Genomic DNA, 144,179 nt, shown 5'->3' with positions numbered 1-144,179 from the left:
GAAGGAAGATTGTTGCTAGTTCACAAAGAAGACTGTTGCTAGTTCACAAGGAAGACTGTTGCTAGTTCACAAGGTAGACTGTTGCTAGTTCAGGAGGAAGACTGTTGCTAGTTCACAAGGAAGACTGTTGCTAGTTCACAAGGAAGACTGTTGCTAGTTCAGAAGGAAGACTGTTGCTATTTCAGAAAAAAGACTGTTCCTAGTTCAGGAGGAAGACTGTTGCTAGTTCAGAAAAAAGACTGTTGCTAGTTCAGAAGGAAGACTGTTGCTAGTTCAGAAGGAAGACTGTTGCTAGTTCAGGAGGAAGACTGGTGCTAGTTCAGAAGGAAGACTGTTGCTAGTTCAGAAGGAAGACTGTTGCTAGTTCAGGAGGAAGATTGTTGCTAGTTCAGAAGGAAGACTGGTGCTAGTTCAGAAGGAAGACTGTTGCTAGTTCAGAAGGAAGACTGTTGCTAGTTCAGAAAAAAGACTGTTGCTAGTTCAGGAGGAAGACTGTTGCTAGTTCAGAAGGAAGACTGTTGCTAGTTCACAAGGAAGACTGTTGCTAGTTCAGAAGGAAGACTGTTGCTAGTTCAGAAGGAAGACTGTTGCTAGTTCAGAAAGAAGACTGTTGCTAGTTCACAAGGAAGACTGTTGCTAGTTCAGAAGGAAGACTGTTGCTAGTTCAGAAAAAGACTGTTGCTAGTTCAGGAGGAAGACTGTTGCTAGTTCAGAAAAAGACTGTTGCTAGTTCAGGAGGAAGACTGTTGCTAGTTCACAAGAAAGACTGTTGCTAGTTCACAAGGAAGACTGTTGCTAGTTCACAAGGAAGACTGTTGCTAGTTCACAAGGAAGACTGTTGCTAGTTCACAAGGAAGACTGTTGCTAGTTCAGAAAAAAGACTGTTGCTAGTTCAGGAGGAAGACTGTTGCTAGTTCAGAAAAAAGACTGTTGCTAGTTCAGAAAAAAGACTGTTGCTAGTTCAGAAAAAAGACTGTTGCTAGTTCAGGAGGAAGACTGTTGCCAGTTCATAAGGAAGACTGTTGCTAGTTCAGAAGGAAGATTGTTGCTAGTTCACAAGGAAGACTGTTGCTAGTTCAAAAGGAAGACTGTTGCTAGTTCACAAGGAAGACTGTTGCTAGTTCACAAGGAAGACTGTTGCTAGTTCAGAAGGAAGACTGTTGCTAGTTCAGAAGGAAGACTGTTGCTAGTTCAGAAGGAAGACTGTTGTTAGTTCAGAAGGAAGACTGTTGCTAGTTCAGAAGGAAGACTGTTGCTAGTTCACAAGGAAGACTGTTGCTAGTTCACAAGGAAGACTGTTGCTAGTTCAAAAGGAAGACTGTTGCTAGTTCAAAATAAAGACTTGCTAGTTCAGAAAAAAGACAGTTGCTAGTTCAGGAGGAAGACTGTTGCTAGTTCAGAAGGAAGACTGTTGCTAGTTCACAAGGAAGACTGTTGCTAGTTCAGAAGGAAGACTGTTGCTAGTTCAGAAGGAAGACTGTTGCTAGTTCAGAAGGAAGACTGTTGCTAGTTCACAAGGAAGACTGTTGCTAGTTCAGAAGGAAGACTGTTGCTAGTTCAGAAAAAAGACTGTTGCTAGTTCAGGAGGAAGACTGTTGCTAGTTCAGAAGGAAGATTGTTGCTAGTTCACAAGGAAGACTGTTGCTAGTTCAAAAGGAAGACTGTTGCTAGTTCAGGAAAAATACTGTTGCTAGTTCAGGAGGAAGACTGTTGCTAGTTCAGAAAAAAGACTGTTGCTAGTTCAGGAGGAAGACTGTTGCTAGTTCTGGAAAAATACTGTTGCTAGTTCAGGAGGAAGACTGTTGCTAGTTCAGAAAAAAGACTGTTGCTAGTTCAGGAGGAAGACTGTTGCTAGTTCAGAAGGAAGACTGTTGTTAGTTCAGAAGGAAGACTGTTGCTAGTTCAGAAGGAAGACTGTTGTTAGTTCAGAAGGAAGACTGTTGCTAGTTCAAAAGGAAGACTGTTGCTAGTTCACAAGGAAGACTGTTGCTAGTTCACAAGGAAGACTGTTGCTAGTTCAGAAAAAAGACTGTTGCTAGTTCAGAAGGAAGACTGTTGTTAGTTCAGAAGGAAGACTGTTGCTAGTTCAGAAGGAAGACTGTTGCTAGTTCAGAAGGAAGACTGTTGCTAGTTCACAAGGAAGACTGTTGCTAGTTCACAAGGAAGACTGTTGCTAGTTCACAAGGAAGACTGTTGCTAGTTCAGGAGGAAGACTGTTGCTAGTTCAGGAGGAAGACTGTTGCTAGTTCAGGAGGAAGACTGTTGCTAGTTCAGAAGGAAGACTGTTGCTAGTTCACAAGGAAGACTGTTGCTAGTTCAGAAGGAAGACTGTTGCTAGTTCAGAAAAAAGACTGTTGCTAGTTCAGGAGGAAGACTGTTGCTAGTTCAGAAAGAAGACTGTTGCTAGTTCAGAAGGAAGACTGTTGCTAGTTCAGAAGGAAGACTGTTGCTAGTTCAGAAGGAAGACTGGTGCTAGTTCAGAAGGAAGACTGGTGCTAGTTCAGAAGGAAGACTGTTGCTTAGTTCAGAAGGAAGACTGTTGCTAGTTCAGAAGGAAGACTGTTGCTAGTTCATAAGGAAGACTGTTGCTAGTTCAAAGGAAGACTGTTGCTAGTTCAAAAGAAAGACTTGCTAGTTCAGAAAAAAGACAGTTGCTAGTTCAGAAGGAAGACTTGTTGCTAGTTCAGAAGGAAGACTGTTGCTAGTTCACAAGGAAGACTGTTGCTAGTTCAGAAGGAAGACTGTTGTTAGTTCAGAAGGAAGACTGTTGTTAGTTCAGAAGGAAGACTGTTGCTAGTTCAGAAGGAAGACTGTTGCTAGTTCACAAGGAAGACTGTTGCTAGTTCAAAAGGAAGACTGTTGCTAGTTCAAAATAAAGACTTGCTAGTTCAGAAAAAAGACAGTTGCTAGTTCAGGAGGAAGACTGTTGCTAGTTCAGAAGGAAGACTGTTGCTAGTTCAGAAGGAAGACTGTTGCTAGTTCACAAGGAAGACTGTTGCTAGTTCAGAAGGAAGACTGTTGCTAGTTCAGAAGGAAGACTGTTGCTAGTTCAGAAAAAAGACTGTTGCTAGTTCAGGAGGAAGACTGTTGCTAGTTCAGAAAAAAGACTGTTGCTAGTTCAGGAGGAAGACTGTTGCCAGTTCATAAGGAAGACTGTTGCTAGTTCAGAAGGAAGATTGTTGCTAGTTCACAAGGAAGACTGTTGCTAGTTCAAAAGGAAGACTGTTGCTAGTTCACAAGGTAGACTGTTGCTAGTTCAGGAGGAAGACTGTTGCTAGTTCAGAAGGAAGACTGTTGCTAGTTCACAAGGAAGACTGTTGCTAGTTCAGAAGGAAGACTGTTGCTATTTCAGAAAAAAGACTGTTGCTAGTTCAGGAGGAAGACTGTTGCTAGTTCAGAAAAAAGACTGTTGCTAGTTCAGAAGGAAGACTGTTGCTAGTTCAGAAGGAAGACTGTTGCTAGTTCAGGAGGAAGACTGGTGCTAGTTCAGAAGGAAGACTGTTGCTAGTTCAGAAGGAAGACTGTTGCTAGTTCAGGAGGAAGATTGTTGCTAGTTCAGAAGGAAGACTGGTGCTAGTTCAGAAGGAAGACTGTTGCTAGTTCAGAAGGAAGACTGTTGCTAGTTCAGAAAGAAGACTGGTGCTTGTTCAGAAGGAAGACTGTTGTTAGTTCAGAAGGAAGACTGTTGCTAGTTCAGAAGGAAGACTGTTGTTAGTTCACAAGGAAGACTGTTGCTAGTTCAAATGGAAGACTGTTGCTAGTTCAAAAGAAAGACTTGCTAGTTCAGAAAAAAGACATTTGCTAGTTCAGGAGGAAGACTGTTGCTAGTTCAGAAGGAAGACTGTTGCTAGTTCAGAAGGAAGACTGTTGCTAGTTCAGATGGAAGACTGTTGCTAGTTCAGAAGGAAGACTGTTGCTAGTTCAGAAGGAAGACTGTTGCTAGTTCAGATGGAAGACTGTTGCTAGTTCAGAAGGAAGACTGTTGCTAGTTCAGAAGGAAGACTGTTGCTAGTTCAGAAGGAAGACTGTTGCTAGTTCAGGAGGAAGATTGTTGCTAGTTCAGAAGGAAGACTGGTGCTAGTTCAGAAGGAAGACTGTTGCTAGTTCAGAAGGAAGACTGTTGCTAGTTCAGAAAAAAGACTGTTGCTAGTTCAGGAGGAAGACTGTTGCTAGTTCAGAAGGAAGACTGGTGCTAGTTCAGAAGGAAGACTGTTGCTAGTTCAGGAGAAAGACTGTTGCTAGTTCAGAAAAAAGACTGTTGCTAGTTCAAAAGAAATACTTGCTAGTTCAGAAAAAAGACTGTTGCTAGTTCAAAAGAAATACTTGCTAGTTCAGAAAAAAGACTGTTGCTAGTCCAGGAGGAAGACTGTTGCTAGTTCAGAAGGAAGACTGTTGCTAGTCCAGGAGGAAGATTGTTGCTAGTTCAGAAGGAAGACTGGTGCTAGTTCAGAAGGAAGACTGTTGCTAGTTCAGAAGGAAGACTGTTGCTAGTTCACAAGGAAGACTGTTGCAAGTTCACAAGGTAGACTGTTGCTAGTTCAGGAGGAAGACTGTTGCTAGTTCACAAGGAAGACTGTTGCTAGTTCAGAAGGAAGACTGTTGTTAGTTCAGAAGGAAGACTGTTGCTAGTTCACAAGGAAGACTGTTGCTAGTTCACAAGGAAGACTGTTGCTAGTTCAAAAGGAAGACTGTTGCTAGTTCAAAATAAAGACTTGCTAGTTCAGAAAAAAGACAGTTGCTAGTTCAGGAGGAAGACTGTTGCTAGTTCAGAAGGAAGACTGTTGCTAGTTCAGAAGGAAGACTGTTGCTAGTTCAGAAGGAAGACTGTTGCTAGTTCACAAGGAAGACTGTTGCTAGTTCAGAAGGAAGACTGTTGCTAGTTCACAAGGAAGACTGTTGCTAGTTCAGAAGGAAGGCTGTTGCTAGTTCAGAAAAAAGACTGTTGCTAGTTCAGGAGGAAGACTGTTGCTAGTTCAGAAAAAAGACTGTTGCTAGTTCAGGAGGAAGACTGTTGCAAGTTCACAAGGAAGACTGTTGCTAGTTCACAAGGAAGACTGTTGCTAGTTCACAAGGAAGACTGTTGCTAGTTCACAAGGAAGACTGTTGCTAGTTCACAAGGAAGACTGTTGCTAGTTCACAAGGAAGACTGTTGCTAGTTCAGAAAAAAGACTGTTGCTAGTTCAGGAGGAAGACTGTTGCTAGTTCAGAAAAAAGACTGTTGCTAGTTCAGGAGGAAGACTGTTGCCAGTTCATAAGGAAGACTGTTGCTAGTTCAGAAGGAAGATTGTTGCTAGTTCACAAGGAAGACTGTTGCTAGTTCAAAAGGAAGACTGTTGCTAGTTCACAAGGTAGACTGTTGCTAGTTCAGGAGGAAGACTGTTGCTAGTTCAGAAGGAAGACTGTTGCTAGTTCACAAGGAAGACTGTTGCTAGTTCAGAAGGAAGACTGTTGCTATTTCAGAAAAAAGACTGTTCCTAGTTCAGGAGGAAGACTGTTGCTAGTTCAGAAAAAAGAATGTTGCTAGTTCAGAAGGAAGACTGTTGCTAGTTCAGAAGGAAGACTGTTGCTAGTTCAGAAGGAAGACTGTTGCTAGTTCAGAAGGAAGACTGGTGCTAGTTCAGAAGGAAGACTGGTGCTAGTTCAGAAGGAAGACTGTTGTTAGTTCAGAAGGAAGACTGTTGCTAGTTCAGAAGGAAGACTGTTGCTAGTTCATAAGGAAGACTGTTGCTAGTTCAAAAGGAAGACTGTTGCTAGTTCAAAAGAAAGACTTGCTAGTTCAGAAAAAAGACAGTTGCTAGTTCAGAAGGAAGATTGTTGCTAGTTCAGAAGGAAGACTGTTGCTAGTTCACAAGGAAGACTGTTGCTAGTTCAGAAGGAAGACTGTTGTTAGTTCAGAAGGAAGACTGTTGTTAGTTCAGAAGGAAGACTGTTGCTAGTTCAGAAGGAAGACTGTTGCTAGTTCACAAGGAAGACTGTTGCTAGTTCAAAAGGAAGACTGTTGCTAGTTCAAAATAAAGACTTGCTAGTTCAGAAAAAAGACAGTTGCTAGTTCAGGAGGAAGACTGTTGCTAGTTCAGAAGGAAGACTGTTGCTAGTTCAGAAGGAAGACTGTTGCTAGTTCACAAGGAAGACTGTTGCTAGTTCAGAAGGAAGACTGTTGCTAGTTCAGAAGGAAGACTGTTGCTAGTTCAGAAAAAAGACTGTTGCTAGTTCAGGAGGAAGACTGTTGCTAGTTCAGAAAAAAGACTGTTGCTAGTTCAGGAGGAAGACTGTTGCCAGTTCATAAGGAAGACTGTTGCTAGTTCACAAGGAAGACTGTTGCTAGTTCAAAAGGAAGACTGTTGCTAGTTCACAAGGTAGACTGTTGCTAGTTCAGGAGGAAGACTGTTGCTAGTTCAGAAGGAAGACTGTTGCTAGTTCACAAGGAAGACTGTTGCTAGTTCAGAAGGAAGACTGTTGCTATTTCAGAAAAAAGACTGTTGCTAGTTCAGGAGGAAGACTGTTGCTAGTTCAGAAAAAAAGACTGTTGCTAGTTCAGAAGGAAGACTGTTGCTAGTTCAGAAGGAAGACTGTTGCTAGTTCAGGAGGAAGACTGGTGCTAGTTCAGAAGGAAGACTGTTGCTAGTTCAGAAGGAAGACTGTTGCTAGTTCAGGAGGAAGATTGTTGCTAGTTCAGAAGGAAGACTGGTGCTAGTTCAGAAGGAAGACTGTTGCTAGTTCAGAAGGAAGACTGTTGCTAGTTCAGAAAGAAGACTGGTGCTTGTTCAGAAGGAAGACTGTTGTTAGTTCAGAAGGAAGACTGTTGCTAGTTCAGAAGGAAGACTGTTGTTAGTTCACAAGGAAGACTGTTGCTAGTTCAAATGGAAGACTGTTGCTAGTTCAAAAGAAAGACTTGCTAGTTCAGAAAAAAGACATTTGCTAGTTCAGGAGGAAGACTGTTGCTAGTTCAGAAGGAAGACTGTTGCTAGTTCAGAAGGAAGACTGTTGCTAGTTCAGATGGAAGACTGTTGCTAGTTCAGAAGGAAGACTGTTGCTAGTTCAGAAGGAAGACTGTTGCTAGTTCAGATGGAAGACTGTTGCTAGTTCAGAAGGAAGACTGTTGCTAGTTCAGAAGGAAGACTGTTGCTAGTTCAGAAGGAAGACTGTTGCTAGTTCAGGAGGAAGATTGTTGCTAGTTCAGAAGGAAGACTGGTGCTAGTTCAGAAGGAAGACTGTTGCTAGTTCAGAAGGAAGACTGTTGCTAGTTCAGAAAAAAGACTGTTGCTAGTTCAGGAGGAAGACTGTTGCTAGTTCAGAAGGAAGACTGGTGCTAGTTCAGAAGGAAGACTGTTGCTAGTTCAGGAGAAAGACTGTTGCTAGTTCAGAAAAAAGACTGTTGCTAGTTCAAAAGAAATACTTGCTAGTTCAGAAAAAAGACTGTTGCTAGTCCAGGAGGAAGACTGTTGCTAGTTCAGAAGGAAGACTGTTGCTAGTCCAGGAGGAAGATTGTTGCTAGTTCAGAAGGAAGACTGGTGCTAGTTCAGAAGGAAGACTGTTGCTAGTTCAGAAGGAAGACTGTTGCTAGTTCACAAGGAAGACTGTTGCAAGTTCACAAGGTAGACTGTTGCTAGTTCAGGAGGAAGACTGTTGCTAGTTCACAAGGAAGACTGTTGCTAGTTCAGAAGGAAGACTGTTGTTAGTTCAGAAGGAAGACTGTTGCTAGTTCACAAGGAAGACTGTTGCTAGTTCACAAGGAAGACTGTTGCTAGTTCAAAAGGAAGACTGTTGCTAGTTCAAAATAAAGACTTGCTAGTTCAGAAAAAAGACAGTTGCTAGTTCAGGAGGAAGACTGTTGCTAGTTCAGAAGGAAGACTGTTGCTAGTTCAGAAGGAAGACTGTTGCTAGTTCAGAAGGAAGACTGTTGCTAGTTCACAAGGAAGACTGTTGCTAGTTCAGAAGGAAGACTGTTGCTAGTTCACAAGGAAGACTGTTGCTAGTTCAGAAGGAAGGCTGTTGCTAGTTCAGAAAAAAGACTGTTGCTAGTTCAGGAGGAAGACTGTTGCTAGTTCAGAAAAAAGACTGTTGCTAGTTCAGGAGGAAGACTGTTGCAAGTTCACAAGGAAGACTGTTGCTAGTTCACAAGGAAGACTGTTGCTAGTTCACAAGGAAGACTGTTGCTAGTTCACAAGGAAGACTGTTGCTAGTTCACAAGGAAGACTGTTGCTAGTTCAGAAAAAAGACTGTTGCTAGTTCAGGAGGAAGACTGTTGCTAGTTCAGAAAAAAGACTGTTGCTAGTTCAGGAGGAAGACTGTTGCCAGTTCATAAGGAAGACTGTTGCTAGTTCAGAAGGAAGATTGTTGCTAGTTCACAAGGAAGACTGTTGCTAGTTCAAAAGGAAGACTGTTGCTAGTTCACAAGGTAGACTGTTGCTAGTTCAGGAGGAAGACTGTTGCTAGTTCAGAAGGAAGACTGTTGCTAGTTCACAAGGAAGACTGTTGCTAGTTCAGAAGGAAGACTGTTGCTATTTCAGAAAAAAGACTGTTGCTAGTTCAGGAGGAAGACTGTTGCTAGTTCAGAAAAAAGACTGTTGCTAGTTCAGAAGGAAGACTGTTGCTAGTTCAGAAGGAAGACTGTTGCTAGTTCAGGAGGAAGACTGGTGCTAGTTCAGAAGGAAGACTGTTGCTAGTTCAGAAGGAAGACTGTTGCTAGTTCAGGAGGAAGATTGTTGCTAGTTCAGAAGGAAGACTGGTGCTAGTTCAGAAGGAAGACTGTTGCTAGTTCAGAAGGAAGACTGGTGCTAGTTCAGAAGGAAGACTGTTGCTAGTTCAGAAAGAAGACTGGTGCTTGTTCAGAAGGAAGACTGTTGTTAGTTCAGAAGGAAGACTGTTGCTAGTTCAGAAGGAAGACTGTTGTTAGTTCACAAGGAAGACTGTTGCTAGTTCAAAAGGAAGACTGTTGCTAGTTCAAAAGAAAGACTTGCTAGTTCAGAAAAAAGACAGTTGCTAGTTCAGGAGGAAGACTGTTGCTAGTTCAGAAGGAAGACTGTTGCTAGTTCACAAGGAAGACTGTTGCTAGTTCAGAAGGAAGACTGTTGTTAGTTCAGAAGGAAGACTGTTGTTAGTTCAGAAGGAAGACTCTTGCTAGTTCAGAAGGAAGACTGTTGCTAGTTCACAAGGAAGACTGTTGCTAGTTCAAAAGGAAGACTGTTGCTAGTTCAAAAGAAAGACTTGCTAGTTCAGAAAAAGACAGTTGCTAGTTCAGGAGGAAGACTGTTGCTAGTTCAGAAGGAAGACTGTTGCTAGTTCAGAAGGAAGACTGTTGCTAGTTCAGAAGGAAGACTGTTGCTAGTTCAGAAGGAAGACTGTTGCTAGTTTAGAAGGAAGACTGTTGCTAGTTCAGAAGGAAGACTGTTGCTAGTTCAGAAGGAAGACTGTTGCTAGTTCAGAAGGAAGACTGTTGCTAGTTCAGAAGGAAGACTGTTGCTAGTTCACAAGGAAGACTGTTGCTAGTTCAGAAGGAAGACTGTTGCTAGTTCAGAAAAAAGACTGTTGCTTGTTCAGGAGGAAGACTGTTGCTAGTTCAGAAAAAAGACTGTTGCTAGTTCAGGAGGAAGACTGTTGCTAGTTCAGGAGGAAGACTGTTGCTAGTTCACAAGGAAGACTGTTGCTAGTTCACAAGGAAGACTGTTGCTAGTTCACAAGGAAGACTGTTGCTAGTTCAGAAGGAAGACTGTTGCTAGTTCAGAAAAAAGACTGTTGCTAGTTCAGGAGGAAGACTGTTGCTAGTTCAGAAAAAAGACTGTTGCTAGTTCAGAAGGAAGACTGTTGCTAGTTCACAAGGAAGACTGTTGCTAGTTCAGAAGGAAGACTGTTGCTATTTCAGAAAAAAGACTGTTGCTAGTTCAGGAGGAAGACTGTTGCTAGTTCAGAAAAAAGACTGTTGCTAGTTCAAAAGAAAGACTTGCTAGTTCAGAAAAAAGACTGTTGCTAGTCCAGGAGGAAGACTGTTGCTAGTTCAGAAGGAAGACTGTTGCTAGTCCAGGAGGAAGATTGTTGCTAGTTCAGAAGGAAGACTGGTGCTAGTTCAGAAGGAAGACTGTTGCTAGTTCAGAAGGAAGACTGTTGCTAGTTCAGAAGGAAGACTGGTGCTAGTTCAGAAGGAAGACTGTTGCTAGTTCAGAAAAAAGACTGTTGCTAGTTCAGGAGGAAGACTGTTGCTAGTTCAGAAAAAAGACTGTTGCTAGTTCAGGAGGAAGACTGTTGCTAGTTCACAAGGATGACTGTTGCTAGTTCACAAGGAAGACTGTTGCTAGTTCACAAGGAAGACTGTTGCTAGTTCACAAGGAAGACTGTTGCTAGTTCAGAAAAAAGACTGTTGCTAGTTCAGGAGGAAGACTGTTGCTAGTTCAGAAAAAAGACTGTTGCTAGTTCAGGAGGAAGACTGTTGCCAGTTCATAAGGAAGACTGTTGCTAGTTCAGAAGGAAGATTGTTGCTAGTTCACAAGGAAGACTGTTGCTAGTTCAAAAGGAAGACTGTTGCTAGTTCACAAGGTAGACTGTTGCTAGTTCAGGAGGAAGACTGTTGCTAGTTCAGAAGGAAGACTGTTGCTAGTTCACAAGGAAGACTGTTGCTAGTTCAGAAGGAAGACTGTTGCTATTTCAGAAAAAAGACTGTTGCTAGTTCAGGAGGAAGACTGTTGCTAGTTCAGAAAAAAGACTGTTGCTAGTTCAGAAGGAAGACTGTTGCTAATTCAGAAGGAAGACTGTTGCTAGTTCAGGAGGAAGATTGTTGCTAGTTCAGAAGGAAGACTGGTGCTAGTTCAGAAGGAAGACTGTTGCTAGTTCAGAAGGAAGACTGGTGCTAGTTCAGAAAGAAGACTGTTGCTAGTTCAGAACGAAGACTGGTGCTTGTTCAGAAGGAAGACTGTTGTTAGTTCAGAAGGAAGACTGTTGCTAGTTCAGAAGGAAGACTGTTGTTAGTTCACAAGGTAGACTGTTGCTAGTTCAGGAGGAAGACTGTTGCTAGTTCAGGAGGAAGACTGTTGCTAGTTCACAAGGAAGACTGTTGCTAGTTCACAAGGAAGACTGTTGCTAGTTCACAAGGAAGACTGTTGCTAGTTCAGAAGGAAGACTGTTGCTATTTCAGTAAAAGACTGTTGCTAGTTCAGGAGGAAGACTGTTGCTAGTTCAGAAAAAAGACTGTTGCTAGTTCAGAAGGAAGACTGTTGCTAGTTCAGAAGGAAGACTGTTGCTAGTTCAGGAGGAAGACTGGTGCTAGTTCAGAAGGAAGACTGTTGCTAGTTCAGAAGGAAGACTGTTGCTAGTTCAGGAGGAAGATTGTTGCTAGTTCAGAAGGAAGACTGGTGCTAGTTCAGAAGGAAGACTGGTGCTAGTTCATAAGGAAGACTGTTGCTAGTTCAAAAGGAAGACTGTTGCTAGTTCAAAAGAAAGACTTGGTAGTTCAGAAAAAATACAGTTACTAGTTCAGGAGGAAGACTGTTGCTAGTTCAGAAGGAAGACTGTTGCTAGTTCACAAGGAAGACTGTTGCTAGTTCAGAAGGAAGACTGTTGCTAGTTCAGAAGGAAGACTGTTGCTAGTTCAGAAGGAAGACTGTTGCTAGTTCACAAGGAAGACTGTTGCTAGTTCAGAAGGAAGACTGTTGCTAGTTCAGAAAAAAGACTGTTGCTAGTTCAGGAGGAAGACTGTTGCTAGTTCAGAAAAAAAGACTGTTGCTAGTTCAGGAGGAAGACTGTTGCTAGTTCACAAGGAAGACTGTTGCTGGTTCACAAGGAAGACTGTTGCTAGTTCACAAGGAAGACTGTTGCTAGTTCACAAGGAAGACTGTTGCTAGTTCAGAAAAAAGACTGTTGCTAGTTCAGGAGGAAGACTGTTGCTAGTTCAGAAAAAAGACTGTTGCTAGTTCAGGAGGAAGACTGTTGCCAGTTCACAAGGAAGACTGTTGCTAGTTCAGAAGGAAGATTGTTGCTAGTTCACAAGGAAGACTGTTGCTAGTTCACAAGGTAGACTGTTGCTAGTTCAGGAGGAAGACTGTTGCTAGTTGAGAAAAAAGACTGTTGCTAGTTCAGAAGGAAGACTGTTGCTAGTTCAGAAGGAAGACTGTTGCTAGTTCAGGAGGAAGACTGTTGCTAGTTCAGAAGGAAGACTGTTGCTAGTTCAGGAGGAAGACTGTTGCTGGTTCACAAGGAAGACTGTTGCTAGTTCACAAGGAAGATTGTTGCTAGTTCAAAAGGAAGACTGTTGCTAGTTCACAAGGTAGACTGTTGCTAGTTCAGGAGGAAGACTGTTGCTAGTTCAGAAAAAAGACTGTTGCTAGTTCAGAAGGAAGACTGTTGCTAGTTCAGAAGGAAGACTGTTGCTAGTTCAGAAGGAAGACTGTTGCTAGTTCAGGAGGAAGACTGTTGCTAGTTCAGAAGGAAGACTGTTGCTAGTTCAGGAGGAAGATTGTTGCTAGTTCAGGAGGAAGATTGTTGCTAGTTCAGAAGGAAGACTGGTGCTAGTTCAGAAGGAAGACTGTTGCTAGTTCAGAAGGAAGACTGGTGCTAGTTCAGAAGGAAGACTGTTGCTAGTTCAAAAAGAAGACTGGTGCTTGTTCAGAAGGAAGACTGTTGCTAGTTCAGAAGGAAGACTGTTGCTAGTTCAGAAGGAAGACTGTTGCTAGTTCAGAAGGAAGACTGGTGCTAGTTCAGAAGGAAGACTGTTGCTAGTTCAGAAGGAAGACTGTTGCTAGTTCAGAAGGAAGACTGTTGCTAGTTCAGGAGGAAGACTGGTGCTAGTTCAGAAGGAAGACTGTTGCTAGTTCAGAAGGAAGACTGTTGCTAGTTCAGAAGGAAGACTGTTGCTAGTTCAGAAGGAAGACTGTTGCTAGTTCAGAAGGAAGACAGGTTATTCAAGTTACTTGAAAGACTGGAAGTTTCAGTTTAGTACATAAATATATTGAATAAAGGTAAGAGTATTCTGGGATATATTTCTAGATGTTGTAGCACCAATATATCTAATAGAACTGTTCACCTTGCTCCTGCCCTTGTTGAGCCCCAGTTGGATTATACTGTTCATTGTTGGTCTCTGTATTACAGAATGAACATAAGTTCACTTGATCTTGTTCAGAGAATAATAACAATCAATAACAGGAATTAGAAACCTCCTTTATGAAGAGAGATTAAGAAAAACTAAATTCACATTGTCTTATTCGTCCTTTATGTACCTCTAGGCGGCCCCTTAATGTGCCTCTAGGCGGCTCTTTATGTACCTCTAGGCGGCCCTTTATGTACCTCTAGGCGGCCCTTTATGTGTCTCAAGGCGGCCCTTTATGTGCTTCTAGGCGGCCCTTTATGTACCTCTAGGTGGCCCTTTATGTGCCTCTAGGCGCCCCTTTATGTGCCTATAGGACGCCCGTTATGTGCTTCTAGGCGGCCCTTTATGTACCTCTAGGCGGCCCTTTATGTGCCTCTAGGCGCCCCTTTATGTGCCTCTAGGCGGCCCTTTATGTAACTCTAGGCGGCCCTTTATGTGCCTCTAGGCTGCCCCTTATGTGCCTCTAGGCGGCCCTTTATGTGCCTCTAGGCTGCCCTTTATGTGCCTCTAGGCGGCCCTTTATGTACCTCTAGGCGGCCCTTTATGTGCTTCTAGGCGGCCCTTAATGTACCTCTAGGCAGCCCTTTATGTGCCTCTAGGCGCCCCTTTATGTGCCTCTAGGCGCCCCTTTATGTGCTTCTAGGCGGCCCTTTATGTACCTCTAGGCGGCCCTTTATGTGCCTCTAGGCGCCCCTTTATGTGCCTCTAGGCGCCCCTTTATGTGCCTCTAGGCGGCCCTTTATGTGCCTCTAGGCGGCCCTTTATGCGCCTCTAGGCGGCCCTTTATGTGCCTCTAGGCGGCCTCTTTATGTACCTCTAGGCGGCCCCTTTATGTGCCTCTTGATGGCCCTTTATGTGCCTCTAGGCAGCCTCTTTATGTACGTCTAGGCGGCCCCTTTATGTGCCTCTAGGCGGCCCTTTATGTACCTCTAGGCGGCCTTTTATGTGCCTCTTGGCGGCCCATTTATATACCTCTAGGCGGCCCTTTATGTACCTCTAGGTGGCCCTTTATGTACCTCTAGGTAGCCCCTTTATGTACCACTAGGCGGTCCCTTTATTTGCTTCTAAGCGACACTTTTATGTACCTCTAGGCGGCCCTTTATGTACCTCCAGGCGGCCCTTTATGTACTTCCAAGCGGCCCTTTATGTACTTCCAAGCGGCCCTTTATGTGCCTCCAGGCGGCCCTCTATGTACCCCCAGACGGCCCTTTATATACCTCTAGTCGGCCCTCTATGTGCCTCCAAGAGGCCCTTTATGTGCCTCTAGGCGGCCCCTTTATGTGCCTCTAGGCGGCCCCTTTATGTACCTCTAGGCGGCCCCTTTATGTGCCTCTAGGCGGCCCCTTTATGTACCTGTAGGCGACCCTTTATGTACCTCTAGGCGGCCCCTTTATGTGCCTCTAGGCGACCCCTTTATGTACCTGTAGGCGACCCTTTTATGTACCTCAAGGTGGCCCCTTTATGTACCTCTACGCGGCCCTTTATGTACCTCTAGGCGGCCCCTTTATGTACCTCTAGGCGGCCCCTTTATGTGCCTCTAGGCGGCCCCTTTATGTACCTGTAGGCGACCCTTTATGTACCTCTAGGCGGCCCCTTTATGTGCCTCTAGGCGACCCCTTTATGTACCTCTAGGCGACCCATTTATGTGCCTCTAGGTGGCCCCTTTATGTACCTCTAGGCGGCCCTTTATGTACCTCTAGGCGGGCCCTTTATGTACCTCTAGGCGGCCCCTTTATGTACCTCTAGGCGGCCCCTTTATGTGCCTCTAGGCGGCCCCTTTATGTACCTCTAGGCGGCCCCTTTATGTGCCTCTAGGCGGCCCCTTTATGTGCCTCTAGTCGGCCCTTTATGTGCCTCTAGGCGGCCCCTTTATGTACCTCTAGGCGGCCCCTTTATGTGCCTCTAGGCGGCCCTTTATGTACCTCTAGGCGGCCCCTATATGTACCTCTAGGTGGCCCCTTTATGTACCTCTAGGCGGCCCCTTTATGTACCTCAAGGTGGCCCCATTATGTGCCTCTAGGCGGCCCCTTTATGTGCTTCTAGGCGGCCCCTTTATGTGCCTCTAGACGGCCCCTTTATGTGCCTCTAGGCGGCCCCTTTATGTGCTTCTAGGCGGCCCTTTTATGTGCCTCTAGACGGCCCCTTTATGTGCCTTTAGGCGACCCCCATTTTGTGCCTCTAGGCGGCCCCTTTATGTGCTTCTAGGCGGCCCCTTTATGTGCTTCTAGGCGGCCCCTTTATGTGCCTCTAGGCGGCCCTCTTTATGTGCCTCTAGGCGGCCCTCTTTATGTGCCTCTAGGCGGCCCCTTTATGTGCCTCTAGGCGGCCCTTTATGTGCCTCTAGGTGGCCCCTTTATGTGCTTCTAGGCGGCCCCTTTATGTGCATCTAGGCGGCCTTCTTTATGTGCCTCTAGGCGGCCCCTTTATGTGCCTCTAGGCGGCCCTTTATGTGCCTCTAGGTGGCCCCTTTATGTGCTTCTAGGCGGCGACATTATGTACCTCTAGGCGGTAACTTTATGTGCGTCCAGGCGCCCTCTTTATGTGCCTCTAGACGGCAATTTATGTGCCTCTAGGCGGCCCTTTATGTGCCTCTAGGCGGTCCCTTTATATACCTCTAGGCGGTCTTTAATGTACCTCTAGGCAGCCCCTTTATGCACCTCTAGGGAGCCTTTTATGTACATCTAGGCGGTCCCTTTTCGTACCTCATAGCGGCCTCTTTGTATTCCTCTTTGTGGCCCTTTATTTACCTCTAAACGGCCCCTTTATGTGCCTCTAGGCGGCCCCATTATGTGCCTCTAGGCGGCCCCTTTATGTGCCTCTAGGCGGCCCCTTTATGTGCCTCTAGGCGGCCCCTTTATGTGCCTCTTGATGACCCTTTATGTGCCTCTAGGCAGCCTTTTTATGTACCTCTAGGTGGCCCCTATATGTGCCTCCAGGCGCTTCTTTATGTGCCTCTAGGCGGCCCCTTTATGTACCTCTAGGCGGCCCCTTTATGTGCCTCTTGATGGCCCTTTATGTGCCTCTAGGCAGCCTCTTTATGTGCCTCTAGGCGGCCCTTTATGTGCCTCTAGGCGGCCCCTTTATGTGCCTCTAGGCGGCCCTTTATGTACCTCTAGGCGGCCTTTTATGTGCCTCTTGGCGGCCCATTTATATACCTCTAGGCGGCCATTTATGTACCTCTAGGTGGCCCTTTATGTACCTCTAGGCGGCCCTTTATGTGCCTCTAGGCGGCCCTTTATGTACTTCCAAGCGGCCCTTTATGTACCTCCAGGCGGCCCTCTATGTACCCCCAGACGGCCCTTTATATACCTCTAGTCGGCCCTCTATGTGCCTCCAAGAGGCCCTTTATGTGCCTCTAGGCGGCCCCTTTATGTGCCTCTAGGCGGCCCCTTTATGTACCTGTAGGCGACCCTTTTATGTACCTCTAGGTGGCCCCTTTATGTACCTCTACGCGGCCCTTTATGTACCTCTAGGCGGCCCCTTTATGTACCTCTAGGCGGCCCCTTTATGTGCCTCTAGGCGGCCCCTTTATGTACCTGTAGGCGACCCTTTATGTACCTGTAGGCGACCCTTTATGTACCTCTAGGCGGCCCCTTTATGTGCCTCTAGGCGGCCCCTTTATGTACCTGTAGGCGACCCTTTATGTACCTGTAGGCGACCCTTTATGTACCTCTAGGCGGCCCCTTTATGTGCCTCTAGGCGACCCCTTTATGTACCTCTAGGCGACCCCTTTATGTGCCTCTAGGTGGCCCCTTTATGTACCTCTAGGCGGCCCTTTATGTACCTCTAGGCGGCCCCTTTATGTACCTCTAGGCGGCCCCTTTATGTGCCTCTAGGCGGCCCCTTTATGTGCCTCTAGGCGGCCCCTTTATGTACCTCTTGGCGGCCCCTTTATGTGCCTGCAGGTGGCCCTTCATGAGCCTCTAGGCGGCCCCTTTATGTGCCTGTAGGTGGCCTTTTTATGTGCCTCTTGGCGGCCCACTTTGTGCCTCTAGGCAGCCCCTTTATGTGCCTCTAGGCGGCCCCTTTATGTGCCTCTAGGCGGCCCCTTTATGTGCCTCTAGGCGGCCCCTTTATGTGCCTCTAGGCGGCCCCTTTATGTGCCTCTTGGCGGCCCCTTTATGTGCCTGTAGGTGGCCCTTTATGAGCCTCTAGGCGGCCCCTTTATGCGCCTCTAGGCGGCCCCTTTATGCGCCTCTAGGCGGCCCCTTTATGTACCTCTAGGCGGCCCCTTTATGTGCCTCTAGGCGGCCCTTTATGTACCTCTAGGCGGCCCCTTTATGTACCTCTAGGTGGCCCCTTTATGTACCTCTAGGCGGCCCCTTTATGTACCTCTAGGTGGCCCCTTTATGTGCCTCTAGGCGGCCCCTTTATGTACCTCTAGGCGGCCCCTTTATGTGCCTCTAGGCGGCCCTTTATATACCTCTAGGCGGCCCCTTTATGTACCTCTAGGTGGCCCCTTTATGTACCTCTAGGCGGCCCCTTTATGTACCTCTAGGTGGCCCCTTTATGTGCCTCTAGGCGGCCCCTTTATGTACCTCTAGGCGGCCCCTTTATGTGCCTCTAGGCGGCCCTTTATGTACCTCTAGGTGGCCCCTTTATGTGCCTCTAGGCTGCCCCTTTATGTACCTCTAGGCGGCCCATTTATGTACCTCTAGGTGGCCCCTTTATGTGCCTCTAGGCGGCCCGTTTATGTACCTCTAGGCGGCCCCTTTATGTGCCTCTAGGCGGCCCTTTATGTACCTCTAGGCGGCTCCTTTATGTACCTCAAGGCGGACCTTTATGTGCCTCTAGGCGGCCCCTTTATGTACCTCTAGGCGACCCCTTTATGTGCCTCTAGGTGGCCCCTTTATGTACCTCTAAGCGGCCCTTTATGTACCTCTAGGCGACCCCTTTATGTGCTTCTAGGCGGCCCTTTATGTACCTCTAGGCGACCCTTTTATCTGCCTCTAGGTGGCCCCTTTATGTACCTCTAGGCGGCCCTTTATGTACCTCTAGGCGACCCCTTTATGTAGCTCTAGGCGACCCATTTATGTGCCTCTAGGTGGCCCCTTTATGTACCTCTAGGCGGCCCTTTATGTACCTCTAGGCGACCCCTTTATGTGCCACTAGGTGGCCCTTTATGAGCTTCTAGGCGGCCCCTTTATGCGCCTCTAGGCGGCCCTTTATATGCCTCTAGGCGGCCCTTTATGTGCCTCTAGGCGGCCCCTTTATGCGCCTCTAGGCGACCCTTTATGTGCCTCTAGGCGGCCCTTTATGTGCCTCTAGGCGGCCCACTTTGTGCCTCTAGGCGGCCTCTTTATGCACCTCTAGGCGGCCCCTTTATGGGCTTCTAGGCGGCCCCTTTATGCACCTCTAGGCGGCCCCTTTATGGGCTTCTAGGCGGCCCCTTTATGTACCTCTCGACGGCCCCTTTATGTGCCTCTAGGCGGCCCCTTTATGTGCCTCTTGGCGGCCCCTTTATGTGCCTGTAGGTGGCCCTTGATGAGCCTCTAGGCGGCCCCTTTATGCGCCTCTAGGCGGCCATTTATGTGCCTCTAGGCGGCCCTTTACATGCCTCTAGGCGGCCCACTTTGTGCCTCTAGGAGGCCCCTTTATGTGCCTCTAGGTGGTCCTTTATGTGCCTCTAGGTGGTCCTTTACGTGCCTCTAGGCGGCCCCTTTATGCGCCTCTAGGCGGCCCCTTTATGCTCCTCTAGGCGGCCCACTTTGTGCCTCTAGGCGGCCCCTTTATGTGCCTGTAGGTGGCCTTTTTATGTGCCTCTTGGCGGCCCACGTTGTGCCTCTAGGCGGCCCCTTTATGTGCCTCTAGGCGGCCCCTTTATGTGCCTCTAGGCGACCCCTTTATGTGCCTCTTGGCGGCCCCTTTATGTGCCTGTAGGTGGCCCTTTATGAGCCTCTAGGCGGCCCCTTTATGCGCCTCTAGGCGGCCCCTTTATGTGCCTGTTGGTGGCCCCTTTATGTGCCTCTAGGCGGCCCCTTTATGTGCCTCTTGGCGGCCCCTTTATGTGCCTGTAGGTGGCCCTTTATGTGCCTCTAGGCGGCCCACTTTGTGCCTCTAGGAGGCCCCTTTATGTGCCTCTAGGTGGTCCTTTATGTGCCTCTAGGTGGTCCTTTATGTGCCTCTAGGCGGCCCCTTTATGCGCCTCTAGGCGGCCCCTTTATGCGCCTCTAGGCGGACCTTTATATACCTCTAGGCGGCCCCATTATGTGCCTCTAGGTGGCACCTTTATGTACCTCTAGGCGGCCCCTTTATGTGCCTCTATCCGGCCCTTTTTGTGCCTCTAGGCGGCCCCTTTATGCGCCTCTAGGCGGCCCCTTTATGCGCCTCTAGGCGGACCTTTATATACCTCTAGGCGGCCCCATTATGTGCCTCTAGGTGGCACCTTTATGTACCTCTAGGCGGCCCATTTATGTGCCTATATCCGGCCCTTTTTGTGCCTCTAGGCGGCCCCTTTATGCGCCTCTAGGCGGCCCCTTTATGCGCCTCTAGGCGGACCTTTATATACCTCTAGGCGGCCCCATTATGTGCCTCTAGGTGGCACCTTTATGTACCTCTAGGAGGCCCCTTTATGTGCCTCTAGGTGGTCCTTTATGCGCCTCTAGGTGGCCCTTTATGAGCCTCTAGGCGGCCACTTTATGCGCCTCTAGGCGATTCCTTTATATGCCTCTAGGCGGCTCCTTTAAGTGCCTCTAGGCTGCCCATTTATGTGCCTCTAGGCGGCCCCTTTATGCGCCTCTAGGCGGCCTCTTTATGCGCCTCTAGGCGGCCCCTTTATGCGCCTCTAGGCGGTTCCTTTATATGCCTCTAGGCGGCTCCTTTAAGTGCTCCTAGGCGGCCCCTTTATGTGCCTCTAGGTGACCCTTTATATGCCTCTAAGTGGCCCTTTTATGTGCCTCTAGGTGGCCCTTTATGTGCCTCTAGGCGGCCCCTTTATGTACCTCTAGGTGGCCCCTTTATGTGCCTCTAAGCGGCCCGTTTATGTACCTCTAGGCGGCCCGTTTATGTACCTCTAGGCGGCCCCTTTATGTGCCTCTAGGCGGCCCTTTATGTACCTCTAGGCGGCTCTTTTATGTACCTCAAGGCGGCCCTTTATGTGCCTCTAGGCGGCCCCTTTATGTACCTCTAGGCGTACCCCTTTATGTGCCTCTAGGTGGCCCCTTTATGTACCTCTAAGCGGCCTTTATGTACCTCTAGGCGACCCCTTTATGTGCTTCTAGGCAGCCCTTTATGTACCTCTAGGCGGCCCTTTATGTACCTCTAGGCGACCCCTTTATGTAGCTCTAGGCGACCAATTTATGTGCCTCTAGGTGGCCCCTTTATGTACCTCTAGGCGGCCCTTTATGTACCTCTAGGCGACCCCTTTATGTGCCACTAGGTGGCCCTTTATGAGCTTCTAGGTGGCCCCTTTATGCGCGTCTAGGCGGCCCTTTATATGCCTCTAGGCGGCCCTTTATGTGCCTCTAGGCGGCCCCTTTATGCGCCTCTAGGCGGCCCTTTATGTTCCTCTAGGCGGCCCACTTTGTGCCTCTAGGCGGCCTCTTTATGCACCTCTAGGCGGCCCCTTTATGGGCTTCTAGGCGGCCCCTTTATGGGCTTCTAGGCGGCCCCTTTATGCACCTCTAGGCGGCCCCTTTATGGGCTTCTAGGCGGCCCCTTTATGTACCTCTAGACGGCCCCTTAATGTGCCTCTAGGCGGCCCCTTTATGTGCCTCTTGGCGGCCCCTTTATGTGACTGTAGGTGGCCCTTTATGAGCCTCTAGGCGGCCCCTTTATGCGCCTCTAGGCGGCCCACTTTGTGCCTCTAGGCGGCCCCTTTATGTGCCTGTAGGTGGCCTTTTTATGTGCCTCTTGGCGGCCCACTTTGTGCCTCTAGGCGGCCCCTATATGTGCCTCTAGGCGACCCCTTTATGTGCCTCTAGGCGGCCCCTTTATGTGCCTCTAGGCGGCCCCTTTATATGCCTCTTGGCGGCCCCTTTAGGTGCCTGTAGGTGGCCCTTTATGAGCCTCTAGGCGGCCCCTTTATGCGCCTCTAGGCGGCCCCTTTATGTACCTCTTGGCGGCCCCTTTATGTGCCTGTAGGTGGCCCCTTTATGTGCCTCTAGGCGGCCCCTTTATGTGCCTCTAGGCGACCCCTTTATGTGCCTCTAGGCGGCCCCTTTATGTGCCTCTTGGCGGCCCCTTTATGTGCCTGTAGGTGGCCCTTTATGTGCCTCTAGGCGGCCCACTTTGTGCCTCTAGGAGGCCCCTTTATGTGCCTCTAGGTGGTCCTTTATGTGCCTCTAGGTGGTCCTTTATGTGCCTCCTGGCGGCCCCTTTATGCGCCTCTAGGCGGCCCCTTTATGCGCCTCTAGGCGGACCTTTATATACCTCTAGGCGGACCTTTATATACCTCTAGGCGGCCCCTTTATGTGCCTCTAGGTGGCACCTTTATGTACCTCTAGGCGGCCCCTTTATGTGCCTCTATCCGGCCCTTTATGTGCCTCTAGGCGGCCCACTTTGTGCCTCTAGGTGGTCCTTTATGCGCCTCTAGGTGGCCCTTTATGAGCCTCTAGGCGGCCACTTTATGCGCCTCTAGGCGGTTCCTTTATGCGCCTCTAGGCGGCCTCTTTATGCGCCTCTAGGCGGCCCCTTTATGCGCCTCTAGGCGATTCCTTTATATGCCTCTAGGCGGCTCCTTTAAGTGCCTCTAGGCGGCCCATTTATGTGCCTCTAGGCGGCCCCTTTATGCGCCTCTAGGCGGCCTCTTTATGCGCCTCTAGGCGGCCCCTTTATGCGCCTCTAGGCGGTTCCTTTATATGCCTCTAGGCGGCTCCTTTAAGTGCCTCTAGGCGGCCCCTTTATGTGCCTCTAGGTGACGCTTTATATGCCTCTAAGTGGCCCTTTTATGTGCCTCTAGGTGGCCCTTTATGTGCCTCTAGGCGGCCTCTTTATGCGCCTCTAGGCGGCCCCTTTATACGCCTCTAGGCGGCTCCTTTAGGTGCCTCTAGGCTGCCCTTTTATGTGCCTCTAGGCGGCCCCTTTATGCGCCTCTAGGTGGCTCTTTTATGTGTCTCTAGGTGGCCCTATTATGTGCCTCTAGGCGGCCTCTTTATGCGCCTCTAGGCGGCCCCTTTATGCGCCTCAAGGCGGTTCCTTTATATGCCTCTAGGCGGCTCCTTTAAGTGCCTCTAGGCGGCCCCTTTATGTGCCTCTAGGTGGCCCCTTTATGCGCCTCTAGGTGGCCCTTTTATGTGCCTCTAGGTGGCCCTTTATGTGCCTCTAGGCGGCCTCTTTATGCGCCTCTAGGCGGCCCCTTTATGCGCCTCTAGGCGGCTCCTTTAAGTGCCTCTAGGCTGCCCTTTTATGTGCCTCTAGGCGGCCCCTTTATGCGCCTCTAGGTGGCCCTTTTATGTGCCTCTAGGCGGCCTCTTTATGCGCCTCTAGGCGGCCCCTTTATGCGCCTCTAGGCGGTTGCTTTATATGCCTCTAGGCGGCTCCTTTAAGTGCCTCTAGGCGGCCCCTTTATGTGCATTTAGGAGGTCCCTTTATGCACCTCTAGGCGGCCCCTTTATGCACCTCTAGGCGGCCCATTATGTACCTCCATGTGGCCCTTTAAGTGCCTCTAGGCGGCCCTTTATGCACCTCTAGGCGGTCCCTTTATGTACCTCCAAGCGGCCCTTTATGTGCCTATAGGCGGCCCTTTATGTGCCTCCAAGCGGCCCTTTATGTGCCTCTAGGCGGCCCCTTTATGTGCCTCTAGGCGGCCCTTTATGTACCTCTAGGCGGTCCTTTATGTACCTTTAAGCGGCCCCTTTATATGCCTCTAGGCGGCCCTTTATGTGCCTCTAGGCGACCCTTTATATGCCTCTAGGAGGCCTTTTATGTGCCTCTAGGAGGCCTTTTATGTGCCTCTAGGGGGCCCTTTATGTGCCTCTAAGCGGTCCATTTATGTACCTCTAGGTGGCCCTTTATGTGCCTCTAGGCGGCCATTTATGTGCCTCTAGGCAGCCCTTTATATACCTCTAGGCGGTCCCTTTATGAACCTCTAGGCGGCCCCTTTATGTACCTCTTGGCGGCCCTTTATGTGCCTCTAGGAGGCCTTTTATGTGCCTCTAGGCGGCCCATTGATGCACCTCTCGGCGGTGCTATATGTACCTCTAGGCGGTCCTTTATGTGCCTCTAGGAGGCCCTTTATGTACCTCTAGGCGGCCCTTTAAGTACCTCTAGGCGGTCCTTTATGTACCTTTAGGCGGCTCCTTTATGTTCCTCTAGGCGGCCCTTTATGCACCTCAAGGTGGCCTTTTATATACTTCTAGGCTGCCATTTATGTTCCTGTAGGCGGCCTTTTATGTGCCTCTAGGCGGCCCTTTATATACCCATAGGCGACCTTTTATGCACCTCTAGGTGGCCCCTTTATGTACCTCTAGGCGGGCCCTTTATGTGCCTTTAGGCGCCCCTAATTTGCCTCAAGGAGGCCCTTTATGTACCTCTAGGCGGCCCTTTATGTTCCTCTAGGCGGCCCTTTATGTGCCTCTAGGCGGCCCCTTTATGTGCCTCTAGGCGGCCGTTTATGTTCCTATAGGCGGCCCTTTATGTACCTCTAGGCGGCCGTTTATGTTCCTCTAGGCGGCCCTTTATGTACCTCTAGGCGGCCCTTTAAGTACCTCTAGGCGGTCCTTTATGTACCTATAGGCGGCCCCTTTATGTTCCTCTAGGCGGCCCTTTATGTGCCTCTAGGCAGCTCCTTTATGTACCTCTCGGCGGCTCTTTATGTACCTCTAGGCGGCCCCTTTATGTACCTCTAGGCGTCCACTTTATGTTCCTCTAGGCGGCCCCTTTATGTGCCTCTAGGCGGCCCTTTATGTACCTCTATGTGGCCCCTTTATGTTCCTCTAGGCGGCCCCTTCATGTACCTCTAGGCGGTCCCTTTATGTGCCTCTAGGCGGCCCCTTTATGTTCCACTAGGCGGCCCCTTCATGTTCCTCTAGGCGGCCCTTTATGTGCCTCTAGGCAGCTCCTTTATGTACCTCTCGGCGGCTCTTTATGTACCTCTAGGCGGCCCCTTTATGTACCTCTAGGCGGCCCCTTTATGTACCTCTAGACGGCTCCTTTATGTGCCTCTGGGCGGCCCCTTTATGTACCTCTAGGCGGCCCTTTATGTACCTCTAGGCGGCCCCTTTATGTGCCTCTAGGCTGCCCCTTTATGCACCTCTAGGCGGCCTTTTTATGTACTTCTAGGCGGCCCTTTATGTACTTCTAGGCGGCCCTTTATGTACTTATAGGCGGCACTTTATATATAGGCGGCCCTTTATGTACTTCTAGGCGACCTATTTATGTGCCTCTAGGTGGTCCCTTTATGTAACTCTAGGCGGCTCTTTATGTGCCTCTAGGCGGCCCTTTATGTGCCTCTAAGGCGGGCTCTTTATGTGCCTCTAGGCGGCTCTTTATATACCTTTAGGCGGCCCCTTTATTTACCTCTTGCCGGCCCCATTATATGCCTCTAGGCGGCCCCTTTATGTGCCTCTATGCGGCCCCTTTATGTGCCTCTAGGCGGCCCCTTTATGTGCCTCTAGGCGGCCCCTTTATGTGCCTCTAGGCGGCCCCTTTATGTGCCTCTTGGCGGCCACTTTATGTACCTCTAGGCGGCCACTTTATGTACCTCTAGGCGGCCCTTTGTGTGCCTCTAGGCGGCCCCTTTATGTACCTCTAGGCGGCCCTTTATGTACCTCTAGGCGGCTCTTTATGTGCCTCTAGTCGGCCCCTTTATGTGCCTCTAGTCGGCCCTTAATGTGCCTCTAGACGGCCTCTTTATGTGCCTCTCGGCGGCCTCTTTATGTGCCTCTAGGCGGCCCTTAATGTGCCTCTAGGCGGCCCCTTTATGTGCCTCTAGGCGGCCCTTTATGCACCTCTAGGCTACCCCTTTATGCACCTCCAGGCGGCCCCTTTATGTGCCTCTAGGCGACCCTTTATGCACCTCTAGGCGGCCCCTTTATGTGCCTCTAGGCGACCCTTTATGCACCTCTAGGCGGCCTCTTTATGTGCCTCTAGGCGGCCCCTTTATGTGCCTCTAGGCGGCCCCTTTATGTACTTCTAGGCGGCTCTTTATATACCTTTAGGCGGCCCCTTTATTTACCTCTTGCCGGCCCCATTATATGCCTCTAGGCGGCCCCTTTATGCTCCTCTTGGCGGCCCCTTTATGTGCCTCTAATCGGCTCTTTATGTGCCTCTAGGCGGCCCCTTTATGTGCATCTAGGCGGCCCTTTATGTGCCTCTAGGCGGCTCTTTATATACCTTTAGGCGGCCCCTTTATGCTCCTCTTGGCGGCCCCATTATATGCCTCTAGGCGGCCCCTTTATGCTCCTCTTGGCGGCCCCTTTATGTGCCTCTAGGCGGCCCCTTTATGCTCCTCTTGGCGGCCCCTTTATGTGCCTCTAGGCGGCCCCTTTATACACCTCTAGGCGGCCCCTTTATGTGCCTCTAGGCGACCCTTTATGTGCCTCTAGGCGGCCCCTTTATGTGCCTCTAGGCGACCCTTTATGCACCTCTTTATGTGCCTCTAGGCGGCCCCTTTATGTGCCTCTAATCGGCTCTTTATGTGCCTCCAGGCGGCCCCTTTATGTGCCTCTAGGCGGCCCTTTATGTGCCTCTAGGCGGCCCTTTATGTGCCTCTAGGCGGCCCTTTATGTGCCTCTAGGCGGCCCTTTATGTGCCTCTAATCGGCTCTTTATGTGCCTCTAGGCGGCCCCTTTATGTGCCTCTAGGCGGCCCTTTATGTGCCTCTAGGCGGCCCTTTATGTGCCTCTAGGCGGCCCTTTATGTGCCTCTAATCGGCTCTTTATGTGCCTCTAGGCGGCCCCTTTATGTGCCTCTAGGCGGCCCTTTATGTGCCTCTAGGCGGCCCTTTATGTGCCTCTAGGCGGCCCTTTATGTGCCTCTAGGAGGCCCTTTATGTGCCTCTAGGCGGCCCTTTTTTGTGTCTCTATGCGGCTTTTTTTGGGCCTCTTGCCGGCCATTTTTTGTGCCTCGAGGCGGCATTTTTTGTGCCTCGAGGCGGCCATTTTATGGGCCTCCAGGTGGCCATTTTATGTGCCTCAAGGCGGACTTTTTTTGGCCTCATGGCGGCCATTTTATGTGCCTCTAGGAGGTCCTTTTTGTGCCTGTAGGCGACCCGTTTATGGGCTTTTATGGGGCCAATTTTAAGAGCCTCCAGGCGGCCATTTTTTTTTGCCTCATGCCGGCCGTTTTATTTGCCTCTAGGCGGCCATTTTATTTGCCTCTCGGCGGCCATTTTATTTGCCTCTCGGCGATCCATTATGTTCCTCTAGGCGGCCCATTATGTGCCTCTAGGCGGCCCTTTATGGGCCTCCTGGCGGCCACTTTATGTGCCTCTAGGCGGCCATTTTATGTGCCTCTAGGCGGCCATTTTATGTGCCTCTAGGCGGCCATTTTATGTGCCTCTAGCGGCCATTTTATATGATGAGCCTCTACACGGCCCGCCATCATTGCTCCTATAAGAGACTCTCAGGGGACGGAAGTTTACTTGTAGTAAACTCCATGTAAGTTGTTAACATTATACTGTGAATATTGTCCACAAGAGAGCGGAGGGGGAGAGGGCGATCTACACAGAAGCTCAGCTGGGAACCCTTGCAAGAAAATAAATAAATAATTCAAAGTCTAATTAATATGATATAGCAAAGTTCGTGGTAGGGGGGTAGCTTTGGTACTCTTTAAAGTTGTACCCCCTACATATATTCCATTCCCTGTTGGGCACATACCCAGCAGGAATTACTGTTAGAAATTAGGTGAGGCTAGCTCCCTGAGTAGGGTCTTCTAGCTCGCATAGACAGAGAAGCAGACATTATTTCTTATTGATACAGATTTATCATTCTTGTTCTATTTTGTGTTGATATAGTTAACAACTTATTATTTCTACCTTCGATATAACTTTTCATCCTTTTGACAACATCAATAATATCAACTATACTTTCCGAAGAATGTGTAAACATAGCTTCCTTAATCTCTCTTAATAAGGGAGATTTCTAATTCCTGAGATCAACTTTGTCATTCTTCTCTTTATGGGTTCAAGTTAAATTATGTCCAGTATATTGTATGTTGACCAAACTGAACTGCATAATCTAAATAGGTCCTTACAAGAGCAAGATAAAGGCAGAGAATAACATTACTAAATGCTACACCGTATATTTCTGTGTGAGAAAATGAGCACCATTACTCTACCTAAACCAGAAGCCAACACCACAATGATCACAGGAGTTAGGTCAAAATATTGACAAGTTTTAAGTTATAAAATATATAAAAAAATGCAGGAGGCAGACTTTGGAATTTTATTTGTTTTAGTGATCTCAAAAATGTATTTCTGATCCAATGTTTAACCCTAACATCTTGTTTTAATAACGTTAAATTGTTCTTCCAGATGACAGAATTCTGAAGAGTATAAAGACAGAAGAAGTTAACTAGTAAAAGAACAAATTGAAAATAACAAATAAAGCTGGAACCGAATATTGCATTAACATGTGAACACATTTTGTAAAATTTGGTTTATTTGGAAATCACTTATATTTTTGGTCAATTAAGTGACTGTATTATGGTTAATGCAGTCGGATCATCGCCGATTAGATCCGAGTTTGATTCCCTGGCAGTGTGAGATGCTCAGCCTCCTGACACCTCTGTTCACCTAGCAGTAAACATTAACCTGGAAATTAGTCAACTGTTGAGGGATGCATCCTGAGGAAGGTCTGTCGTTGGCTTAGGAAGGCCTTCATAAGCCTAACAAGCTGCCCGTCTCCGACAGTGAGAAACAATGTTATGTTTTTAAACATAATATAATAACAAAACCAGCGTGGGACATTTACTGCTTGTGTGAAACTTGACAACAGTTGTGTGAGGTGAGAATCATACGGCCCAATATGGCGGCCTCGAGTCCTGTTATCCAACCGGAAGATGTGAACAGACTGCGGTATGGACTGGCTGTGACTAAGGCAGGACGAGACGCGCTAGCAAGTGTGTTTATGTGGTCGTACCGGGGCACCTTCCCAGTAGTGACTTACCTCACTCAGGACTTGGGGTACATCAATGCTCAGTGCAGGCGTGACTTCGATGCTCACCAGAGGGATAAACTCGAAGTTTCCTCTGACGCGGCTACTTTTGACATCACCCTGTTGTATAAACTCCTGCAACGTGTGTGTGGTCTGGCTGAGATGAATGACCCCACGTGGACCACTCCAGGGCCTCAGGGACCATCACTTGAACACCTCATTTACAGCCTGAAGCAACACCGAAACACGTTAGCCCATGATAATGTGAGAATGTCAGAGCAAGATCTTACGTCAACACTGACGGAGCTCAGTGACTTATTGGCTAAGATGCTGGCTGAGGCCGGCGTCCGGTGTAGGACAAACAGCCAGGATGTGGACCACGTGACCAGAGATGCCACCAAGTATATTGGTGGTCTGCTAGCGAAGGTCAGAGAGCCGCTGGATCCCTCAGATGTGGCGCACTTGCCTCAGCTCCGCCAGGAGATTAAGATGTTCAAAAGCCACATCACAGAAGAGGTTAAGCAGATGAGCAAGCAGGAGCTAACTGACGGGTATAAACTGCTGTACCAGATTGTTCCCGCACCCTGTCTCCTCCTCAACATTAACTACAACCCAAGTCTTGCTTTTACACGACTACGACTCCTTGAAGATCCCATCATAGGGGCAAGACCCTCCCACGCTGCCAAGGGTCAGCATATAGATTATAAACACGTCTTGAGTATGAGACGAGAGAACGGAAGAGTCCCTGAGTGTGTCCTCCTGACGGGGGAAGGTGGTATGGGCAAGACAACTTTACTCAAGCTCATCCTCGAGAAGTGGGTAGAGGACCCTGCTGCCATACGTCACCTGGGCACTGTGGACCTCGTTTTCTATGTACAGTGCAGGGACACACATCTTAATACCTTCGAAGATCTACTCCGCCAGTTACTGCCTCAAACACTTCGTGATTCTGACCCTGACTTCCAGCTGTTTAAGGAGATAATCTTGAGCTTAAATATATTAGTCCTGATTGACGGCTACGACGAGGTCAACGACCATTCAGGAAGGCTGGTGAAGGAGCTGTTGCACCTGCCTGGCAAGGATGTGAGGTTGGTGATAACCACACGGCCGGGGTGGGACCAACACCTGTCACAGCTCGTCCCACACACCAGACCTCGCTGCAACATCCTCGTCTTGGGCATCACTCCAGAACGTCGCGTGGAGTTCGCCGAGAGAACCATCAAGGTGCTGGTGGAGGAAGAGTGCCAACGGAGTGTCATCACAGGGAGGTTTACCCAGCGGCTGGAGCAGATGAGTCAGTTCCTGGGTGAGTACCTCAACACTCCACTCACCTTGACCTTGTTGGCGCTGCTGTGTGTCGAGGCTCCAGAAGAATTTAACAACCTCACCACAAACACTCAAGTCTACGAGAAGATTCATGACTTCATAACCAACAAATTAGTGTCCAGACTCACAGACAAACACGTGACCGAACCCAAAGGAAAATGTGACGAAAATGTGAAAAAGTTTTTGAGGTTCTTAGAAGAGATTAGTTTAAGAGGGATCCAGAGGCAGGAGTACGACCTTTGGCCGGAGACAGAAGCGGAGATTAGGGAGAAGTGTGACACTCTGGGACTGCCGCAGGAGGAGGTCTTGTCCAACTATTTCACAAGAACCAGCTACCGTCGGGGCCTAAATGTGGTGTGGGTGTTTGGCTATTTTCACGCCAGGTACCAGGAGTATTGTGCCAGCAGGAGGCTGGTCGATCTCTTGTTGAGGGCTGAGCAAGACCGAGGTGATCCAGCATCACACCGTGTGTCAGGGGAAAGCTCTATAATCATTGACCTCTTGGTGGATGTTGTGGTGTGGGTGATTGGCTATTTTCACGCCAGATACCAGGAGTATTGTGCCAGCAGGGGGCTGGTCGATCTCTTGTTGAAGGCTGAGCAAGACCAAGGTGATCCAGCATCACACTGTGAGTCAGGGGAAAGGTCTATAATCATTGATCTCTTGGTGGAAGTTGTACGTAAGGAAAAACGCTCCTTGAGAGATCACCTGAGAGGATCAAAGTTTGATATTAGCGATGTGCAACAAGAGTTTAAGGAGCGCCCCAGATGGCAGAACATTTTACTCAGCACTACTGGGGTGCTGTGTGCCCGGGGAGTAGAGCACAAGTTCATTACTCACATAATTGACCTGTGCAAGATGGTTACACCTGAGACTGACGAGCTGTTGAAGCATGTAGCAGAGTCCCGCAGGAGTGAGCACGTCATCCAAGCAGTGTGTGAGAAGCTGCGTACAGAACAAGAGTGGAGAATAGAGAGTGTTGACTCGTGTGTTGTCCTGCCGCTTGTTCTTAAGAAGGTGACACCTAAGAACATTTACCTAAAAATAAACGATACACCCCAACTAATGCAGTGTCTGTCTACACTGTCAGTGCTGGCAAAAATGAAGATAACCATATCCTTAGGTCTTGACTATAGTTTAGACAGCAACGAGAAAAGTGTTATACCAAAACAATGTATGGAGAGGCTGACAGCCCCCGGCAGTAAGTGTACCTTAGAGCGGTTTGATGGTGGCTTGTTTGAGGCAGCCATGCCCCTCCTGCCTCCCACCCTCAAGACCCTCCGCCTGCGCCTCACACTACACCAACTGCCCGTCCTCATCCGTCACCTGCCTCCCCTTCCTCACCTGCAGACTCTTGGTAAATATTCATATTTTCCACCATAATTTTTAGGGTTATATATTTAATATTATTAAAATTCAATTTTAATAATAAAAGGATAGACTGGGAGATAATAAACAGGGAACTTACAAACATTCCATGGGGAACTGTTCTAAATAATAGGAGTCCTACAGAAGGAATAGAAAAACTTACTTCAGAAGCGTATCAAGTCTGTCTGAAACATGTTCCTTTGAGGAAAGCCAGAAAGAGATCTAACGTAGAAAGAGAACGCAGACGACACTATAAACGCAGGAAAAAAATAACGGAACTGCTTATGCAGACACGAATTTCCCGTCAAAGAAGGAATAATTTAAATAGGGAGATTGAAGAAATCGAGCGGAAATTGAAACACTCATATGAAACTGAAGAAAGGCAGTTAGAACAAAAAGCAATTCAGGAAATAAAGAAAAATCCAAAATATTTCTTCTCATATGCGAAATCAAAAGCAAAAACCACTGCCAGTATTGGACCTATTCGTACAAGTGAAGGTTCATACACGGAGGATGACAAAGAAATTAGTGAAATCCTAAAAAAGCAGTATGAGGACATGTTTAGCACTCCAATAAACAACATGAAGGTGGAAGATCCAGACAATTTCTTTATGCGGGATATTCAAACCCCGGTAAATATAACTGATATAAACACGAGCGCACTAAATTTTGAAAAAGAAATTGAAAACATGCCCATGCACTCGGCCCCAGGTCCAGACTCATGGAATTCAATATTTATAAAGAAATGCAAAGTGCCGGTAGCACAGGCACTCAGTATAGTGTGGAGGAAGAGCTTGGACACGGGGGAGATACCAGATGCACTTAAAGTAGCAAACATAGCCCCTCTACACAAGGGAGGGAGCAAAGCATTGGCAAAAAATTATAGACCAGTTGCACTAACATCGCACATCATAAAAGTATTTGAGAGAGTGATTAGGAGTCAGGTCACCAATTTCATGGAGACCAATGACCTTCATAACCCAGGCCAACATGGATTTCGAGCGGGAAGATCGTGCCTCTCACAGCTACTTGAGCACTACGACAAAGTCACTGAGGCATTAGAAGAGAAACAGAATGCTGATGTGATATACACGGACTTCGCAAAGGCCTTCGATAAATGTGACCATGGCGTGATAGCACACAAAATGAAGTCAATGGGAATAACCGGTAAAGTAGGACGCTGGATACTCAGTTTTCTGTCAAACAGGACTCAGCGAGTAACTGTCAACCATATAAAATCTAGTCCAAGTGCAGTGAAAAGCTCTGTACCTCAGGGTACAGTCCTTGCACCACTGCTTTTCCTTATTCTCATATCAGATATAGACAAAAATACAAGTCACAGCTACGTATCATCCTTTGCAGATGACACAAAAATCAGTATGAAAATTACCTCGGCTGAGGACATTGAAAAACTTCAAGCTGATATTAATAAAGTTTTCGACTGGGCATCAGAAAATAACATGATGTTTAACAGTGATAAATTCCAGGTACTCAGGTACGGTAAAAATGAGGACCTTAAACATAATACAGAGTACAAAACACAATCAAATGTACCCATAGTAGGAAAACAGCATGTAAAGGATTTGAGAATAATAATGTCTGACGACCTAACGTTTAAGGAGCATAACCAAGCAAATATTGCGACAGCCAGAAAAATGATAGGATGGATTACGAGAACTTTCAAATCCAGGGATCCCATCACAATGGTTGTACTCTTCAAGGCACTTGTGTTGTCCCGTCTTGAGTACTGCTCAGTACTCACTTCCCCCTTCAAAGCAGGAGAGATTGCTGAAATAGAGGGAATACAGAGAACATATACGGCACGCATAGACGCAATAAAGCACCTAAATTATTGGGATCGTCTCAAAGCCCTCCAAATGTACTCACTAGAAAGAAGACGAGAGAGATATCAAATAATATACACCTGGAAGATACTGGAGGGCCAAGTACCAAATCTACACAGTAAAATAACAACGTACTGGAGTGAACGACATGGAAGAAAATGTAGAATAGAACCAATGAAGAGCAGAGGTGCCATAGGCACAATCAGAGAACACTGTATAAACATCAGAGGTCCGCGGTTGTTCAACGTCCTCCCAGCAAGCATAAGAAATATTGCCGGAACAACCGTGGACATTTTCAAGAGGAAACTAGATTTATTCCTCCAAGGAGTGCCGGACCAACCGGGCTGTGGGGAGTAGAAGAACTCCCAGAACCCCATCAACCAGGTATCAACCAGGTAATACCAAAATTATGCAAAGAGCTTCATTCGTCATGTTTAATATAGCAATTCAGATTTACATTGTTTACATATATGTTTACAACCTTATGGACGAAAGATTCCTTACATTGTTTACAAATATAGTCACCTTAAGGGTGACAAACCTTCTACTTTGATTACAAATATAGACTTATTAAGGGCGACTACTCCATGAATAATAAATTTTCGAAACATTCCGCTGCTGTATATATTCTTGTGCATAAATAATTTCATGAAGTATTTAGCGACGCCATACTTTTGGTTCAGATGACTTACCACTTTGACTTTGACTCGTGGTACAGATCTCCTTTCACTGTGACCTAATTCCTGTTCAGGATGACCTTTCACTGTGACCTAATTCCTGTTCAAGATGACCTTTCACTGTGACCTAATTCCTGTTCAGGATGACCTTTCACTGTGACCTAATTCCTGTTCAGGATGACCTTTTACTGTGACCTAATTCCTGTTCAAGATGACCTTTCACTGTGACCTAATTCCTGTTCAAGATGACCTTTCACTGTGACCTAATTCCTGTTCAGGATGACCTTTCACCGTGACCTAATTCCTGTTCAAGATGACCTTTTACTGTGACCTAATTCCTGTTCAAGATGACCTTTCACTGTGACCTAATTCCTATCCAAGATGACCTTTCATTGTGACCTAATTCCTGTTTAAGATGACCTTTTACTGTGACCTAATTCCTGTTTAAGATGACCTTTCATTGTGACCTTGATCCTTTGTTAATTACACCTTCCGTAACTTAGATCCTTAATTCAGGTGACCCATCTATCCCTGTGACCTTGATACTTGGTCCAGATGACCTTTCACTGTGACCTTGACTTAGTTTCTATGACCTTCTAATGAGACCTTGACCATTGATAAAGATGACCATGACTGTGACCTTGACCATGATACAGATGACCTTGACCATTGATACAGATGACCTTGACCATTGACACAGATGACCTTGACCATTGATACAGATGACCTTGACAATTGACACAGATAACCTTGACAATTGACACAGATGACCTTGACCATTGATACAGATGACCTTGACCATGATACAGATGACCTTGACCATTGATACAGATGACCTTGACCATTGATACAGATGACCTTGACCATTGATACAAATGACCTTGACAATTGACACAGATAACCTTGACAATTGACACAGATGACCTTGACTGTGACCTTGACCATTGATACAGATGACCTTGACTGTGACCTTGACCACTGATACAAATAACCTTGACTGTGACCTTGACAATTGATACAGATAACCTTGACTGTGACCTTGACTATTGATACAGATGACCTTGACCATTGATACAGATGACCTTGACCATTGATACAGATGACCTTGACTGTGACCTTGACCATTGATACAGATGACCTTGACTGTGACCTTGACCATTGATACGGATGACCTTGACCATTGATACAGATGACCTTGACCATTGACACAGATGACCTTGACTGTGACCTTGACCATGATCCAGATGACCTTGTCCATTGATACAGATGACCTTTACCATTGATACAGATGACCTTGACCATTGATACAGATGACCTTGACCATTGATACAGATGACCTTGACCATTGATACAGATAACCTTGACAATTGATACAGGTAACCTTGACTGTGACCTTGACAATTGATACAGATGACCTTGACTGTGACCTTGACCATTTATACAGATGACCTTGGCCGTGGCTTTTAAAAGCTATTAATACATAGTTTAGATGCTATTAATACTGTCCAAAATACGGACTTGTCATCAGGTAATAAACCCAGCAGTAAGGTGAGTGGATGGTTCAGTATGTCTTCCTGTTATATCTTAGAACATACCAGTAACGACCGTGACTGTATCTCAGTGTATGTCTTCAGGCATTTCCCTGGACACCACGGGCTACGTGGTCCCGGACACACTGGACGCCACGGGCTACGTGGACCCGGACACACTGGGCAGTCTGCTGTGCCAGGGAATGGCGCTAGACCTGACCATCACGCGGCGCCTCACTGATGACGACCCCGCCATAGACTGGTGCTGCCACCTGGCGGCTCAGCTGTGTCCTCCCTCAAGAGAAGGGTATAGTTTCCTGTTATTCCATAACACGCGTCTCACCAGTACGTATTGACGACATTTTAACACGTGAATATCTGTAACTCAGTTGTTTAATTCACAGTGCTTCCAGTAGTTTCAAAAACATTTTTACATTAAAAGTCATGAATTAGAGAACTTATAATGCTTCTTGAGTAACTTTGAGCACCGTTTAGCGACCAAGAATATTCATTAAGCAAGCTTCACTGCTTATAAGATAACACTGATCAATATTTAGCCCAACATTGTATTGCTTAATACAAGCTAGATTTACTTGATATTAAGTTTTCTTTGGCATGAGTGTGTGACGTAGACAGGTGTGGGTGGAGAGAGTAGCCAGGTGTGGGCTTTAGTGTTCCCTCTCATCTACAGGTGTAGGTCGGGAGAGTAGCCAGGTGTAGGCTTCCGTGTTCCTTCCCATCTGCAGGTGTGGGTGAGGAGAGTAGCCAGGTGTGGTCTTCCGTGTTCCTTCCCATCTGCAGGTGTGGGTGGGGATAGTAGCCAGGTGTGGTGGAAGGAGTGGAAGGTGTTTGAAAGCGGTGACAACGTTTGTTTTCATGTATTAGCTACGTTATTGTGTGGTTGTAAATAAGTTGCCACAACTTACTGCACAACTTTGGCTAAACAATTTTGAGACCGTGTCGCAACCTTAAATGTTGCATAAAAATCGTTTTCCTGATTGATGGAATATATATAAAAAATGTAGAAATATTTTAAAAATATATTTCTACATATAATACAAATAAAATTGAAGCATAATAAAAGGTAGGTTAAAAATACTTTATTCATTACTTTCACTTAATGGAGAATCCATGGAAGTAGTGGTGGAATTGTTGCTGGGTTGTGGTTAGTGGCAGTTGCGGGTGATGTTTATTGTTGGTGGTAGTGGTTGGTTCTAGTGGTGGTTAATAGTTGTGGTTAGTGGTGGTGGTTGATTGCTAAGGTTGGTAATTGTAGTGCCTGATGGTTGTGATTAGTGGTAGGGGTGGTTAATGTTAATGGTGGTCGAGGTTGTGGTGGTTTATGGTATCTGGCTCTGCTCCACTACCCTCCTCCACCTCTGCACAACTACCCTCCTCCTCCTCTGCACCACTACCCTCCTCCTCCTCTGCTCCACTACCCTCCTCCACCTCTGCACCACTACCCTCCTTCTACTCTGCACCACTACCCTCCTCCTCCTCTGCTCCACTATCCTCCTCCACCTCTGCACCACTACCCTCCGCCTCCTCTGCACCACTACCCTCCTCCTCTGCACCACTACACTCCTCCTCTGCACTCACTACCCTCCCCCTCCTCTGCACCACTACCCTCCTCCACCTCTGCACCACTACCCTCCTCCTCCTCAGCACCACTACCCTCCCTCTCTGCACCACTACGCTCCTCCTCTGCACTCACTACCCTCCCCCTCCTCTGCACCACTACCCTCCTCCACCTCTGCACCCATTACCCTCCTCCTCTGCACCACTACCCTCCTCCTCTGCACCACTACCCTCCACGTCCTCTGCAGCACTACCCTCCTTCTCTGCACCACTACCCTCCTCCTCCTCTGCTCCAATACCCTCCTCTTCTGCACCACTACCCTCCTCCTCCTCTGCACCATTCCTTAAACGTCCTCTGCGCTACTACCCTCCTCCTCTGCACAACTTCTCTCCTCTGCACCACTACCCTGCCGCTTCTCTGCACCTCTACTCTCCTCCTCCTCTGCACCACTACCCTCCTCTTCCTCTGTACCACTACCCTCCTCCTCCTCTGCACCACTACCCTCCTCCTCTGCACCACTACCCTCCTCCTCCTCTGCACCACTACCCTCCCCCTCCCCCTCTGCATCACTACCCTCCTCCTCAGCACCACTACCCTCATCCTCCTCTGCAGCAATATCCCCCTCCTCCTCTGCACCACTACTCTCCTCCTCCACTGAACCACTAACCTCCTCCTCAGCACCACTAATCTCATCCTCCTCTGCACCACTACCCTCCTCTTCCTCTGTACCACTAACCTCCTCCTCCTCTGCACCACTACCCTCCTCCTCCTCTGCACCACTACCCTCCGCCTCCTGCTCTGCACCACTACCCTCCTCCTCCTTTCCACCATATCCTCCTCCTCTGCAGCGCTACCCTCCTCCTCCTCTGCACCACTACCCTCCTCCTCCTTTCCACCATATCCTCCTCCTCAGCACCACTACCCTACTCCTCCTCTGCGCCACTACCCTCCTCCTCTGCACCACTACTCACCCCCTCCTTTGCCCCAGTACCCTCCTCCTCTGCACCACTACCCTCCTCCTCTGCACCACAACCCTCCTTCTCTTTTCCACCATATCCTCCTCCTCTTCCTCCTCTGCACCACTACTCTCCTCCTCCTCTGCACCACTACCCTCTTCCTCTGCACCACTACCCCCCTCCTCTGCACCACTACCCTCCTCCTCCTCTGCACCGCTACCCTCCTCCTCTGCTCAACTTCCGCCCTCTTTCTCTGCACCTCTACTCTCCTCCTCCATTGCATCTCTACCCTCTTCCCCCTCCTCACCACTACCCTCCTTCTCTGCACCACTACCCTCCTCCTCCTCTGCAAAACTTCTCTCCTCTGCACCACTACCCTGCCCCTTCTCTGCACCTCTACCCTCCTCCTCCTCTGTACCACTACCCTCCTCCTCATCCTCTGACCCACTAACCTCCTCTTCCGCTGCACCACTACCCTCCTCCTCTGCACCACTACCCTCCTCCTCTGCACCACTACCCTCCTCCTCTGCACCACTACCCTCCTCCAATGCACCATTCCTTAAACGTCCACCGCGCTACTACCCTCCTCCTCCTCTGCACAACTTCTCTCCTCTGCACTACTACCCTGCCCCTTCTGTGCACCTCTACACTCCTACTCCTCTGCACCACTACCCTCCTCTTCCTCTGTACCACTACCCTCTTCCTCCTCTGCACCACTACCCTCGTCCTCTGCACCACTACCCTCGTCCTCTGCACCACTACCCTCTTCCTCCTCTGCACCACTACCCTCCCCCTCCTCCTCTGCACCACTACCCTCCTCCTCTGCACCACTACCCTCCTCCTCTGTTTCACTACCCTGCCCCTTCTCTGCACTACTTCACTCCTCCTCAGCACCACTACCCTCATCCTCCTCTGCAGCAATATCCTCCTCCTCCACTGCACCACTACCCTCCTCCTCCTTTCCACCATATCCTCCTCCTGTGCACCGCTACCCTCCTCCTCCTCTGCACCGCTACCCTCCTCCTCTGCACCACTACCCTTCTCCTCTGCACCACTACTCACCCCCTCCTTTGCCCCAGTACCATCCTCCTCTGCACCACTACACTCCTCCTCTGCACCAATACCTTACTCCTCCTCTGCACCACTACCCTCCTCCTCTGCACCACAACCCTCCTCCTCCTTTGTACCACTACCCTCCTTCTCTTTTCCACCATATCCTCCTCCTCTTCCTCCTCTGCACCACTACTCTCCTCCTCCTCTGCACCACTACCCTCTTCCTCTGCACCACTACCCCCCTCCTCTGCACCACTACCCTCCTCCTCCTCTGCACCGCTACCCTCCTCCTCTGCTCAACTTCCGCCCTCTTTCTCTGCACCTCTACTCTCCTCCTCCATTGCATCTCTACCCTCTTCCCCCTCCTCACCACTACCCTCCTTCTCTGCACCACTACCCTCCTCCTCCTCTGCAAAACTTCTCTCCTCTGCACCACTACCCTGCCCCTTCTCTGCACCTCTACCCTCCTCCTCCTCTGTACCACTACCCTCCTCCTCATCCTCTGACCCACTAACCTCCTCTTCCGCTGCACCACTACCCTCCTCCTCTGCACCACTACCCTCCTCCTCTGCACCACTACCCTCCTCCTCTGCACCACTACCCTCCTCCAATGCACCATTCCTTAAACGTCCACCGCGCTACTACCCTCCTCCTCCTCTGCACAACTTCTCTCCTCTGCACTACTACCCCGCCCCTTCTGTGCACCTCTACACTCCTACTCCTCTGCACCACTACCCTCCTCTTCCTCTGTACCACTACCCTCTTCCTCCTCTGCACCACTACCCTCGTCCTCTGCACCACTACCCTCGTCCTCTGCACCACTACCCTCCCCCTCCCCCTCTGCACCACTACCCTCCTCCTCTGCACCACTACCCTCCTCCTCTGTACCACTACCCTCCTCCTCTGTTTCACTACCCTGCCCCTTCTCTGCACTACTTCACTCCTCCTCAGCACCACTACCCTCATCCTCCTCTGCAGCAATATCCTCCTCCTCCTCTGCACCACTACCCTCCTCCTCCTTTCCACCATATCCTCCTCCTGTGCACCGCTACCCTCCTCCTCCTCTGCACCGCTACCCTCGTCCTCTGCACCACTACCCTCTTCCTCCTCTGCACCACTACCCTCCCCCTCCCCCTCTGCACCACTACCCTCCTCCTCTGCACCACTACCCTCCTCCTCTGTTTCACTACCCTGCCCCTTCTCTGCACTACTTCACTCCTCCTCAGCACCACTACCCTCATCCTCCTCTGCAGCAATATCCTCCTCCTCCTCTGCACCACTACCCTCCTCCTCCTTTCCACCATATCCTCCTCCTGTGCACCGCTACCCTCCTCCTCCTCTGCACCGCTACCCTCCTCCTCTGCACCACTACCCTTCTCCTCTGCACCACTACTCACCCCCTCCTTTGCCCCAGTACCATCCTCCTCTGCACCACTACACTCCTCCTCTGCACCAATACCTTACTCCTCTGCACCACTACCCTCCTCCTCTGCACCACTACCCTCCTCCTCCTCCTCTGCACCACTACCCTCCTCCTCATCTGCACCACTACCCTCCTCCTCTGCACCACTACCCTCCTCATCTGCACCACTACCCTCCTCATCTGCACCACTACCCTCCTCTTCCTCTGCACAACTTCTCTCGTCTGCACCACTACCCTCCTTCTCTGCACCATTACAATCCCACACCTGTGCACCGCTACCCTCCTCCTCCTCTGCACCACTACCCTCCTCCTCCTCTGCATCACTAACCTCCCACTCCTCTGCACCACTACCCTCCTCCTCCTCTGCACCACTACCCTCCTCCTCTGCACCACTGCCCTCCTCCTCTGCACCACTACCCTCCTCCTCCTCTGCACCACTACCCTCCTCCTCTGCACCACTGCCCTCCTCCTCTGCACCACTACCCTCCTACGCTGAACCACTACCCTCCTCCTCTGCACCACTACCCTCCTCGTCTGCACCACTACCCTCCTCCTCTGCACTACTACCCTCCTCCTCTGCACCACTACCCTCCTCCTCTGCAGCACTACCCTCCTCCTCATCACCACTACCCTCCTCCTCTGCACCACCTCCCTCCTCCTCCTCTGCACAACTTCTCTCCTCTGCACCACTCCCCTGCCCCTTCTCTGCACCTCTATTCTCCTCCTTGTCTGCACCACTACCCTTCCCCTGCTCTGTACCACTACCCTCCTCCTCCTCTGCACAACTACTCTTCGCTACCCCCTCTGCACCACTACCCTCCTCCTCAGCACCACTACCCTCATCCTTCTCTGCAGCAATATCCTCCTCTTCCTCTGCACCACTACTCTTCTCCTTCACTGAACCACTAACCTCCTCCTCCGCACCAAAACCCACCTCCTCTTCCCCTGTCCCACTAACCTCCTCCTCCTCTGCACCACTACCCTCCTCCTCTGCACCACTACCCTCCGCCTCCTCCTCTGCACCACTACCCTCCTCCTCCTTTCCACCATATCTTCCTCCTCTGCACCGCTACCCTCCTCCTCCTCTGCACCACTACCCTCCGCCTCCTCCTCTGCACCACTACCCTCCTCCTCCTTTCCACCATATCCTCCTCCTCTGCACCGCTACCCTCCTTCTCCTCTGCACCACTGGTTGATTATACCTGGTTGATGGGGTTCTCGGTGTTCTTCTACTCCCCAAGCCCGGCCCGAGGCCAGGCTCGACTTGTGAGAGTTTGGTCCACCAGGCTGTTGCTTGGAGCGGCCCGCAGGCCCACATACCCACCACAGCCCGGTTGGTCCGGCACTCCTTGGAGGAATAAATCTAATAAATCACTACCCTCCTCCTCTGCACCACTACTCACCCCCTCCTTTGCCCCAGTACCCTCCTCCTCTGCGCCACTACCCTCCTCCTCTGCACCACTACCTTCCTCCTCCTCTGCACCACTACACTCCTCCTCTGCACCACTACCCTTCTCCTCTGCACTACTACCCTCCTCCTCTGCACCACTACCCTCCTCCTTCTCTGCACCACTACCCCCCTCCTCTGTACCACAACCCTCCTTCTCTTTTCCACCATATCCTCCTCCTCCTCTGCACCACTACCCTCCTAATCCTCCTCCTCTGCACCACTACCCTTTTCCTCTACACCACTACCCCCCTCCTCTGCACCACTACCCTCCTCCTCCTCTGCACCACAACCCTTCTCCTCTGCTCAACTTCCGTCCTCTTTCTATGCACCTCTACTCTCCTCCTCCTCTGCATCACTACCCTCCTAATCCTCCTCCTCTGCACCACTACCCTCTTCCCCCTCCTCACCCCTACCCTCCTCCTCTGCACCACTACCCTCCTCCTCCTCTGCACAACTTCTCTCCTATGCACCATTACCCTGCCCCTTCTCAGCACCTCTACCCTCCTCCTCCTCTGTACCACTACCCTCCTCCTCATCCTCTGACCCACTACCCTCCTCCTCCGCTGCACCACTACCCTCCTCCTCTGCACCACTACCCTCCTCCTCCTCTGCACAACTTCTCTCTTATGCACCATTACCCTGCCCCTTCTCAGCACCTCTACCCTCCTCCTCCTCTGTACCACTACCCTCCTCCTCATCCTCTGACCCACTACCCTCCTCCTCCGCTGCACCACTACCCTCCTCCTCTGCACCACTACCCTCCTCCTCCTCTGCACCACTACCCTCCTCCTCCTCTGCACCACTACTCTCCTCCTCCTCCTCTGCACCACTACCCTCCTCCTCTGCACCACTACCCTCCTCCTCCTCTATACCACTACCCTCCTCCTCCTCCTGTGCACCACTACCCTCCTCCTCCTCTGCACCACTACCCTCCTCCTCGTCTGCACCACTACCTTCCTCATCTGCACCACTACCCTCCTCTTCCTCTGCACCACTATCCTCCTCCTCTGCACCACTATCCTCCTCCTCCTCTGCACAACTACACTCCTCCTCCTCTGTTCCAATACCCTCCTCCTCTGCACCACTACCCTCCTCCTATGCACCACTACCCTCCTCCTCTGCACCATTCCTTAAACTTCCTCTGCGCTACTACCCTCCTCCTCCTCTGCACAACTTCTCTCCTCTGCACCACTACCCTGCCCCTTCTCTGCACCTCTACTCTACTCCTCCTCTGCACCACTACCCTTCCCCTGCTCTGCACCACTACCCTCCTCTTCCTCTGTACCACTACCCTCCTCCTCCTCCTCTGCACAACTAGCCTCCTCTTCCTCTATACCACTACCCTCCTTCTCCTCTGCACCACTACCCTCCTCCTCTGCACCACTGCCCTCCTCCTCTGCACCATTACCCTCCTCCGCTGCACCACTACCCTCCTCCTCTGCACCACTACCCTCCTCCTCCTCTGCACTACTACCCTCCTCCTCCTCTGCACCACTACCCTCCTGTTCTGCACCACTACCCTCCTCCTCTGCACCACTACCCTGCCCCTTCTCTGCACCTCTACTCTCCTCCTCCTCTGCACCAATACCCTTCCCCTGCTCTGCACAACTACCCTCTTCCTCCTCTGTACCACTACCCTCCTCTTCCTCTGCACCACTACCCTCCTCCTCATCCTCTGACCCACTACCCTCCTCCTCCTCTGCACCACTACCCTCCTCTTCCTCTGCACCACTACCCTCCTCCTCATCCTCTGACCCACTACCCTCCTCCTCCTCTGCACCACTACCCTCCTCTTCCTCTGTACCACTACCCTCCTCCTCCTCTGCACCACTACCCTCCCCCCTCCCCCTCTGAACAACTACCCTCCCTCTCCCCCTCTGCACCACTACCCTCCTCCTCTGCACCACAACCCTCCTCCTCTGCTCCACTACCCTGCCCCTTCTCTGCACTACTTCACTCCTCCTCAGCACCACTACCCTCATCCTCCTCTGCAGCAATATCCTCCTCCTCCTCTGCACCACTGCCCTCCTCCTCTGCACCAAAACCCACCTCCTCTTCATCTGTACCACTAACCTCCTCTGCACCACTACCTTCCTCCTCCTCTGCACCACTACCCTCCGCCTCCTCCTCTGCACCACTACCCTCCTCCTCCTTTCCACCATATCCTCCTCTGCACCGCTACCCTCCTCCTCCTCTGCAAAACTACCCTCCTCCTCTGCACCACTACCCTCCTCCTCGTTTCCACCATATCCTTCTTTTCAGCACCACTACCCTCCTTCTCCTCTGCACCACTACCCTCCTCCTCTGCACCACTACTCACCCCCTCCTTTGCCCCAGTACCCTCCTCCTCTGCACCACTACCCTCCTCCTCTGCACCACTACCTTCCTCCTCCTCTGTACCACTCCCCTCCGCCTCTTTTCCACCATATCCTCCTCCTCGTCCTCCTCTGCACCACTACCCTCCTCCTCCTCCTCTGCACCACTACCCTCTTCCTCTACACCACTACCCCCCTCCTCTGCACCACTACCCCCCTCCTCATCTGCACCACTACCCTCCTCCTCTGCACCACTACCCTCCTCATCTGCACCACTACCCTCCTGTTCCTCTGCACAACTTCTCTCCTCTGCACCACTACCCTCCTTCTCTGCACCATTACAATCCCACACCTGTGCACCGCTACCCTCCTCCTCCTCTGCACCGCTACCCTCCTCCTCCTCTGCTCAACTTCCGCCCTCTTTCTCTGCACCTCTACTCTCCTCCTCCATTGCATCTCTACCCTCTTCCCCCTCCTCACCACTACCCTCCTTCTCTGCACCACTACCCTCCTCCTCCTCTACAAAACTTCTCTCCTCTGCACCACTACCCTGCCCCTTCTCTGCACCTCTACCCTCCTCCTCCTCTGTACCACTACCCTCCTCCTCATCCTCTGACCCACTAACCTCCTCTTCCGCTGCACCACTACCCTCCTCCTCTGCACCACTACCCTCCTCCTCTGCACCACTACCCTCCTCCTCTGCACCACTACCCTCCTCCAATGCACCATTCCTTAAACGTCCACCGCGCTACTACCCTCCTCCTCCTCTGCACAACTTCTCTCCTCTGCACTACTACCCTGCCCCTTCTGTGCACCTCTACACTCCTACTCCTCTGCACCACTACCCTCCTCTTCCTCTGTACCACTACCCTCTTCCTCCTCTGCACCACTACCCTCGTCCTCTGCACCACTACCCTCGTCCTCTGCACCATTACCCTCCCCCTCCCCCTCTGCACCACTACCCTCCTCCTCTGCACCACTACCCTCCTCCTCTGTACCACTACCCTCCTCCTCTGTTTCACTACCCTGCCCCTTCTCTGCACTACTTCACTCCTCCTCAGCACCACTACCCTCATCCTCCTCTGCAGCAATATCCTCCTCCTCCTCTGCACCACTACCCTCCTCCTCCTTTCCACCATATCCTCCTCCTGTGCACCGCTACCCTCCTCCTCCTCTGCACCGCTACCCTCCTCCTCTGCACCACTACCCTTCTCCTCTGCACCACTACTCACCCCCTCCTTTGCCCCAGTACCATCCTCCTCTGCACCACTACACTCCTCTGCACCAATACCTTACTCCTCCTCTGCACCACTACCCTCCTCCTCTGCACCACTACCCTCCTTCTCCTCCTCTGAACCACTACCCTTCTCATCTTTTCCACCATATCCTCCTCCTCTTCCTCCTCTGTACCACTACCCTCCTCCTCCTCCTCTGCACCACTACCCTCCTCCTCATCTGCACCACTACCCTCCTCCTCTGCACCACTACCCTCCTCATCTGCACCACTACCCTCCTCTTCCTCTGCACAACTTCTCTCGTCTGCACCACTACCCTCCTTCTCTGCACCATTACAATCCCACACCTGTGCACCGCTACCCTCCTCCTCCTCTGCACCACTACCGTCCTCCTCCTCCTCTGCATCACTAACCTCCCACTCCTCTGCACCACTACCCTCCTCCTCCTCTGCACCACTACCCTCCTCCTCTGCACCACTCCCCTCCTCTTCCTCCGCACCACTACCCTCCTCCTCTGCACCACTACCCTCCTCCTCCTCTGCACCACTACCCTCCTCCTCGTCTGCACCACTACCTTCCTCATCTGCACCACTACCCTCCTCTTCCTCTGCACCACTATCCTCCTCCTCTGCACCACTATCCTCCTCCTCCTCTGCACAACTACCCTCCTCCTCCTCTGTTCCAATACCCTCCTCCTCTGCACCACTACCCTCCTCCTATGCAACACTACCCTCCTCCTCTGCACCATTCCTTAAACTTCCTCTGCGCTACTACCCTCCTCCTCCTCTGCACAACTTCTCTCCTCTGCACCACTACCCTGCCCCTTCTCTGCACCTCTACTCTACTCCTTCTCTGCACCACTACCCTTCCCCTGCTCTGCACCACTACCCTCCTCTTCCTCTGTACCACTACCCTCCTCCTCTTCCTCTATACCACTACCCTCCTTCTCCTCTGCACCACTACCCTCCTCCTCTGCACCACTGCCCTCCTCTGCACCATTACCCTCCTCCGCTGCACCACTACCCTCCTCCTCTGCACCACTACCCTCCTCCTCCTCTGCACTACTACCCTCCTCCTCCTCTGCACCACTACCCTCCTGTTCTGCACCACTACCCTCCTCCTCTGCACCACTACCCTCCTCCTCCTCTGCAGCACTACCCTCCTCTGCACCACTACCCTGCCCCTTCTCTGCACCTCTACTCTACTCCTCCTCTGCACCACTACCCTTCCCCTGCTCTGCACCACTACCCTCCTCTTCCTCTGTACCACTACCCTCCTCCTCCTCCTCTGCACAACTAGCCTCCTCTTCCTCTATACCACTACCCTCCTTCTCCTCTGCACCACTACCCTCCTCCTCTGCACCACTGCCCTCCTCCTCTGCACCATTACCCTCCTCCGCTGCACCACTACCCTCCTCCTCTGCACCACTACCCTCCTCCTCCTCTGCACTACTACCCTCCTCCTCCTCTGCACAACTTCTCTCCTCTGCACTACTACCCTGCCCCTTCTGTGCACCTCTACACTCCTACTCCTCTGCACCACTACCCTCCTCTTCCTCTGTACCACTACCCTCTTCCTCCTCTGCACCACTACCCTCGTCCTCTGCACCACTACCCTCGTCCTCTGCACCACTACCCTCCCCCTCCCCCTCTGCACCACTACCCTCCTCCTCTGCACCACTACCCTCCTCCTCTGTACCACTACCCTCCTCCTCTGTTTCACTACCCTGCCCCTTCTCTGCACTACTTCACTCCTCCTCAGCACCACTACCCTCATCCTCCTCTGCAGCAATATCCTCCTCCTCCTCTGCACCACTACCCTCCTCCTCCTTTCCACCATATCCTCCTCCTGTGCACCGCTACCCTCCTCCTCCTCTGCACCGCTGCCCTCCTCCTCTGCACCACTACCCTTCTCCTCTGCACCACTACTCACCCCCTCCTTTGCCCCAGTACCATCCTCCTCTGCACCACTACACTCCTCTGCACCAATACCTTACTCCTCCTCTGCACCACTACCCTCCTCCTCTGCACCACTACCCTCCTTCTCCTCCTCTGAACCTCTACCCTTCTCATCTTTTCCACCATATCCTCCTCCTCTTCCTCCTCTGTACCACTACCCTCCTCCTCCTCCTCTGCACCACTACCCTCCTCCTCATCTGCACCACTACCCTCCTCCTCTGCACCACTACCCTCCTCATCTGCACCACTACCCTCCTCTTCCTCTGCACAACTTCTCTCGTCTGCACCACTACCCTCCTTCTCTGCACCATTACAATCCCACACCTGTGCACCGCTACCCTCCTCCTCCTCTGCACCACTACCGTCCTCCTCCTCCTCTGCATCACTAACCTCCCACTCCTCTGCACCACTACCCTCCTCCTCCTCTGCACCACTACCCTCCTCCTCTGCACCACTCCCCTCCTCTTCCTCCGCACCACTACCCTCCTCCTCTGCACCACTACCCTCCTCCTCCTCTGCACCACTACCCTCCTCCTCGTCTGCACCACTACCTTCCTCATCTGCACCACTACCCTCATCTTCCTCTGCACCACTATCCTCCTCCTCTGTACCACTATCCTCCTCCTCCTCTGCACAACTACACTCCTCCTCCTCTGTTCCAATACCCTCCTCCTCTGCACCACTACCCTCCTCCTATGCAACACTACCCTCCTCCTCTGCACCATTCCTTAAACTTCCTCTGCGCTACTACCCTCCTCCTCCTCTGCACAACTTCTCTCCTCTGCACCACTACCCTGCCCCTTCTCTGCACCTCTACTCTACTCCTTCTCTGCACCACTACCCTTCCCCTGCTCTGCACCACTACCCTCCTCTTCCTCTGTACCACTACCCTCCTCCTCTTCCTCTATACCACTACCCTCCTTCTCCTCTGCACCACTACCCTCCTCCTCTGCACCACTGCCCTCCTCCTCTGCACCATTACCCTCCTCCGCTGCACCACTACCCTCCTCCTCTGCACCACTACCCTCCTCCTCCTCTGCACTACTACCCTCCTCCTCCTCTGCACCACTACCCTCCTGTTCTGCACCACTACCCTCCTCCTCTGCACCACTACCCTCCTCCTCCTCTGCAGCACTACCCTCCTCCTCTGCAATACTACCCTCCTCTGCACCACTACCCTGCCCCTTCTCTGCACCTCTACTCTACTCCTCCTCTGCACCACTACCCTTCCCCTGCTCTGCACCACTACCCTCCTCTTCCTCTGTACCACTACCCTCCTCCTCCTCCTCTGCACAACTAGCCTCCTCTTCCTCTATACCACTACCCTCCTTCTCCTCTGCACCACTACCCTCCTCCTCTGCACCACTGCCCTCCTCCTCTGCACCATTACCCTCCTCCGCTGCACCACTACCCTCCTCCTCTGCACCACTACCCTCCTCCTCCTCTGCACTACTACCCTCCTCCTCCTCTGCACCACTACCCTCCTGTTCTGCACCACTACCCTCCTCCTGTGCCCCGCTACCCTCCTCCTCCTCTGCACCGCTACCCTCCTCCTCTGCACCACTACCCTTCTCCTCTGCACCAATACTCACCCCCTCCTTTGCCCCAGTACCATCCTCCTCTGCACCACTACACTCCTCCTCTGCACCAATACCTTACTCCTCCTCTGCACCACTACCCTCCTCCTCTGCACCACTACCCTCCTTCTCCTCCTCTGAACCACTACCCTTCTCATCTTTTCCACCATATCCTCCTCCTCTTCCTCCTCTGTACCACTACCCTCCTCCTCCTCCTCTGCACCACTACCCTCCTCCTCATCTGCACCACTACCCTCCTCCTCTGCACCACTACCCTCCTCATCTGCACCACTACCCTCCTCTTCCTCTGCACAACTTCTCTCGTCTGCACCACTACCCTCCTTCTCTGCACCATTACAATCCCACACCTGTGCACCGCTACCCTCCTCCTCCTCTGCACCACTACCCTCCTCCTCCTCTGCATCACTAACCTCCCACTCCTCTGCACCACTACCCTCCTCCTCCTCTGCACCACTACCCTCCTCCTCTGCACCACTGCCCTCCTCCTCTGCACCACTACCCTCCTACGCTGAACCACTACCCTCCTCCTCTGCACCACTACCCTCCTCCTCGTCTGCACCACTACCCTCCTCCTCTGCACTACTACCCTCCTCCTCTGCACCACTACCCTCCTCCTCTGCACCACTACCCTCGTCCTCCTCTGCAGCACTACCCTCCTCCTCATCACCACTACCCTCCTCCTCTGCACCACCTCCCTCCTCCTCCTCTGCACAACTTCTCTCCTCTGCACCACTCCCCTGCCCCTTCTCTGCACCTCTATTCTCCTCCTTGTCTGCACCACTACCCTTCCCCTGCTCTGTACCACTACCCTCCTCCTCCTCTGCACAACTACTCTTCGCTACCCCCTCTGCACCACTACCCTCCTCCTCAGCACCACTACCCTCATCCTTCTCTGCAGCAATATCCTCCTCTTCCTCTGCACCACTACTCTTCTCCTTCACTGAACCACTAACCTCCTCCTCCGCACCAAAACCCACCTCCTCTTCCCCTGTCCCACTAACCTCCTCCTCCTCTGCACCACTACCCTCCTCCTCCTCTGCACCACTACCCTCCGCCTCCTCCTCTGCACCACTACCCTCCTCCTCCTTTCCACCATATCTTCCTCCTCTGCACCGCTACCCTCCTCCTCCTCTGCACCACTACCCTCCGCCTCCTCCTCTGCACCACTACCCTCCTCCTCCTTTCCACCATATCCTCCTCCTCTGCACCGCTACCCTCCTCCTCTGCACCACTGGTTGATTATACCTGGTTGATGGGGTTCTGGGAGTTCTTCTACTCCCCTAGCCCGGCCCGAGGCCAGGCTCGATTTGTGAGAGTTTGGTCCACCAGGCTGTTGCTTGGAGCGGCCCGCAGGCCCACATACCCACCACAGCCCGGTTGGTCCGGCACTCCTTGGAGGAATAAATCTAATAAATCACTACCCTCCTCCTCTGCACCACTACTCACCCCCTCCTTTGCCCCAGTACCCTCCTCCTCTGCGCCACTACCCTCCTCCTCTGCACCACTACCTTCCTCCTCCTCTGCACCACTACACTCCTCCTCTGCACCACTACCCTTCTCCTCTGCACTACTACCCTCCTCCTCTGCACCACTACCCTCCTCCTTCTCTGCACCACTACCCCCCTCCTCTGTACCACTACCCTCCTTCTCTTTTCCACCATATCCTCCTCCTCCTCTGCACCACTACCCTCCTAATCCTCCTCCTCTGCACCACTACCCTTTTCCTCTACACCACTACCCCCCTCCTCTGCACCACTACCCTCCTCCTCCTCTGCACCACAACCCTTCTCCTCTGCTCAACTTCCGTCCTCTTTCTATGCACCTCTACTCTCCTCCTCCTCTGCATCACTACCCTCTTCCCCCTCCTCACCCCTACCCTCCTCCTCTGCACCACTACCCTCCTCCTCCTCTGCACAACTTCTCTCCTATGCACCATTACCCTGCCCCTTCTCAGCACCTCTACCCTCCTCCTCCTCTGTACCACTACCCTCCTCCTCATCCTCTGACCCACTACCCTCCTCCTCCGCTGCACCACTACCCTCCTCCTCTGCACCACTACCCTTCTCCTCCTCTGCACAACTTCTCTCTTATGCACCATTACCCTGCCCCTTCTCAGCACCTCTACCCTCCTCCTCCTCTGTACCACTACCCTCCTCCTCATCCTCTGACCCACTACCCTCCTCCTCCGCTGCACCACTACCCTCCTCCTCTGCACCACTACCCTCCTCCTCCTCTGCACCACTACCCTCCTCCTCCTCTGCACCACTACTCTCCTCCTCCTCCTCTGCACCACTACCCTCCTCCTCTGCACCACTACCCTCCTCCTCCTCTATACCACTACCCTCCTCCTCCTCCTGTGCACCACTACCCTCCTCCTCTGCACCACTCCCCTCCTCTTCCTCCGCACCACTACCCTCCTCCTCTGCACCACTACCCTCCTCCTATGCAACACTACCCTCCTCCTCTGCACCATTCCTTAAACTTCCTCTGCGCTACTACCCTCCTCCTCCTCTGCACAACTTCTCTCCTCTGCACCACTACCCTGCCCCTTCTCTGCACCTCTACTCTACTCCTTCTCTGCACCACTACCCTTCCCCTGCTCTGCACCACTACCCTCCTCTTCCTCTGTACCACTACCCTCCTCCTCTTCCTCTATACCACTACCCTCCTTCTCCTCTGCACCACTACCCTCCTCCTCTGCACCACTGCCCTCCTCCTCTGCACCATTACCCTCCTCCGCTGCACCACTACCCTCCTCCTCTGCACCACTACCCTCCTCCTCCTCTGCACTACTACCCTCCTCCTCCTCTGCACAACTTCTCTCCTCTGCACTACTACCCTGCCCCTTCTGTGCACCTCTACACTCCTACTCCTCTGCACCACTACCCTCCTCTTCCTCTGTACCACTACCCTCTTCCTCCTCTGCACCACTACCCTCGTCCTCTGCACCACTACCCTCGTCCTCTGCACCACTACCCTCCCCCTCCCCCTCTGCACCACTACCCTCCTCCTCTGCACCACTACCCTCCTCCTCTGTACCACTACCCTCCTCCTCTGTTTCACTACCCTGCCCCTTCTCTGCACTACTTCACTCCTCCTCAGCACCACTACCCTCATCCTCCTCTGCAGCAATATCCTCCTCCTCCTCTGCACCACTACCCTCCTCCTCCTTTCCACCATATCCTCCTCCTGTGCACCGCTACCCTCCTCCTCCTCTGCACCGCTGCCCTCCTCCTCTGCACCACTACCCTTCTCCTCTGCACCACTACTCACCCCCTCCTTTGCCCCAGTACCATCCTCCTCTGCACCACTACACTCCTCTGCACCAATACCTTACTCCTCCTCTGCACCACTACCCTCCTCCTCTGCACCACTACCCTCCTTCTCCTCCTCTGAACCTCTACCCTTCTCATCTTTTCCACCATATCCTCCTCCTCTTCCTCCTCTGTACCACTACCCTCCTCCTCCTCCTCTGCACCACTACCCTCCTCCTCATCTGCACCACTACCCTCCTCCTCTGCACCACTACCCTCCTCATCTGCACCACTACCCTCCTCTTCCTCTGCACAACTTCTCTCGTCTGCACCACTACCCTCCTTCTCTGCACCATTACAATCCCACACCTGTGCACCGCTACCCTCCTCCTCCTCTGCACCACTACCGTCCTCCTCCTCCTCTGCATCACTAACCTCCCACTCCTCTGCACCACTACCCTCCTCCTCCTCTGCACCACTACCCTCCTCCTCTGCACCACTCCCCTCCTCTTCCTCCGCACCACTACCCTCCTCCTCTGCACCACTACCCTCCTCCTCCTCTGCACCACTACCCTCCTCCTCGTCTGCACCACTACCTTCCTCATCTGCACCACTACCCTCCTCTTCCTCTGCACCACTATCCTCCTCCTCTGCACCACTATCCTCCTCCTCCTCTGCACAACTACACTCCTCCTCCTCTGTTCCAATACCCTCCTCCTCTGCACCACTACCCTCCTCCTATGCAACACTACCCTCCTCCTCTGCACCATTCCTTAAACTTCCTCTGCGCTACTACCCTCCTCCTCCTCTGCACAACTTCTCTCCTCTGCACCACTACCCTGCCCCTTCTCTGCACCTCTACTCTACTCCTTCTCTGCACCACTACCCTTCCCCTGCTCTGCACCACTACCCTCCTCTTCCTCTGTACCACTACCCTCCTCCTCTTCCTCTATACCACTACCCTCCTTCTCCTCTGCACCACTACCCTCCTCCTCCTCTGCACTACTACCCTCCTCCTCCTCTGCACCACTACCCTCCTGTTCTGCACCACTACCCTCCTCCTCTGCACCACTACCCTCCTCCTCCTCTGCAGCACTACCCTCCTCTGCAATACTACCCTCCTCTGCACCACTACCCTGCCCCTTCTCTGCACCTCTACTCTACTCCTCCTCTGCACCACTACCCTTCCCCTGCTCTGCACCACTACCCTCCTCTTCCTCTGTACCACTACCCTCCTCCTCCTCCTCTGCACAACTAGCCTCCTCTTCCTCTATACCACTACCCTCCTTCTCCTCTGCACCACTACCCTCCTCCTCTGCACCACTGCCCTCCTCCTCTGCACCATTACCCTCCTCCGCTGCACCACTACCCTCCTCCTCTGCACCACTACCCTCCTCCTCCTCTGCACTACTACCCTCCTCCTCCTCTGCACCACTACCCTCCTGTTCTGCACCACTACCCTCCTCCTGTGCACCGCTACCCTCCTCCTCCTCTGCACCGCTACCCTCCTCCTCTGCACCACTACCCTTCTCCTCTGCACCAATACTCACCCCCTCCTTTGCCCCAGTACCATCCTCCTCTGCACCACTACACTCCTCCTCTGCACCAATACCTTACTCCTCCTCTGCACCACTACCCTCCTCCTCTGCACCACTACCCTCCTTCTCCTCCTCTGAACCACTACCCTTCTCATCTTTTCCACCATATCCTCCTCCTCTTCCTCCTCTGTACCACTACCCTCCTCCTCCTCCTCTGCACCACTACCCTCCTCCTCATCTGCACCACTACCCTCCTCCTCTGCACCACTACCCTCCTCATCTGCACCACTACCCTCCTCTTCCTCTGCACAACTTCTCTCGTCTGCACCACTACCCTCCTTCTCTGCACCATTACAATCCCACACCTGTGCACCGCTACCCTCCTCCTCCTCTGCACCACTACCCTCCTCCTCCTCTGCATCACTAACCTCCCACTCTTCTGCACCACTACCCTCCTCCTCCTCTGCACCACTACTCTCCTCCTCTGCACCACTGCCCTCCTCCTCTGCACCACTACCCTCCTACGCTGAACCACTACCCTCCTCCTCTGCACCACTACCCTCCTCCTCGTCTGCACCACTACCCTCCTCCTCTGCACTACTACCCTCCTCCTACTGCACCACTACCCTCCTCCTCTGCACCACTACCCTCGTCCTCCTCTGCAGCACTACCCTCCTCCTCATCACCACTACCCTCCTCCTCTGCACCACCTCCCTCCTCCTCCTCTGCACAACTTCTCTCCTCTGCACCACTCCCCTGCCCCTTCTCTGCACCTCTATTCTCCTCCTTGTCTGCACCACTACCCTTCCCCTGCTCTGTACCACTACCCTCCTCCTCCTCTGCACAACTACTCTTCGCTACCCCCTCTGCACCACTACCCTCCTCCTCAGCACCACTACCCTCATCCTTCTCTGCAGCAATATCCTCCTCTTCCTCTGCACCACTACTCTTCTCCTTCACTGAACCACTAACCTCCTCCTCCGCACCAAAACCCACCTCCTCTTCCCCTGTCCCACTAACCTCCTCCTCCTCTGCACCACTACCCTCCTCCTCCTCTGCACCACTACCCTCCGCCTCCTCCTCTGCACCACTACCCTCCTCCTCCTTTCCACCATATCTTCCTCCTCTGCACCGCTACCCTCCTCCTCCTCTGCACCACTACCCTCCGCCTCCTCCTCTGCACCACTACCCTCCTCCTCCTTTCCACCATATCCTCCTCCTCTGCACCGCTACCCTCCTTCTCCTCTGCACCACTGGTTGATTATACCTGGTTGATGGGGTTCTGGGAGTTCTTCTACTCCCCTAGCCCGGCCCGAGGCCAGGCTCGATTTGTGAGAGTTTGGTCCACCAGGCTGTTGCTTGGAGCGGCCCGCAGGCCCACATACCCACCACAGCCCGGTTGGTCCGGCACTCCTTGGAGGAATAAATCTAATAAATCACTACCCTCTTCCTCTGCACCACTACTCACCCCCTCCTTTGCCCCAGTACCCTCCTCCTCTGCACCACTACCCTCCTCCTCTGCACCACTACCTTCCTCCTCCTCTGCACCACTACACTCCTCCTCTGCACCACTACCCTTCTCCTCTGCACTACTACCCTCCTCCTCTGCACCACTACCCTCCTCCTTCTCTGCACCACTACCCCCCTCCTCTGTACCACTACCCTCCTTCTCTTTTCCACCATATCCTCCTCCTCCTCTGCACCACTACCCTCCTAATCCTCCTCCTCTGCACCACTACCCTTTTCCTCTACACCACTACCCCCCTCCTCTGCACCACTACCCTCCTCCTCCTCTGCACCACAACCCTTCTCCTCTGCTCAACTTCCGTCCTCTTTCTATGCACCTCTACTCTCCTCCTCCTCTGCATCACTACCCTCTTCCCCCTCCTCACCCCTACCCTCCTCCTCTGCACCACTACCCTCCTCCTCCTCTGCACAACTTCTCTCCTATGCACCATTACCCTGCCCCTTCTCAGCACCTCTACCCTCCTCCTCCTCTGTACCACTACCCTCCTCCTCATCCTCTGACCCACTACCCTCCTCCTCCGCTGCACCACTACCCTCCTCCTCTGCACCACTACCCTTCTCCTCCTCTGCACAACTTCTCTCTTATGCACCATTACCCTGCCCCTTCTCAGCACCTCTACCCTCCTCCTCCTCTGTACCACTACCCTCCTCCTCATCCTCTGACCCACTACCCTCCTCCTCCGCTGCACCACTACCCTCCTCCTCTGCACCACTACCCTCCTCCTCCTCTGCACCACTACCCTCCTCCTCCTCTGCACCACTACTCTCCTCCTCCTCCTCTGCACCACTACCCTCCTCCTCTGCACCACTACCCTCCTCCTCCTCTATACCACTACCCTCCTCCTCCTCCTGTGCACCACTACCCTCCTCCTCTGCACCACTCCCCTCCTCTTCCTCCGCACCACTACCCTCCTCCTCTGCACCACTACCCTCCTCCTCCTCTGCACCACTACCCTCCTCCTCGTCTGCACCACTACCTTCCTCATCTGCACCACTACCCTCCTCTTCCTCTGCACCACTATCCTCCTCCTCTGCACCACTATCCTCCTCCTCCTCTGCACAACTACACTCCTCCTCCTCTGTTCCAATACCCTCCTCCTCTGCACCACTACCCTCCTCCTATGCACCACTACCCTCCTCCTCTGCACCATTCCTTAAACTTCCTCTGCGCTACTACCCTCCTCCTCCTCTGCACAACTTCTCTCCTCTGCACCACTACCCTGCCCCTTCTCTGCACCTCTACTCTACTCCTCCTCTGCACCACTACCCTTCCCCTGCTCTGCACCACTACCCTCCTCTTCCTCTGTACCACTACCCTCCTCCTCCTCCTCCTCTGCACAACTAGCCTCCTCTTCCTCTATACCACTACCCTCCTTCTCCTCTGCACCACTACCCTCCTCCTCTGCACCACTGCCCTCCTCCTCTGCACCATTACCCTCCTCCGCTGCACCACTACCCTCCTCCTCTGCACCACTACCCTCCTCCTCCTCTGCACTACTACCCTCCTCCTCCTCTGCACCACTACCCTCCTGTTCTGCACCACTACCCTCCTCCTCTGCACCACTACCCTCCTCCTCCTCCGCAGCACTACCCTCCTCCTCTGCAATACTACCCTCCTCTGCACCACTACCCTGCCCCTTCTCTGCACCTCTACTCTCCTCCTCCTCTGCACCAATACCCTTCCCCTGCTCTGCACAACTACCCTCTTCCTCCTCTGTACCACTACCCTCCTCTTCCTCTGCACCACTACCCTCCTCCTCATCCTCTGACCCACTACCCTCCTCTTCCTCTGCACCACTACCCTCCTCTTCCTCTGCACCACTACCCTCCTCCTCATCCTCTGATCCACTACCCTCCTCCTCCTCTGCACCACTACCCTCCTCTTCCTCTGTACCACTACCCTCCTCCTCCTCTGCACCACTACCCTCCCCCCTCCCCCTCTGAACAACTACCCTCCCTCTCCCCCTCTGCACCACTACCCTCCTCCTCTGCACCACAACCCTCCTCCTCTGCTCCACTACCCTGCCCCTTCTCTGCACTACTTCACTCCTCCTCAGCACCACTACCCTCATCCTCCTCTGCAGCAATATCCTCCTCCTCCTCTGCACCACTGCCCTCCTCCTCTGCACCAAAACCCACCTCCTCTTCATCTGTACCACTAACCTCCTCCTCCTCTGCACCACTACCCTCCTCCTCCTCTGCACCACTACCCTCCGCCTCCTCCTCTGCACCACTGCCCTCCTCCTCCTTTCCACCATATCCTCCTCTGCACCGCTACCCTCCTCCTCCTCTGCACCACTACCCTCCTCCTCTGCACCACTACCCTCCTCCTCGTTTCCACCATATCCTTCTTTTCAGCACCACTACCCTCCTTCTCCTCTGCACCACTACCCTCCTCCTCTGCACCACTACTCACCCCCTCCTTTGCCCCAGTACCCTCCTCCTCTGCACCACTACCCTCCTCCTCTGCACCACTACCTTCCTCCTCCTCTGTACCACTCCCCTCCTCCTCTTTTCCACCATATCCTCCTCCTCGTCCTCCTCTGCACCACTACCCTCCTCCTCCTCCTCTGCACCACTACCCTCTTCCTCTACACCACTACCCCCCTCCTCTGCACCACTACCCTCCTCCTCATCTGCACCACTACCCTCCTCCTCTGCACCACTACCCTCCTCATCTGCACCACTACCCTCCTGTTCCTCTGCACAACTTCTCTCCTCTGCACCACTACCCTCCTTCTCTGCACCATTACAATCCCACACCTGTGCACCGCTACCCTCCTCCTCCTCTGCACCACTAACCTGCAACTCCTCTGCACCACTAACCTCCCACTCCTCGGCACCACTACCCTCCTCCTCCTCTGCACCACTACCCTCCTCATCTGCACCACTGCCCTCCTCCTTTGCACCACTACCCTCCTACGCTGCACCACTACCCTCCTCCTCGTCTGCACCACTAGCCTCCTCCTCTGCACCACTACCCTCCTCCTCTGCACCGCAACCCTCCTCCTCTGCTCAACTTCTCTCCTCTTTCTCTGCACCTCTACTCTCCTCCTCCTCTGCATCACTACTCTCTTCCTCCTCTGCACCACTACCCTCCTCATCCTCTGCCCCACTACCCTCCTCCTCCTCTGCAGCACTTCCCTCCTCCTCCTCTGCACCACTACCCTCCTCCTCCTCTGCACCACTACCCTCCTCCTCTGCACAACTACCCTCCTCCTCTGCACCACTGCCCTCCTCCTCTGTACCACTACCCTCCTCCTCTGCACCACTACCCTCCTCCTCCTCTGCAGCACCACCCTCCTCCTCTGCACCACTACCCTCCTCCTCCTCTGCACAACTTCTCTCCTCTGCACCACTACCCTTCCCCTTCTCTGCACCTCTACTCTCCTCCTCTGCACCACTACCCTTCCCCTGCTCTGCACCACTACCCTCCTCCTCCTCTGTACCACAACCCTCCTCTTCCTCTGCACCACTTCCCTCCTCCTCTGACCCACTACCCTCCTCCTCCTCTGCACCCCTACCCTCCTCCTCCTCTGCACCACTACCCTCCTCCTCTGCACCACTACCCTCCTCCTCTGCACCACTACCCTCCTCCTCTGCACCACTACCCACCTCCTCTGCACCACTAACCTCCTCTGCTGCACCACTACCCTTCTCCTCTTCCTCCTTTGCACCACTACCCTCCTCCTCTGCACTACTACACTCCTCTGTACCACTACCATCCTCTTCCTCCGCACCAGTAACCTCCTCCTCCTCTGCCCCACTACCCTCTTCCTCCTCTGCACCACTACCCTCCTACTCCTCTGCAGCACTACCCTCCTCCTCTGCAACTCTATCCTCCTCCCCCTCTGCACCACTACCCTCCTACTTCTCTGCAGCACTACCCTTCTCTTCTGCACCACTACCCTCCTCCTCTGCACCACTACCCTCCTCCTCCTCTGCACCTCTATCCTCCTCTGCAAAATACCTTCCACGTCCTCTTGCACCACTACCCTCCGCCTACTCTACACCACTACCCTCCGCCTACTCTACACCACTACCCTCCTCCTCCTCCTCTGCTCCAATACCCTCCTCCTCTGCCCCACTACCCTTCTCCTCTGCACCACTACCCTCCTCCTCTGCACCATTCCTTAAACGTCCTTTGCACTACTACCCTCCTCCTCCTCTGCACAACTTCTCTCCTTTGCACCACTACCCTGCCCCTTCTCTGCACCTCTACTCTCCTCCTCCTCTGCACCACTACCCTTCCCCTGCACCACTACCCTCCTCTTCCTCTGTACCACTACCCTCCTCCTCCTCTGCACCACTACCCTCCTCTTCCTCTCTACCACTACCCTCCTCCTCCTCTGCACCACTACCCTCCTCTGCACCACTACCCTCCCCCTCCTCTGCACAACTACCCTCCCCTCCTTTGCACCAGTACCCTCCCCCTCCTCTGAACCACAACCCTCCTCCTACTCTGCACCACTACCCTCCCCCTCCTCTGCACCACTACCTTCCCCCAACTCTGCACCACTACCCTCCTCTTCCTCTGCACCACTATCCTCTTCCTCTGCACCACTACCCTCCCCCTCTTCTGAACCACTACCATCCTCCTCTGCACCACTGCTCTCCTCATATGCACCACTGCCCTCCTCCTCTGCACCACTACCCTCCCCCTCTTCTGAACCACTACCCTCCTTCTCTGAACCACTACCCTCCTCCTCCTCTACACCACTACCCTCCCCTCCTCCTCCTCTGCACCACTACTTTCCTCCTCCTTTGCACTACTGCCCTCCTCCTCCTCCTCCTCTGCACCACTACCCTTCTCCTCCTCTGCATCACTACCCTCCTTCTCCACTGCACCATTATCCTCCTCCTCTGCTCCACTACCCTCCTCCAACTCTGCACCACTTCCCTCCTCCTCCTCTGCACCACTAACCTCCTCCTCTGCACCACTACTCTCCTCCTCCTATGTACCACTACTCCCCTCCTCCTCTGCACCACTACCCTCCTCCTCCTCCTCTGCACCTCTTCCCTCCTTCTCCTCTGCACTATTACTCTCCTCTTCCTCTGCACCACTACCCTCCTCCTCCTCCTCTGCTCCACTACACTCCTCGTCCTTTGCACCTCTATTCTCCTCCTCCTTTGCACGCTACCCTCCTCCTCTGCACCTCTTCCCTCCTTCTCCTCTGCACTATTACTCTCCTCGTCCTCTGCACCACTACCCTCCTCCTCCTCCTCTGCTGCACTACCCTCCTCCTCCTTTGCACCTCTACTCTCCTCCTCGTCTACACCTGTTGGAATTTTCCAACACTAATAAACTACTATTGTATTATAATAAATCATTATCATTTTATACTAACTACAGTAGTTACTAATTTTACTAACTGTAGTGTCAACATAAAGTAACCATTGTGTCTGCGTATTAATGCTATAATTCTAATGAAATCATGTAGCAACATTGCGTCAGATAATGTCCAGTTAGACACATTTATTACCAATGAGTTAGAGAATTGAATGTGGTTCTCTAAAATCATCAGTATTCCGTGTAATAATTACTTACGGATAATATAACTCCCAATAATTTTAAACCGAGAGTTATTAACTAAATTGTTATGTAGTAACAGTTTTTTCTGTTACATGCGAATGTCATGGAGAAAAATTAAATCTTCTCCATTTCTCGTTTAACACCATAAAACGAGAATGTGATAATATTTAAATCCCAATAATTGCAACCCCGTTCTCATTAACGTATTACATCCATAATTGCGCAGAAAAGAATTATTCGTAATTAATAATTTCTGTGGTGAATGTGAGAGACGGGTTGAGGGAGGCGGCGACGCCATTGTGCGAGAGAAGGGATCCCTTACGTGAAGAGTGGCGAGACACGTGGTAGTGACTGGGGAATTTATCGGCAAGAATTACGCTGATACTTGGTCAACAGTTGATAATTACTCATCCACGTGTTCTATAGTGCCCAGCCAGTTAATAACGCGTCAACAATTGAAGCCAAGACCCGTAATTACACGTACACAGCAGTGAACGTCAGGGACTGGCTGACGCGGTACCGGCAGACCTCAGTATTCAATACACTCACGATAAGTATAGGTTTCTCGTTTGATGTATCATCCTAGATTGTAAATTTGTGAGTAGTCTGTCGTTATATAGCGAGGAGACCCAATATACAACGTTAATACCAGTTCGGCAATTTCCTCCGTTTTCATGAATATTGAAATTAAAACGTAGCCTATTCAAATGCTAATTAATTTTCTATGATTTCAGCGTGTATGCGAGGAGTCATCAAGTTGTTTCTCCTCATTCGTGATATTCACCTCTAGTTCTTTCCTTGTGGAGACCCTGTGAACATGAGGACAAATGACGAAATGATGTTATAGAAATCATCTTAAAGCTAAGACCCTTTTCGTACAAATTTATTTTATATGATTTGATTCTTATATAATTCCTGTAGAATCTTTACATTGAATAGATTATTACCAGAAATGATGATTGGTAATTCATGTGTTTGCTCTGACTGTTGCTCAGTAATTTATAATCTTTAATATTCACAATTTGAGTTCTCATATTTGAATCTATAGTAGATTAGATTTATAATATCATTTACTCAGCAATGAACTGGTGGCGAACCACACTAGTTCCTAGATGTATATGAATTTCAAGAAATAACCCCCCCCCAATGTAGGTCTTTGAGGCTCTGACTTTAATTAATTAATAATACAGTCCATTCCTTATTTCAAGTGATTATCCTTTTAATAATTATCCATAGACACTGGTTCTCTAGTGTTATTCTAATGATCACTTTTATTAGTTTTCCCTCTTTTCCCAAAAGTGGGAGGTCCTTCGATTTATTAAATCAAATAAGTAAATAATTGAATATATGAGTCAAGCCCCAGATATCCCACATTATGGTTTTTCGAAGCGGATGTATTCTAATTAGTAATAACTAATCACCGTGTGAAGTAGTTTAAACTAACCACATTTATTAATTGTGTCTACCGGTAGTGTACCACATAGGTTAGCCTAATTCACACCAATTTATTTGCTGTTTATATCTCATGTATAAAGTAGCACTCGTGGGACACAGTCAATTGCCCACAACACTTAGACCTATACCTCATACTAAGGTAAGAATCTTCAGGTCACCAGGAGCAACAGCTCATAACTTCTATAATAATTCCACATTAGCACCTGCGTTAGAGTGGCCTCACCATCTATTATTTATTTAGGTGGTAATGACATCCATCCTACTCGACACCCAGCTGAGGTAATTAATCACCTTAAAAAAATAATTTCCTCATTTAAACTCATTAGCAGTTCAGTAGTGTTCACATTGGTAGAACCTCGCCAACTGAGCAATAATAATCGTTAGGGAGTGAGTCCAGAATATTACCAAAGAGCTGCCAAATATATAAACTTTAGGCTAAGGAAGCGAGTACGATTGGATGCCACTTACATTCAATTTACAGCCAGACCATACAGGCAAAACCTGGCAAGAGATGGTGTACACCTGTCAGGTGAGTCTAGGTCACATGTAGTTGACAAATTGATCAATACAATCAATCACCATAAAAGGCTGTGGCTGGCAAGCCAAATTAATTGTACTTAATTGTATTTTCACCTGTGTGTGCAAGTGCACACTTATATAAACTATAAATCTAAAAAAAACAAAAATACAGCACAACTATATATTCACATTACTGCACCACAAATTAATCTATGCCAACCTTTATTAGGTAGGAATTTAGGCTGTGATTGTGCTGAATTTGGCACAAATGCAGACTAATTTCTTTGGTAGAAATTCTTACAACTAGTCTTGAGCTAGTTAGTAGTACATACATTATTCATTCTTGTGCTGACCCTATCAAGGGTGGGATTTAACCTTAGGATAACTCTGATTAGAATATATACGTATTAATTATTTGTGTACTCATTATTTGTGTGTATGCATTTTGAGTGCTGCTGAATGATCACCATTACATTTAATGGTGACAAAGTTGAGCTAGCCAGAAGAAAGTTAATGGTGAAGTTCAAGCACTGCTCAAAATCCTTAGCTACTTATTGTTAGGTAGGTACATTTAACCTCGAGTGAGGTAGAGTGTAATTTTGCCAGATTAATTTAGGCTATACTCAATATTACTTGTCAACTAATGAGCAAGTACCCAAGCTTCATTAGTAATACTTATTCAAGTCCTATGAAATTTGGACTTAAAGCCACCATGGCTACTCCTGAACAATTAAGGAGAACCTATATTGGCCTCAAAGGTCATTTAACTAGACTAATTAATAAGGCTGATACCTTGTCTAAAGCAACCCCCATTGATTCCTATCGACTAGAAACATCAGTGAGAGTAGCTGATCTAAAATTTGATCAAGTTAGATCTACAAGCCAGTCTTATCTCAACCTATTGAATGCAACTGGAACTGATCCTGATGAAATGGATCAAATTATAGCAGATATTTCTCAGTATGAAGATGAAACTCAAGATAAACTTGACATACTATCCAATATAGTAACACAATCTAAATCTAATGCAAATAATACTATGTCTCAATCCAGTTATCAATTACCTGAGGTTCGTCTACCTACTTTAGACTTACCTACATTTGCAGGGCTGGATGAAGAAAATTGGGACACCTTTTGGACTTCATTTGAAGTTCATATACATAAGAAATCCTCTCTTGACAAGATTTCTAAATTCTCATATGTGATTAGTCTTCTCAAAGGGGAGGCTAAAAAGGTCATAAATAACCTAGCTCTCACTGAGAGTAATTATGAGGAAGCTATAAAACTGTTAAAGTTGAACTATTGCAACAAGGAGTTGAGTATAGCTAACCTTTATTACCAGTTGCTAGATCTGAATGCACCAAGTAACAGACCAGACTCACTTCAAAGCTTCAGGCTAGAAGTAGAGTCTCTAGTAAAGGCATTGGGTACTAAAGTTGATGTACCAGCCTCAGAATGGTCAATCAAGTTACTTTTGCAGAGGAAATTACCTCGAAATATCTTAGCAGAAATCTGCTCACACTATAAAACCGAGTTTCTCACTCTCGAGCAAATATTCGAGGGACTGAGAATAACGGTTAACAGGTTGAAGACTCATGACAAGATTAAACCTGAGTCTAAACCACCTAATAATGACACCTCAGTCAAACCCAAATCGACTTTGAAAGGGTCCAATAAATTCAAACCTAAGACTACTCCATCCACTGGAAAAAGGAGTGGTAGTGTAGGTATTTATTCTGTATCTCCCTCTGACGTTACAAATGATATGTCTACTAAAAGGACAAATTCAGCCAGAGAGAGAAAGTGTCTGTTCTGTGGTCAAGAACATGTCGCCTACCAATGCACTGTTTATCCTAACTTTAATACCAGGATTAAACGGTTACAAGAATTACACAGGTGCACCAAGTGCATGGGCTCTCATGATCCCAGTAAATGTGTAGTGCAGCTACGGTTATGCAGTAGATGCAACAAAGGTGTACATCATTATGCCTTATGTAGAAAGACTTCTACACAATCTATGACAACTGGGGAGAATTCTATGAATTCTACCACAGTACAATATTGCAAGGTACATCAAGAAATAAATGTACGTGCTACTGAGTCAGGCAATAATACCACTCTGCCTACAGCTCAACTCAAACTAATTGACAGGAAATCTAGAGTTAACACTAGAGGTCTCTTTGCTCAAGGATCCCAGAAAACCTTCATCACGCAACAATTAGTCAAGCAGTTAAAATTAAAACCTGCCAAAAGTGTGAGACTGAATATTTCTGGGTTCTTGACTAATAGTGGTCCGAGTGAATAACAAGTAGTTAAGGTGTTAGTGAGACTTGGATCTTCCACTAGTCCAATACAAGCGGTAGTAGTAGATAAACTTCCTTCAGACCTGCAGGTCACAGGACTAGCTCGCACTGCGAGATATCTTAAACGAAACTGCATGAGGCTAGCAGATTACAAAATAAATTCTGACTGCCTCACTGATGTTGGTATACTTATAGGCGCTGACCATTATTATAAATTTATAACGGGATGCACCAGATAACATGGAATGAATTTGTTGTCATCTGCTGGAGGCAAGTTGCTTACTGGACCGGTGCTTTCCAACAAAATCCAGCGTCAACCAACCAACAATCTAACAATACAATAGTGGCATGAATAGGCTTGGAACAGTCACCCCTACATTTCAGAGAAATATCTGAAGATAATGAGTCTGATCCACCTGTACATCGTCTGTGGGATTTAGACACTTTAGGTATTGTCCCTGAGCAACCAAGCCCTGATGATATGTGGACTTACCAGCAATATCTGGATACAGTTGTCTATAAGGACAAACAATACTGGGTGAGACTACCATGGAAGTTGAATCATCCACAACTTCCAGTTAATTGTTTCATGGCAGCCTCACAATTACAGTCTCAATTAATATGGCTGAAGAAGCAGCCAGACAAACTGAACATGTATCATCAATTAATTCAACAACAACTCAATAGTAAATTTATCGAAGTTGTTGATAATGATGACCGAAAAATAGGTCACTATTTACCCCATCACGCTGTGGTGAAAGATTCATTGACAACGCCAATACATATTGTCTTCAACTGTAGTGCCAAAGTGAAGCCAAACAGCGTGTCCTTGAATGAATGTCTCCAAACAGGACCTAGCCTAACACAAAGGCTAAATGATGTACTGTTACGATTCCGCACTGGTATTTTCGCTTACACTGCTGATATCAGTAAAGCTTTCCTTAGAGTAGGCTTGCAAGAAGAGGATCGTAATTACACCAAATTTCTCTGGATTAAGGACCTACTGGATCCTGACAGTGATGTCATAACTTACCGTTTTGCCTCTGTGCTATTCGGAGCGACTTCCTCCATGTTTCTACTTCAAGCCACATTAGATACACACTTGAGGAAGTCAAATAGCCCTTATAAGGCAGAGATCAGTGACAACTTGTATGTCGATAATTTCCAGGGAACTACAAATGACAAATCCAAATTGGTAGAAATCTACCATGAGGCTAACTGTGAGTTATTAGGAGCCAATATGCCACTACAATCATGGGCCTCAAACAATAAATCATTAAACCAGATAATCGAAAAGGAATTTCCGGGTTATCAGGTGCCTAATCAATTAAAAGTTCTGGTCGTGGAATGGAACAAAAGTACTGACGAGATGAATGTCGTCAGTACAAACCAATAATTCATCCCTTAACGTGAGAAAATTACTTGTATGTCAGTCAACCATTTGACCCTTTAGGCTTACTTAGTCCTATATTAGTAAGGGGCAAACTCCTAATGCAGGAATGCTGGCAGAAACATATGGGATGGGATGATCCGTTGCCAATTGAGTTGCAAGATAAATGGCAGATACTCACAACGGATTCCAATCAATTAGGTGTTTTGAAATTTTCTCGTAATGCTTCAGGACAAAACTTGCCCACAAATTTGCACGTTTTTTGCGATGCCTCTGGCAAAGCGTATGGCGCTGCAGCCTACTTAGTCAATAGTGCACAATCAATTTTGCTCACATCTAAAGCAAGAGTTGCTCCAATCAAGAAGAGATCTTTACCTCAAATGGAGTTAACTGCATTGCTGGTGGGAGTAAGATTGGCTCATTGCCTGACCAAGACACTCAATAATATCCACTTTGGTGAAATCGTCGCGTGGTCAGACAATGAGGCAGTCTTACAATGGGTAAGAAATAACAACAATAAAACTCCCTACGTTAGTAATCGCGTTAGGGAAATTCATGAATTATCTGCTGGATATAAATTCAGACATGTTCCCACTAAGAACAATTCTGTAGATTACTTATCACGAGGGTTAACATTAAAACAACTAATCAAGTCTTCGATGTGGTTTAATGGACCTTCATGGCTTGTTAGTGGTCAGTGGCCCAAACAAAAGCCACAAGTCATAGTGACCAATATCACTACTCCAATGAAAGAACCAGAACCTCATCGAATCTCAGCTATTAATCCTCACAATTATTCTAACTTGAGTAAGTTTTTAAGAGTGACAGCACATGTGTTTGACTTTCTTGCTAAGATAGGAATCAGACATTTGTTTCCCAATCCTATCCTCTACTGGATCAAACGTGCACAACAAGAGACATATGGAAGTGAATATGAAAATCTTCCAGATAAATTAACCAAGTCTTTAGGTATCTGGTATGATGCCAACACTCATAATATATTAAGGTGTGGAGGACGTTTGCTTCATGCAAAAATTGATTTGGATACCAAGAATCCGATCCTTCTACCACGTCACCACATTATTACAAAACTTCTAGTTTTACATCACCATCAATATGGTACTTTGCATGGCGGAGTGTTAGACACTCTCCCCGACCTCAGACAGAAATATTGGCTTCCTCAAGGTCGTCAAACTGTCAAATCAATCATTAAGTTCTGTGTGATCTGCAAAAGATACGACGCTCGAGTGTGTCCTTACCCAGCACCTCCACCACTCCCTAAGGAGAGAGTAGTTCATCTTCGTCCCTTTGAGACCACTGGTGTCGATTACACAGGAGCCTTGCTTCTCACTGGCAATCCAGATAAGATACCAGTGAAAGCTTATATTTGCCTCTTCACGTGTGCTACCACACGAGGCGTACATCAATAAGTGACTTCTGACATGAGTGCCGAAGCCTGCATCCAAGCTTTTCGTAGATTTGCAGCTCGCAGATCCTGTCTCAAACTAATGATATCTGATAATGGTTCAAATTTTGTGGCAGGAGAAGCCTGCCTACGAGAGATATGGAATCATCCAGAAGTGCAGTCTGTCCTGCAGAGACGACAATGCCACTGGAAATTTATTGCTCCCAGAGCCCCTTGGCAAGGTGGGTTCTACGAAGGTATGATAGAGACTGTCAAGAAGTGTTTAAGGAAGACCTTGCATCGACAGAAAGTTAGTTACTCCGAACTCCAAACACTCGTCGTGGAAATTGAAGCGCGAGTCAACAATCGCCCATTAACTTACCTGTCAGATGATTGCTCACAGAGAGAACCTCTGAGTCCCTCACATTTAATCCATGGATTTCTGCTGAGCTCTCTAATACCTTTGGCAGAAGAGGACCCCGTCGACCCTTCCCATGTAACCAGGAGTGACTTAGTAGAAAGTTACCAACATCTCTCGAGAGTAATTGAACGGTGGAATGAGGTATGGACTCGAGAGTACCTCACAGCTCTACGAGAGTACCGCTATGGAGTTTCAAGCCCCTATAATAAGTTCAACTTAAACCAGGAGACCTAGTAATGGTTGCTAGTGATGGACCAAGGTCAGAATGGCCTATAGGCAAAATTGTTGCTATCCACCCAGATCACCAAGGCATCCGCAGAGTAGTAAGGGTTTTGTGCCGAGGCACTACTACCCTAAAAACCTTAGAGAAGTTGGTACCTCTCGAATTAGCAGAACGAGAGTGTTTATCAGAACCAGCTTCACCAACAGTTTCCGAGGATAACAATTCTGATCCACCGAGCACCCGCCCCACTAGAGCAGCTGCTCAACAATGCAAACGGAAACTACAAGCCTATTATAGCTCTGACTAAGAGCAAATAATTTCCCATCCAATTTGAGTAATCATGATGATGCTGTGTTGTAATGTCAAGTAACAAATCAGTTACAAGTCACAATGACCCAAAACATTCACCTCACAGTGGATTCTCAGTTACTTTAAATTGCATGATTTAATCCTTAATTTGCTTGTATAGGCTATCAACTATAACATTATTTCATCTAGAGTATCTATGAGTTTGCAAAACTTTAAGACTTAGTAACATAAACGTTACACGTCATCACGACACCAGTCACAGAGTATATTGTAAGCTTTATTAGTCATTAACTTTAGATGATTCACAATTCCATGTTTCATTCAACATGAGTTCCTTTACAAGACTTAAATATCTTGTATGTCCTTGACAATTACGGGACATCCGTTATGTGTGTACTAACATACTAACATTAATACTAACTTCGGGATAGGTATGTCAGTACTCAACATTGCACTGCAACCCGAGTTTCCCCACCCCCCAGGAGTTATGTTGGAAATTTCTATCACTAATAAACTACTATTGTATTATAATAAATCATTATCATTATATACTAACTACAGTAGTTACTAATTTTACTAACGGTAGTGTCAACATAAACTAACCATTGCATCTGCGAATTAATGCTAGAATTCTCATGAAATCGAGTAGCAACATTGCGTCAGATAATGTCCAGTTAGACACATTTATTACCAATGAGTTAGAGAATTGAATGTGGTTCTCTAAAATCATCAGTATTCCGTGTAATAATTTCTTACGGATAATATAACTCCCAATAATCTTAAACCGAGAGTTATTAACTAAATTGTTCTGTAGTAACAGTTCTTTCTGTTACGTGCGAATGTCATGGAGAAAAATTAAATCTTCTCCATTTCTCGTTTAACACAATAAAACGAGAATGTGATAATATTTAAATCCCTATAATTGCAACCCCGTTCTCATTAACGTATTACACCTCCTCTGCACCACTACCCTCCTCCTCTGCACCACTACCCTCCTCCTCTGCACCACTACCCTCCTCCTGCTCTGCACCACTACCCTCCTCCTCTGCACTACTACCCTCCTCCTCCTCTGCACCACTACCCTCCTCCTGCTCTGCAAAACTACCCTCCTCCTCCTCTGCACCACTACCCTCCTCCTCCTCTGCACCACTACCCTCCTCCTCTTCACCACTACCCTCCACTTCTGCACCACTACCCTCCTCCTCCTCTGTACCACTACCCTCCTCCTCCTCTGCACCACTACCCTCCTCCTCCTCTGCACCGCTACCCTCCTCTCCTCTGCACCTCTACCCTCCTCCACCTCTGCACCACTACCCTCCTCCTCTTTACCACTACCCTCATCCTCCTCTGCACCACTACCCTCTTCCTCTGCACCACTACCCTCCTCCTTTTCCTCTCCACCACTACCCTCATCCTCCTCTGCACCTCTACCCTCCTTCTCCTCTGCACCACTACCCTCCTCCTGCTCTGCAAAACTACCCTCCTCCTCCTCTGCACCACTACCCTCCTCCTCTGCACCACTACCCTCCTCTTCCTGTGCACCACTACCCTCCTCCTCCTCTGCACCACTACCCTCCTCCTCCTTTGCACCACTACCCTCCTCCTCCTTTGCACCACTACCCTCCTTCTCCTCTGCACCACTACCCTTCTCTTCCTCTGCACCACTACCCTCCTCCTACTCTGCACCACTACCCTCCTATTCTGCACCACTACCCTCCTCCTCCTCTGCACCACTACCCTCCACCTCCTCTGCAGCACTACCCTCCTCCTCCTCCTCCTCCTCTGCACCACTTCCCTCCTCCACCTCCTCAGCACCACTACCCTCCTCCTCCTCTGCACGACTACCCTCCTCCCCCCTCTGCGCCACTACCCTCCTCCTCCTCCTCCTCTGCACCACTACCATCTTTCTCTGCCCACTGCCCTCCTCCTCCTCTGCACCACTACCCTCCTCTTGTGCATCTCTACCCTCCTCCTCCTCTGCACTACTACCCTCCTCTTCCTCTGCACCGCTACCCTCCTCCTCCTCTGCACCACTACCCTCCTCCTCCTCTGCATCATTACCCTCCTCTTCCTCTGCACCATTACCCTCCTCCTCCTCTGCACCACTACCCTCCTCTTCCTCTGCACCACTACCCTCCACCTCCTCTGCAGCACTACCCTCCACCTCCTCCTTCTCTGCACCACTACCCTCCTCCACCTCCTCAGCACAGCTACCCTCCTTCTCCTCCTCTGCACGACTACCCTCCTCCCCCTCTGTGCCACAACCCTCCTCCTCCTCCTCCTCTGCACCACTACCCTCCTCCTTTGCACCATTACCCTCCTCCACCTCTGCACCACTACCCTCCTCCTCCTCTGCACCACTACCCTCCTCCTCCTCTGCACCTCTACCCTCTTTCACCTCTGCACCATTACCCTCCTCTTCCTCTGCACCTCTACCCTCCTTCTCCTCTGCACCACTACCCTCTTCCTCCTCTGCACCACTACCCTCCTCCTCCTCTGCACCACTACCCTCCTCCTCCTCTGCACCACTACCCTCCTCCTCCTCCTCCTCTGCACCGATACCCTCCTCCTCCTCTGCACCACTGCCCTCCTCCTCCTCCTCTGCACCACTACCCTCCTCCTCCTCCTCTGCACCACTACCCTCCTCCTCCTCTGCACCACTACCCTCCTCCTCTGCACAACTACCCTCCTCCTACTCCGCACCACTACCCTCCTCCACTGCACCACTACCCTCCTCCTCCTCCTCCTCTGCACCGATACCCTCCTCCTCCTCTGCACTACTACCCTCCTCCTCTGCACCACTACCCTCCTCCTGTGCACCACTATCCTCCTCCTCCTTCTCTGCATCTCTACCCTCCTCCTCTGCACCACTACCCTCCTCCTCTGCACCACTACCCTCAACCTCCTCTGCACCACTACCCTCTTCCTCTGCACCACTACCCTCCTCTTCCTCAGCACCACTACCCTCCTCCTCCTCTGCACCACTACCCTCCTCCTTCTCTGCACCACTACCCTCCTCCTCCTCTGCATCACTACACTCCTCCTCCTCCACACCACTACCCTCCTCCTCCTCCTCCTCTGCAACACTACCCTCCTCCTCCTCCTCCCCTGCACCACTACCCTCCTCCTCTTCTGCACCACTACCCTCCTCCTCTGTACCACTACCTTCCTCCTCCTCTGCACCAGTACCCTCCTCCTCCTCTGTACCACTACCCTCCTCCTCCTCTGCACCACTACCCTCCTCCTCCTCCTCTGCACCGCTACCCTCCTCCTCCTCTGCACCTCTACCCTCCTCCTTTGCACCACTACCCTCCTCCTCTTTACCACTATCCTCATCCTCCTCTGCACCACTACCCTCCTCTTCTGCACCACTCCCCTCCTCCTCCTCTGCACCACTACCCTCTTCCTCCTCTGCACCACTACCCTCCTCTTCTGCACCACTACCCTCCTCCTCCTCTGCACCACTACCCTCCTCTTCCTCTGCACCTATACCCTCCTTCTCCTCTGCACCACTACCCTCCTCCTCCTCTGCACCACTACCCTCCTCCTCCTCTGCACCTCTACCCTCCTTCACCTCTGCACCACTACCCTCCTCTTCCTCTGCACCTCTACCCTCCTTCTCCACCTGCACTACTACCCTCCTCTTCTGCACCACTACCCTCCTCCTCCTCTGCACCACTACCCTCCTCATGCTCTGCACCAATACCCTCCTCCTCCTCTGCACCACTACCCTCCTCCTCCTCTGCACCACTACCCTCCTCCTGCTCTGCACCACTACCCTCTTCCTCTGCACCACTACCCTCCTCCTCTGCACCACTACCCTCCTCCTCCTCCGCACCACTACCCTCCTCCTCCTCTGCACCACTACCCTCCTCCTCCTCTGCACCACTACCCTCCTCCTCCTCTGCATCACTACGCTCCTCCTCTTCTGCACAACTACCCTCCTCCTCCTCCGCACCACTACCCTCCTCCTCCTTCGCACCACTACCCTCCTCTTCCTCTGCACCTCTACCCTCCTCCTCCTCTGCACCACTACCCTCCACCTCCTCTTCACCACTACCCTCCTCTTCTGCACCACTACCCTCCTCCTCCTCTGTACCACTACCCTACTCCTCCTCTGCACCACTACCCTCCTCCTCCTCCTCTGCACCGCTACCCTCCTCCTCCTCTGCACCACTACCCTCCTCCTCTGCACCACTACCCTCCTCCTCTGCACCACCACCCTCCTCCTCTGCACCGCTACCCTCCTCTTCCTCTGCACCACTACCCTCCTCCTCCTCTGCACCTCTAACCTCCTTCTCCTCTGCACCACTACCCTCTTCCTCCTCTGCACCACTACCCTCATCCTCCTCTGCACCTCTACCCTCTTTCACCTCTGCACCACTACCCTCCTCTTCCTCTGCACCTCTACCCTCCTTATCCTCTGCACCACTACCCTCTTCCTCCTCTGCACCACTACCCTCCTCCTCCTCTGCACCACTACCCTCCTCCTCCTCTGCACCACTACCCTCCTCCTCCTCCGCACCACTACCCTCCTTGTCTGCACAACTACCTCCTCCTCTGCACCACTACCCTCCTCCTCCTCTGCACCTCTACCCTCCTCATGCTCTGCACCACTACCCTCTTCCTCCTCTGCACCTCTACCCTCCTCATGCTCTGCACCACTACCCTCCTCATGCTCTGCACCACTACCCTCTTTCTCCTCTGCACCACTACCCTCTTCCTCCTCTGCACCACTACCCTCCTTCTCCTCCTCTGCACCGCTACCCTCCTCCTCCTCTGCACCTCTACCCTCCTCCTGCTCTGCACCTCTACCCTCTTCCTCTGCACCACTACCCTCCTTCTCCTCTGTACCACTACCCTCCTCCTCCTCTGCACCACTACCCTCCTCCTCCTCCTCCTCTGCACCGCTACCCTCCTCCTCCTCTGCACCTCTACCCTCCTCCTGCTCTGCACCACTACCCTCTTCCTCTGCACCACTACCCTCCTCCTCTACACCACTACCCTCCTCCTACTCCGCACCACTACCCTCCTCCTCCTCTGCATCACTACTCTCCTCCTCCTCTGCACCTCTACCCTCCTCCTCCTCCTCTGCACCGATACCCTCCTCCTCCTCTGCACCACTACCCTCCTCCTCTGCACCACTACCCTCCTCCTGTGCACCACTATCCTCCTCCTCCTTCTCTGCACCGCTACCCTCCTCCACTGCACCACTACCCTCCTCCTCTGCACCACTACCCTCAACCTCCTCTGCACCACTACCCTCTTCCTCTGCACCACTACCCTCCTCTTCCTCAGCACCACTACCCTCCTCCTCCTCTGCACCACTACCCTCCTCCTTCTCTGCACCACTACGCTCCTCCTCCTCTGCAACACTACCCTCCTCCTCCTCCTCCCCTGCACCACTACCCTCCTCCTCTTCTGCACCACTACCCTCCTCTTCCTCTTCACCACTACCCTCCTCTTCTGCACCACTACCCTCCTTCTCCTCTGTACCACTACCCTCCTCCTCCTCTGCACCACTACCCTCCTCCTCCTTCTCTGCACCGCTACCTTCCTCCTCCTCTGCACCTCTACCCTCCACCTTTGCACCACTACCCTCCTCCTCTTTACCACTATCCTCATCCTCCTCAGCACCACTACCCTCTTCCCCTGCACCACTACCCTCCTCCTTCTCCTCTCCACCTCTACCCTCATCCTCCTCTGCACCACTACCCTCCTCTTCTGCACCACTCCCCTCCTCCTCCTCTGCAACACTACCCTCTTCCTCCTCTGCACCACTACCCTCCTCTTCTGCACCTCTACCCTCCTCCTCCTCTGCACCACTACCCTCCTCTTCCTCTGCACCTATACCCTCCTTCTCCTCTGCACCACTACCCTCCTCCTCCACTGCACCACTACCCTCCTCCTCCTCTGCACCTCTACCCTCCTTCACCTCTGCACCACTACCCTCCTCTTCCTCTGCACCTCTACCCTCCTTCTACACCTGCACCACTACCCTCCTCATGCTCTGCACCACTACCCTCCTCCTCCTCTGCACCACTACCCTCCTCCTCTGCACCACTACCCTCTTCCTCCTCTGCACCACTACCCTCCTCCTCCTCTGCACCACTATCCTCCTCCTCCTCTGCATCACTACGCTCCTCCTCTTCTGCACAACTACCCTCCTCCTCCTCCGCACCACTACCCTCCTCCTCCTCCGCACCACCTCCCTCCCCCTACTCTGCACCACTACCCTCCTCTGCATAACTACCCTCCTCCTCCTCTGCACCACTACCCTCCTCCTCCTCTTCACCACTACCCTCCTCTTCTGCACCACTACCCTCCTCCTCCTCTGTACCACTACCCTCTTCCTCCTTCTCTGCACCGCTACCCTCCTCTTCCTCTGCACCACTACCCTCCTCCTCCTCTGCACCTCTAACCTCCTTCTCCTCTGCACCACTACCCTCTTCCTCCTCTGCACCACTACCCTCCTCCTCCTCTGCACCTCTACCCTTTTTCACCTCTGCACCACTACCCTCCTCTTCCTCTGCACCTCTACCCTCCTTCTCCTCTGCACCACTACCCTCTTCCTCCTCTGCACCACTACCCTCCTCCTCCTCTGCACCACTACCCTCCTCCTCCTCTGCACCACTACCCTCCTCCTCCTCCGCACCACTACCCTCCTTGTCTGCACAACTACCTCCTCCTCTGCACCACTACCCTCCTCCTCCTCTGCCCCACTTCCTCGTCCTCCTCTGCACCACTACCCTCCTCATGCTCTGCACTACTACCCTCTTCCTCGGCACCACTACCCTCCTCCTCTACACCACTACCCTCCTCCTCCTCTGCACCACTACCCTCAACCTTCTCTGCACCACTACCGTCTTCCTCTGCACCACTACCCTCCTCCTCCTCTGCGTCACTACACTCCTCCTCCTCCACACCTTTACCCTCCTCCTCCTCCTCCTCTGCGACACTACCCTCCTCCTCCTCCTCCCCTGCACCACTACCCTCCTCCTCTTCTGCACCACTACCCTCCTCTTCCTCTTCACCACTACCCTCCTCTTCTGCACCACTACCCTCGTCCTCCTCTGTACCGCAACCTTCCTCCTCCTCTGCACCACTACCTTCCTCCTCCTCCTCTGCACTGCTACCCTCCTCCTCCTCTGTACCTCTACCCTCCTCCTTTGCACCACTACCCTCCTCCTCTTTACCACTATCCTCATCCTCCTCTGCACCACTACCCTCTTCCTCTGCACCACTACCCTCCTCCTTCTTCTCTCCACCACTACCCTCATCCTCCTCTGCACCACTACCCTCCTCTTCTGCACCACTACCCTCCTCCTCTGCACCACTACCCTCCTCCTCCTCCTCTGCACCGCTACCCTCCTCCTCTTCTGCACCACTACCCTCCTCCTCTGCACCACTACCCTCCTCCTCTGCACCACCACCCTCCTCCTCCTTCTCTGCACCGCTACCCTCCTCTTCCTCTGCACCACTACCCTCCTCCTCCTCTGCACCTCTATCCTCCTCCTCTGCACCACTACCCTCTTCCTCCTCTGCACCACTACCCTCATCCTCCTCTGCACCTCTACCCTCTTTCACCTCTGCACCACTACCCTCCTCTTCCTCTGCACCTCTACCCTCCTTATCCTCTGCACCACTACCCTCTTCCTCCTCTGCACCACTACCCTCCTCCTCCTCTGCACCACTACCCTCCTCCTCCTCTGCACCACTACCCTCCTCCTCCTCCGCACCACTACCCTCCTCGTCTGCACAACTACCTCCTCCTCTGCACCACTACCCTCCTCCTCCTCTGCACCTCTACCCTCCTCATGCTCTGCACCACTACCCTCTTCCTCCTCTGCACCTCTACCCTCCTCATGCTCTGCACCACTACCCTCCTCATGCTCTGCACCACTACCCTCTTTCTCCTCTGCACCACTACCCTCTTCCTCCTCTGCACCACTACCCTCCTTCTTCTCCTCTGCACCGCTACCCTCCTCCTCCTCTGCACCTCTACCCTCCTCCTGCTCTGCACCACTACCCTCTTCCTCTGCACCACTACCCTCCTTCTCCTCTGTACCACTACCCTCCTCCTCCTCTGCACCACTACCCTCCTCCTCCTCCTCCTCTGCACCGCTACCCTCCTCCTGCTCTGCACCTCTACCCTCCTCCTGCTCTGCACCACTACCCTCCTCTTCCTCTGCACCTCTACCCTCCTTCTCCTCTGCACCACTACCCTCTTCCTCCTCTGCACCACTACCCTCCTCCTCCTCTGCACCACTACCCTCCTCCTCCTCTGCACCACTACCCTCCTCCTCCTCCGCACCACTACCCTCCTTGTCTGCACAACTACCTCCTCCTCTGCACCACTACCCTCCTCCTCCTCTGCCCCACTACCCTCTTCCTGCTCCGCACCGCTACCCTCCTCATGCTCTGTACCACTACCCTCTTCCTCGGCACCACTACCCTCCTCCTCTACACCACTACCCTCCTCCTACTCCGCACCACTACCCTCCTCCTCTACACCACTACCCTCCTCTTCCTCAGCACCACTACCCTCCTCCTCCTCTGCACCACTACCCTCCTCCTTCCCTGCACCACTACCCTCCTCCTCCTCTGCGTCACTACACTCCTCCTCCTCCACACCTTTACCCTCCTCCTCCTCCACACCTTTACCCTCCTCCTCCTCCTCCTCTGCGACACTACCCTCCTCCTCCTCCTCCCCTGCACCACTACCCTCCTCCTCTTCTGCACCACTACCCTCCTCTTCCTCTGCACCACTACCCTCCTCTTCCTCTTCACCACTACCCTCCTCTTCTGCACCACTACCCTCCTCCTCCTCTGTACCGCAACCTTCCTCCTCCTCTGCACCACTACCCTCCTCCTCCTCCTCTGCACCGCTACCCTCCTCCTCCTCTGTACCTCTACCCTCCTCCTTTGCACCACTACCCTCCTCCTCTTTACCACTATCCTCATCCTCCTCTGCACCACTACCCTCTTCCTCTGCACCACTACCCTCCTCCTTCTCTCTTCCACCACTACCCTCATCCTCCTCTGCACCACTACCCTCCTCTTCTGCACCACTACCCTCCTCCTCTGCACCACTACCCTCCTCCTCCTCCTCTGCACCGCTAGCCCTCCTCCTCTTCTGCACCACTACCCTCCTCCTCTGCACCACTACCCTCCTCCTCTGCACCACCACCCTCCTCCTCCTTCTCTGCACCGCTACCCTCCTCTTCCTCTGCACCAGTACCCTCCTCCTCCTCTGCACCTCTAACCTCCTCTCCTCTGCACCACTACCCTCTTCCTCCTCTGCACCACTACCCTCATCCTCCTCTGCACCTCTACCCTCTTTCACCTCTGCACCACTACCCTCCTCTTCCTCTGCACCTCTACCCTCCTTATCCTCTGCACCACTACCCTCTTCCTCCTCTGCACCACTACCCTCCTCCTCCTCTGCACCACTACCCTCCTCCTCCTCTGCACCACTACCCTCCTCCTCCTCCGCACCACTACCCTCCTCGTCTGCACAACTACCTCCTCCTCTGCACCACTACCCTCCTCCTCCTCTGCACCTCTACCCTCCTCATGCTCTGCACCACTACCCTCTTCCTCCTCTGCACCTCTACCCTCCTCATGCTCTGCACCACTACCCTCCTCATGCTCTGCACCACTACCCTCTTTCTCCTCTGCACCACTACCCTCTTCCTCCTCTGCACCACTACCCTCCTTCTTCTCCTCTGCACCGCTACCCTCCTCCTCCTCTGCACCTCTACCCTCCTCCTGCTCTGCACCACTACCCTCTTCCTCTGCACCACTACCCTCCTTCTCCTCTGTACCACTACCCTCCTCCTCCTCTGCACACTACCCTCCTCCTCCTCCTCCTCTGCACCGCTACCCTCCTCCTGCTCTGCACCTCTACCCTCCTCCTGCTCTGCACCACTACCCTCCTCTTCCTCTGCACCTCTACCCTCCTTCTCCTCTGCACCACTACCCTCTTCCTCCTCTGCACCACTACCCTCCTCCTCCTCTGCACCACTACCCTCCTCCTCCTCTGCACCCCTACCCTCCTCCTCCTCCGCACCACTACCCTCCTTGTCTGCACAACTACCTCCTCCTCTGCACCACTACCCTCCTCCTCCTCTGCCCCACTACCCTCTTCCTGCTCCGCACCGCTACCCTCCTCATGCTCTGTACCACTACCCTCTTCCTCGGCACCACTACCCTCCTCCTCTTCACCACTACCCTCCTCCTACTCCGCACCACTACCCTCCTCCTCTACACCACTACCCTCCTCTTCCTCAGCACCACTACCCCTCCTCCTCCTCTGCACCACTACCCTCCTCCTTCCCTGCACCACTACCCTCCTCCTCCTCTGCGTCACTACACTCCTCCTCCTCCACACCTTTACCCTCCTCCTCCTCCACACCTTTACCCTCCTCCTCCTCCTCCTCTGCGACACTACCCTCCTCCTCCTCCTCCCCTGCACCACTACCCTCCTCCTCTTCTGCACCACTACCCTCCTCTTCCTCTTCACCACTACCCTCCTCTTCCTCTTCACCACTACCCTCCTCTTCTGCACCACTACCCTCCTCCTCCTCTGTACCGCAACCTTCCTCCTCCTCTGCACCACTACCCTCCTCCTCCTCCTCTGCACCGCTACCCTCCTCCTCCTCTGTACCTCTACCCTCCTCCTTTGCACCACTACCCTCCTCCTCTTTACCACTATCCTCATCCTCCTCTGCACCACTACCCTCTTCCTCTGCACCACTACCCTCCTCCTTCTCCTTTCCACCACTACCCTCATCCTCCTCTGCACCACTACCCTCCTCTTCTGCACCACTACCCTCCTCCTCTGCACCACTACCCTCCTCCTCCTCCTCTGCACCGCTACCCTCCTCCTCTTCTGCACCACTACCCTCCTCCTCTGCACCACTACCCTCCTCCTCTGCACCACCACCCTCCTCCTCCTTCTCTGCACCGCTACCCTCCTCTTCCTCTGCACCAGTACCCTCCTCCTCCTCTGCACCTCTAACCTCCTTCTCCTCTGCACCACTACCCTCTTTCTCCTCTGCACAACTACCCTCATCCTCCTCTGCACCTCTACCCTCTTTCACCTCTGCACCACTACCCTCCTCTTCCTCTGCACCTCTACCCTCCTTATCCTCTGCACCACTACCCTCTTCCTCCTCTGCACCACTACCCTCCTCCTCCTCTGCACCACTACCCTCCTCCTCCTCTGCACCACTACCCTCCTCCTCCTCCTCTGCACCGCTACCCTCCTCCTCCTCTGTACCTCTACCCTCCCCCTTTGCACCACTACCCTCCTCCTCTTTACCACTATCCTCATCCTCCTCTGCACCACTACCCTCTTCCTCTGCACCACTACCCTCCTCCTTCTTCTCTCCACCACTACCCTCATCCTCCTCTGCACCACTACCCTCCTCTTCTGCACCACTACCCTCCTCCTCTGCACCACTACCCTCCTCCTCCTCCTCTGCACCGCTACCCTCCTCCTCTTCTGCACCACTACCCTCCTCCTCTGCACCACTACCCTCCTCCTCTGCACCACCACCCTCCTCCTCCTTCTCTGCACCGCTACCCTCCTCTTCCTCTGCACCACTACCCTCCTCCTCCTCTGCACCTCTAACCTCCTCCTCTGCACCACTACCCTCTTCCTCCTCTGCACCACTACCCTCATCCTCCTCTGCACCTCTACCCTCTTTCACCTCTGCACCACTACCCTCCTCTTCCTCTGCACCTCTACCCTCCTTATCCTCTGCACCACTACCCTCTTCCTCCTCTGCACCACTACCCTCCTCCTCCTCTGCACCACTACCCTCCTCCTCCTCTGCACCACTACCCTCCTCCTCCTCCGCACCACTACCCTCCTCGTCTGCACAACTACCTCCTCCTCTGCACCACTACCCTCCTCCTCCTCTGCACCTCTACCCTCCTCATGCTCTGCACCACTACCCTCTTCCTCCTCTGCACCTCTACCCTCCTCATGCTCTGCACCACTACCCTCCTCATGCTCTGCACCACTACCCTCTTTCTCCTCTGCACCACTACCCTCTTCCTCCTCTGCACCACTACCCTCCTTCTTCTCCTCTGCACCGCTACCCTCCTCCTCCTCTGCACCTCTACCCTCCTCCTGCTCTGCACCACTACCCTCTTCCTCTGCACCACTACCCTCCTTCTCCTCTGTACCACTACCCTCCTCCTCCTCTGCACACTACCCTCCTCCTCCTCCTCCTCTGCACCGCTACCCTCCTCCTGCTCTGCACCTCTACCCTCCTCCTGCTCTGCACCACTACCCTCCTCTTCCTCTGCACCTCTACCCTCCTTCTCCTCTGCACCACTACCCTCTTCCTCCTCTGCACCACTACCCTCCTCCTCCTCTGCACCACTACCCTCCTCCTCCTCTGCACCCCTACCCTCCTCCTCCTCCGCACCACTACCCTCCTTGTCTGCACAACTACCTCCTCCTCTGCACCACTACCCTCCTCCTCCTCTGCCCCACTACCCTCTTCCTGCTCCGCACCGCTACCCTCCTCATGCTCTGTACCACTACCCTCTTCCTCGGCACCACTACCCTCCTCCTCTACACCACTACCCTCCTCCTACTCCGCACCACTACCCTCCTCCTCTACACCACTACCCTCCTCTTCCTCAGCACCACTACCCTCCTCCTCCTCTGCACCACTACCCTCCTCCTTCCCTGCACCACTACCCTCCTCCTCCTCTGCGTCACTACACTCCTCCTCCTCCACACCTTTACCCTCCTCCTCCTCCACACCTTTACCCTCCTCCTCCTCCTCCTCTGCGACACTACCCTCCTCCTCCTCCTCCCCTGCACCACTACCCTCCTCCTCTTCTGCACCACTACCCTCCTCTTCCTCTTCACCACTACCCTCCTCTTCCTCTTCACCACTACCCTCCTCTTCTGCACCACTACCCTCCTCCTCCTCTGTACCGCAACCTTCCTCCTCCTCTGCACCACTACCCTCCTCCTCCTCCTCTGCACCGCTACCCTCCTCCTCCTCTGTACCTCTACCCTCCTCCTTTGCACCACTACCCTCCTCCTCTTTACCACTATCCTCATCCTCCTCTGCACCACTACCCTCTTCCTCTGCACCACTACCCTCCTCCTTCTTCTCTCCACCACTACCCTCATCCTCCTCTGCACCACTACCCTCCTCTTCTGCACCACTACCCTCCTCCTCTGCACCACTACCCTCCTCCTCCTCCTCTGCACCGCTACCCTCCTCCTCTTCTGCACCACTACCCTCCTCCTCTGCACCACTACCCTCCTCCTCTGCACCACCACCCTCCTCCTCCTTCTCTGCACCGCTACCCTCCTCTTCCTCTGCACCACTACCCTCCTCCTCCTCTGCACCTCTAACCTCCTCCTCTGCACCACTACCCTCTTCCTCCTCTGCACCACTACCCTCATCCTCCTCTGCACCTCTACCCTCTTTCACCTCTGCACCACTACCCTCCTCTTCCTCTGCACCTCTACCCTCCTTATCCTCTGCACCACTACCCTCTTCCTCCTCTGCACCACTACCCTCCTCCTCCTCTGCACCACTACCCTCCTCCTCCTCTGCACCACTACCCTCCTCCTCCTCCGCACCACTACCCTCCTCGTCTGCACAACTACCTCCTCCTCTGCACCACTACCCTCCTCCTCCTCTGCACCTCTACCCTCCTCATGCTCTGCACCACTACCCTCTTCCTCCTCTGCACCTCTACCCTCCTCATGCTCTGCACCACTACCCTCCTCATGCTCTGCACCACTACCCTCTTTCTCCTCTGCACCACTACCCTCTTCCTCCTCTGCACCACTACCCTCCTTCTTCTCCTCTGCACCGCTACCCTCCTCCTCCTCTGCACCTCTACCCTCCTCCTGCTCTGCACCACTACCCTCTTCCTCTGCACCACTACCCTCCTTCTCCTCTGTACCACTACCCTCCTCCTCCTCTGCACACTACCCTCCTCCTCCTCCTCCTCTGCACCGCTACCCTCCTCCTGCTCTGCACCTCTACCCTCCTCCTGCTCTGCACCACTACCCTCCTCTTCCTCTGCACCTCTACCCTCCTTCTCCTCTGCACCACTACCCTCTTCCTCCTCTGCACCACTACCCTCCTCCTCCTCTGCACCACTACCCTCCTCCTCCTCTGCACCCCTACCCTCCTCCTCCTCCGCACCACTACCCTCCTTGTCTGCACAACTACCTCCTCCTCTGCACCACTACCCTCCTCCTCCTCTGCCCCACTACCCTCTTCCTGCTCCGCACCGCTACCCTCCTCATGCTCTGTACCACTACCCTCTTCCTCGGCACCACTACCCTCCTCCTCTACACCACTACCCTCCTCCTACTCCGCACCACTACCCTCCTCCTCTACACCACTACCCTCCTCTTCCTCAGCACCACTACCCTCCTCCTCCTCTGCACCACTACCCTCCTCCTTCCCTGCACCACTACCCTCCTCCTCCTCTGCGTCACTACACTCCTCCTCCTCCACACCTTTACCCTCCTCCTCCTCCACACCTTTACCCTCCTCCTCCTCCTCCTCTGCGACACTACCCTCCTCCTCCTCCTCCCCTGCACCACTACCCTCCTCCTCTTCTGCACCACTACCCTCCTCTTCCTCTTCACCACTACCCTCCTCTTCCTCTTCACCACTACCCTCCTCTTCTGCACCACTACCCTCCTCCTCCTCTGTACCGCAACCTTCCTCCTCCTCTGCACCACTACCCTCCTCCTCCTCCTCTGCACCGCTACCCTCCTCCTCCTCTGTACCTCTACCCTCCTCCTTTGCACCACTACCCTCCTCCTCTTTACCACTATCCTCATCCTCCTCTGCACCACTACCCTCTTCCTCTGCACCACTACCCTCCTCCTTCTCCTTTCCACCACTACCCTCATCCTCCTCTGCACCACTACCCTCCTCTTCTGCACCACTACCCTCCTCCTCTGCACCACTACCCTCCTCCTCCTCCTCTGCACCGCTACCCTCCTCCTCTTCTGCACCACTACCCTCCTCCTCTGCACCACTACCCTCCTCCTCTGCACCACCACCCTCCTCCTCCTTCTCTGCACCGCTACCCTCCTCTTCCTCTGCACCAGTACCCTCCTCCTCCTCTGCACCTCTAACCTCCTTCTCCTCTGCACCACTACCCTCTTTCTCCTCTGCACAACTACCCTCATCCTCCTCTGCACCTCTACCCTCTTTCACCTCTGCACCACTACCCTCCTCTTCCTCTGCACCTCTACCCTCCTTATCCTCTGCACCACTACCCTCTTCCTCCTCTGCACCACTACCCTCCTCCTCCTCTGCACCACTACCCTCCTCCTCCTCTGCACCACTACCCTCCTCCTCCTCCGCACCACTACCCTCCTCGTCTGCATAACTACCTCCTCCTCTGCACCACTACCCTCCTCCTCCTCTGCACCACTACCCTCCTCCTCCTCTGCACCACTACCCTCCTCTTCAGGTGCACCACTACCCTCCTCTTCAGGTGCACCACTACCCTCTTCCTCCTCTGCACCTCTACCCTCCTCATGCTCTGCACCACTACCCTCCTCATGTTCTGCACCACTACCCTCTTCCTCCTCTGCACCACTACCCTCCTTCTCCTCCTCTGCACCGCTATCCTCCTCCTCCTCTGCACCTCTACCCTCCTCCTCCTCTGCACCACTACCCTCCTCCTCCTCTGCCCCACTACCCTCTTCCTGCTCCGCACCACTACCCTCCTCATGCTCTGCACCACTACCCTCTTCCTCGGCACCACTACCCTCCTCCTCTACACCACTACCCTCCTCCTACTCCGCACCACTACCCTCCTCCTCTACACCACTACCCTCCTCCTCTACACCACTACCCTCCTCTTCCTCAGCACCACTACCCTCCTCCTCCTCTGCACCACTACCCTCCTCCTTCCCTGCACCACTACCCTCCTCCTCCTCTGCGTCACTACACTCCTCCTCCTCCACACCTTTACCCTCCTCCTCCTCCTCCTCTGCGACACTACCCTCCTCCTCCTCCTCCCCTGCACCACTACCCTCCTCCTCTTCTTCACCACTACCCTCCTCTTCCTCTTCACCACTACCCTCCTCTTCCTCTTCACCACTACCCTCCTCTTCTGCACCACTACCCTCCACCTCCTCTGTACCGCAACCTTCCTCCTCCTCTGCACCACTACCCTACTCCTCCTCCTCTGCACCGCTAACCTCCTCCTCCTCTGTACCTCTACCCTCCTCCTTTGCACCACTACCCTCCTCCTCTTTACCACTATCCTCATCCTCCTCTGCACCACTACCCTCTTCCTCTGCACCACTACCCTCCTCCTTCTCCTCTCCACCACTACCCTCATCCTCCTCTGCACCACTACCCTCCTCTTCTGCACCACTACCCTCCTCCTCTGCACCACTACCCTCCTCCTCCTTCTCTGCACCGCTACCCTCCTCCTCTTCTGCACCACTACCCTCCTCCTCTGCACCACTACCCTCCTCCTCTGCACCACCACCCTCCTCCTCCTTCTCTGCACCGCTACCCTCCTCTTCCTCTGCACCACTACCCTCCTCCTCCTCTGCACCTCTAACCTCCTTCTCCTCTGCACCACTACCCTCTTCCTCCTCTGCACCACTACCCTCATCCTCCTCTGCACCTCTACCCTCTTTCACCTCTGCACCACTACCCTCCTCTTCCTCTGCACCTCTACCCTCCTTATCCTCTGCACCACTACCCTCTTCCTCCTCTGCACCACTACCCTCCTCCTCCTCCTCTGCACCACTACCCTCCTCCTCCTCTGCACCACTACCCTCCTCCTCCTCCGCACCACTACCCTCCTCGTCTGCACAACTACCTCCTCCTCTGCACCACTACCCTCCTCCTCCTCTGCACCACTACCCTCCTCCTCCTCTGCACCACTACCCTCCTCTTCAGGTGCATCACTACCCTCCTCTTCAGGTGCACCACTACCCTCTTCCTCCTCTGCACCTCTACCCTCCTCATGCTCTGCACCACTACCCTCCTTATGCTCTGCACCACTACCCTCTTTCTCCTCTGCACCACTACCCTCTTCCTCCTCTGCACCACTACCCTCCTTCTCCTCCTCTGCACCGCTACCCTCCTCCTCCTCTGCACCTCTACCCTCCTCCTGCTCTGCACCACTACCCTCTTCCTCTGCACCACTACCCTCCTTCTCCTCTGTACCACTACCCTCCTCCTCCTCTGCACCACTACCCTCCTCCTCCTCCTCCTCTGCACCGCTACCCTCCTCCTCTGCACCTCTACCCTTCTCCTGCTCTGCACCACTACCCTCTTCCTCTGCACCACTACCCACCTCCTCTACACCACTACCCTCCTCCTACTCCGCACCACTACCCTATTCCTCCTCTGCACCACTACCCTCCTCCTCCTCTGCATCTCTACCCTCCGCCTCCTCCTCTGCACCGATACCCTCCTCCTCCTCTGCACCACTACCCTCCTCCTCTGCACCACTACCCTCCTCCTGTGCACCACTATCCTCCTCCTCCTTCTCTGCACCGCTACCCTCCTCCTCTGCACCACTACCCTCCTCCTCTGCAAAACTACCCTCAACCTCCTCTGCACCACTACCCTCTTCCTCTGCACCACTACCCTCTTCCTCTGCACCACTACCGTCCTCTTCCTCAGCACCACTACCCTCCTCCTTCTCTGCACCACTACCCTCCTCCTCCTCTGCAACACTACCCTCCTCCTCCTCCTCCCCTGCACCACTACCCTCCTCCTCTTCTGCACCACTACCCTCCTCTTCCTCTTCACCACTACCCTCCTCTTCTGCACCACTACCCTCCTTCTCCTCTGTACCACTACCCTCCTCCTCCTCTGCACCACTACCCTCCTCCTTCTCTGCACCACTACCCTCCTCCTCCTCTGCAACACTACCCTCCTCCTCCTCCTCCCCTGCACCACTACCCTCCTCCTCTTCTGCACCACTACCCTCCTCTTCCTCTTCACCACTACCCTCCTCTTCTGCACCACTACCCTCCTTCTCCTCTGTTCCACTACCCTCCTCCTCTGCACTACTACCCTCCTCCTCCTCCTCTGCACCGCTACCCTCCTCCTCCTCTGCACCTCTACCCTCCTCCTTTGCACCACTACCCTCCTCCTCTTTACCACTATCCTCATCCTCCTCTGCACCACTACCCTCTTCCTCTGCACCACTACCCTCCTCCTTCTCCTCTCCACCTCTACCCTCATCCTCCTCTGCACCACTACCCTCCTCTTCTGCACCACTCCCCTCCTCCTCCTCTGCACCACTACCCTCTTCCTCCCCTGCACCACTACCCTCCTCTTCTGCACCACTACCCTCCTCCTCCTCTGCACCACTACCCTCCTCTTCCTCTGCACCTATACCCTCCTTCTCCTCTGCACCACTACCCTCCTCCTCCACTGCACCACTACCCTCCTCCTCTGCACCTCTACCCTCCTTCACCTCTGCACCACTACCCTCCTCTTCCTCTGCACCTCTACCCTCCTTCTACACCTGCACCACTACCCTCCTCATGCTCTGCACCACTACCCTCCTCCTCCTCTGCACCACTACCCTCTTCCTCCTCTGCCCCACTACCCTCCTCCTCCTCTGCACCACTATCCTCCTCCTCCTCTGCATCACTACGCTCCTCCTCTTCTGCACAACTACCCTCCTCCTCCTCCGCACCACTACCCTCCTCCTCCTCCGCACCACCTCCCTCCCCCTACTCTGCACCACTACCCTCCTCTGCATAACTACCCTGGTCCTCCTCTGCACCACTACCCTCCTCCTCTTCACCACTACCCTCCTCTTCTGCACCACTACCCTCCTCCTCCTTTGTACCACTACCCTACTCCTCCTCTGCACCACTACCCTCCTCCTCCTCCTCTGCACCGCTACCCTCCTCCTCCTCTGCACCACTACCCTCCTCCTCTGCACCACTACCCTCCTCCTCTGCACCACCACCCTCCTCCTCCTTCTCTGCACCGCTACCCTCCTCTTCCTCTGCACCACTACCCTCCTCCTCCTCTGCACCTCTAACCTCCTTCTCCTCTGCACCACTACCCTCTTCCTCCTCTGCACCACTACCCTCCTCCTCCTCTGCACCTCTACCCTCTTTCACCTCTGCACCACTACCCTCCTCTTCCTCTGCACCTCTACCCTCCTTCTCCTCTGCACCACTACCCTCTTCCTCCTCTGCACCACTACCCTCCTCCTCGTCTGCACCACTACCCTCCTCCTCCTCTGCACCACTACCCTCCTCCTCCTCCGCACCACTACCCTCCTTGTCTGCACAACTACCTCCTCCTCTGCACCACTACCCTCCTCCTCCTCTGCCCTACTACCCTCTTCCTCCTGTGCACCACTACCCTCCTCATGCTCTGCACCACTACCCTCTTCCTCGGCACCACTACCCTCCTCCTCTACACCACTACCCTCCTCCTACTCCGCACCACTACCCTCCTCCTCTGCACCACTACCCTCATCCTCCTCTGCACCACTACCCTCTTCCTCTGCACCTCTACCCTCCTCTTCCTCAGCACCACTACCCTCCTCCTCCTCTGCACCACTACCCTCCTTCTTCCCTGCACCACTACCCTCCTCCTCCTCTGCATCACTACACTCCTCCTCCTCCACACCTTTACCCTCCTCCTCCTCCTCCTCTCCGACACTACCCTCCTCCTCCTCCTCCCCTGCACCACTACCCTCCTCCTCTTCTGCACCACTACCCTCCTCTTCCTCTTCACCACTACCCTCCTCTTCTGCACCACTACCCTCCTCCTCCTCTGTACCACAACCTTCCTCCTCCTCTGCACCACTACCCTCCTCCTCCTCTGCACCGCTACCCTCCTCCTCCTCTGTACCTCTACCCTCCTCCTTTGCACCACTACCCTCCTCCTCTTTACCACTATCCTCATCCTCCTCTGCACCAATACCCTCTTCCTCTGCACCACTACCCTCCTCCTTCTCCTCTCCACCACTACCCTCATCCTCCTCTGCACCACTACCCTCCTCTTCTGCACCACTACCCTCCTCTTCTGCACCACTACCCTCCTTCTCTGCACCACTACCCTCTTCCTCCTCTGCACCACTACCCTCCTCTTCTGCACCACTACCCTCCTCATCCTCTGCACCACTACTCTCCTCTTCCTCTGCACCTATACCCTACTTCTCCTCCTCCTCTGCACCACTACTGTCCTCTTCCTCTGCACCTATACCCTCCTTCTCCTCCTCCTCTGCACCACTACCGTCCTCTTCAGGTGCATCACTACCCTCCTCTTCAGGTGCACCACTACCCTCTTCCTCCTCTGCACCTATACCCTCCTTCACCTCTGCACCACTACCCTCCTCTTCCTCTGCACCTCTACCCTCCTTCTCCACCTGCACCACTACCCTCCTTCTCCTCTACACCACTACTCTCCTCCTCCTCTGCACCACTACCCTCCTCCTCCTCTGCACCACTACCCTCCTCCTCCTCTAAACCACTACCCTCCTCCTCCTCTGCACCACTACCCTCCTCCTCCTCCGCACCACTACCCTCCTCGTCTGCACAACTACCTCCTCCTCTGCACCACTACCCTCCTCCTCCTCTGCACCACTACCCTCCTCCTCCTCTGCACCACTACCCTCCTCCTCCTCTGCACCACTACCCTCCTCATGCTCTGCACCACTACCCTCTTCCTCCTCTGCACCTCTACCCTCCTCATGCTCTGCACCACTACCCTCCTCATGCTCTGCACCACTACCCTCTTTCTCCTCTGTACCACTACCCTCTTCCTCCTCTGCACCACTACCCTCCTTCTCCTCCTCTGCACCGCTACCCTCCTCCTCCTCTGCACCTCTACCCTCCTCCTGCTCTGCACCACTACCCTCTTCCTCTGCACCACTACCCTCCTTCTCCTCTGTACCACTACCCTCCTCCTCCTCTGCACCACTACCCTCCTCCTCCTCCTCCTCTGCACCGCTACCCTCCTCCTCCTCTGCACCTCTACCCTCCTCCTGCTCTGCACCACTACCCTCTTCCTCTGCACCACTACCCTCCTCTACACCACTACCCTCCTCCTACTCCGCACCACTACCCTCCTCCTCCTCTGCACCACTACCCTCCTCCTCCTCTGCACCTCTACCCTCCTCCTCCTCCTCTGCACCGATACCCTCCTCCTCCTCTGCACCACTACCCTCCTCCTCTGCACCACTACCCTCCTCCTGTGCACCACTATCCTCCTCCTCCTTCTCTGCACCGCTACCCTCCTCCTCTGCACCACTACCCGGCCTCCTCCTCCTCTGCACCACTACCCTCTTCCTCTGCACCACTACCCTCCTCTTCCTCAGCACCACTACCCTCCTCCTTCTCTGCACCACTACCCTCCTCATCCTCTGCAACACTACCCTCCTCCTCCTCCTCCCCTGCACCACTACCCTCCTCCTCTTCTGCACCACTACCCTCCTCTTCCTCTTCACCACTACCCTCCTCTTCTGCACCACTACCCTCCTTCTCCTCTGTACCACTACCCTCCTCCTCCTCTGCACCACTACCCTCATCCTCCTCTGCACCTCTACCCTCCTCCTTTGCACCACTACCCTCCTCCTCTTTACCACTATCCTCATCCTCCTCTGCACCACTACCCTCTTCCTCTGCACCACTACCCTCCTCCTTCTCCTCTCCACCTCTACCCTCATCCTCCTCTGCACCACTACCCTCCTCTTCTGCACCACTCCCCTCCTCCTCCTCTGCACCACTACCCTCTTCCTCCCCTGCACCACTACCCTCCTCTTCTGCACCACTACCCTCCTCCTCCTCTGCACCACTACCCTCCTCTTCCTCTGCACCTATACCCTCCTTCTCCTCTGCACCACTACCCTCCTCCTCCACTGCACCACTACCCTCCTCCTCCTCTGCACCACTACCCTCTTCCTCCCCTGCACCACTACCCTCCTCTTCTGCACCACTACCCTCCTCCTCCTCTGCACCACTACCCTCCTCTTCAGGTGCATCACTACCCTCCTCTTCAGGTGCACCACTACCCTCTTCCTCCTCTGCACCTCTACCCTCCTCATGCTCTGCACCACTACCCTCCTCATGCTCTGCACCACTACCCTCTTTCTCCTCTGCACCACTACCCTCTTCCTCCTCTGCACCACTACCCTCCTTCTCCTCCTCTGCACCGCTACCCTCCTCCTCCTCTGCACCTCTACCCTCCTCCTGCTCTGCACCACTACCCTCTTCCTCTGCACCACTACCCTCCTTCTCCTCTGTACCACTACCCTCCTCCTCCTCTGCACCACTACCCTCCTCCTCCTCCTCCTCTGCACCGCTACCCTCCTCCTCTGCACCTCTACCCTCCTCCTGCTCTGCACCACTACCCTCTTCCTCTGCACCACTACCCTCCTCCTCTACACCACTACCCTCCTCCTACTCCGCACCACTACCCTCCTCCTACTCCGCACCACTACCCTCCTCCTCCTCTGCACCACTACCCTCCTCCTCCTCTGCACCTCTACCCTCCTCCTCCTCCTCTGCACCGATACCCTCCTCCTCCTCTGCACCACTACCCTCCTCCTCTGCACCACTACCCTCCTCCTGTGCACCACTATCCTCCTCCTCCTTCTCTGCACCGCTACCCTCCTCCTCTGCACCACTACCCTCCTCCTCTGCAAAACTACCCTCAACCTCCTCTGCACCACTACCCTCTTCCTCTGCACAACTACCCTCTTCCTCTGCACCACTACCCTCCTCTTCCTCAGCACCACTACCCTCCTCCTTCTCTGCACCACTACCCTCCTCCTCCTCTGCAACACTACCCTCCTCCTCCTCCTCCCCTGCACCACTACCCTCCTCCTCTTCTGCACCACTACCCTCCTCTTCCTCTTCACCACTACCCTCCTCTTCTGCACCACTACCCTCCTTCTCCTCTGTACCACTACCCTCCTCCTCCTCTGCACCACTACCCTCCTCCTTCTCTGCACCACTACCCTACTCCTCCTCTGCAACACTACCCTCCTCCTCCTCCTCCCCTGCACCACTACCCTCCTCCTCTTCTGCACCACTACCCTCCTCTTCCTCTTCACCACTACCCTCCTCTTCTGCACCACTACCCTCCTTCTCCTCTGTTCCACTACCCTCCTCCTCCTCTGCACCACTACCCTCCTCCTCCTCCTCTGCACCGCTACCCTCCTCCTCCTCTGCACCTCTACACTCCTCCTTTGCACCACTACCCTCCTCCTCTTTACCACTATCCTCATCCTCCTCTGCACCACTACCCTCTTCCTCTGCACCACTACCCTCCTCCTTCTCCTCTCCACCTCTACCCTCATCCTCCTCTGCACCACTACCCTCCTCTTCTGCACCACTCCCCTCCTCCTCCTCTGCACCACTACCCTCTTCCTCCCCTGCACCACTACCCTCCTCTTCTGCACCACTACCCTCCTCCTCCTCTGCACCACTACCCTCCTCTTCCTCTGCACCTATACCCTCCTTCTCCTCTGCACCACTACCCTCCTCCTCCACTGCACCACTACCCTCCTCCTCCTCTGCACCTCTACCCTCCTTCACCTCTGCACCACTACCCTCCTCTTCCTCTGCACCTCTATCCTCCTTCTACACCTGCACCACTACCCTCCTCATGCTCTGCACCACTACCCTCCTCCTCCTCTGCACCACTACCCTCTTCCTCCTCTGCACCACTACCCTCCTCCTCCTCTGCACCACTATCCTCCTCCTCCTCTGCATCACTACGCTCCTCCTCTTCTGCACAACTACCCTCCTCCTCCTCCGCACCACTACCCTCCTCCTCCTCCGCACCACCTCCCTCCCCCTACTCTGCACCACCTCCCTCCCCCTACTCTGCACCACTACCCTCCTCTGCATAACTACCCTGGTCCTCCTCTGCACCACTACCCTCCTCCTCTTCACCACTACCCTCCTCTTCTGCACCACTACCCTCCTCCTCCTTTGTACCACTACCCTACTCCTCCTCTGCACCACTACCCTCCTCCTCCTCCTCTGCACCGCTACCCTCCTCCTCCTCTGCACCACTACCCTCCTCCTCTGCACCACTACCCTCCTCCTCTGCACCACCACCCTCCTCCTCCTTCTCTGCACCGCTACCCTCCTCTTCCTCTGCACCACTACCCTCCTCCTCCTCTGCACCTCTAACCTCCTTCTCCTCTGCACCACTACCCTCTTCCTCCTCTGCACCACTACCCTCCTCCTCCTCTGCACCTCTACCCTCTTTCACCTCTGCACCACTACCCTCCTCTTCCTCTGCACCTCTACCCTCCTTCTCCTCTGCACCACTACCCTCTTCCTCCTCTGCACCACTACCCTCCTCCTCGTCTGCACCACTACCCTCCTCCTCCTCTGCACCACTACCCTCCTCCTCCGCACCACTACCCTCCTTGTCTGCACAACTACCTCCTCCTCTGCACCACTACCCTCCTCCTCCTCTGCCCTACTACCCTCTTCCTCCTCTGCACCACTACCCTCCTCATGCTCTGCACCACTACCCTCTTCCTCGGCACCACTACCCTCCTCCTCTACACCACTACCCTCCTCCTACTCCGCACCACTACCCTCCTCCTCTGCACCACTACCCTCATCCTCCTCTGCACCACTACCCTCTTCCTCTGCACCACTACCCTCCTCTTCCTCAGCACCACTACCCTCCTCCTCCTCTGCACCACTACCCTCCTCCTTCCCTGCACCACTACCCTCCTCCTCCTCTGCATCACTACACTCCTCCTCCTCCACACCTTTACCCTCCTCCTCCTCCTCCTCCTCTCCGACACTACCCTCCTCCTCCTCCTCCCCTGCACCACTACCCTCCTCCTCTTCTGCACCACTACCCTCCTCTTCCTCTTCACCACTACCCTTCTCTTCTGCACCACTACCCTCCTCCTCCTCTGTACCACAACCTTCCTCCTCCTCTGCACCACTACCCTCCTCCTCCTCCTCTGCACCGCTACCCTCCTCCTCCTCTGTACCTCTACCCTCCTCCTTTGCACCACTACCCTCCTCCTCTTTACCACTATCCTCATCCTCCTCTGCACCAATACCCTCTTCCTCTGCACCACTACCCTCCTCCTTCTCCTCTCCACCACTACCCTCATCCTCCTCTGCACCACTACCCTCCTCTTCTGCACCACTACCCTCCTCTTCTGCACCACTACCCTCCTCCTCTGCACCACTACCCTCTTCCTCCTCTGCACCACTACCCTCCTCTTCTGCACCACTACCCTCCTCATCCTCTGCACCACTACTCTCCTCTTCCTCTGCACCTATACCCTACTTCTCCTCCTCCTCTGCACCACTACTGTCCTCTTCCTCTGCACCTATACCCTCCTTCTCCTCCTCCTCTGCACCACTACCGTCCTCTTCCTCTGCACCTATACCCTCCTTCACCTCTGCACCACTACCCTCCTCTTCCTCTGCACCTCTACCCTCCTTCTCCACCTGCACCACTACCCTCCTTCTCCTCTACACCACTACTCTCCTCCTCCTCTGCACCACTACCCTCCTCCTCCTCTGCACCACTACCCTCCTCCTCCTCTGCACCACTACCCTCCTCCTCCTCTGCACCACTACCCTCCTCCTCCTCCGCACCACTACCCTCCTCGTCTGCACAACTACCTCCTCCTCTGCACCACTACCCTCCTCCTCCTCTGCACCACTACCCTCCTCCTCCTCTGCACCACTACCCTCCTCCTCCTCTGCACCACTACCCTCCTCATGCTCTGCACCACTACCCTCTTCCTCCTCTGCACCTCTACCCTCCTCATGCTCTGCACCACTACCCTCCTCATGCTCTGCACCACTACCCTCTTTCTCCTCTGCACCACTACCCTCTTCCTCCTCTGCACCACTACCCTCCTTCTCCTCCTCTGCACCGCTACCCTCCTCCTCCTCTGCACCACTACCCTCATCCTGCTCTGCACCACTACCCTCTTCCTCTGCACCACTACCCTCCTTCTCCTCTGTACCACTACCCTCCTCCTCCTCTGCACCACTACCCTCCTCCTCCTCCTCCTCTGCACCGCTACCCTCCTCCTCCTCTGCACCTCTACCCTCCTCCTGCTCTGCACCACTACCCTCTTCCTCTGCACCACTACCCTCCTCCTCTACACCACTACCCTCCTCCTACTCCGCACCACTACCCTCCTCCTCCTCTGCACCACTACCCTCCTCCTCCTCTGCACCTCTACCCTCCTCCTCCTCCTCTGCACCGATACCCTCCTCCTCCTCTGCACCACTACCCTCCTCTGCACCACTACCCTCCTCCTGTGCACCACTATCCTCCTCCTCCTTCTCTGCACCGCTACCCTCCTCTGCACCACTACCCTCCTCCTCCTCTGCACCACTACCCTCTTCCTCTGCACTACTACCCTCCTCTTCCTCAGCACCACTACCCTCCTCCTTCTCTGCACCACTACCCTCCTCCTCCTCTGCAACACTACCCTCCTCCTCCTCCTCCCCTGCACCACTACCCTCCTCCTCTTCTGCACCACTACCCTCCTCTTCCTCTTCACCACTACCCTCCTCTTCTGCACCACTACCCTCCTTCTCCTCTCTACCACTACCCTCCTCCTCCTCTGCACCACTACCCTCCTCCTTCTCTGCACCACTACCCTCCTCCTCCTCTGCAACACTACCCTCCTCCTCCTCCTCCCCTACACCACTACCCTCCTCCTCTTCTGCACCACTACCCTCCTCTTCCTCTTCACCACTACCCTCCTCTTCTGCACCACTACCCTCCTTCTCCTCTGTTCCACTACCCTCCTCCTCCTCTGCACCACTACCCTCCTCCTCCTCCTCTGCACCGCTACCCTCCTCCTCCTCTGCACCTCTACCCTCCTCCTTTGCACCACTACCCTCCTCCTCTTTATCACTATCCTCATCCTCCTCTGCACCACTACCCTCTTCCTCTGCACCACTACCCTCCTCCTTCTCCTCTCCACCTCTACTCTCATCCTCCTCTGCACCACTACCCTCCTCTTCTGCACCACTCCCCTCCTCCTCCTCTGCACCACTACCCTCTTCCTCCCCTGCACCACTACCCTCCTCTTCTGCACCACTACCCTCCTCCTCCTCTGCACCACTACCCTCCTCTTCCTCTGCACCTATACCCTCCTTCTCCTCTGCACCACTACCCTCCTCCTCCACTGCACCACTACCCTCCTCCTCCTCTGCACCACTACCCTCTTCCTCCCCTGCACCACTACCCTCCTCTTCTGCACCACTACCCTCCTCCTCCTCTGCACCACTACCCTCCTCTTCCTCTGCACCTATACCCTCCTTCTCCTCTGCACCACTACCCTCCTCCTCCACTGCACCACTACCCTCCTCCTCCACTGCACCACTACCCTCCTTCACCTCTGCACCACTACCCTCCTCTTCCTCTGCACCTCTACCCTCCTTCTACACCTGCACCACTACCCTCCTCATTCTCTGCACCACTACCCTCCTCCTCCTCTGCACCACTACCCTCTTCCTCCTCTGCACCACTACCCTCCTCCTCCTCTGCACCACTATCCTCCTCCTCCTCTGCATCACTACGCTCCTCCTCTTCTGCACAACTACCCTCCTCCTCCTCCGCACCACTACCCTCCTCCTCCTCCGCACCACCTCCCTCCCCCTCCTCCGCACCACTACCCTCCTCCTCCTCCGCACCACCTCCCTCCCCCTACTCTGCACCACTACCCTCCTCCTCTACACCACTACCCTCCTCCTACTCCGCACCACTACCCTCCTCCTCCTCTGCACCACTACCCTCCTCTTCCTCTGCACCTCTACCCTCCTCCTCCTCCTCTGCACCGATACCCTCCTCCTCCTTTGCACCACTACCCTCCTCCTCTGCACCACTACCCTCCTCCTGTGCACCACTATCCTCCTCCTCCTCTGCACCTCTACCCTCCTCCTCCTCCTCTGCACCGATACCCTCCTCCTCCTCTGCACCACTACCCTCCTCCTCCTCTGCACCTCTACCCTCCTCCTCCTCCTCTGCACCGATACCCTCCTCCTCCTCTGCAACGCTACCCTCCTCCTCTGCACCACTACCCTCCTCCTCTGCAAAACTACCCTCAACCTCCTCCGCACCACTACCCTCTTCCTCTGCACCACTACCCTCCTCTTCCTCAGCACCACTACCCTCCTCCTCTGCACCACTACCCTCCTCCTCCTCTGCAACACTACCCTCCTCCTCCTCCTCCTCCTCCTCCCCTGCACCACTACCCTCCTCCTCTTCTGCACCACTACCCTCCTCTTCCTCTTCACCACTACCCTCCTCTTCTGCACCACTACCCTCCTTCTCCTCTGTACCACTACCCTCCTCCTCCTCTGCATCACTACCCTCCTCCTCCTCCTCTGCACCGCTACCCTCCTCCTCCTCTGCACCTCTACCCTCCTTTGCACCACTACCCTCCTCCTCTTTACCACTATACTCATCCTCCTCTGCACCACTACCCTCTTCCTCTGCACCACTACCCTCCTCCTTCTCCTCTCCACCTCTACCCTCATCCTCCTCTGCACCACTACCCTCCTCTTCTGCACCACTCCCCTCCTCCTCCTCCTCTGCACCACTACCCTCCTCCTCCTCCTCTTTAAGAGATGGGTGTGAGGAGTTGCCAGGTGTGAGCTTCCTCTGCACCTATACCCTCCTTCTCTTCCTCCTCTGCACCACTACCGTCCTCTTCCTCCTCTGCACCACTACCGTCCTCTTCCTCTGCACCTCTACCCTCCTTCTCCACCTGCACCACTACCCTCCTCCTCCTCTACACCACTACCCTCCTCCTCCTCTGCACCACTACCCTCCTCCTCCTCTGCACCCCTACCCTCCTCCTCCTCTGCACCACTACCCTCCTCCTCCTCTGCACCACTACCCTCCTCCTCCTCTGCACCACAACCCTCCTCCTGCTCTGCAAAACTACCCTCCTCCTCTTCACCACTACCCTCCTCTTCTGCACCACTACCCTCCTCCTCCTCTGTACACTACCCTACTCCTCCTCTGCACCACTACCCTCCTCCTCCTCCTCTGCACCGCTACCCTCCTCCTCCTCTGCACCACCACCCTCCTCCTCCTTTTCTGCACCGCTACCCTCCTCCTCTGTACCACTACCCTCCTCCTCCTCTGCACCACTACCCTCCTCTGCACCACTACCCTCCTCTGCACCACTACCCTCATCCTCCTCTCCACCACTACCCTCTTCCTCTGCTCCACTACCCTCATCATTCTCCTCTGCACCACTACCGTCCTCCTACTCTGCACCACTTCTCTCCTCCTACTCTGCACCACTACCCTCCTCCTCCTCTGCACCACTACCCTCCTCCTCCTCCGCACCACTACCCTCCTTGTCTGCACAACTACATCCTCCTCTGCACCACTACCCTCCTCCTCCTCTGCACCACTACCCTCCTCCTCTGCACCACTACCCTCCTCCTCCTCCTCTGCACCGCTACCCTCCTCCTCCTCTGCACCACTACCCTCCTCCTCTGCACCACTACCCTCCTCCTCTGCACCACCACCCTCCTCCTCCTTCACTGCACCGCTACCCTCCTCTTTCTCTGCACTACTACCCTCCTCCTCCTCTGCACCTCTAACCTCCTTCTCCTCTGCACCACTACCCTCTTCCTCCTCTGCACCACTACCCTCCTCCTCCTCTGCACCTCTACCCTCTTTCACCTCTGCACCACTACCATCCTCTTCCTCTGCACCTCTACCCTCCTTCTCCTCTGCACCACTACCCTCTTCCTCCTCTGCACTACTACCCTCCTCCTCCTCTGCACCACTACCCTCCTCCTCCTCTGCACCACTATCCTCCTCCTCCTCCGCACCACTACCCTCCTTGTCTGCACAACTACATCCTCCTCTGCACCACTACCCTTCTCCTCTGCACCACTACCCTCCTCCTCCTCTGCACCACTACCCTCATCCTCCTCAGCACCATTACCCTCATCCTCCTCTGCACCATTACCCTCCTCCTCCTCTGCACCACTACCCTCCTCCTCTGCGCCACTACCCTCCCCGTCCTCCTCTGCACCACTACACTCCTCCTCTGCGCCACTACCCTCCCCCTCCTCCTCTGCACCACTACCCTCCTCCTCCTTTGCACCACTACCCTCCTTCTCCTCTGCGCCACTACCCTCCCCCTCCTCTGCTCCACTACCCTCTTCCTCTGCACAACTACCCTCCTCCTCTTCTGCACCACTACCCTCCTCCTCTGCACCACTACCCTCCTCCTCCTCTGCACCACTACCCTCCTCCTTTGCACCACTACCCTCCTCCTCCTCTGCACCACTACCCTCATCCTCCTCTGCACCATTACCCCTCCTAGTCCTCTGCACCACTACCCTCCTCCTCTGCGCCACTACCCTCCCCCTCCTCCTCTGCACCACTACCCTCCTCCTCTGCGCCACTACCCTCCCCCTCCTCCTCTGCACCACTACCCTCCTCCTCTGCGCCACTACCCTCCCCCTCCTCCTCTGCACCACTACCCTCCTCCTCTGCACCACTACCCTCCTCCTCTGCACCACTACCCTCCTCCTCTGCACCACTACCCTCCTCCTGCTCTGCACCATTACCCTCATCCTCCTCTGCACCACTACCCTCCTCCTCTGCACCACTACCCTCCTCCTGCTCTGCAACACTACCCTCCTCCTCATCACCACTACCCTCCTCCTCCTCTGCACCAATACCCTCCTCCTACTCCTCCTCCTCCTCTGCACCAATACCCTCCTCCTCCTCCTCCTCCTCCTCTGCACCACTACCCTCATCCTCCTCTGCACCACTACCCTCCTCCTCCTCTGCACCACTACCCTCCTCCTCCTCCTCTGCATCACTGCCCTCCTCCTCCTCTGCACCACTACCCTCCTCCTCCTCTACACCACTACCCTCCTCCTCCTCCTCTGCACCACTACCCTCCTCCTCCTCCTCTGCACCTCTACCCTCCTTTTGTGCACCACTACCCTCATCCTCCTCTGCACCACTACCCTCCTCCTCCTCTGCACCACTACCCTCCTCCTCCTCCTCTGCATCACTGCCCTCCTCCTCCTCTGCACCACTACCCTCCTCTTCCTCTGCACTACTACCCTTCTCCTCCTCTGCAACACTTCCCACCTCCTCCTCTGCACCACTACCCTCCTCCTCCTCCGCACCACTAGCCCCTTCCTCCTCTGCACCACTACCCTCCTCCTCCTCTGCACCACTACCCTCCTCCTGCTCTGCAACACTACCCTCCTCCTCCTCATCACCATTACCCTCCTCCTCCTCTGCACCACTACCCTCCTCCTCCTCCTCCTCCTCCTCCTCTGCACCACTACCCTCATCCTCCTCTGCACCACTACCCTCCTCCTCCTCTGCGCCACTACCCCTCCTCCTCCTCTGCGCCACTACCCTCCCCCTCCTCCTCCTCTGCTCCACTACCCTCTTCCTCTGCACAACTACCCTCCTCCTCTTCTGCACCACTACCCTCCTCCTCTGCAATACTACCCTCCTCCTCCTGTGCACCACTACCCTCCTCCTATGCACCACTACCCTCCTACTCCTCTGCACCACTACCCTCATCCTCCTCTGCACCATTACCCTCCTCCTCCTCTGCACCACTACCCTCCTCCTCCTCATCACCACTACCCTCCTCCTCCTCTGCACCACTACCCTCCTCCTCCTCCTCCTCCTCTGCACCACTTCCCTCATTCTCCTCTGCACCACTACCCTCCTCCTCCTCTGCACCACTACCCTCCTCCTCCTCCTCTGCATCTCTACCCTCCTCCTCCTCTGCACCACTACCCTCCTCCTCCTCTGCACCACTACCCTCCTCCTCCTCCTCTGCACCACTACCCTCCTCCTCCTCCTCCTCCTCTGCACCACTACCCTCCTTTTCTGCACCACTACCCTCATCCTCCTCTGCACCACTACCCTCCTCCTCCTCTGCACCACTTCCCTCCTCCTCCTCCTCTGCATCACTGCCCTCCTCCTCCTCTGCACCACTACCCTCCTCTTCCTCTGCACTACTACCCTTCTCCTCCTCTGCACCACTTCCCTCCTCCTCCTATGCACCAATACCCTCCTCCTCCTCCACACCACTAGCCCCCTCCTCCTCTGCACTACTACCCTCCTCCTCCTCTGCACCACTACCCTTCTCCTCCTCTGCACCACTACCCTTCTCCTCCTCTGCACCTCGACCCTCCTCCTACTCTGCACCACTACCCTCATCGTCCTCTGCACCACTACCCTCATCCTCCTCTGCACCACTACCCTCCTCCTCCTCTGCACCACTACCCTCCTCCTCCTCCTCTGCATCACTGCCCTCCTCCTCCTCTGCACCACTACCCTCCTCCTCCTCTACACCACTACCCTCCTCCTCCTCCTCTGCACCACTACCCTCCTCCTCCTCCTCTGCACCCCTACCCTCCTTTTGTGCACCACTACCCTCATCCTCCTCTGCACCACTACCCTCCTCCTCCTCTGCACCACTACCCTCCTCCTCCTCCTCTGCATCACTGCCCTCCTCCTCCTCTGCACCACTACCCTCCTCTTCCTCTGCACTACTACCCTTCTCCTCCTCTGCAACACTTCCCACCTCCTCCTCTGCACCACTACCCTCCTCCTCCTCCGCACCACTAGTCCCTTCCTCCTCTGCACCACTACCCTCCTCCTCCTCTGCACCACTACCCTCCTCCTGCTCTGCAACACTACCCTCCTCCTCCTCATCACCATTACCCTCCTCCTCCTCTGCACCACTACCCTCCTCCTCCTCCTCCTCCTCCTCCTTCTCTGCACCACTACCCTCATCCTCCTCTGCACCACTACCCTCCTCCTCCTCTGCGCCACTACCCTCCTCCTCCTCTGCGCCACTACCCTCCCCCTCCTCCTCCTCTGCTCCACTACCCTCTTCCTCTGCACAACTACCCTCCTCCTCTTCTGCACCACTACCCTCCTCCTCTGCAATACTACCCTCCTCCTCCTGTGCACCACTACCCTCCTCCTTTGCACTACTACCCTCCTCCCCCTCTGCACCACTACCCTCATCCTCCTCTGCAACATTACCCTCCTCCTCCTCTGCACCACTACCCTCCTCCTCCTCATCACCACTACCCTCCTCCTCCTCTGCACCACTACCCTCCTCCTCCTCCTCCTCCTCCTCCTCTGCACCACTTCCCTCATTCTCCTCTGCACCACTACCCTCCTCCTCCTCTGCACCACTACCCTCCTCCTCCTCCTCTGCATCTCTACCCTCCTCCTCCTCTGCACCACTACCCTCCTCCTCCTCTGCACCACTACCCTCCTCCTCCTCCTCTGCACCACTACCCTCCTCCTCCTCCTCCTCCTCTGCACCACTACCCTCCTTTTCTGCACCACTACCCTCATCCTCCTCTGCACCACTACCCTCCTCCTCCTCTGCACCACTACCCTCCTCCTCCTCCTCTGCATCACTGCCCTCCTCCTCCTCTGCACCACTACCCTCCTCTTCCTCTGCACTACTACCCTTCTCCTCTGCACCACTTCCCTCCTCCTCCTATGCACCACTACCCTTCTCCTCCTCCACACCACTAGCCCCCTCCTCCTCTGCACCACTACCCTCCTCCTCCTCTGCACCACTACCCTTCTCCTCCTCTGCACCTCTACCCTCCTCCTACTCTGCACCACTACCCTCATCGTCCTCTGCACCACTACCCTCCTCCTCTGCACCACTACCCTCCTCCTCTGCACCACTACCGTCCTCCTCCTCTTCACCACTATCCTCCTCCTCCTCTGCACCACTACCCTCCTCCTACTCTGCACCACTTCCCTCCTCCTCCTTTGCACCACTACCCTCCTCTTCCTCTGCACCTATACCCTCTTTCTCCTCTGCACCACTACCCTCCTCCTCCTCTGCACCACCACTACCTTCCTCCTCCTCTGCACCTCTACCCTCCTTCACCTCTGCACCACTACCCTCCTCTTCCTCTGCACCTCTACCCTCCTTCTCCACCTGCACCACTACCCTCCTCCTCCGCACCACTACCCTCTTCCTCTGCACCACTACCCTCCTCATCTGCACCACTACCCTCCTCCTCCTCCGCACCACTACCCTCCTCCACCTCTGCACCACTACCCTCCTACTCCTCCGCACCACCTCCCTCCCCCTCCTCTGCATAACTACCCTCCTCCTCCTCTGCACCACTACCCTCCTCCTCCTCTTCACCACTACCCTCCTCATCTGCACCACTACCCTCCTCCTCCTCCGCACCACTTCCCTCCTCCACCTCTGCACCACTACCCTCCTCCTCCTCAGCACCACTACCCTCCTCCTCCTCCGCACCACCTCCTTCCCCCTCCTCTGCATAACTACCCCTCCTCCTCCTCTGCACCACTACCCTCCTCCTCCTCTTCACCACTACCCTCCTCTTCTGCACCACTACCCTCCTCCTCCTCTGAACCACTACCCTACTCCTCCTCTGCACCACTACCCTCCTCCTCCTCCTCCTCTGCACCGCAACCCTCCTCCTCCTCTCCACCACTACCCTCCTCCTCCTCTTCACCACTACCCTCCTCATCTGCACCACTACCCTCCTCCTCCTCCGCACCACTACCCTCCTCCACCTCTGCACCACTACCCTCCTCCTCCTCCGCACCACTACCCTCCTCCTCCTCCGCACCACCTCCTTCCCCCTCCTCTGCATAACTACCCCTCCTCCTCCTCCGCACCACTACCCTCCTCCTCCTCCGCACCACCTCCTTCCCCCTCCTCTGCATAACTACCCCTCCTTCTCCTCTGTACCACTACCCTCCTCCTCCTCTGCACCACTACCCTCCTCCTCCTCTGCACCTCTACCCTCTTTCACCTCTGCACCACTACCCTCCTCCTTCTCTGCACCTCTAACCTCCTTCTCCTCTGTACCACTACTCTCCTCCTCCTCTGCACCACTACCCTACTCCTCCTCTGCACCACTACCCTCCTCCTCCTCCTCTGCACCGCTACCCTCCTCCTCCTCTGCACCACTACCCTCCTCCTCTGCACCACTACCCTCCTCCTCTGCACCACCACCCTCCTCCTCCTTCTCTGCACCGCTACCCTCCTCCTCCTCCTTTGCACCACTACCCTCCTCCTCCTCTGCACCACTATCCTCATCCTCCTCTGCACCATTACCCTCCTCCTCCTCTGCACCACTACCCTCCTCCTCCTCATCACCACTACCCTCCTCCTCCTCTGCATCACTACCCTCCTCCTCCTCCTCCTCCTCCTCCTCCTCCTCTGCACCACTTCCCTCATTCTCCTCTGCACCACTACCCTCCTCCTCCTCTGCACCACTACCCTCCTCCTCCTCCTCTGCATCTCTACCCTCCTCCTCCTCTGCACCACTACCCTCCTCCTCCTCTGCACCACTACCCTCCTCCTCCTCCTCTGCACCACTACCCTCCTCCTCCTCCTCCTCCTCTGCACCACTACCCTCCTTTTCTGCACCACTACCCTCATCCTCCTCTGCACCACTACCCTCCTCCTCCTCTGCACCACTACCCTCCTCCTCCTCCTCTGCATCACTGCCCTCCTCCTCCTCTGCACCACTACCCTCTTCCTCTGCACTACTACCCTTCTCCTCTGCACCACTTCCCTCCTCCTCCTATGCACCACTACCCTTCTCCTCCTCCACACCACTAGCCCCCTCCTCCTCTGCACTACTACCCTCCTCCTCCTCTGCACCACTACCCTCCTCCTCCTCTGCACCACTACCCTTCTCCTCCTCTGCACCTCTACCCTCCTCCTACTCTGCACCACTACCCTCATCGTCCTCTGCACCACTACCCTCCTCCTCTGCACCACTACCCTCCTCCTCTGCACCACTACCGTCCTCCTCCTCTTCACCACTATCCTCCTCCTCCTCTGCACCACTACCCTCCTCCTACTCTGCACCACTTCCCTCCTCCTCCTTTGCACCACTACCCTCCTCTTCCTCTGCACCTATACCCTCTTTCTCCTCTGCACCACTACCCTCCTCCTCCTCTGCACCACCACTACCTTCCTCCTCCTCTGCACCTCTACCCTCCTTCACCTCTGCACCACTACCCTCCTCTTCCTCTGCACCTCTACCCTCCTTCTCCACCTGCACCACTACCCTCCTCCTCCGCACCACTACCCTCTTCCTCTGCACCACTACCCTCCTCATCTGCACCACTACCCTCCTCCTCCTCCGCACCACTACCCTCCTCCACCTCTGCACCACTACCCTCCTACTCCTCCGCACCACCTCCCTCCCCCTCCTCTGCATAACTACCCTCCTCCTCCTCTGCACCACTACCCTCCTCCTCCTCTTCACCACTACCCTCCTCATCTGCACCACTACCCTCCTCCTCCTCCGCACCACTTCCCTCCTCCACCTCTGCACCACTACCCTCCTCCTCCTCAGCACCACTACCCTCCTCCTCCTCCGCACCACCTCCTTCCCCCTCCTCTGCATAACTACCCCTCCTCCTCCTCTGCACCACTACCCTCCTCCTCCTCTTCACCACTACCCTCCTCTTCTGCACCACTACCCTCCTCCTCCTCTGAACCACTACCCTACTCCTCCTCTGCACCACTACCCTCCTCCTCCTCCTCCTCTGCACCGCAACCCTCCTCCTCCTCTCCACCACTACCCTCCTCCTCCTCTTCACCACTACCCTCCTCATCTGCACCACTACCCTCCTCCTCCTCCGCACCACTACCCTCCTCCACCTCTGCACCACTACCCTCCTCCTCCTCCGCACCACTACCCTCCTCCTCCTCCGCACCACCTCCTTCCCCCTCCTCTGCATAACTACCCCTCCTCCTCCTCCGCACCACTACCCTCCTCCTCCTCCGCACCACCTCCTTCCCCCTCCTCTGCATAACTACCCCTCCTTCTCCTCTGTACCACTACCCTCCTCCTCCTCTGCACCACTACCCTCCTCCTCCTCTGCACCTCTACCCTCTTTCTCCTCTGCACCACTACCCTCCTCCTCCTCTGCACCTCTAACCTCCTTCTCCTCTGTACCACTACCCTCCTCCTCCTCTGCACCACTACCCTACTCCTCCTCTGCACCACTACCCTCCTCCTCCTCCTCTACACCGCTACCCTCCTCCTCCTCTGCACCACTACCCTCCTCCTCTGCACCACTACCCTCCTCCTCTGCACCACCACCCTCCTCCTCCTTCTCTGCACCGCTACCCTCCTCCTCCTCCTTTGCACCACTACCCTCCTCCTCCTCTGCACCACTACCCTCATCCTCCTCTGCACCATTACCCTCCTCCTCCTCTGCACCACTACCCTCCTCCTCCTCATCACCACTACCCTCCTCCTCCTCTGCACCACTACCCTCCTCCTCCTCCTCCTCCTCCTCTGCACCACTTCCCTCATTCTCCTCTGCACCACTACCCTCCTCCTCCTCTGCACCACTACCCTCCTCCTCCTCCTCTGCATCTCTACCCTCCTCCTCCTCTGCACCACTACCCTCCTCCTCCTCTGCACCACTACCCTCCTCCTCCTCCTCTGCACCACTACCCTCCTCCTCCTCCTCCTCCTCTGCACCACTACCCTCCTTTTCTGCACCACTACCCTCATCCTCCTCTGCACCACTACCCTCCTTCTCCTCTGCACCACTACCCTCCTCCTCCTCCTCTGCATCACTGCCCTCCTCCTCCTCTGCACCACTACCCTCCTCTTCCTCTGCACTACTACCCTTCTCCTCTGCACCACTTCCCTCCTCCTCCTATGCACCACTACCCTTCTCCTCCTCCACACCACTAGCCCCCTCCTCCTCTGCACTACTACCCTCCTCCTCCTCTGCACCACTACCCTCCTCCTCCTCTGCACCACTACCCTTCTCCTCCTCTGCACCTCTACCCTCCTCCTACTCTGCACCACTACCCTCATCGTCCTCTGCACCACTACCCTCCTCCTCTGCACCACTACCCTCCTCCTCTGCACCACTACCGTCCTCCTCCTCTTCACCACTATCCTCCTCCTCCTCTGCACCACTACCCTCCTCCTACTCTGCACCACTTCCCTCCTCCTCCTTTGCACCACTACCCTCCTCTTCCTCTGCACCTATACCCTCTTTCTCCTCTGCACCACTACCCTCCTCCTCCTCTGCACCACTACCTTCCTCCTCCTCTGCACCTCTACCCTCCTTCACCTCTGCACCACTACCCTCCTCTTCCTCTGCACCTCTACCCTCCTTCTCCACCTGCACCACTACCCTCCTCCTCCGCACCACTACCCTCTTCCTCTGCACCACTACCCTCCTCATCTGCACCACTACCCTCCTCCTCCTCCGCACCACTACCCTCCTCCACCTCTGCACCACTACCCTCCTACTCCTCCGCACCACCTCCCTCCCCCTCCTCTGCATAACTACCCTCCTCCTCCTCTGCACCACTACCCTCCTCCTCCTCTTCACCACTACCCTCCTCATCTGCACCACTACCCTCCTCCTCCTCCGCACCACTTCCCTCCTCCACCTCTGCACCACTACCCTCCTCCTCCTCAGCACCACTACCCTCCTCCTCCTCCGCACCACCTCCTTCCCCCTCCTCTGCATAACTACCCCTCCTCCTCCTCTGCACCACTACCCTCCTCCTCCTCTTCACCACTACCCTCCTCTTCTGCACCACTACCCTCCTCCTCCTCTGAACCACTACCCTACTCCTCCTCTGCACCACTACCCTCCTCCTCCTCCTCCTCTGCACCGCAACCCTCCTCCTCCTCTCCACCACTACCCTCCTCCTCCTCTTCACCACTACCCTCCTCATCTGCACCACTACCCTCCTCCTCCTCCGCACCACTACCCTCCTCCACCTCTGCACCACTACCCTCCTCCTCCTCCGCACCACTACCCTCCTCCTCCTCCGCACCACTTCCTTCCCCCTCCTCTGCATAACTACCCCTCCTCCTCCTCCGCACCACTACCCTCTTCCTCCTCCGCACCACCTCCTTCCCCCTCCTCTGCATAACTACCCCTCCTTCTCCTCTGTACCACTACCCTCCTCCTCCTCTGCACCACTACCCTCCTCCTCCTCTGCACCTCTACCCTCTTTCACCTCTGCACCACTACCCTCCTCCTCCTCTGCACCTCTAACCTCCTTCTCCTCTGTACCACTACCCTCCTCCTCCTCTGCACCACTACCCTACTCCTCCTCTGCACCACTACCCTCCTCCTCCTCCTCTGCACCGCTACCCTCCTCCTCCTCTGCACCACTACCCTCCTCCTCTGCACCACTACCCTCCTCCTCTGCACCACCACCCTCCTCCTCCTTCTCTGCACCGCTACCCTCCTCCTCCTCCTTTGCACCACTACCCTCCTCCTCCTCTGCACCACTACCCTCCTCCTCCTCTGCACCACTACCCTCCTCTGCACCACTACCCTCATCCTCCTCTCCACCACTACCCTCTTCCTCTGCTCCACTACCCTCCTCATTCTCCTCTGCACCACTACCGTCCTCCTACTCTGCACCACTACCCTCCTCCTACTCTGCACCACTACCCTCCTCCTCTGCATCACTACCCTCCTCCTCCTGTGCACCACTACCCTCCTCCTCCACTCCACCACTATCCTCTTCCTCTGCTCCACTACCCTCCTCATTCTCCTCTGCACCACTACCATCCTCCTTCTCTGCACCACTACCCTCCTCCTCCTCTGCACCACTGGTTGATACCTGGTTGATACCTGGTTGATGGGGTTCTGGGAGTTCTTCTACTCCCCAAGCCCGGCCCGAGACCAGGCTCGACTTGTGAGAGTTTGGTCCACCAGGCTGTTGCTTGGAGCGGCCCGCAGGCCCACATACCCACCACAGCCCGGTTGGTCCGGCACTCCTTGGAGGAATAAATCTAGTTTCCTCTTGAAAATGTCCACGGTTGTTCCGGCAATATTTCTTATGCTTGCTGGGAGGACGTTGAACAACCGCGGACCTCTGATGTTTATACAGTGTTCTCTGATTGTGCCTATGGCACCTCTGCTCTTCATTGGTACTATTCTACATTTTCTTCCATGTCGTTCACTCCAGTACGTTGTTATTTTACTGTGTAGATTTGGTACTTGGCCCTCCAGTATCTTCCAGGTGTATATTATTTGATATCTCTCTCGTCTTCTTTCTAGTGAGTACATTTGGAGGGCTTTGAGACGATCCCAATAATTTAGGTGCTTTATTGCGTCTATGCGTGCCGTATATGTTCTCTGTATTCCCTCTATTTCAGCAATCTCTCCTGCTTTGAAGGGGGAAGTGAGTACTGAGCAGTACTCAAGACGGGACAACACAATTGCCTTGAAGAGCACAACCATTGTGATGGGATCCCTGGATTTGAAAGTTCTCGTAATCCATCCTATCATTTTTCTGGCTGTCGCAATATTTGCTTGGTTATGCTCCTTAAACGTTAGGTCGTCAGACATTATTATTCCCAAATCCTTTACATGCTGTTTTCCTACTATGGGTACATTTGATTGTGTTTTGTACTCTGTATTATGTTTAAGGTCCTCATTTTTACCGTACCTGAGTACCTGGAATTTATCACTGTTAAACATCATGTTATTTTCTGATGCCCAGTCGAAAACTTTATTAATATCAGCTTGAAGTTTTTCAATGTCCTCAGCCGAGGTAATTTTCATACTGATTTTTGTGTCATCTGCAAAGGATGATACGAAGCTGTGACTTGTATTTTTGTCTATATCTGATATGAGAATAAGGAAAAGCAGTGGTGCAAGGACTGTACCCTGAGGTACAGAGCTTTTCACTGCACTTGGACTAGATTTTATATGGTTGACAGTTACTCGCTGAGTCCTGTTTGACAGAAAACTGAGTATCCAGCGTCCTACTTTACCGGTTATTCCCATTGATTTCATTTTGTGTGCTATCACGCCGTGGTCACATTTATCGAAGGCCTTTGCGAAGTCCGTGTATATCACATCAGCATTCTGTTTCTCTTCTAATGCCTCAGTGACTTTGTCGTAGTGCTCAAGTAGCTGTGAGAGGCACGATCTTCCCGCTCGAAATCCATGTTGGCCTGGGTTATGAAGGTCATTGGTCTCCATGAAATTGGTGACCTGACTCCTAATCACTCTCTCAGATACTTTTATGATGTGCGATGTTAGTGCAACTGGTCTATAATTTTTTGCCAATGCTTTGCTCCCTCCCTTGTGTAGAGGGGCTATGTCTGCTACTTTAAGTGCATCTGGTATCTTCCCCGTGTCCAAGCTCTTCCTCCACACTATACTGAGTGCCTGTGCTACCGGCACTTTGCATTTCTTTATAAATATTGAATTCCATGAGTCTGGACCTGGGGCCGAGTGCATGGGCATGTTTTCAATTTCTTTTTCAAAATTTAGTGCGCTCGTGTTTATATCAGTTATATTTACCGGGGTTTGAATATCCCGCATAAAGAAATTGTCTGGATCTTCCACCTTCATGTTGTTGATTGGAGTGCTAAACATGTCCTCATACTGCTTTTTTAGGATTTCACTAATTTCTTTGTCATCCTCCGTGTATGAACCTTCACTTGTACGAATAGGTCCAATACTGGCAGTGGTTTTTGCTTTTGATTTCGCATATGAGAAGAAATATTTTGGATTTTTCTTTATTTCCTGAATTGCTTTCTGTTCTAACTGCCTTTCTTCAGTTTCATATGAGTGTTTCAATTTCCGCTCGATTTCTTCAATCTCCCTATTTAAATTATTCCTTCTTTGACGGGAAATTCGTGTCTGCATAAGCAGTTCCGTTATTTTTTTCCTACGTTTATAGTGTCGTCTGCGTTCTCTTTCTACGTTAGATCTCTTTCTGGCTTTCCTCAAAGGAATATGTTTCAGACAGACTTGATACGCTTCTGAAGTAAGTTTTTCTATTCCTTCTGTAGGACTTGTATTATTTAGAACAGTTCCCCATGGAATGTTTGTAAGTTCCCTGTTTATTATCTCCCAGTCTATCCTTTTATTATTAAAATTGAATTTACTGAATAGCCCCTCTCGCTTTATCAACGTTTTAGGTCTATTCTGAGTATTGATGGTCGTTTGCACTTCAATGAGTTTGTGATCTGAGTATGTGGTATCTGATATCGTAATGTCTCTGATAATGTCTTCATTGTTCGTAAAGACCAGATCTAGAATATTTTCATTTCTCGTTGGCTCCGATATCTGCTGATTGAGTGAAAATTTGTCACAGAATCTAAGTAGTTCTCTAATCTGTGGTTGGTTAGGTCCTGATAGATTTCCTGGTATAATATTATTGTTTGCTATTTTCCACCTGAGACTAGGCAAGTTGAAGTCACCTAGGAAAATAATATCAGGTATCGGGTTCTCCAAATTATCAAGGCTATTCTCTATTTTGCTTATCTGTTCTGTAAATTCCTCAGCCGTTGCATCTGGCGGTTTGTATATTAGTATAATCACTAAATTTATTTTCTCTATTTTTAATCCCAGTACCTCTACCACCTCATTTGTAACGTTTAGGAGCTCCGAGCATACAAGGTCTTCCCTAATATACAGACCCACTCCTCCATGTGACCTAATTTTCCTATCACACCTGTATAGGTTATATCCTGGAATCCAGATCTCACTGTCCAACAATTCCCCTGCATGGGTTTCTGTGAAAGCTCCAAATACTGCATTTGACTCCGTGAGGAGGCCATTTATGAACTGTCCCTCCTCCTCTGCATCACTACCCTCCTCCTCCTCCTCCTGTGCACCACTACCCTCTTCCTCTCTACCACTACCCTCCTCCACCTCTGCACCACTACCCTCCTCCTCTGCAACACTACCCTCCTCGTCCTCTGTACCACTACCCTCCTCCTAGTCTGCATCACTACCCTCCTCCTCCTTTGCACCACTACCCTCCTCCTCCTCTGCGCCACTACCCTCCCCCTCCTCCTCCTCTGCTCCACTACCCTCTTCCTCTGCACCACTACCCTCTTCCTCTGCACCACTACCCTCCTCCTCCTCTGCACCACTACCCTCCTCCTCCTCTGCACCACTACCCTCCTCCTCTGCACCACTACCCTCCTCCTCCTCTGCACCACTACCCTCATCCTCCTCAGCACCATTACCCTCATCCTCCTCTGCACCATTACCCTCCTCCTCTGCACCACTACCCTCCTCCTCTGCGCCACTACCCTCCCCCTCCTCCTCTGCACCACTACCCTCCTCCTCTGCGCCACTACCCTCCCCCTCCTCCTCTGCACCACTACCCTCCTCCTCCTTTGCACCACTACCCTCCTCCTCTGCGCCACTACCCTCCCCCTCCTCTGCTCCACTACCCTCTTCCTCTGCACGACTACCCTCCTCCTCTTCTGCACCACTACCCTCCTCCTCTGCACCACTACCCTCCTCCTCCTCTGCACCACTACCCTCCTCCTTTGCACCACTACCCTCCTCCTCCTCCTCTGCACCACTACCCTCCTCCTACTCTGCACCACTTCCCTCCTCCTCCTTTGCACCACTACCCTCCTCCTCTGCACCACTTCCCTCCTCTTCCTGTGCACCACTACCCTCCTCCTCCTCGGCACCACTATTCTCCTCCTCCTCCTCCTCTGCATCACTATCCTCCTCCTGCTCTGCACCACTTCCTTCCTCCTCCTCTTCACCACTACCCTCCTCCTCCTCAGCACCACTAGCCCCCTCCTCCTCTGCACCACTACTCTCCTCCTCCTCCTCTGCACCAATACCCTCCTCCTCCTCTGCATCACTACCCTCCTCCTCCTCTGCACCACTACCCTCCTCCTCCTCTGCACCACTACCCTCCCCCTCTGGACCACTACCCTCTTCCTACTCTGCACCACTTCCGTCATCTTACTCTGCACCACTACCTTCCTCCTGTGCACCACTACCCTCCTCCTCTTCACCTCTACCTTCCTCCTGCTCTGCACCACTTCCCTCCTCCTCCTCTGCACCACTACCCTTCTCCTCTGCACCACTTCCCTCCTCCTTCTCTGCACCACTACCCTCTTCCTCCTCTGCACCACTACACTCCTCCTCCTCTGCACCACTACCCTCCTCTGCACCACTACCCTCCTCCTCCTCTGCACCACTACCTTCCTCCTCCTCTGCACCACTACCCTCCTCGTCCTCTGCACCACTACCCTCTTCCTCCTCTGCACCACTACCCTCCTCCCCCTCTGCACTACTACCCTCCTCCTCCTCTGCACCACTACCCTCCTCCTCCTCCTCCTCCTCTGCACCACTTCCCTCATTCTCCTCTGCACCACTACCCTCCTCCTCCTTTGCACCACTACCCTCCTCCTCCTCTGCGCCACTACCCTCCCCCTCCTCTGCTCCACTACCCTCTTCCTCTGCACGACTACCCTCCTCCTCTTCTGCACCACTACCCTCCTCCACTGCACCACTACCCTCCTCCTCCTCCTCTGCACCACTACCCTCCTCCTACTCTGCACCACTTCCCTCCTCCTCCTTTGCACCACTACCCTCCTCCTCTGCACCACTTCCTCCTCTTCCTGTGCACCACTACCCTCCTCCTCCTCTGCACCACTATTCTCCTCCTCCTCCTCCTCTGCATCACTATCCTCCTCCTGCTCTGCACCACTTCCTTCCTCCTCCTCTGCACCACTACCCTCCTCCTCCTCAGCACCACTAGCCCCCTCCTCCTCTGCACCACTACTCTCCTCCTCCTCCTCTGCACCAATACCCTCCTCCTCTGCATCACTACCCTCCTCCTCCTCTGCACCACTACCCTCCTCCTCCTCTGCACCACTACCCTCCCCCTCTGCACCACTACCCTCTTCCTACTCTGCACCACTTCCGTCATCTTACTCTGCACCACTACCCTCCTCCTGTGCACCACTACCCTCCTCCTCTTCACCTCTACCTTCCTCCTGCTCTGCACCACTTCCCTCCTCCTCCTCTGCACCACTACCCTTCTCCTCCTCTGCACCACTTCCCTCCTCCTTCTCTGCACCACTACCCTCTTCCTCCTCTGCACCACTACACTCCTCCTCCTCTGCACCACTACCCTCCTCTGCACCACTACCCTCCTCCTCCTCTGCACCACTACCTTCCTCCTCCTCTGCACCACTACCCTCCTCCTCTGCACCACTATCCTCCTCCTCCTCTGCACCACTACCCTCATCCTCCTCTGCACCACTACCCTCCTCCTCCTCTGCACCACTACCCTCCTCGTCCTCTGCACCACTACCCTCTTCCTCCTCTGCACCACTACCCTCCTCCTCCTCTGCACTACTACCCTCCTCCTCCTCCTCTGCACCACTACCCTCCTCCTCCTCCTCCTCCTCTGCACCACTTCCCTCATTCTCCTCTGCACCACTACCCTCCTCCTCCTCTGCACCACTACCCTCCTCCTCCTCCTCTGCACCACTACCCTCCTCCTCCTCCTCTGCACCCCTACCCTCCTTTTGTGCACCACTACCCTCATCCTCCTCTGCACCACTACCCTCCTCCTCCTCTGCACCACTACCCTCCTCCTCCTCCTCTGCATCACTGCCCTCCTCCTCCTCTGCACCACTACCCTCCTCTTCCTCTGCACTACTACCCTTCTCCTCCTCTGCAACACTTCCCATCTCCTCCTCTGCACCACTACCCTCCTCCTCCTCCGCACCACTAGCCCCTTCCTCCTCTGCACCACTACCCTCCTCCTCCTTTGCACCACTACCCTCCTCCTGCTCTGCAACACTACCCTTCTCCTCATCACCATTACCCTCCTCCTCCTCTGCACCACTACCCTCCTCCTCCTCCTCCTCCTCCTCCTCCTCTGCACCACTACCCTCATCCTCCTCTGCACCACTACCCTCCTCCTCCTCTGCGCCACTACCCTCCTCCTCCTCTGCGCCACTACCCTCCCCCTCCTCCTCCTCTGCTCCACTACCCTCTTCCTCTGCACAACTACCCTCCTCCTCTTCTGCACCACTACCCTCCTCCTCTGCAATACTACCCTCCTCCTCCTGTGCACCACTACCCTCCTCCTTTGCACCACTACCCTCCTCCTCCTCTGCACCACTACCCTCATCCTCCTCTGCACCATTACCCTCCTCCTCCTCTGCACCACTACCCTCCTCCTCCTCTGCACCACTACCCTCCTCCTCCTCATCACCACTACCCTCCTCCTCCTCTGCACCACTACCCTCCTCCTCCTCCTCCTCTGCACCACTTCCCTCATTCTCCTCTGCACCACTACCCTCCTCCTCCTCTGCACCACTACCCTCCTCCTCCTCCTCTGCATCTCTACCCTCCTCCTCCTCTGCACCACTACCCTCCTCCTCCTCTGCACCACTACCCTCCTCCTCCTCCTCTGCACCACTACCCTCCTCCTCCTCCTCCTCTGCACCACTACCCTCCTTTTCTGCACCACTACCCTCATCCTCCTCTGCACCACTACCCTCCTCCTCCTCTGCACCACTACCCTCCTCCTCCTCCTCTGCATCACTGCCCTCCTCCTCCTCTGCACCACTACCCTCCTCTTCCTCTGCACTACTACCCTTCTCCTCCTCTGCACCACTTCCCTCCTCCTCCTATGCACCACTACCCTCCTCCTCCTCCACACCACTAGCCCCCTCCTCCTCTGCACCTCTACCCTCCTCCTACTCTGCACCACTACCCTCATCGTCCTCTGCACCACTACCCTCCTCCTCTGCACCACTACCCTCCTCCTCTGCACCACGACCGTCCTCCTCCTCTTCACCACTATCCTCCTCCTCCTCTGCACCACTACCCTCCTCCTACTCTGCACCACTTCCCTCCTCCTCCTTTGCACCACTACCCTCCTCTTCCTCTGCACCTATACCCTCTTTCTCCTCTGCACCACTACCCTCCTCCTCCTCTGCACCACTACCCTCCTCCTCCTCTGCACCTCTACCCTCCTTCACCTCTGCACCACTACCCTCCTCTTCCTCTGCACCTCTACCCTCCTTCTCCACCTGCACCACTACCCTCCTCCTCCGCACCACTACCCTCTTCCTCTGCACCACTACCCTCCTCATCTGCACCACTACCCTCCTCCTCCTCCGCACCACTACCCTCCTCCACCTCTGCACCACTACCCTCCTCCTCTTTTGCACAACTACCCTCCTACTCCTCCGCACCACCTCCCTCCCCCTCCTCTGCATAACTACCCTCCTCCTCCTCTGCACCACTACCCTCCTCCTCCTCTTCACCACTACCCTCCTCATCTGCACCACTACCCTCCTCCTCCTCCGCACCACTACCCTCCTCCACCTCTGCACCACTACCCTCCTCCTCCTCAGCACCACTACCCTCCTCCTCCTCCGCACTACCTCCTTCCCCCTCCTCTGCATAACTACCCCTCCTCCTCCTCTGCACCACTACCCTCCTCCTCCTCTTCACCACTACCCTCCTCTTCTGCACCACTACCCTCCTCCTCCTCTGAACCACTACCCTACTCCTCCTCTGCACCACTACCCTCCTCCTCCTCCTCCTCTGCACCGCAACCCTCCTCCTCCTCTCCACCACTACCCTCCTCCTCCTCTTCACCACTACCCTCCTCATCTGCACCACTACCCTCCTCCTCCTCCGCACCACTACCCTCCTCCACCTCTGCACCACTACCCTCCTCCTCCTCCGCACCACTACCCTCCTCCTCCTCCGCACCACCTCCTTCCCCCTCCTCTGCATAACTACCCCTCCTCCTCATCTGCACCACTACCCTCCTCTTCCTCTGCACCACTCCCCTCCTCCTCTGCACCACCACCCTCCTCCTCCTCCTCTGCACCGCTACCCTCCTCCTCCTCTGCACCTCTAACCTCCTCTTCCTCTGCACCACTCCCCTCCTCCTCTGCACCACCACCCTCCTCCTCCTTCTCTGCACCTCTACCCTCTTTCACCTCTGCACCACTACCCTCCTCCTCCTCTGCACCTCTAACCTCCTTCTCCTCTGTACCACTACCCTCCTCCTCCTCTGCACCACTACCCTACTCCTCCTCTGCACCACTACCCTCCTCCTCCTCCTCTGCACTGCTACCCTCCTCCTCCTCTGCACCACTACCCTCCTCCTCTGCACCACTACCCTCCTCCTCTGCACCACCACCCTCCTCCTCCTTCTCTGCACCGCTACCCTCCTCCTCCTCTGCACCACTACCCTCCTCCTCCTCTGCACCACTACCCTCCTCCTCCTCTGCACCACTACCCTCCTCTGCACCACTACCCTCATCCTCCTCTCCACCACTACCCTCTTCCTCTGCTCCACTACCCTCCTCATTCTCCTCTGCACCACTACCGTCCTCCTACTCTGCACCACTACCCTCCTCCTACTCTGCACCACTACCCTCCTCCTCTGCATCACTACCCTCCTCCTCCTGTGCACCACTACCCTCCTCCTCCACTCCACCACTATCCTCTTCTCCACTACCCTCCTCATTCTCCTCTGCACCACTACCATCCTCCTTCTCTGCACCACTACCCTCCTCCTCCTCTGCACCACTGGTTGATACCTGGTTGATACCTTGTTGATGGGGTTCTGGGAGTTCTTCTACTCCCCATGCCCGGCCCGAGGCCAGGCTCGACTTGTGAGAGTTTGGTCCACCAGGCTGTTGCTTGGAGCAGCCCGCAGGCCCACATACCCACCACAGCCCGGTTGGTCCGGCACTCCTTGGAGGAATAAATCTAGTTTCCTCTTGAAAATGTCCACGGTTGTTCCGGCAATATTTCTTATGCTTGCTGGGAGGACGTTGAACAACCGCGGACCTCTGATGTTTATACAGTGTTCTCTGATTGTGCCTATGGCACCTCTGCTCTTCATTGGTACTATTCTACATTTTCTTCCATGTCGTTCACTCCAGTACGTTGTTATTTTACTGTGTAGATTTGGTACTTGGCCCTCCAGTATCTTCCAGGTGTATATTATTTGATATCTCTCTCGTCTTCTTTCTAGTGAGTACATTTGGAGGGCTTTGAGACGATCCCAATAATTTAGGTGCTTTATTGCGTCTATGCGTGCCGTATATGTTCTCTGTATTCCCTCTATTTCAGCAATCTCTCCTGCTTTGAAGGGGGAAGTGAGTACTGAGCAGTACTCAAGACGGGACAACACAATTGCCTTGAAGAGCACAACCATTGTGATGGGATCCCTGGATTTGAAAGTTCTCGTAATCCATCCTATCATTTTTCTGGCTGTCGCAATATTTGCTTGGTTATGCTCCTTAAACGTTAGGTCGTCAGACATTATTATTCCCAAATCCTTTACATGCTGTTTTCCTACTATGGGTACATTTGATTGTGTTTTGTACTCTGTATTATGTTTAAGGTCCTCATTTTTACCGTACCTGAGTACCTGGAATTTATCACTGTTAAACATCATGTTATTTTCTGATGCCCAGTCGAAAACTTTATTAATATCAGCTTGAAGTTTTTCAATGTCCTCAGCCGAGGTAATTTTCATACTGATTTTTGTGTCATCTGCAAAGGATGATACGAAGCTGTGACTTGTATTTTTGTCTATATCTGATATGAGAATAAGGAAAAGCAGTGGTGCAAGGACTGTACCCTGAGGTACAGAGCTTTTCACTGCACTTGGACTAGATTTTATATGGTTGACAGTTACTCGCTGAGTCCTGTTTGACAGAAAACTGAGTATCCAGCGTCCTACTTTACCGGTTATTCCCATTGATTTCATTTTGTGTGCTATCACGCCATGGTCACATTTATCGAAGGCCTTTGCGAAGTCCGTGTATATCACATCAGCATTCTGTTTCTCTTCTAATGCCTCAGTGACTTTGTCGTAGTGCTCAAGTAGCTGTGAGAGGCACGATCTTCCCGCTCGAAATCCATGTTGGCCTGGGTTATGAAGGCCATTGGTCTCCATGAAATTGGTGACCTGACTCCTAATCACTCTCTCAAATACTTTTATGATGTGCGATGTTAGTGCAACTGGTCTATAATTTTTTGCCAATGCTTTGCTCCCTCCCTTGTGTAGAGGGGCTATGTCTGCTACTTTAAGTGCATCTGGTATCTCCCCCGTGTCCAAGCTCTTCCTCCACACTATACTGAGTGCCTGTGCTACCGGCACTTTGCATTTCTTTATAAATATTGAATTCCATGAGTCTGGACCTGGGGCCGAGTGCATGGGCATGTTTTCAATTTCTTTTTCAAAATTTAGTGCGCTCGTGTTTATATCAGTTATATTTACCGGGGTTTGAATATCCCGCATAAAGAAATTGTCTGGATCTTCCACCTTCATGTTGTTGATTGGAGTGCTAAGCATGTCCTCATACTGCTTTTTTAGGATTTCACTAATTTCTTTGTCATCCTCCGTGTATGAACCTTCACTTGTACGAATAGGTCCAATACTGGCAGTGGTTTTTGCTTTTGATTTCGCATATGAGAAGAAATATTTTGGATTTTTCTTTATTTCCTGAATTGCTTTCTGTTCTAACTGCCTTTCTTCAGTTTCATATGAGTGTTTCAATTTCCGCTCGATTTCTTCAATCTCCCTATTTAAATTATTCCTTCTCTGACGGGAAATTCGTGTCTGCATAAGCAGTTCCGTTATTTTTTTCCTGCGTTTATAGTGTCGTCTGCGTTCTCTTTCTACGTTAGATCTCTTTCTGGCTTTCCTCAAAGGAACATGTTTCAGACAGACTTGATACGCTTCTGAAGTAAGTTTTTCTATTCCTTCTGTAGGACTTGTATTATTTAGAACAGTTCCCCATGGAATGTTTGTAAGTTCCCTGTTTATTATCTCCCAGTCTATCCTTTTATTATTAAAATTGAATTTACTGAATAGCCCCTCTCGCTTTATCAACGTTTTAGGTCTATTCTGAGTATTGATGGTCGTTTGCACTTCAATGAGTTTGTGATCTGAGTATGTGGTATCTGATATCGTAATGTCTCTGATAATGTCTTCATTGTTCGTAAAGACCAGATCTAGAATATTTTCATTTCTCGTTGGCTCCGATATCTGCTGATTGAGTGAAAATTTGTCACAGAATCTAAGTAGTTCTCTAATCTGTGGTTGGTTAGGTCCTGATAGATTTCCTGGTATAATATTATTGTTTGCTATTTTCCACCTGAGACTAGGCAAGTTGAAGTCACCTAGGAAAATAATATCAGGTATCGGGTTCTCCAAATTATCAAGGCTATTCTCTATTTTGCTTATCTGTTCTGTAAATTCCTCAGCCGTTGCATCTGGCGGTTTGTATATTAGTATAATCACTAAATTTATTTTCTCTATTTTTAATCCCAGTACCTCTACCACCTCATTTGTAACGTTTAGGAGCTCCGAGCATGCAAGGTCTTCCCTAATATACAGACCCACTCCTCCATGTGACCTAATTTTCCTATCACACCTGTATAGGTTATATCCTGGAATCCAGATCTCACTGTCCAACAATTCCCCTGCATGGGTTTCTGTGAAAGCTCCAAATACTGCATTTGACTCCGTGAGGAGGCCATTTATGAACTGTCCCTCCTCCTCTGCATCACTACCCTCCTCCTCCTCCTCCTGTGCACCACTACCCTCTTTCTCTCTACCACTACCCTCCTCCACCTCTGCACCACTACCCTCCTCCTCTGCAACACTACCCTCCTCGTCCTCTGTACCACTACCCTCCTCCTAGTCTGCATCACTACCCTCCTCCTCCTTTGCACCACTACCCTCCTCCTCCTCTGCGCCACTACCCTCCCCCTCCTCCTCCTCTGCTCCACTACCCTCTTCCTCTGCACCACTACCCTCCTCTGCACCACTACCCTCCTCCTCCTCTGCACCACTACCCTCCTCCTCTGCACCACTACCCTCCTCCTCCTCTGCACCACTACCCTCATCCTCCTCAGCACCATTACCCTCATCCTCCTCTGCACCATTACCCTCCTCCTCTGCACCAGTACCCTCCTCCTCTGCGCCACTACCCTCCCCCTCCTCCTCTGCACCACTACCCTCCTCCTCTGTGCCACTACCCTCCCCCTCCTCCTCTGCACCACTACCCTCCTCCTCCTTTGCACCACTACCCTCCTCCTCCTCTGCGCCACTACCCTCCCCCTCCTCTGCTCCACTACCCTCTTCCTCTGCACGACTACCCTCCTCCTCTTCTGCACCACTACCCTCCTCCTCTGCACCACTACCCTCCTCCTCATCTGCACCACTACCCTCCTCCTCATCTGCACCACTACCCTCCTCCTTTGCACCACTACCCTCCTCCTCCTCCTCTGCACCACTACCCTCCTCCTACTCTGCACCACTTCCCTCCTCCTCCTTTGCACCACTACCCTCCTCCTCTGCACCACTTCCCTCCTCTTCCTGTGCACCACTACCCTCCTCCTCCTCTGCACCACTATTCTCCTCCTCCTCCTCCTCTGCATCACTATCCTCCTCCTGCTCTGCACCACTTCCTTCCTCCTCCTCTGCACCACTACCCTCCTCCTCCTCAGCACCACTAGCCCCCTCCTCCTCTGCACCACTACTCTCCTCCTCCTCCTCTGCACCAATACCCTCCTCCTCCTCTGCATCACTACCCTCCTCCTCCTCTGCACCACTACCCTCCTCCTCCTCTGCACCACTACCCTCCCCCTCTGGACCACTACCCTCTTCCTACTCTGCACCACTTCCGTCATCTTACTCTGCACCACTACCTTCCTCCTGTGCACCACTACCCTCCTCCTCTTCACCTCTACCTTCCTCCTGCTCTGCACCACTTCCCTCCTCCTCCTCTGCACCACTACCCTTCTCCTCCTCTGCACCACTTCCCTCCTCCTTCTCTGCACCACTACCCTCTTCCTCCTCTGCACCACTACACTCCTCCTCCTCTGCACCACTACCCTCCTCTGCACCACTACCCTCCTCCTCCTCTGCACCACTACCTTCCTCCTCCTCTGCACCACTACCCTCCTCCTCTGCACCACTATCCTCCTCCTCCTCTGCACCACTACCCTCATCCTCCTCTGCACCACTACCCTCCTCCTCCTCTGCACCACTACCCTCCTCGTCCTCTGCACCACTACCCTCTTCCTCCTCTGCACCACTACCCTCCTCCTCCTCTGCACTACTACCCTCCTCCTCCTCCTCTGCACCACTACCCTCCTCCTCCTCTGCACCACTACCCTCCTCCTCTTCTGCACCACTACCCTCCTCCTCTGCACCACTATCCTCCTCCTCCTCTGCACCACTACCCTCCTCCTTCTTTCCACCACTTCCCTCCTCCTCCCCTGCACCACTACCCTCCTCCTCCTCTGCGCCACTACCCTCATCCTCTTCTGCACCACAACCCTCCTCCTCTGCACCACTACCCTCCTCCTCTTCACCACTACCCTCCTCTTCTGCACCACTACCCTCCTCCTCCTCTGTACCACTACCCTACTCCTCCTCTGCACCACTACCCTCCTCCTCCTCCTCTGCACCGCTACCCTCCTCCTCCTCTGCACCACTACCCTCCTCCTCTGCACCACTACCCTCCTCCTCTGCACCACCACCCTCCTCCTCCTTCTCTGCACCGCTACCCTCCTCCTCTGCACCACTACCCTCCTCCTCCTCTGCACCACTACCCTCCTCCTCCTCTGCACCACTACCCTCCTCTGCACCACTACTCTCATCCTCCTCTCCACCACTACCCTCTTCCTCCTGCTCCACTACCCTCCTCATTCTCCTCTGCACCACTGCCGTCCTCCTACTCTGCACCACTACCCTCCTCCTACTCTGCACCACTACCCTCCTCCTCTGCATCACTACCCTCCTCCTCCTCCTCCTCCTCCTGTGCACCACTACCCTCCTCCTCCACTCCACCACTATCCTCTTCCTCTGCTCCACTACCCTCCTCATTCTCCTCTGCACCACTACCATCCTCCTCCTCTGCACCATTACCCTCCCCCTCTGGACCACTACCCTCTTCCTACTCTGCACCACTTCCGTCATCCTACTCTGCACCACTACCTTCCTCCTGTGCACCACTACCCTCCTCCTCTGCACCTCTACCTTCCTCCTGCTCTGCAACACTTCCCTCCTCCTCCTCTGCACCACTACCCTTCTCCTCCTCTGCACCACTTCCCTCCTCCTTCTCTGCACCACTACCCTCTTCCTCCTCTGCACCACTACACTCCTCCTCCTCTGCACCACTACCCTCCTCCTCTGCACCACTACCCTCCTCCTCCTCTGCACCACTACCGTTCTCCTCCTCTGCACCACTACACTCCTCCTCCTCTGCACCACTACCCTCCTCCTCTGCACCACTACCCTCCTCCTCCTCTGCACCACTACCTTCCTCCTCCTCTGCACCACTACCCTCCTCCTCTGCACCACTATCCTCCTCCTCCTCTGCACCACTACCCTCATCCTCCTCTGCACCACTACCCTCCTCCTCCTCTGCACCACTACCCTCCTCGTCCTCTGCACCACTACCCTCTTCCTCCTCTGCACCACTACCCTCCTCCTCCTCTGCACTACTACCCTCCTCCTCCTCCTCTGCACCACTACCCTCCTCCTACTCTGCACCACTACCCTCCTCCTCTTCTGCACCACTACCCTCCTCCTCTGCACCACTATCCTCCTCCTCCTCTGCACCACTACCCTCCTCCTTCTTTCCACCACTTCCCTCCTCCTCCCCTGCACCACTACCCTCCTCCTCCTCTGCGCCACTACCCTCATCCTCACAACCCTCCTCTTCTGCACCACTACCCTCCTCCTCCTCTGTACCACTACCCTACTCCTCCTCTGCACCACTACCCTCCTCCTCCTCCTCTGCACCGCTACCCTCCTCCTCCTCTGCACCACTACCCTCCTCCTCTGCACCACTACCCTCCTCCTCTGCACCACCACCCTCCTCCTCCTTCTCTGCACCGCTACCCTCCTCCTCTGCACCACTACCCTCCTCCTCCTCTGCACCACTACCCTCCTCTGCACCACTACCCTCATCCTCCTCTCCACCACTACCCTCTTCCTCTGCTCCACTACCCTCCTTATTCTCCTCTGCACCACTGCCGTCCTCCTACTCTGCACCACTACCCTCCTCCTACTCTGCACCACTACCCTCCTCCTCTGCATCACTACCCTCCTCCTCCTCCTCCTCCTGTGCACCACTACCCTCCTCCTCCACTCCACCACTATCCTCTTCCTCTGCACCACTACCATCCTCCTTCTCTGCACCACTACCCTCCTCCTCCTCTGCACCACTACCCTCCTCCTCTGCATCACTACCCTCCTCCTCCTCCTCTTGTGCACCACTACCCTCTTCCTCTCTACCACTACCCTCCTCCTCCTCTGCACCACTACCCTCCTCCTCTGCAACACTACCCTCGTCCTCTGTACCACTACCCTCCTAGTCTGCATCACTACCCTCCTCCTCCTTTGCACCACTACCCTCCTCCTCCTCTGCGCCACTACCCTCCCCCTCCTCCTCCTCTGCTCCACTACCCTCTTCCTCTGCACCACTACCCTCCTCCTCCTCTGCACCACTACCCTCCTCCTCCTCTGCACCACTACCCGCCTCCTCTGCACCACTACCCTCCTCCTCCTCTGCACCACTACCCTCATCCTCCTCAGCACCATTACCCTCATCCTCCTCAGCACCATTACCCTCATCCTCCTCTGCACCATTACCCTCCTCCTCTGCACCACTACCCTCCTCCTCTGCGCCACTACCCTCCCCCTCCTCCTCTGCACCACTACCCTCCTCCTCTGCGCCACTACCCTCCCCCTCCTCTTCTGCACCACTACCCTCCTCCTCCTTTGCACCACTACCCTCCTCCTCCTCTGCGCCACTACCCTCCCCCTCCTCTGCTCCACTACCCGTCTTCCTCTGCACGACTACCCTCCTCCTCTTCTGCACCACTCCCCTCCTCCTCTGCACCACTACCCTCCTCCTCCTCTGCACCACTACCCTCCTCCTTTGCACCACTACCCTCCTCCTCCTCCTCCTCTGCACCACTACCCTCCTCCTACTCTGCACCACTTCCCTCCTCCTCCTTTGCACCACTACCCTCCTCCTCTGCACCACTTCCCTCCTCTTCCTGTGCACCACTACCCTCCTCCTCCTCTGCACCACTATTCTCCTCCTCCTCCTCCTATGCATCACTATCCTCCTGCTCTGCACCACTTCCCTCCTCCTCCTCTGCACCACTACCCTCCTCCTCCTCAGCACCACTAGCCCCTCCTCCTCTGCACCACTACTCTCCTCCTCCTCCTCTGCACCAATACCCTCCTCCTCCTCTGCACCAATACCCTCCTCCTCCTCTGCATCACTACCCTCCTCCTCCTCTGCACCACTACCCTCCTCCTCTGCACCACTACCCTCCCCCTCTGGACCACTACCCTCTTCCTACTCTGCACCACTTCCCTCATCCTACTCTGCACCACTACCTTCCTCCTCTGCACCACTACCCTCCTCCTCTGCACCTCTACCTTCCTCCTGCTCTGCACCACTTTCCTCCACCTCCTCTGCACCACTACCCTTCTCCTCCTCTGCACCACTTCCCTCCTCCTTCTCTGCACCACTACCCTCTTCCTCCTCTGCACCACTACACTCCTCCTCCTCTGCACCACTACCCTCCTCTGCACCACTACCCTCCTCCTGCTCTGCACCACTACCTTCCTCCTCCTCTGCACCACTACCTTCCTCCTCCTCTGCACCACTACCCTCCTCCTCTGCACCACTATCCTCCTCCTCCTCTGCACCACTACCCTCATCCTCCTCTGCACCACTACCCTCCTCCTCTGCACCACTACCCTCCTCGTCCTCTGCACCACTACCCTCTTCCTCCTCTGCACCACTACCCTCCTCCTCCTCTGCACTACTACCCTCCTCCTCCTCTGCACTACTACCCTCCTCCTCCTCCCCTGCACCACTACCCTCCTCCTCCTCTGCACCACTACCCTCCTCCTCTTCTGCACCACTACCCTCCTCCTCTGCACCACTATCCTCCTCCTCCTCTGCACCACTACCCTCCTCCTTCTTTCCACCACTTCCCTCCTCCTCCCCTGCGCCACTACCCTCCTCCTCCTCTGCGCCACTACCCTCATCCTCTTCTGCACCACAACCCTCCTCCTCTGCATCACTACCCTCCTCCTCCTCTGCACCACTACCCTCCTCCTCTGCACCACTACCCTCCTTCTCCTCTGCACTACTACTCTCCTCCTCCTCTGCGCCACTACCCTCATCCTCTTCTGCACCACAACCCTCCTCCTCTGCACCTCTGCCCTCCTTCACCTCTGCACCACTACCCTCTTCCTCCTCTGCACCACTACCCTCCTCCTCCACTGTATCACTACCCTCCTCCTCTGCACCACTTCCCTCCTCCTCTTCTGCACCACTACCCTCCTCCTCTGCACCACTACCCTCTTCCTCCTCTGCACCACTACCCTCCTCCTCCTCTGCATCACTACCCTCCTCCTCCTCTGTATTACAATTCTCTTCCTCCTCCTTAAGAGATATGTGTGAGGAGTAACCAGGTGTGGGCTTTAGTGTTCCCTTTCATCTGCAGGTGTAGGTGGGGAGAGCTGCCAGGTGTGGGCTTCAGAGTTCCCTCTCATCTACAGATGTGGGTGTGGAGAGTAGTCAGGTGTCGTCTTCAGTGTTCCCTCTTATCTGCAGGTGTGGGTGTGGAGAGCTTCCAGGTGTGAGCTGCAATGTTCCCTCTTATCTACAGGTGTGGGTGTGGAGTTGCCAGGTGTGAGCTTCAATGTTCCCTCTCATCTGCAGGTGTGGGTGTGGAGAGCTGCCAGGTGTGAGCTGCAATGTTCCCTCTCATCTACAGGAGTGGGTGTGGAGAGTAGCCAGGTATGAGCTTCAATGTTCCCTCTCATCTGCAGGTGTGGGTGTGGAGAGCTGCCAGGTGTGAGCTGCAATGTTCCCTCTCATCTACAGGTGTGGGTGTGGAGAGTAGCCAGGTATGAGCTTCAGTGTTCCCTCTCATCTGCAGGTGTGGGTGTGGAGAGTTGCCAGGTTTGAGCTGCAATGTTCCCTCTCATCTACAGGTGTGGGTGTGGAGAGCTGCCAGGTGTGAGCTGCAATGTTCTCTCTCATCTACAGGTGTGGGTGTGGAGAGTTTCCAGGTGTGGGCTTCAATGTTTCCTCTCATCTACAGGTGTGGGTGGGGAGAGTTGCCAGATGTGGGCTTCAATGTTCCCTCTCATCTACAGGTGTGGTTGTGGAGAGTTGCCAGGTGTGGGCTTCAATGTTCCCTCTCGTCTACAGGTGTGGGAGGGGAGAGTTGCCAGGTGTGAGCTTCAATGTTCCCTCTCGTCTACAGGTGTGGGAGGGGAGAGTTGCCAGGTGTGAGCTGCAATGTTCCCTCTCATCTGCAGGTGTGGGTGTGGAGAGTAGCCAGGTGTGAGCTTCAGTGTTCCCTCTCATCTACAGGTGTGGGTGTGGAGAGACTCCTGCGAGGACTTCACCGGAGGGGCGTCACTGGTGATATCCTTATGTTTTGGAACCGGGACAGTGAGGAGAACAAGGACTACCTCCAGCACTTCTTGTTCTCGCTCGGTGCGTCGCTTAACAATTTTAAGAGTGTTTTGATATTGTAGATTGTTGAGACCAGCCTCACGAGACCAATAATGTACAAGGACACATCTACGAGGAGCTGGTTGTTGAGACCTGCCTCACGAGACCAATAATGTACAAGGACACATCTACGAGGAGCTGGTTGTTGAGACCAGCCTCACGAGACCAATAATGTACAAGGACACATCTACGAGGAGCTGGTTGTTGAGACCTGCCTCACGAGACCAATAATGTACAAGGACACATCTACGAGGAGCTGGTTGTTGAGACCTGCCTCACGAGACCAATAATGTACAAGGACACATCTACGAGGAGCTGGTTGTTGAGACCAGCCTCACGAGACCAATAATGTACAAGGACACATCTACGAGGAGCCGGTTGTTGAGACCTGCCTCACGAGACCAATAATGTACAAGGACACATCTACGAGGAGCTGGTTGTTGAGACCTGCCTCACGAGACCAATAATGTACAAGGACACATCTACGAGGAGCTGGTTGTTGAGACCAGCCTCACGAGACCAATAATGTACAAGTACACATCTACGAGGAGCTGGTTGTTGAGACCATGCCTCACGAGACCAATAATGTACAAGGACACATCTACGAGGAGCTGGTTGTTGAGACCTGCCTCACGAGACCATTAATGTACAAGGACACATCTACGAGGAGCTGGTTGTTGAGACCTGCCTCACGAGACCAATTAATGTACAAGGACACATCTACGAGGAGCTGGTTGTTGAGACCAGCCTCACGAGACCAATAATGTACAAGGACACATCTACGAGGAGCTGGTTGTTGAGACCAGCCTCACGAGACCAATAATGTACTAGGTCACATCTACGAGGAGCTGGTTGTTGAGACCTGCCTCACGAGACCAATAATGTACAAGGACACATCTACGAGGAGCTGGTTGTTGAGACCAGCCTCACGAGACCAATAATGTACAAGGACACATCTACGAGGAGCTGGTTGTTGAGACCTGCCTCACGAGACCAATGTAGATGTACATTATATGACAATGATTATGATGTACATCTCTCAATGAGATGATTACATCTCATCAACGATTAGATGTACATGTGTAGATGTACAGTAATCCACAGATGTACATGTGTAGATGTACAGTAATCTACAGATGTACATGTGTAGATGTACAGTAATCTACAGATGTACATGTTTAGATGTACAGTAATCTACAGATGTACATGTGCAGATGTACAGTAATCTACAGATGTACATGTGTAGATGTACAGTAATCTACAGATGTATATGTGTAGATGTACAGTAATCTACAGATGTACACGTGTAGATGTACAGTAATCTACAGATGTACATGTGTAGATGTACAGTAATCTACAGATGTACATGTGTAGATGTACAGTAATCTACAGATGTGCATGTGTAGATGTCAATGATGTACTCCTTTCATCAAAATATGTGGTTCGTATTTGGTATAATTCTTGTGCCAACCCGCAGATCTTGATGTTGCAACTGCTGTGTACTGGTCACTATATTTCTTCTGCATTGCTCTATTGCTAATTACTTTCTTAATCTGTGATAGACTCTGTGGTATGTAAATGTCTACATTTCTTCTCTTTGTTGCAAGTTTTGCAGCATCGTCTGCAATGTCATTTCCAGTTATTCCCATGTTGGCACCCAGTTGACAGTACCCAACGGCCTTGATGTTCCAGTGTTTGCATTTTAGTATGCTGGTGGAATGATGAGTTTTTGTATGCTGGTGGAATGAATGAGTTTTTGTATGCTGGTGGAATGATGAGTTTTTGTATGCTGGTGGAATGAATGAGTTTTAGTATGCTGGTGGAATGAATGAGTTTTTGTATGCTGGTGGAATGAATGAGTTTTTGTATGCTGGTGGAATGAATGAGTTTTTGTATGCTGGTGGAATGAATGAGTTTTAGTATGCTGGTGGAATGAATGAGTTTTTGTTTTGATGATAGTGAGAATGAGTTTTGGTATACGTTGTTTGTATGAGTTTTGGCATGTTGGAGGTATGAATGTATTTTATTGTGCTGGCGGTACCTTCCTTGAGGTTACCTTGAGGCCGTTTAGGGCCTTACCGTCCCCGCGGCCCGGTCCTCGACCAGCCCTCCTCGTTGCTGGACAGGTTAACCAGGCTGTTGGACGCGGCTGCTAGCAGACTGTCGTATGAATCACAGCCTGGTTGATCAGAGCTTATCAAGTTCTCTCTTGAACACTGTGAGAGATCGGGTAGTTATACCCCTTATGTGTAGAAGGTATAGATAAGCAGCATTTCAGTCTGTATTGGAAGGTATAGATAAGCAGCCTTCCAGTCTGTAGTGGATGGTATAGATAAGCAGCCTTCCAATCTGTAGTGGAAGGTATAGATAAGCAGCCTTCCAGTCTGTAGTGGAAGGTGTAGATAAGTAGCCTTCCAGTCTGTAGTGGAAGGTATAGATAAGCAGCCTTCCAGTCTGTATTGGAAGGTATAGATAAGCAGCCTTCCAGTCTGTATTGGAAGGTATAGATAAGCAGCCTTCCAGTCTGTAGTGGAAGGTATAGATAAGCAGCCTTCCAGTCTGTAGTGGAAGGTATAGATAAGCTGCCTTCCAGTCTGTATTGGAAGGTATAGATAAGCAGCCTTCCAGTCTGTAGTGGAAGGTATAGATAAGCAGCCTTCCAGTCTGTACTGGAAGGTATAGATAAGCAGCCTTCCAGTCTGTATTGGAAGGTATAGATAAGCATTTGTCTCCTGATTTTATGAATAAGTTTTCGTATGTAATTGATATATTAGCATTTTCTACACTTTATTATCAATATGACTTTCTTTACTATTGTTTATTGGATAACTATTATTAGTTTTGGGTCTTTATTTGTTACGAGATCTTAGTTATTGTAACATTTTAGGGATTTTAGACATTTGGGAATTTTTGTCTGACTTTAGTCTGTCTTAACCTTATTATCCTCAAGATCAAGCAGGAGCATATATACACCTGTGTTATTGTAAGTTGCTTAATGTACAACTAAATACAGTAAGTTGCCGACTGTAACTTACAATTATGCATTAAGCAGCTTACCGTATATGTACTTTCATATTATCAGTATCCTATTGTAAACTTGCTCTAATACAGTAGGAAGCCTTTGGGCACTTACTTTATTACAGTAAGTAACGTACTGCACAAGTCTTTTATACAGTAAGCAGCTTACTGTTCAAGTAGTTTAATACAGTAAGTGTCCTTCTGCACTTTTAAATGAACAATTTCTTTAGGTAAAGAAACTACAATATGTACGCCTGCTTTGATACTGTAAGTAGTACTGTACTATATTTTATATAGTAAAGTACTACAACTATTAAAGTCAATACATGCATTATTTGAAATACAGTAACATATAACTTTAAACAATATAAACATTTTTATTTGCCCTTATTTTCTGAGGCCTGTTGTTTGGAGGTATTAACTTGCTAGTGGTATATGATATGACTTTTTCAACAGAAACAGAGTAAGACAAATCCGAGTGGTAAACGTCGCCAATGGTCCTTAGGACTCTGGCCTGAGACCTGTCTTATTTAAAGTATATAAACCACGTAGATAAAAAATTAATTAATTTTCTTAATAAATTAAGAAAAACTTAGTACGATACAAGAAGACTTAGGCTTTTAAAATTTAACAAAACTTTTGCATGTGCTGGTCAAAACTGTTTATGCTCAGTTTAATATTACGTTGACTTTCCTTTAAATGATTGGAGAGGAAAGTCTCATTTTGATAATTTTCTCAAATTCTTCACCTTCATTATACCTCACTATCAAACTGTTGCTGCTGACAGTGAAAACAGTAACCAACCTTAAAACATTTAAACTGGGAGAAAGCCACTATTGCTAACCTGAAAAAGCTTAGTGTCTGTTTAACAGAAAACTTGATAATATTCATATATCAATTATTGCAACTGTCAACACAAATCTTCAGTGTAATATCTATCAAAACAGTTTCAATTACTCTTTTTTTTTCATCTGTTATGTCAGTGCTGTTTAAGGAAGGGGAGAGAGAATCCTTCTAAAAAACTAATAGAAGTTATGCCTGGTTGGAATTGTCACGTTAAAGCATTCCAAATTACATCTATTATTGGGATACTCTCTGGCAAGATGCTGTGTGTCCCAGAGATGGCTGGGATACTCTCTGGCAAGATGCTGTGTGTCCCAGAGATGGCTGGGATACTCTGAGGCAAGATGCTGGGTGTCCCAGAGATGGCTGGGATACTCTGTGGCAAGATGGTGGGTGTCCCAGAGATGGCTGGGATACCCTGTGGCAAGATGCTGGGATACCCTGTGGCAAGATGCTGGGATACCCTGTGGCAGGATGCTGGGATACCCTGTGGCAAGATGCTGGGTGTCCCAGAGATGGCTGGGATACCCTGTGGCAAGATGCTGGGTGCCCCAGAGATGACTGGGATACCCTGTGGCAAGATGCTGGGTGCCCCAGAGATGGCTGGGATAACCCTGTGGCAAGATGCTGGGTGCCCCAGAGATGGCTGGGATACTCTGTAGCAAGATGCTGGGTGTCCCAGAGATGGCTGGGATACTCTGTGGCAAGATGCTGGGTGTCCCAGAGATGGCTGGGATACTCTGTGGCAAGATGCTGGGTGCCCCAGAGATGGCTGGGATACCCTGTGGCAAGATGCTGGGTGTCCCAGAGATGGCTGGGATACCCCGTGGCGGCAAGTTGCTGGGTGTCCCAGAGATGGCTGGGATACTCTGTGGCAAGATGCTGGGTGCCCCAGAGATGGCTGGGATACTCTGTGGCAAGATGCTGGGTGCCCCAGAGATGGCTGCGATACTCTGTGGCAAGATGCTGGGTGTCCCAGAGATGGCTGGGATACTCTGTGGCAAGATGCTGGGTGCCCCAGAGATGGCTGGGATACTCTGTGGCAAGATGCTGGGTGTCCCAGAGATGGCTGGGATACTCTGTGGAAAGATGCTGGATGCCCCAGAGATGGCTGGGATACTCTGTGGCAAGATGTTGCGTGCCCCAGAGATGGCTGGGATACCCTGTGGCGGCAAGTTGCTGGGTGTCCCAGAGATGGCTGGGATACTCTGTGGCAAGACGCTGGGTGCCACAGAGATGGTTGGATACTCTGTGGCAAGATGCTGGGTGTCCCAGAGATGGCTGGGATACTCTGTGGCAAGATGCTGGGTGTCCCAGAGATGGCTGGGATACTCTGTGGCAAGATGCTGGGTGTCCCAGAGATGGCTGGGATACTCTGTGGCAAGATGCTGGGTGCCCCAGAGATGGCTGGGATACTCTGTGGCAAGATGCTGGGTGTCCCAGAGATGGCTGGGATACTCTGTGGCAAGATGCTGGGTGCCCCAGAGATGGCTGGGATACCCTGTGGCAAGATGCTGGGTGTCCCAGAGATGGCTGGGATACTCTGTGGCAAGATGCTGGGTGTCCCAGAGATAGCTGGGATACTCTGTGGCAAGATGCTGGGTGCCCCAGAGATGGTTGGGATACTCTGTGGCAAGATGCTGGGTGTCCCAGAGATGGCTGGGATACTCTGTGGCAAGATGCTGGGTGTCCCAGAGATGGCTGGGATACTCTGTGGCAAGATGCTGGGTGTCCCAGAGATGGCTGCCTGTCCCAGACCAGACCAAGAACTAGTGCTCTAACCATCATATTATCAACAGGATTTAAGACAAAACAAATGTTTTACAATCAAAGGATTTCTGATTGCCTTTAAAGACAAAACGGTTTATGAATTTCGTGATGAAATTATAAAATTATGAGAGAGAAAGGAACGTCGTTGAAGATTCCTCTGGGCCTGTATTACATGTAATACTTTCAGAGATAAGTATTCTACACTATACAGCAGCGCTGTATACAGGACACGAGACTGAACCTGACCTTACAGCAAAATGATGTCCAAATAAACCCATCCTCATCCTTCCCCCCTCCACCTCCTCCACATTCTTTCCCTGCCTGTACAACAACACTCCACACACACACTCACACAATATCCAGTGCCCAACCCACTAATCATAGAATTAAGATGTGAATAAGGATGTCTTTCTAAACTGTTTCTACCTCTTGTATTTCGCTATTCTAAACGATCATTCCCGAGCGGTAGCCAAAACTGGGTTTTTGAAATTCTCGCGAAGGTTTGATCGGGCAACTAACAGCCTTGTAGCAGGCTTAGGCTATCGATAGGTTCAATTACCAACTGTTCAAGTAGCTCTAGTTGCCTATCAACCAGAAGTTAGCGGCCTCGGCCGAACTAACACCCACCAGCCACTTAGTCTACCAAGACACAACACAAACATCCACCATAGTATAGATTAGACTAGGCTTCCTGGCCCAACAAGGTCATGACGGCCAAAGTCAGGTTCCCTGACGAATCTGGCCAGATTCGTTCTCCAGCCCAACTACTTGAAGTAATTCATGATATCACCCAGATTACCTACAAAAAATGTGTTCAAAATAACAACTGGAGCCATCTTGTTGGTACACAATGCAGACCTTCCAGAACTCCTTTCGACCGACAGTCTGAACAAACTATTAGAGAAGGGGATCACACTCTATCCCCCGGCCAACTTCCAAGCCAAACGCACCATCTTTGTACATAGGATCCATGACATCATCATGGATCACTCAGTTGACGAGATATCTGCAGAAATCTGGAGAAAAAACAGGGATATTAAATTAATTCAGGCCCACTGGTTTACAACTCAGTCCCACAACAACCAAGTACTGAAGCTATTTCTGGCTTCACCGGAGCAAGCAGCACAAGTTTGCTACCTTGGCTTTTCTGCATTTGGCATCAAGTCTGGCCCTGACCACATCACCTTACAGAGGTTTTACAAGCTCAAACAATGCTTCCAGTATGACCACTATTCTAGTGCATGCAACATTGAAATCCCCAAGTGCAGCAGGTGGGCTGGGGAACACAACTACAGGGAATGCACAAGCCCAACACCCAAGTGTGCACAATGCAATGGTGCTCACATTGCTATCTCTTATTTGTGTCCTCATAGACAGGATGCAATCAAGCAAGCAAGGGAAACGGTGACAACAGCCCGTCAACAAGCAGCAATCACCATTCCTGCCCCTCCTCCACCAGTAAACGCCTGGGGTAACCCCAACCAACAACAGGCCCAATTCCCAGGGTTGCAGGCCCAGTCGGTCGGATGATAGAGGAGGAGTCTTTAACGTGATTGGGAATACATACACACACACACATACATACATACATACATACATACATACATACATACATACATACATACATACATACATGCGTACATGCGTACATACATACATACATACATACATACATACATACATACATACATGCGTACATACATACATACATACATACATACATATATACATGCATACATACATACATACATACATACATACATACATACATACATACACGTCCAGTCAGCATATAGCTATTTCGGGACAAAATCCAATACAGTTTATATTGGTGAGACGCCACTGTGATGAGGAGTTTAATTATCACAGGAACTGTAGGTTAATGTGTGACATAGGTGAGGTTAGATGAGGCATCTACAAGCATCAGCTGGAGGCTGATGGAGTGTTGTGGAGGCTGGTGGTACTATACCCAGATGTTGGAGGGTGGATTTGACTCTCCCACCCTCCCTCGCCCCCCCCCCCCCCACATTGACCGCAGAACGTGTAAGGTTACTTTTCACTCTCGCTTACCAAGGGTATACCCCCTACCCCCCCAACACACACACATGCATCAGATTCTTAACTTACAATATTTATGATTTACCAATTTATGTTACTACACTGACTCTCAATTTCACAATATTGTATAAACTTTGATGAATCGCACGTCTATGGGTCATCCAATAATGCTAGCAGACTTCTAAATGTTACCACTGCTAGGTTTAGGCTCGGCTACAAGTACCTCTGGGAATTTGTAACATCTGATGATGTAGATTTGACTAAATGTAAACTCTGTCAGCAGAACTATTCGCATACTTTGAGTCATTATATAATGGAATGCGAAAAAATCGCGGAATTTAAAGATAACAACATCAATAGTGTCCATGAAATGTGTATAAGTACTTCATTCATAATGATGTGCTGCCCGAAATCTTAGCGAAGTATCCAAAATTTGCTTACTGTAGGTAATGCATGCACATGACTGTAAAGCTGCCGCCCAGTTGGGTGGGTGTGGAGCACATGACTGTAAAGCTGCCGCCCAGTTGGGTGGGTGTGGAGCACATGACTGTAAAGCTGCCGCCTAGTTGGGTAAGTATGCAGCAAATGACTGTAAAGCTGCCGCCCAGTTGGGTGGGTGTGGAGCACATGACTGTAAAGCTGCCACCCAGTTGGGTATGTGTGCAGCACATGACTGTAAAGCTGCCGCCCAGTTGGGTAAGTATGCAGCAAATGACTGTAAAGCTGCCGCCCAGTTGGGTGGGTGTGGAGCACATGACTGTAAAGCTGCCGCCCAGTTGGGTGGGTGTGGAGCACATGACTGTAAAGCTGCCGCCCAGTTGGGTGGGTGTGGAGCACATGACTGTAAAGCTGCCGCCCAGTTGGGTGGGTGTGGAGCAAGACTAGTAACTGTGCGACTCCTCATAGACGTAAAGTGCCTTTTATAGTGACTGTTGTGAGCCTCTTGTTGAATTACTTGTGACAAAAGATTACTGATGTGTGTATTTGTTTGGTTGATTAAATATGTATGTGTATGTATATATGTATACGTATGTATATGTACATGTATGCATAAGTATGTGTACATTAATAATTTTGTAACTAGCGTCAAAAGATTGTTATTTGCTTAGCTAAACGAACTAGAGGGTTCAGTTCCTGAACCGATTATGTGCCTCTGTAATCCTTTACACCACCGCCCACGGAATGGGTATTATGGGGTGCATAATAAAGAAAGAAAATGAATGGACCGAACCCCACAATTCATTTAGCTAAGCAAGTTACAATCTTGATGAGCTAGTTACAAAATTCACTATAAGTCGTCACATCATAAATGGGTTCGAGATGGACCACAAGTAGTGTATTACATAATTTATCAGTATTGTGCAGCCTGTGATCCCCGCCTGGCTGGATACTGATACCTAGGTAGTTTTCATGTGTCCGGACACAGGCGATAAGGTGGTATTATTTATTTAACTTAAGAGATATATATTTTTAAATGTTGTCACATTAACGGCTACATCTTCCTTTCTTCTGACATATAGATTTTTAAGATTAATTAAAATATATGGAAACTAATTATACAATTTATTGGCTGGTGTGCAGGGCTTCACACTCTCAGAGCTAGCCATCAAGTAACTATCAAAACGCATATATCTTCGTTTTCACTTCAGTTATATTTATGACAAAAGATTTTAAATGTAGCCTATATTTCTACCTTTCTGATGACATAAATACTTCCGTTAATTACAATATCTAGATCAAACTAACATTGATTTTCGAAAGGTTGTATATTTTCCATCAATGAAGAGCATCAGCCAAGAAGCCTTCTTTAAAATATGAATATCTTTCCTCACCCAATAAGATCTAATCTCTGAATAAAACGCAAAAAACGACTTGATTGTAACCTATCCACCGCTGCCCATTGGATGGGGAAGGGGGTTATGTGTAGGATAAACATATCAATTGTGACACTAGCCGTCCATATATATCAGTTGCTTAAATTATAAACTGTACTTGTGGTCGGTCTCGAGCCCATTGTTGATGTGACAATGTGCATTGACTTTTGTAACTAGCTTATCAAGATTATAACTTGCTTGGCTATATGAATTGTGGGGCTCAGTCCCTGAGCCCATTATGTGCCTCTGTAACACTCCACTATCGCCCATAGGATGGGTATGGGGTGCATAATAAATGAACTAAACTAAGCTCTGCCTTTTTGATAACATATACAATTATAAGCTCTATTTGTGAATCTCAATTAATTAAACAATATATCACAGAGCCTGTAGGGTTCAGTGAGATGAGCGAAGAGACATGGGAGATTTTACATAAGTACAGTACATGGTAGGTAGCTTAAGTAACGAACGCATGTCAACGAATTACGAGTATAATTTTTTTTTTTTTTTTTTTTTGTAATATAACAAAACTATTGTCCCATGAAGTCGATTTAACTTCCAAACATATATTTTTAATAAATGTTAAATGTTTTCTGGCTAGTTATGTTAGATTTTATTAAAAATATGTATTCTACTTGTTAACATTATAATTTAAATTTGTGATAATTTGTGCAGAGAAGTGCGACAACTGGATATGCCAACAAACACTTTCCAAACAACGATATATCTTGGATAAGTCGCTCCACAACATTGACGCTTGGACCGTCGACTTCCTTTGATGCTACTTATTTCATAATGAAATTACATTAGTTTGGAGTAAATATATGTTTTCTCGTGTTCTGCATTCAACACCCACATCATAGTGAGTAAATATACCATATTACTTCATTACTTAAATAATGCTAGGAGGGTTTGAGTAGCTTTGGGTCTTTAGTGGACAGAATCCCCAATAGATGGGGGGGGGGGGGAGTCGCCCCATCTCTCTCGCCCGAGCAAGAGTCGAAACTCAATTTAAAATTGATATATCTTTGTTCTCGAACATGATATATTTCATTTGGTGCAATTATAATAATGTTCATATCTCGGTCTTTCTGGAGGCATATAAGATTTTAGGCTTTATTAGCGTATCTTTGTTAATTATACAATATATCGGCAAGTGCGTAGGCGTCTGCACTCCATGCCCGACAAGCTACTGAGCGCTACTATAAAAACATATGTATCTTCACTTGAGCTATAAATATGTCTATTGTAATGTATTGAAAATGAAGCTATATTTCTATCTTGCTTAAGACATATAAAACATTTGTGTTTATTAACGAATTTACGTGAAATAAACATTGATCTGAGAGAGTGTTGCTCTATCGTTCAGTCTGTACGGGGTGGGAGCTCCGTAATTTTTAAAATACATGTATCTTCATTAGAACTTTAAATATGTCTATGGTAAAGTGTTTAAAGTGAAGCTTATATGTCTGCCTTTCTTGAGACATATCAAACATATATGTTTATTAACGAATTCACGTGAAATAAACATTGTTCTGACAGAAAGCAAATCATCAAATGTAATTCAGCTACAGATAGACAACATTAACATCAGTAATAAAAATGATGGCAAGTTTCTTGGCCTATTCCTAGACAAGAGACTCAACTTCAGCACCCACATGCAACACATAACTAAGAAAGTCTCTAAGACAGTTGGTATACTCTCCAAAATCAGATATTATGTTCCTAACTCTGCTCTCCTCTCACTATATTATGCACTAATCTACCCCTATCTTAATTATGGTATCTGTGCATGGGGGCCTATCACTGCAAACCACCTTAAGCCTATTATCACACAGCAAAAATCTGCTATCAGAATAATAACTAACTCTGCTTTCAGACAACACTCAGCTCCCTTGTTTAAATCCCTAAACTTGCTAAATATTAACTCCCTCCACACATTCTCTTGTGTCAACTACACTTACAAAACCCTGTTCTTAAATGCAGACCATGCTCTGAAACTCTCCCTGGACAGATGTAATAGGACCCATTATCACCACACCAGAAATAAATATCTCTTTGATATCCCCAGGGTCAAACTTAATCTGTGTAAACACTCTATGCAAATTAAGGGACCTAGTCTATGGAACTCACTCCCTAGTGAATTGAAAAACGGTAAAACTTTTGCCTTATTTAAAAGCAAAACCAAAAAGTACCTAATTTCATCTTCTTAGTTTCCTACACTGAGCTTTAAATTTGCTCTGTACCTAGTGTTACCCAATCTCCTAATTTTTATGTAGTATCAAACAACCTTATCATTGTGTTCATTGCTGTCTTCTTTTATGTGCTAGCCATATGCTGTATTGTGACTACCAATTTTTGTCAACTACCATTCAAGCTGTCATTGCAATCAATCTTATATTGTTTCTGCTGTATTGTGCCTACCAATTTTTGTCAACTACCATTCAAGTTGTCATTGCAATCAATCTTAGCTACCTATGTGCTTTAATATACTGTACCTACAATTTTCTCTCATCTTATTTTTTTCATTCCACGTAATTGTTATCATTTTTTTGTCTATAAATTTTGCAAGTATTTACCTTCTTAAAATTTTCTTAGATTAAGGACCTGCCCGAAACGCTGCGCGTACTAGTGGCTTTACAAGACTGTAATTACCATATTATGTATCCTCACATTCCCAATGTACATTCTTGTATATGCATAAATAAATAAATAAATAAATAAAGAGTTGCTCGGTCGATCGATCTGTCCGAGGTCGGAGCTCGGCTATTATAAAAATACACGTATCTTCGCTTTAAATTTAAATATACCCATGGTAAGGTATTTAGAATGAAGCTTATATTTCTATCTTTCTTGTGACATATAAAACTCTTACGTTTATTAAGGAATCTGCGTGAAATAGGCATGGTTCTGAGATGAATGCTGCGGTTTTCGAGCTCGACGCGCGACATTAGACGCTATGCACATCCAGTGGGTGTTATTGGACCCCATACCCATTCTATGGGTGGTTGGAGCCCCATACCCATTCTATGGGTGGTTGGAGCCCCATACCCATCCTGTGGGTTGTAGTGGATGCCATACTCATTCTGTGGGTGGTATTGGATCCCATACCCTTCCTGTGGGTGGATGTGATCCCCATACTCATCCTGTGGGTGGATGTGACCCCCATACCCATCCTGTGGGTGGTATTGGACCCCTTACCCACCTAACAGGTGGTAGTGGACAATATACCCATCCTAGCTATAGTTGGTATAGTAGACACAAAACCATCCTGTTTGCAGTAGTTTACCCCATAGACATTCCAACGTAACATCGTTTTCTGTTAGTGTTCCTACAAAACATCCTTTGAAGATTTGTAAAGCCCAAACTATGGTACATAATATTAATTGGTGAAGGACTGTTATTCTATGTAATAATTTTTAGTGCTTATTATAATTTACTAAGAACAACTAATATTTCTCAAAACAAAACTACGAGCCTTCAATAGGAAGTAGCTGATCTGTAATATTCTAAGAGCATGGACAATAGTAGGTAAATTTCACAACCCATGTGGGATCTGAAAACTACAATTTTCCTTATAATTGAACCAATCACGACAATTCTGCTATCTAGGTTGACGGACGGGTACTGTGAAACGTAAATTGGTACGTGAGGAAGAGTTTGGGTTTTGGAAAAAAGTCACTGGGAATATATCACATATTTACTAATTCATATTCAACATATTGACTTTAAGCATTAAGTCATATATGTGCTGTCTTGTGTGAGAACGGGTTGCTGAGCCATATGGCTGGAGCACCACCAGTTACTGGCTGAAGTATCACGGTGCGTCGCGTATACGTCAGCAGAAACTTGATGGACGCGACGCAGCCGAATATCAGCAGTAGCAATTGCATAAATATTTAAATAAATGTGTCTGGATCTTAACTATGATTTGAGAAATTCCTTTTCAAAGAGATGAGTTACCTACGTTGGTCTCACAGTAAAAGTATTATGCTGAATTTATATAAAAAGAGAAGAAGTAATTTTAGCATCAATGTTGGGCAAACAGTGCATTGTTCAAGCTACTTAGCAACAAAAAGATAAAAATGCCAAAGATGCAATGAGAGAACCATTGAAAGCTTTTCTCATACAAATTACCATTAATTAGTCCTACTATCCAAAATCCTACACTTAAAAGATGTGTTATAGATCATAGTCAAATTAATTTCCTTCAACAAAAAACTTAGTTCAGATGTACAGCATACAGAAAGTTTAGTTTAGTCCAAGACTACAAGATTAACTATGTTTGGTGGTGGGTCAGTAAGCTAGCTTGTGGCACGGTTTAAGAACAATCCAAAGGTTGAGAGGTGTAAAGCCCAACACCAAAAACTTGGTTAACTTACATATCAAACATATGACCATAGATGATACTGCCAAGAAGGGTGGCGAGTTGGCTTGCTGCTTGAGTGGTAGAGTACAGAGGTCTCCGATCACAAACCTGGTCCCACTGATATACAACTCGTTTAGTCTCGGTTATAATCCTTGTAATAAATGTATTCCTAATATCCTTGACATTCTTATGTTGTCTCATTCTGACGCGTGGGTCATCTTAGCCTCTAAATTAACAACAGTACTTTATTCAACAACTTCAGTGATATATGTAAATAATATTTAAAGCTAACACCAAGTCAGCAAGCTGATGGGTTTACTACTATCAACCCGCTCATTCGAATGGAACACTGCATTTGGACGTCAAAATCCCAAATGGTCAAATAAAGGGGTGCTAAAAATCATAGCGACTCACAAACATTATCCAGAGACATTTCAGTAGTTATACACAGACTCAGACTTGGTTACAAGTGCTGCTGGGAGGTATAATAAACCCAATTGTTAAAGAGTGTCATATCTGTGGAACAAATGCAGAGGCGCCTCTATTGTATTACTTACTGGAATGTAAAGCAACTCATCTACTCAGACCCCAACCCATACATTAAATTATGAAATTAAAAAATCCAATTTTGGATGTAAACCGACCAACTCACACTACACATAAAAAAAACCTACTACATCCAATTTGGAAGCAAATCAACAAATGCAATTTAGCTTCAGATAGACAATGTTAACATCAGCAATGAAAATAGGCCAAGTTCCTTGGCCTATACTTAGAAAAGAGATTTAACTTCAGCACCCACATACAACACATAACCAAGAAAGTCTCAAAAACGGTTGGATTTCTCTTTAAAATCAGATATTATGTTCCAAAGTCTGCTCTCCTCTCACTATACTATGCGCTAATCTAGCCCTATCTTACATATGGTATCTGCATGGGGTTCACCCACTGCAAACTACCTCAAGCCAATCATCACTCAGCAAAAATCTTCTATCAGAACAATAACAAACTGTGCTCTCAGACAACACCTAGTGTCCCCGTGTTTAAATCCCTAAACATGATAAACATAAAATCACTCCACACATTCTCTTGTGCCATTTACATTTACAAAACCCTGTTCTTAAATGTAAACCGTGTTCTGAAACTCTTCCTAGACAGATGTAATAAAACCCATAATCACCACACCTGAAATAAATATCTCTCTGATGTCCCTACAGTCAAACTTAATCTCTGTAAACACTATGCAAATAAAGGGACCTAGTCTATGGAACTCATTCATTAACGGACTGAAAAGCTGCCCAACTTTTGTTGGACAACTCCGCCTAGGGAGGTCCCGAGTTCCATATTCATTGTTCTTGAGACTGCTCCATTGAAGCAAACCTTGGCTTTCCTCCCTGTGAGGTAGTCTTCAACCCATTTGATGAGTCTCCCCTTGACACCCATGTATGCAAGTTTGTCCAGGATCGCAATCCCCTGCGCTTTGTCGAAGGTTCCTTTGATATCAACAAATACAGAGTACTTAGCTGTGGCATTAGCCAAGTAATTAACTATACGATTTGTTGTGCTCTGTCCTATAACAAATCCATTGACCCCCTCCCCTAACCCGCATATTTTGTGCAACAGTCGGTTTAGGATGATCCTTTCAAGCATCTTGCAAGTGCATGACATGAGACTGATAGGTCTGTAATTGCCAGGGTCATTGGGCTTCGGTACGGGAACAATTATTGTGTGTTTCCATTGTGTGGGCATCACACCACTTAGGAATGACTTGTTAAATAGGTTGAGTAGTGGATTCCCAGTCACTTCACACAGTGCATTGAGTATGTCGTAGGTGACGCCGTCTTCACCAGGTGCAGTACTTTTACTCTTTTTCATAGCGCCCTTACTTCCTGGGCAGTGATTGGTTGCCCATACTCATCATCGCTAGCCTGTGCTCTTGTTATCCTCAATCTTCTGTCAGTATGTCGCAGGAGCTGTTCCCTGCGGATTTCTGCAGTGAGGGAGGAGAAGGATGCTGTATCACTCCACTTGTGAATTACTTTCTCAGCCTTACCCTTGGGGTCTTTGTGAGTCGCAAGCCGGGTTCTGTCCCCTTATCTATCTGAATTTTTGCCCACACTCGTCTTGCAGATGTTTCTCGTTCAATGGAGCTGGTAAAGTCAAGCCACTGTCTTTCCCGCTCCTTAATCTTTTGTTCCATGGCTACTTGACACACAGTTTTAAACAGCTCTTGGTGGCTTTCAGTGGGATGTCTCCGTTACTCTCTACTCATGCTCTTACATTTGCATTGAGCATCTTTATGTAATTGTTCTCATACCATTGTATTTTCTTCCTCTGAAGGATACTTCGCCCAGTCGTACGACACGGAACTCTGAGACAGCTCTCAATTAGGTTATAAAGGTTATCAACAATTGTATCAATATCTTCTGGGATTTGGAATTCCGTGAACCAGTCACTCATCCTGTTTATGAAGTGCGGCCTCATATCCGGTCCTAGTGATATCCTTTTTCTTTTATTTATCTCTTTCCTTCTCTTAATCATGTCGACGGTGGTAGTCAGTGCCCAGTGGTCACTACATAGACTGTGTACTGGCATCCGTGTCCTGTGCATTCAGCAGAAGAGCATAGTCCAATCTTCCTCATCTGAAGTGGGTTGGCTGTTAATCTCTCAGGACCCTAAGATTTTAATTTCTTCTAACATAGAGTAACAGTTTCCGTCCATTGGCATTGGGCTGATGACACTTGGCACCATAGTGTGGATGCCTGGCATTAAGATCACCGACAAGCAAGGTAGGTTCCTTGCTGGTCGGTTCATGGTAGGTTCCTTCATTAACAAATTCAGGTAGTGTGTCAAGGTCAAGTTTATTCTTTGGCACATATAGGTTGATTATATGTAGGGCATTATTGTTTAAGTGTAGGGGTTATCCCCCCAGTGATTCATATTCATTCCTTATGTGGAGGTCATCAATAATCTGTGCGGGAATGTTGTTATTTACTAAAGTGATGAGGCCCCGTTTCCTTTCCCTTAAGGGCAGGGAGTACTTGCGTACTTGCGCCCCTTTCCCTTGTTCGCCTTCCCCTTCCTTGTTCATTCTCCCCCTCCCCCGTTGCCTCATCTCCCCTTCTTCCCCATGGAGCCTTAGGCGAGTCAAGTGTCCCTTCCCGTATCTTGGATAAGACAGGCTGGAACTTATTTCATCCAATTCTGTGAACACAGCTCGCTGTGGGCCAGGTCTGGTGTTTGTCGCCAACTACAAAGAGGCCTTGTTCCTTCGGGCTGCTGGGTAGAGCTGACACGACTCTATGGGCATTTCATGTATCTTTCAAGCAGACCTGGAAGGTGATTGGCTGTAGATAGGTGCCAAGCCCTTACTGGCCCTTGAGAGCCAGACCTCAGGCCTAGTTTTTAAATGCTTGGCAGTAGCCAAAAGTAATGGGAGAAGCCCAGGCGCTGTATTAGTTGTGGGAGGAGCTATCCTTCCAATGGTAACCTTGTGAACAAATTTTAAGTTAGTGTGTCTTGGGGACAGGTCCAAGGGACCTGAGGGAGAGATCCATTCAACATCTGT

At 52.1% G+C, this 144,179-nt stretch overlaps 1 protein-coding gene across 2 annotated transcripts; it reads left to right on the top strand.

The window, feature by feature from the left end:
* The first annotated feature begins 27,491 nt into the window (after positions 1 to 27,491).
* On the top strand, positions 27,492 to 127,217 carry LOC138350629 (uncharacterized). Of its 2 annotated transcripts, none has more exons than XM_069301675.1 (3): positions 27,492 to 30,790; positions 34,957 to 35,158; positions 126,536 to 127,217. In XM_069301675.1, the coding sequence occupies exons 1-3, from the start codon at positions 27,979 to 27,981 to the stop codon at positions 126,588 to 126,590; spliced, it is 3,069 nt and encodes a 1,022-aa protein (XP_069157776.1). In that variant the 5' UTR covers positions 27,492 to 27,978; the 3' UTR covers positions 126,591 to 127,217. The 2 variants fall into 2 exon arrangements, with proteins under 2 accessions (XP_069157776.1, XP_069157775.1); XM_069301674.1 differs by having other exon boundaries at positions 34,957 to 35,196.
* The last annotated feature ends 16,962 nt before the right edge of the window (positions 127,218 to 144,179 follow it).

This window comes from Procambarus clarkii, chromosome 46 (assembly GCF_040958095.1).
Source record: "Procambarus clarkii isolate CNS0578487 chromosome 46, FALCON_Pclarkii_2.0, whole genome shotgun sequence".
NCBI lineage: Eukaryota > Metazoa > Arthropoda > Malacostraca > Decapoda > Cambaridae > Procambarus > Procambarus clarkii.
This window is presented reverse-complemented; position numbering and strand designations above follow the sequence as displayed.

Bases quoted from the DNA above. Each gene is read 5' to 3' on its own strand.
- LOC138350629 (XM_069301674.1), top strand. From the start codon at position 27,979: ATGGCGGCCTCGAGTCCTGTTATCCAACCGGAAGATGTGAACAGACTG. The intron at 30,791-34,956 runs GTAAATATTCAT...GTATGTCTTCAG, and splicing joins TCCTCACCTGCAGACTCTTG to GCATTTCCCTGGACACCACG. The intron at 35,197-126,535 runs GTACGTATTGAC...TCTCATCTACAG, and splicing joins CCATAACACGCGTCTCACCA to GTGTGGGTGTGGAGAGACTC.